The 115,127-nt window shown below is 41.3% G+C and overlaps 1 protein-coding gene across 5 annotated transcripts; it reads left to right on the forward strand.

The window, feature by feature from the left end:
* The first annotated feature begins 41,168 nt into the window (after positions 1 to 41,168).
* On the forward strand, positions 41,169 to 112,016 carry SHISAL1 (shisa like 1). 5 transcript variants are annotated; one of them, XM_032106658.1, is made up of 6 exons: positions 41,169 to 41,251; positions 73,893 to 73,991; positions 79,863 to 80,076; positions 86,680 to 86,997; positions 88,570 to 88,599; positions 90,324 to 90,850. In XM_032106658.1, the coding sequence occupies exons 2-6, from the start codon at positions 73,925 to 73,927 to the stop codon at positions 90,337 to 90,339; spliced, it is 645 nt and encodes a 214-aa protein (XP_031962549.1). In that variant the 5' UTR covers positions 41,169 to 41,251; positions 73,893 to 73,924; the 3' UTR covers positions 90,340 to 90,850. The 5 variants fall into 5 exon arrangements, with proteins under 5 accessions (XP_031962549.1, XP_031962550.1, XP_031962548.1 ...); XM_032106659.1 differs by lacking the exons at positions 41,169 to 41,251; positions 90,324 to 90,850 and adding exons at positions 41,706 to 41,788; positions 108,112 to 112,016; XM_032106657.1 differs by lacking the exon at positions 41,169 to 41,251 and adding an exon at positions 41,706 to 41,788.
* The last annotated feature ends 3,111 nt before the right edge of the window (positions 112,017 to 115,127 follow it).

A 115,127-nucleotide genomic window follows, 5' to 3' on the forward strand; every position in this document is an offset into this window, starting at 1 on the left:
GCTTTGCTGCACCTTGGCTAGGAAAAGCTGGGACTGGCTGGTCTTCATAGGTTAGACACTTTTTATGTCTCCTATGGATGGACATCTGCAAGTCTCCTAGGCCTTCTGGATACTCTGAACTTGTTGCTTTTATCTTTTTTATTTGTTTTCCTCTAGATAAGGGCCAATTTTCCAGCATTTTGTACACCTGGTGAACAACACATATTGCTTCCTTCCGTAATAGCCACGTTCCGGTTCGTGAACCTCATCAATCTTGGGAGAGCTGCGTTAGCAGAGTTTGTGCTGCAGGACCAGCTACAAGGTGCTCCTGTTGTCACCTGGTTTATGTGCCTCATGAATACAGTTCCTGCGCCAGCAGGTGCTCTGCTATTCTCATTTCACACACGGACGCAGCTCCTTCCCCCCACTGCTCTTTCTTAGCTGGGAATGGATGAGAGCACAATGAAAACTGTTTGGACACTTGGTGATTTAAGAGCCTGCTGGCTTGAAACTCATGCCGTGAAAATATCACACATCTTAATCCTTCAGTCTCCGGCATCCACAGCATCATAGCACAGGAAAGGAAGCACCGCTGCTTGAAACCCAGCATGGGAGGGCTACGAGTTGTCACCGGAGGTCTCACTGCCTCCCTGTCCCTCCCTGGGCTGCCTTACCCAGCTCAACATGTCCCTCTTTCTTAATGTCACTGCTCAGGTACCAACTAGATTTTATTTCACTGTCTAAACGATTAACACATCTAGTTCAGCACACAGAAGTCTGGTCACTCACATTTGTACTCAGTTGTGTCCAGCTTTAAAGCCCGTGCCTTCCACCTCTGAATTTTGGGCTCAGAAGTTTGTCTAGTCTTTGTACTCCTTGTTGGCACTGGCATTTCCATAGGGTGGAATCCATTTAACATTGCCTGAAAACAAAATTCTCACAGAATCACAGAGGCACTGAGGTTGGAAAAGACCTCCCAGGTCGTCGAGTCCAACCTGTGACCAATTCCCCCACCTTGTCACCCAGCCCAGAGCACTGAGTGCCACATCCAGTCATTCCTTGGACACCTGCGGGCATGGGACTCCAACACCTCCCTGGGCAGCCCTTCCTGTGCCTGAGCAGCCTTTCCATGAAGAAATTCTTCCTGATGTCCAACCTGAACCTCTCCTGGCACAGCTTGAGGCCGTTTCCTCTCATCGTGTCACTGATTGCCTGGGAGAAATTCTCGGGTACAATTCCTGATCTCAGCAGGACAGGGAGCTTTGCTGCTCCTCACCAAGCCCCTGGCCCACTTAGTCAGGTACCTCATCTCTGGCACTGCTGCTGTCTAATGCTTCCAAGGAGCACCAAGACATTCCCTTCCTCCCTGCCCCTGCAGCAATCATGTCTGTGTCCTGAGATAGAAGGCCCTCACTCCCTAAGGAAAAAACCTAAATTGCTCTTAAAGTAGTGTTAGAGCTATTCATATATTTACCAAAAATTTATTAAAAAATATAAGAATTTACCAAAAACATACAAAAAAAGAAAAATCTGTCATCATTTAACTAAAACAACTGTTCTGTCTTTCCTGAAACAGGCTTTTGGAAGCCAAAGAGCCCTGTTTCCATTTTCAGTGTGGCATTGCTGAGCTGTGTTTTCACTTCCCCACTGAGGGTGGAGGTCACCACAGACTCTCACAGGAAACCCACCTGGCAGCAGGGGCATGTGCAGCTTTCAGAAACTCCTGACTGTAAACCTGAGCTTGTTCTCACTCCAGGACTCAAGGTCTTCTCTTTGGAACCTTGAAGAGCAAGTGAGAGCAGTGTAACAATAGAATTATTGAGTATGGTCATGAGGCTCTGATTGTCAGCATATTCCCAGATTTGCATGGAGTTTTAATGCACTTCAGAAGCTGGAGATAAGCCTAGAACTTGTGTGAAAATAGTAATTTGCTTTGTGATTGTCAGTAAAACATGTTGCTTCTGTGTCAAACTAAATTTCTCAAGATTTAGCTCACACAAAGGTGTACATCATCTTCTTGCTGAAGGCTTCCTGGACCCCAGAAGAAGGGAAGAGAGCTGGGATTGAGTGGCATCTCTGTAGAAGCTATTTGGATCAGCTGCCTTTAAAAATCTTGATGTGATAATAACCCTGATAGTCAGAATGCTCATCCAACTACATAAATATGACTGTGAGCCCTACATTCAGGCATAAATAACTCTCTATTCCTGGAGTTTTCTTCTGCATGTTTTCAGCTAGGAAATCAAATTATCCATTTATTTGTTTTGTGGTACTGAAGCAAAGCAAGCATGGGATGGTGAAGATGAGAATACAGACACTAATTTTCCAAATTTGCTCTTCTTGAAGGATAATGGGCTTTAGCTGAAAACTCACCAAGAATTGAGTTATTCCAACAGAATACAGGAATTTTTCTGTCTCTTTGTGGCGACCAAGTCCTCTCTGTGCTTCACAGGTGTTGGCTGTGAAGTTGTTATCTCCCAGAAAGTACCACAGGATAAGACTTCTGGCAATTAAAGCTCAATTCCCTGTCTCACCATGTTTGTGCTGGCAAGGCAGGGAGTGTTGTGTGTGAGTGGGTGGCAGGAAATGTGAAAGATGAGCTGTCAAGGAGTTTGGTGTGAGTAGGCTGCCTTCATGTCCCTGAATTTTGTCTGTCCACACAGCAGCTTTATTTGAAGCTGCAGCACTCTGCCAACCTTTGGCAACTGGCAGTGACCCCTCAAGGGAGCAGGAACAAGGTGGGTATAATCAGAGCAGTTTATATTTTCTATTTCCAGCTTACTCCATGCAGTGGAAGATTGTACTGTCGTGTATATGGTTCTTCTGGGGAATTATTTGCATCTGTGGGGGTGCAGCCATTCTCTGCACCTTCTAAGGAATAAGGGAGGAAGACAGTCTGCTTTTAATTGTCCATGTGAAAACCTGTCCCAGAGAGGATCTTAGAATGCACACAAATAATAAGTCTTAATACACAGCAGGCTTTTCACGTAGCTATCAGCAGCACAACCTTTCTGTCTTACATTTCAAATAGCAAATGCAAACTAGTAGATTAAACAGTGATAAAGCAAAGGTGGATAATTTTATAGTCATGTGAATTGCTCTATAAATGTCTGTTATCCTCAGTGAGGCTTATGTGTCACTGCAAAATGCCACACAGTGTAGCAGTGTTTGTTTGTTTCATTCTGCAAAGGCCAATTCTCAAGTCAAGACAAATGACAGGTGAGTAGATCCTGGTGGCCAAATATTTGTCAAAAGTAAAATCAATCTTTTTTCCTTTTTCCTTCACTTTCCTCCCCCCTTTTCTGTAATAATTCGCCTCAAAGCTAAGCAGAAGCTCGAAGTAATGTCCCTTAATTCCTGTGCCCCTTTACCCCAGGCAGCATAATGCCTGCGGCAATAGGTCAGGCCCTCAGCTGTTCTAGGAACCCTTGTTGACTTATGTGGCCAATAATAAGTCCATAACAACTCCCCAGACACTGCTTTTGAACCATTATCAAAAGGTGAGTCATGGGAATCATGCTGTCCCTGACCTCCCCTCAGAGGGTGAGTTTCTTCCTTGGAAGAAGCAGGTTTTATCCCTTCAGCATCTCCATCTGCTCTCTCAGGTAACGTAGGACCCAACTCCAGATGCCTCCAGGCCAAGCAGAATGGTGGAGACTGCCTTTCACTGGCTCTGTGACAAAGGGGTAGATGGTTCCAGAAGTCCTTCCCCCCTCATTTTAGTGCTGCCCAATTCTCTAACCACTTTGCAGAAAGCAAAACACGAATTTGGTTTGGGCTGAGTTGGTCCAGACTGAGCTCTGCTGCACGTGCAGTGCCAGGCTGAGAGGCAGCTGGCTCTGTGGAGACTGAGGTGACCAGCTGGGAACACGCCCAGCAGTGTCACCAGGCCACTGGGGTCGGAGCTGGAGCAGTGGCCAAGAGCCAAGACCTTCACAAACCAAACTCGCTAGATTTGATAAGCCCAAAGGAAAAGATGTGAGACTTTGCCCTTTTACTGCGCTGAGATCTCAAAATTAAAGCAACTGCTGCAGTTACTAGAAAGTGGTGGGAAAAGCAGCAAGCAGAAACCCCTGTAGCTTTGTCTAATTCCTGTGTTTCCTGGAAAGTCTGCTTAGCTTCCCTTCTTATAAAAGGCATCCAGTCCTATCACACAGGTTCACCTTGAAGACATTTTATTTCTGCCATTCTAAATTTCTTTTGAAAAGAAGGACAAGGGCAGAGATGTGCTTGCCAAATGCAGATTAATTCAAGATAGTAGCAGTACATCCAACCCATTTATAGTGAAATGGCTTAGTACTAATCCCACCATTAGTAGTGTACTTCGCTAAAAATGTATGAGAGAGGAGACAGTTAACTAGAGCAAACATCCAGGGTTTAGAAGTGAATCTTGTAAGCAGCAGTAGCCTTTCAAAGCTTTTGAAATTTAATCAGAAGGAGGCTGACAATCTCCAATCACCTGTAGAACTTGTGTCTCTCTGTATGAACTGAACATGGGTAGCAAATCCACCTGAGGGGAAATCACCTCTCTTGTCACCTCTTTGGAAATATCTGATTTACCCAGGTTGGATTGTTAATTAACCCTCAGCAAGATGCCTCTTCTATAAATAGGTAAAAAAAAAAAAGGAACAGAGCATCCTCTCTGGCTCCTAGATTTGCAAAGCTGTACAGACTCGACTGGAATGAGTGTTCTCTGTGCAGGTCTGGAGGTTATCTCCTGTTATCCCACCCAAATATGAGATATTTGGGGGAAAAAAAAAAATAAGTTTTACACAATACATACTGAAAAATGTTTTCTGTGACGTAGCTTATATGAGAGGACATGTATCCCATACAGTAAAGGAAATTCAGTTCAATATCAGAAGCTTCTAACCTTAATAAGTGACTTAAGACCTTGCTAGCACAAAATCAAGGTATACTTTTGTTGCTTTGTTGCATTCAGAATCTATAATGCCTTTTTTTCAGGATTTTGACACTGGGTGAGTTGGATTCTTGGTTTGCCACTTTGAAATAATTTTTATACATTCCATGTCATGATTGCCAGAGAAGCTTCCCTCTCTCCCAAAACCCTGCCACACACTTCCACTCTTCTCCTCCATTCCTGCTCGAGAAGAACCATCTCTGAGCTGGAGGCAGAGGTCAGTGTGTGTGGCAGGGTATGAAAGGGACTTGGGCAGCAGCAATTCAGAATAAACCTTCCCTATGGTAGGCAGGGCACACACAGTTCTGTGGGGGGAAGGAGTATTTAAGCATGGCAGAAAAAGTAGTGTTGATAGATTTGCCTACCTGCAGATGCTGAAATCCTGCTGAGTTTCAGGGTCTTTTACAAGCTATTTAATTGCTTTACCAGTACCCTGTTCCATATTAAAATAATCTTTCTCAAGATCCTCGGTAATTGCCTTTCTCTGTTTTAATTCAGTGATTATTTATTACTGCAGTAAAGCAGGAGGCCTGAATTTGGCTTGGTGTATACCTCACTGCAAGGCCCTGTCCCTACCCCAGCAAGTCTGCAAAAGCAATCTTCTTTCTTTGGCACCAATGTCAACTCACCCCAGCCCTGACAGGATAAGAAAAGTGGGATATTTCTTTATGACTTGCAAATGTTAAATTACCACAGCTTTGCTGATTTCTATTTGCATTTATGTTCATGAACTTCTTAATCCATCCAAGAAGGAAAATCAGCTTAAAGAAATGAAGCTCTCAATCAGCATAGGTCAAAAAGGGCTATGAATTCTCCTGGTGCACAGCTGATGTGCAGTAACATACATTTCAGTGCTGGATTTGCTTTGGATTATGTGACCACAGGCTTAGAGCTGTTTTAGCAGTTCTGTGCTGGTGAAACAATTACAGGTCTCCATGGCTGTAACAGCAACAGGTGCTTTGTGTGGTTTTTATGAGGTCTAATTGTCTTTACACTGATGAATCCCACAGAACTCTCTTTCACCTAAAAATTACCAGATAAGCCCCATCTCTGCCTAACACACACTGTGACTGGGGGTTATCATGGACCAGTTCTGAACAGCAAAGCCAAGTTTACCCTCAGCTTTGTTCTCTCACCAGCTTTGACTGTTGCCATCCCAGCAGTAAATCCTGAGAGTGCCCAGAAACACTTTTGAAAGGGTCCCAAACACTTTCCTCCTTGTTTAGCATCACCATCTCAACTTCTGCATATCTCCTCTGGGAACTCCGTTCACCTTTTTGGCAGCCCCTCTGCAAGCTACTTTATTAATAATGGATAATTTAATTTTTCTATTACTGACTTAAATAAAATTTTAAACACTGCATTAATGTGTGAAGTATGAGATGAAAGGTGCTCAGTGGAAATTCATTTAGACTCGCCATTAATTTTCCACTCTTCCCTGCTGCCTCCATTTTGTATCTGTGGTCAGAAGTAATACTGACCAAACTTTCTTTTACTGGATTTTGTCATCCCTGGCAGTGACAGGTACCACTGTCAGCAGTGGCAGCAGCTTTACAAGATGAGCAGAGGAAACCTTTTCATCCTGAGGTCTGTGTTTGGGCATAACATGGAGCTGAGACCTACCCCAACCCTGATTCACAGCACATCTTGCTCTTTCTTGGACACCTCCTGCAGGGCTGTGCAGCCTCACCAAGCTGCCTGAGCACTTCACTTGGTGCTGTTTAATGAATTCAATGGGATTCAATTCCAGCTACCACAGCTGCAGCATCATGCAGGCACAGCACCTGGAAATGGTTTGTATATCACAGTTTGAGAGCCCTTGACACAGTGCAAGATGCAGTCAGAGGTGAAAGCTACTTCAGAGACTCTATTGATTCCTGGGTTTGTTTTGCAGGAATTGGGCCTGGTAGCTATTGAGCGCAATAGAAAAGATTCTTTTCTGCAGGCGGTACAGCAGGGTTTTCTGTGTGAGGACTCTGCCAAATTGATAGCTGTGCAAACCAAACTCTCTTTCATGGAGGAGTAACATTATGCACAAGTAGAGACAGTAGGAGCTCTTCCTTCTCCTGCCAATACACTGCATTTCACACCCAAAGGACATCATTTGCTGGGAGAGTAAATATTTTGCATGTATCCTAAATGCAGTCCTGAGTATTTTTACTGTTTGAGAAGCATAGAAAAAGACTTTGCTCTTTCCCTTAGTGTGATCCTTTGTTAGGTTTCGTGGTGGTGCATCCCCCTCCTCCTTGGCCTGCACTATGATCTGAGTGACTGAAACACTCATTCACAAGAGATTTTAAAAGGCATGTGCCTGGGTTTCTTTCCTGCAATTCCATGTGGTGTTATATAGTCCCTGAAAAACATCCTTTTTTCCCCTTCCACCAAATACATTTAAAGAAAACATTTTTTCAGCTCCTTATTCCATCAATGCTTGAGAAGAGGCCTTCAATCTTCCATCTCAGTAAGAACACAAACTTAATTACACTCCTCCTACTCTGACCAGCAGAGGTGAAGAGAACTCTTTAAGATATCTGGAGTATTTTTATTGAAATCAACAGCCTGAGATGAAATCTCAATTGGATCTCGAGTGTCCATCGGGCTACGAGGGACTGGAGAGTGTCTCATGGGTGTGTTGCTCTCCTATTGAATTCAAGCAGGTTTCCACCTTATATTTAATACAGAAGTTGAGGAAATTCATAAATTCAAAGCAAGACAGAGAAGAATGTACAACATTTCCAGAGAAACTGAGCTTGCCCCGATCTCATTCCCAAGCTGTAACGCTGCTTCAGGCTCATAAATTCCAGCCCGGTTATGCTGAAAGTTTTATAAACTTTGTTCAGGCTGGGAATTAACTCAATTTTCAGCCAGATAACATACCTCGATAGACAGTGTGTGAGTGGGAGGATGGATGTGTGGCAATGACATAGGTTTTCATATCTGTTTGAAGTAATACTTTAGAAATCAAGAACATTAATAACAGCTGGAAAACTAACTTCAGAATCAATTTTGTTAAACATAGCTTGGGTCGAATATCTGCAGCCCAAAGCTGGTGGGAGTTTGTGTCTTTGATGCCACAGCCTGGAAACTGAAAGTGAATATTCTGAGTGCGTCCACAGAGCGATCTGCTTCTTGGCACTCAACTCTTTCTCAATAGCTGAAAATTCCACAAGAGAGATTGCACATTTTTGGCCAATTTATGTCTGAGAGAGGATGAAATCTCACTGTAAAAGACAATGAAAAAAAAACCACTTATGTTTATCAAGGAAATAACCAGTACAGAAGCAAGGAAATGAAGGCTGTGGGAAGTCTCTCAGCCTGGTGCTGGTAGTGGAAAGCTCCAGATAGGCAAGGTGTTTCCAGCTTATACCTCACCTCTCACAGCTGCTCTGTCAGATTGCTCTTTCCTGATATTAATAATCAGATCAACTCTAGTTTAGGGCTGCATATTTACTCCTTTCTCCCACTCTCTCTCTGCCTATACATGATGATAAAGAGAGTAGTGGTGCTGCTGTACTTGCCAAACCCCAAAGTAAAAGGACTTCTGGTCCCTTGGTGTGTTCCTGGGAACCTGGGCAGTGCTGCTTTGTGCTGTTTTCGAGCAGTGTCCATGGCCTGGGAGCCAGGGAACCCCTGGATAGATGGCATGGAAATGGCGTGTCTGGAGTGCCATGACAGCTGACATACGTGGGCAGAACTCAGCCTGTGAAACAGGCTGTGCTTATGCATATTCAACTCCTGATTAAATGTAAACTCATTATGTAAATGCACAGTCTTCACAGAATATTTTCATTTGCTGGGTGTTTTCTTTGGTAGATCAAAAATCACTGCCATGTTAAAAATCAGTCAGTGTATAAACGATGTCAAATCCTTCACACAATGAAATAATTTCCAAAATTATATTCATTGTCATTAGGACAGTTTTTCCAGTAAGAAATCATTTTTTTAATGACATGACTCTACAGACAAAAGAAGCAGTTGCAACAATAAGGCATCATTCCTGTGCAAGAGCTGATTGGAAAGTTGGAAGACAAGAGCTCTGTGGTGTTTTAAAGGATTGAATTTTGAATTACAGAAGAGACTGTAGCTATTTTTGACCACTACAAAACAAGCTGGTTGGTTTTTTCAGATATATTATCAAATTCTTTCCACAGTTCATGTGTAAAGTGTATTAAAACTCTTGCATCCTGATTGAAAGAGAACTGTAGCTTCTTTTAATTATTGCAGGAAGAAAGGTTGTCCTTCAGAGATTTTTTCCTAAAACTACAGAAATGTAAATTTACTTCCAAGTTTCCCTTCACTGCAATTTCCTGCAAAATGTTGGCTTTCAGCGTTCTTCAGAAACCATGTTGCAAAGCACACAGGAAATGCTGGTTTTCTTCCTTATAAAAGATCTGTGACTGTTTTGAAGTCTTTTTTTAACAGACTGGGACACAGGTGGATTTCCCTGAGAAGTGAAAGGGAGAAGCCAGGGAGAGGACTGTGACTGTGGCCCAGCTCTGGAGCAACCCTGTAGCACCCTGAGGATGGGAACTCATTGTTTTCGTCATTCATTCTCAGTATCTTGGGACACCTCGACTCACACCAAGGCACAGCTTAGTGTGGTTTCAGATGAAGAGCAAAAATAATATGTGGTGGGCAAAATGTTGTGGTTTTGTGGTTGGACCAATGGCTCAGGTTAAATGAGGGCTTTTTACACTTGAGAGTAATTTCAGATTCAAGTGTGAACACAAATGGGAAAGGCCCTTTTCTGAAGCAATGCCCATGCAGATGTTCTTGTTCTGTAACAGGTGTGCACAGTTTGGTATTGATTAATCCTTTTAGAAATTATGCTATATTTTGTGTGGAAAGAATGAGGGCATCCAAAAAATCTTAAGAAACAGCTCCAGCACAAGGGCTTATTTGGCTGGAGTCCTGCTGCAGATGGGCACATGAGGCTTTCCTGGGGTCTCTTCTGGAGGGCTGTTTGCTCTGTTTTTCCCTGTTCCCAGCACGCACCCGACACACAAGAGAATTAATTGTCAGAGCCATTCCTGGGAAGTTGCTAAGCAACATCACCGGGCCCGGCATCAGCTGTGCCACCAGGCACTTCTGCTGCCACAGGATGCCTCTGGTGCAGCAGATGATTCTGCAGTCCAGCAGGAAAATGCTCAGAAAACTTAGCTCCCCTCCTCAGATCCTACAGTCCAGTCGAGCTCACCTAACAAAAATAACAGTTTTGTAATTCAGCTCTGGCTGCTTAAAAATTATTCCCAGTATAAAATTTGTGTAGTAAAACCCAGTTTATTCTGTTAACAGCCAATCAGCTCAGATGTTTAAACCCATCACTCCTACTTGAGACGAGCTGATTGCCTTTATGATTTTAAAGTATTATTGTAGTAAGTGAACATATGTCTTGTCATCCCATGAGGCTGAAGCAGGGTGAACACCTATTCAGTCACTGCAGTTAGTGTTATTCTTTCCAGAACTGCACCTGAGATTTTCCAATAAATTATCACAGATTTTTTCAGCCTGGCATCCTAATCAAAGCCAAGGTTATTGGGGAATTGAAACCCTTGGGTAAGCCAACAAGTCTTACAATCATTAAAAACACAGGACTGTGTACTCCTGTCACCCCAGCCTGATTACAGATCAAGAATTCTGGGCCACACCATCTGCCCTTAATGGAGCACGTGCCCTGCGGATTTTGCCCTCTGTGTGGAAGGTTCAAGTCCTGAATACCCTTGAGACAGCAGCAAAACTCCTAATCACTAATACAGTCCATTGTTATATCTATTTTCAGAACAAATAATTCTAGGGCTGCCAGAGGTAATAGAAACGACATTTTTATGGGTTAGTGTCCTGCAGTGATTTTGAGGTCTGACTGAAGACAATGGCACTTAGTGGGTTTGCTTTCTGTGTGAATTCTCTGTCATCAAGCAAACCAAAAGTCACATTGGAGCTTCTCTGCCTCACCAAGGGGCTCATACTCTCTTGTTCTTTTTGCCTGACTGTGCTTAAAAACTTGTAGGAACTTAATTATTGGTCAAGTTTGGATGAACTTAGACCCCTCAGGAGTTACGGGTGGAAAGATAAGATAAACAGGCACTCAAAAGCTATGATTAAAGAAGCTTCTTCTCCTTAGGGAACCACCCTTAGTAGCCAGTCTTAGCAACTCCATTCTTGTACATGTTTGCAGTCTATCAAAAGGACATGGATTTCAGCCTGAGGAAGGTACCATGAATGAATAGATTTGCATCCAAATCCTAGTCCCTTGTTAAAATGGTTTCCTACTTTTTTTTTGTTTTTATTATAAGTAGTATTTTGTATAAATATTGATAATTCTCATTTTCTACGTCCACTCATGACATCTTGTTATCAAGTTTAGTAATAACATTGTTTTAACATATTTGATTTTTCAACTTCTTTGAATTTTTGGATTCTCACAAATTCACATGGCCAGTGCAGGCATCAGCAGAGTGAATTTATGTTGACTGGCAATATTAATGTTTTATTTCCTTGTCTTTTCTAGGTTTTTAGGAGGAGTTTATGGTGCTAGAGCAGTTTGTCGGCTGCAGATAGAAATGGGTACTCTGAAGTCACCTTCTATTTCATTTGAGTTTATTGTGTTTATATTCAGCCACATCCTGAAACTATTCTCAGCTAAAGTCTGAACAACATTCTATAGTGTTAAGCCACAATTTTCTGTGTCTTTTGATTTTCAAGCATATCTATACTGCCTTAGTCTGAAAGAGATTATGTGTGCTGCTCTGGGAAGTGGAATCACATCTCAGTGAAAGCAAGAAGGGTAACAGTGAAAAAATCCCAGGGTCAATCACACTTATTTGATGCTTACAGCAGAGTTAAATAGTGACCAGCACATTGCACAGTGACAAGTACACTGGGAGAGTAATTCCAGTTATGTTTAGGTTAGCGGGAGTTTTATCGTTGACTTCAGTAGAATCAGGATTTACATTTTATTATTTGGGGGTCTAATATACTTACATCACTATACCCCATAGAAGGTTGAGAGAAATCCAGCATACTCTGCTCTTGTCAGTTTTGCTTTCCTCCTCTTTTTTCTCAGTGTTTGTTAAAATTCACTGTAACCTTCTTAGCTAGTCTTTAGTTTCTCATCTGTATTCGACAGACTCCATGCACCACTTTACTGTTCTCAGACTTTCTTCTGTTGAGCAGACAGAAAATACGTTGTTCTTCTTCTGCTTGGATGTGGAGTCTGGAGCAGCCCTGAGGCCACCCAAGATCCATGAAGGGGCAGCAATAGCACTGTGCCATGGCTGGCAGCTAAAAACTGTTCTGCATCAGCCTCCTTAGTGCACAAGTGGTTTACCTTGGGGGACTGGTAATGACATAAGGAGCCTTCTCCAGAAATATGCTGGAAGGGGCCTCACAAGAGCATCTTGTTAAGATTTCCCTTTTTAAAGTGGAAATTGCTTTGCCTCAAAGGTCACCCCCTTTTCACATATCATTTAATCATGACCATGAAAGATGACTTATCTCTGAGGCTAGAAAAATATTTTGCCTCCTGACGTACATTATATTATAATGTTTTGGGTTTTTTTAAAAAGATGAGAAAAATGAGATGATATGACACCTTAAAATTTCTAGCAAAAGGAATCCCATATTACCTAAGAACATGAACATTCCGGATTCCCAGATAAAGCTCCCTACCCCTTATGTCTAAAGCCCCAAATGGAATTATGAAGAACACCATCAAAATGAAGACCATTTTCCCCCATAAAATGACTGCAGATTGGTGGCCTTTTCTTCAGTGTTTGTGACAGGGAGGTGACAACAACTTTGTATTATTAAAGCTAGTAAACAGAGAAATCATTGTCACCATGGTTCTGCTTTCACCAAACAAATCAAATTTGTCCTGGTTAACCACTGATGGCACACTGAACATTAAACTAAGCAAAGAGAAGGTACAGGGTGAAATCCTGGTCCCTCTGGAACCACTGGACTTTGGAGCATGACTTGAACATCCCTATAAGGAAAGTTATTCAGTATCTTAGCAAAATCTCTTTTTTTCTTTTTTCTTCTGTGCACTGTAGGAAAGCATCCTGATGATCAAAACTTCTGGGTTTTAAGTGTCTTTCACAGGCTTAGATGACCACTGCTGCTGGAATACTTAATATATCTTTTCCATAAGTATGAAGCAACAATCATTGTGGCAATGGGAAAATGTTGAAAGTACATGTAAAAATTGAGTCAATAAAGACAAAAAGGAGGATTAGTGGAAGGCTAAATTGATCAAACCCCTTTAAAAGTAAGGTCAGTTTTCTAACACAATGATCATAAGTCAAAAAAGAAAATTTTCAGGTCAGCACCTGAGTTGATCCTTGGTGGTTCTGTACAAATAGAAACCCTCATGTCTGTTCCTTAAAATTGAACTCAGATTGATTTGAAACTCCTGTGTTTTGAAAAGTGGCTGTCAACTTCCTTAGTGAGTATTTACTTAGTAAAACCTAACCTGCTATTTAAAGTGTTGCAAAAGTGGCTTAACTGAAGTCTTATTTTCAGTCTGTTTAAATCAGCGACTGCAGTCTTGTGCAGAAGCACTCAAATCAATGTACAGCTGCCGTATCAAACTCCACCCTTTGAATCAAGCTATATCAACAGAAGCCAGGTGCAAATCAATTGAACTGTGTCCACACGTGGATTTGCTTGATGTTTAATGAAATTGGTTTAAAGAAAAAATCCTACTGAAACCACTGCCACTTTCCTTTGCAGGCAACACCTATATTATGTTAATTTATTTGGAACTAGAACTCCTCTGGCAAACGTATTGAATAGCAGGGAGAGCTCTGCAGCTGAACTGCTGAATGCCAGCCTGAATTCTTGGTCATGTTATGGATTGGACTAATAAATTTTTCTGCATGAAGCCATGTTTCTCCCTCAGTGAGATTTATTTAACCCATGCATTTGTCTTCCCAAATGGGTTGGGACTTAACGCTGTCCGCATCATTGATTGTTGTCTTCCCTGACAGGGAAGACGTGTAGGTTTTTGCCAGGAGAAAAAAGGAGGCGAATGGGACTTCATGCTTCTCAGTCTCCAGATAGGTGTTTATTAATTCTTATCTAAGGAATACAAGCCACTGGCATGGCTTAGACATAGCACAGAGAAGAGAATGCAGCAAGAAAACAACTTATCAAGATTTCACAGCCTTTTTAAAGGTAAATTACCCAATGAAAGCTTAAAATGCAAGATATTTTCACTTTTTTACCAGTGTCCAACACGTTCCTAAATCACGTACACAGGAACTGCAGAATTCTGTATCCAATCATCCCAGACCACTATTGCTGCAAAATACGGAGTTAGTGAAGAAAGAGAAAGAAGCTTTTAACTACAACTTATCCTCCATTTTGAGGTTTTCTACTTCTATCTATTTACTTTGCAAATAGACGTAAAAACTCTATATTTTTCACCCTGTGATAATCTCACATAGTATTCTATCACCTAATTCACACCATTGGAGATTCAAATTCTTCCCAGAGGCTAGGCAAATTTTCCCATGGACAAAGGTCAAAACCAGTACTGTCCAGGGGGGTAAAACCTTTCAAAACAGGCAGAGAAATATCCTCTGCATTCTAGGTTTCCACAGGACTGTTTTGTTGTAGAATAAAATGATTAACTAAATCCAAACAGGATTTCACCCTACGTTTTTGTGCTGTCAGTAATTGCATGGGCTCCTCACATCTGCAGTTATGTTCTTAATGAAATAGCCTGGCCTTTCAGTTTGAGTTATGAATACAAACATGGAAAATTTTAAATTCAGTCAGAAAAAGTGTCCATGTATTTCTAGCCAGGATGTTCTGGTAGGGTTTCCTTTGCATCTAGGAAATTGATGCTGCCATGAATTTATGGCTTCTGATGGCAGCAATCTTCAGCTTGTAACTCATTAAATAACCTTAGTTCTAATTAAAGCTCCCACCTTTTGTACTTCTGGAAACTGTGTTAAAAATAATCATCCTCGTACATGTATCTATCCCTTAGTGAGCTGATATTTCTTTTCCTATCCAGAATTCATGGTATTTCTTCTATAAGTGACTCATTTTGGTGAGTACCTTCAAAAGGCAGCAAGAAAGAAAAAGTTTAGATTTGCACAACCCCAGTTCCTAATGTCTAATCTAAAAATCACAAATCTACTACCATGAGAGACATAAACATAAAAAGCCAAATGGGTCTCTATGGCTTTGTCTAGTTTTTTTCCCCCCAAAATATGGCTGTTATTCTGATAAAAGCCATTGCTGCTCCCTGCAGACTTTCCTGGCTGATAGGCAAAGGCAATTCCAGGTCCAGTCACAGCTATACAGCTACTTCTGTTGGTGTTGTTCTCATCCCCATCACGTGTCCTGCACAGCACTCAGAAATTCAGTAGGAGCATGAAAAGTTAGTAGTGGTGTGGCCTTTTCACCTACTTGACCTGGAATAGTGTACACATCTAACAGCTCTTAATATTGTATATGCTCATTATTTCAGACCAGCACTGCAGGGCAGTATCAGATTTCCCAGTGCCAGAGCCTAAAGAATATTTTCTGTGTATTTAGGAATTATTTGCCTGTAGTGGTCTCTTTGTCGATGTTCTGACTTCTAGTTTTCTGTAGGCACTCTGAAGGGAACTTCAGTAAAAACACAGATATGGAAAGAAAACAGATGCCAGAGCCTCCACTCACACTGAAGATGTACCAAGGGCAAATCTCTCTGCCAGGCAGAGCCCTCTTAGGGCTGTTATTCCCAGCACAGTGTGAGCACACTCTTCTCAGTATAACACTGCTGCAAACATCCAAATGCTTGGAGATTTTTAAGGGGGAAAATTTAGAAAACCAGCTTGGATTTTCTGTGAGTACTTAAAACCTGTATTGGTATAGTTATCTTCAGTAAAATATCCATATACTGAAGGAATGCAACCAGGAGAATAAATAATCAGACTGGACATGTTTCATCACAAACATGGAAGTTCACAATGTCTTGTTTGTTGGCATCACCATGGAGATTCAGACCACTATAACCTCTGCAGACAGCCCTCCCTTATTTTGATGTTTTTCTGCCTCTTTCTCACCTAGACTCAGCTTTCCCCATCCCTTGTCTTTTGTACACATTTTTGTCCTGTCAGCTCAAGTCTCTCAAATCAAAATATTTTCCCTTTTTCATCTTCCCTTCCTCATGTTTCTAGTCCCAGATCTTACTTTTCCTCTGACAGTGCTGAACATGTAAAATCTTCTTCAGAAAGGATGTTCTTTGTTGTTTGATACTTCCAAGCCTAATCAACAAGAATGGAGATTTAATTGGTGGAGCAGAGAGCAGCCAACAAGCTGTAAGTGATGCCCAGGTGTTAAAAAAATAAATTACTTGTGCCTTGTTAAGGTTTAGAGCTGGACACTATTCAGTGATCTCAGCCCAGGGGGAGGCTGACAAAGCTGGGGAAGAAGGATGTCCAGTGGTAAGGGACACAAAGAGGACAGAATTCACAGACCACAGGGACATCTGGCAGAACTCCCAAGGTAAGGAAATTCCTGCCCAGCTCCTGCTGCAACCTTTTCCTTCAGTCTTGTGCCCTCTAAAAATGCCTCCAAAAATGGTTTGATTCTCAAGCTACTGGTCCATGAGGCAATGGTAAATAGTCTAGGAAATAATTCAATTTTCAGATAAAATATGTTTTTAATTCAGATGGTGACCCACAAGGAATTCAGATGGTTGAGAGGCTTTACTGAGCAGCAGACTTAGGAACTCCTGCTCCAGAAAATGTTTCCATGGTTAATTTGACAATAAACTTTTTCTTGCCACATATGTGACTTTTGAGTATGTAGAAAGATTTTTTTTCAGTCTCAGATTTATAACCCGTTGGGTTGGCAAAATCTTTCACGAATTCCTTAACTGCGCACTTTGGCCTGACTTCATCTTCCATCCAAAGCATCAATTCTATTTCTGTTCCCCAAACCCATCTATTTTTACATGGGGGTTTTGTTTGTTACTCTCTGCGTGGTCCTGGCCGCCACACTCCCAGCCTTCGTTCAGTCCCACATTTTCCAGAGCATTGTCTTCCCAAAAACTCCTGTCTCCCATGACCCTGTTTCCAAGGAGCAGCTTCTCAGTTCCTACTATTGTCTTTAGTCTCCACCTGGCACTTATCCCACTGCTTCCAGGCACATACATCTTTTCCTTGTCTTTTCCTTTTGCTTTTCAGAGTATTCCTCCTCTTGTTGCTGCCAAACCCAGCTCCCTCCTGGTACAGGTTCTGCTGCTGAATCTGAGCTGAGCTCCCCTCTCTGCTCCAGACCCAGCCCTTGCCATGCTGCTTTTTTTATGCTGCTGTTCCCCATCACTTTCAGCAGAAGCAAAGGATTCCTCTGTGATGGCTGTGTAAGAGCATACGCTGTTGTTTTTTTACTGATAAACAAGATTTATCACAATCTGTTTGAAGGACTTGTACTCTAGCATATTTGGGGAAGCCTTTTAAATTTTTTCAGAGGGACCTTTAGAAAGTACCTTTTTTCCCCCTCCATGTTCCCGAATGCTGCCTGATTCCCAGGATCTCAGCTAGAAGGTTGCAATTAGGCAATCTGAAAGCTTGTCAAAGCTGCACACAATACGAGGCCAGACAATGCAGCTTAGACATAACACATTAGAGTGAGTGTTCCAGTTATAAAATAACAAGAGATGTGCATAATAGGGAAAGGAGTGAACGAGGGCAGAGGGGGAAGTGAAGGGCTCAAATTCCTTCCTCAGTCTCAGTGGTTCTTAAGCAATTGTGTGGAGCTGCACTCTCCAAGTGGGTTTGAATTTGTTTCATTACTCTCTAGGGTGGAAAGCTGCTCCTTCTGTTCTGTTCCTTCCCCAGACAAACACCCTTTTTTCTATTCTGGGCTCAAGCTTATTTCTCTGTTTCCTGTAAAATCATACTCTTCATGCAGGCACGATCCCTGCAGCTCTTAAAACCCAGAGTCACGGTGACCTGATGTGATGCAGTTCAGCAAATAAACAAAGCAAATGGGATTTGTTCACAGACATTTTTCTCCTGAAGACCATTTTTATTCTTGTGACTCTCTCGGCTCCTTCAGCTGCCTAACTGCTGGACAGTCCCAGGCAACACTTAACCACTGCCCTATTTTCTTTATTATGGCACTCTCAGGCACTGGAGAAAAAGGACTCTGCCAGCTCCAGCTCTGTAGTGTGTCTGATAAAATTGATATTTATATTTTTCTGCAAAGCCATCAGGGAGCCACAGAAACATCCCTTATTACAGCATGCTCTGCCACCAGGACCCCTTTCATGGGGTGACCTCCTTCCATAAAGAGCCTCAGGCTGATGCACTTCTTCATTAGCAAAATGTTGAAGGGCCTTCTGGGACCTGGGGCTGTCCAGGGGTATCTGATCTAATTTCTTAATTTTAATTATTGCTACAGGAGTGAAGGCACAAATTCAGAACAGTGTTTAGCACTGGGAAAAGGAGAACACATTCCACTTCATCTGTAACTACTTGGATTTCTTTGAATGATAGACAGGGTGCCAACCAGCATTGCACAGGAGACCTCTACAAATGTTATTAATTTATTTTTAATATGGTAGGATAGTATATACAGGGGAGCAACAGAAAATACAGAGGCATTTATGCAGAATGTTCATTTTTTGTACTTAAAATTCTTTCTGCAGCAGCTCAGAGGCAGATGACACTCCCTATTCACCTCACTGGGAGAACTCAGGGTTTAAATAAGGCTTCTCTAACTCGTTAAAATTTCTTGGCAGTTTATTACCTCGGTCCTTAATTACATTCATTTCCCTGTGGAGATTCCTTTGAGAGAGGTTCTCCATCACATGACTGCTGGAAGATTTCTAGCAATTCGCATTATTTTGCCATTAATTTCAGACTCAAATATTGACTCATTTTGGGAATGAGGCGACAATAAGAATGAATTTCTTCAATAAGAATTTCTTCAATAAGAATGATTTGTAGAGCTGGATGTATGTGTCCTGGGGTATAGGATATACTATTAATTCATTCCCCCTTGGATGACTGAAAAGTCTGCTGTCTAGAGGAACTCTCAAAGTTTGTGCTTCAGCAGCAAATCAAAAGGAATAATGTGATGATGACTTAATGCCTCTGAAGATAATGGAAGTGTCAGAGACCCTTTAGCTCATGATGTGAGAAGCTGGTGAGAGAGTACAAGACCTGAATGCTGGAATTAAGCACAGGCTGAAACACTAAAGTTTGTAGATGGTGGAAGATAAACCTCCTTTTCTCCGTGTAAGCCTAAATACCACATTGATCACTGGATTGCATGCAGCAGTACAAATAAGTGGAAGTTTTTAACGTATCCAATTGGATTTGGATGCAAAATCCAAAAATAAAAAGGCATTTTCAGACTCATGGTGCCCCTATCAGTTTCTAACCATCTGTCTGCCAGCACTGCTGAGAAGAGATCCCAGTCTGAAGTCACAGCACAGCATCCCTGCTCCACCCAGGGCTTTCCTCAGCTTCACTCTTCAAAAAAAATTCCAAGCATCTCTTAAAAAAAGAAGTTTAAGGAATGCTATGTGGATTCCTGTGACAGGAAAAGTCCTCCAGGCTTCCCCTACTTTCAAATCCTTTACCGCCTTCTCATCTGGTGATGAAAGTGCCTGTGCTGTGTTACCACAGCTCCTGGCAATTTCTGAATAAGTAACCCCCCCATGGCAGTGGGGTCCAACCCAGCAGGTCCTTGTGTTCTGAGACTTGAAAAAAATTCTTTCATTTCCTCAGAAATCTTTGGATGATGTTAATAATTTACCATGTCTTATTATAGAGGGCTACTGTTCTACCCAAAAGGGCTGTTTAATCAGGCCTTTCAACCATAATCAGATGAGAAATGCCTGCTTTTCCAGCTAATTCCCAGAAATAATGCCTGTCCATAAAGAGGAATTGAGCCTGACATGAATGTACTTTTTGAAATCATATTGCTATTAGCCAGAGCTTGCTACATATCTGGAAATAGACCCTGCGATGCCAGATGGAACAGAGTCATTTGCTTTTATTTCTGAAGGCCTCCTAAAATTTCTCTATGCTAATTTAACTTTTTACTAGGACATATCTGGTAGTTTCTGTGTTATAGGAGGGGGTGCTTGTTCAGTTTTCACTGGCAAGTTCTTTTTTCCTCTGCAAAATTTTTGAAGTATGTCTCTAGCAGAAATGTTAAAATCCCCGGTGTCTGTTCCCTGCACGTGTTTCCATTCAGAGGGTTACAGATGCTCAATCACAGGAAACAGTCGTGGCAACACAAGAGACAGAGAAAATTAACGAGGCATTGCAAAGCAGAGAGAAATCTGCATGAGTACAGAACCCAGAAAATGGCAAAAGCACAGCTAATCTACATGGACTGGATATATGAACTTCCAGGTATTACTGACCTGTACATTTGCAGTGTAATTCCAGCACTGTTGTAGTTTGGCTGGTTTAGGAGTTTGGGGACAGATGCACCGTGAAAGGGAATCAAAGCACTAAAGAAATCACAACAACCATGTGTGTGATTTAATGTATAGATATAAAAAAGTCAATTAAAAAGGAAAAAGCTGGAAAGGCCTATACATGATAAATGTGTGTATATAGACTTTTTGTTTTTTCCCTCATTATTCAAGATGGAGGCAGGGCGGGGATACGGTGAGCAGAGGTGATGTCCTGGTCTGGAGCTTTTCCAACGCTCAGTACCTTCTCTGACCATTTGGCATTTCTCCTTGGAGAGCAAGGACTTAGGAGGGATTTGGGAAATGGAAACTTAGAAAGTTTGGTGGGTTTTAGGTGATGTCAAATTATTCCTATCAATTATTGTTTCCTCTTAATAAGTTTGCCAAATGCAAATGTAAGCGCAATGTAAGTGCTTGTAACAAACACTTAGACTTGAACTGAGGCATTTGACACTGTGGGAGCTCTGTATCCTCACTAAGAGACTTTACATGCAGAGATGATTTCCTTTCCCATAAGAAATAACAGAATTTAAACAAGCCTATTGCCCTGAATCGTGAACTTTCCTATTAAGACTCCTGTCATGTGCTATGTCGTTATACTCAAGGTCTGAGTGTTTTTGAGGAGCTCTGACTATAAAATAGGGACAGGGAATCTCAAATTCTAGGCGAGAGAAGGTGGGAAAACATGGCAAGGGATTGAGCCTGTGAAAAAGAGGGGATGGGCAGGAGCAAAATGGGAGCATCTGAGACTGAAATGAAAGCTAAAGGTAGTAAAGAAAAAGAAAAGCTGTAGATGGGTAGAGATCACAGTACCCCATAGCTCAGTTACCTTTTAAATCTTTATTTCCTTTCTGCACCCCCCCCCCCCCCCAACAGTGCATCATTCAGGTTATTCATGCATCACCTGGTGCCATTCTGCAAGAGCAGCTTGCTTTGATGAGTCCAGAATGTGGATTCACCAGCGCCTGTAGACTCTGAGAAACCAGAGAGGGTGGCACAGCAGGGTTTTCTGCAGGCACTCCTTCTCTAAAGCAAAGTGAGTGCTTTCCTGCAGAGAAACCATCTCTTTGGGGCACTTCAGTGTGCAGATAACAGTGTACTATCTGCAAACAAATTCTCTCTATTGATCTGCCCAGTTAGGTGTGCCTGCCAACATGTCATTAACTCCCTGAAACCGATAACAAGACTTAAATGCATCCTTCACGCCACGATTTCATTCCCTCAAGAAGAACCCCGTGGAATTCACCTTTTCTCTCTTGCTGGACCATTTCACATCCCAACTTGCTATACCTATTCCAGGAGATAATAAAGCATGTGCTTGGAGGGGAGAAGGTTTTGAGAGGTGTTAGTCATGGCCACTGGTTAAGCTTTTGTATACGAGTAGAAAACTGTAACAACTAAAATGAGCTTGGTGGGAAACAAACAAACAAACCAGTACAAATATTGAAGCTTTTTTCTGGCTTCTGCAAAAGATGCACTTTGTAACTGAGTTGGAATTGCAGCTGGGCTGAAAAGTTCATTGAGATACATAGTCTTCACTGCTCAGCATATCTCCTTGAAAAATCTGAGCTGTCTTCTTGCTCGTCTTGTGCCTAAATTTTTAAAAATAATTGCCTTAATACACTGTGTTCCCTAACATAATTTCTTTTTTTAACACAGACTAACTGCATCCTCTTTTTTTTTTTTTAACGGGAATTTGAAAAATGTTCCAATCAGTTCCGGAGGTTTAGAATTCACTGTTGGTTTAGAAGACAGTAACCCATCGAAATTATTTCTGTTTTTATCCAACAGGGTAAAAACTTCCTCTGGCAGTGGGTAGAGGTGAAGATTCAGAGGCGTAGATTCAGAGGCTGCTTTTCTCTGCCCTCTCAGGAACTCTGGCAGTTGCAGAATGACCTCTTTTGAAGTTCTCCAGTATGTTGCATTTAAGAAATCTATGTTAAATTTTCAGTTGCCTACAAAGCTCTTGCCCTTAATCCATCATCAGTGTTCTCCCTTCCATGTCATTCTTCCCTAATACTGGTGTTTACGAGCCTTTTGTGTTTTAGCAGCTTCTTCAAGCCAGGCAATTGTGTCCTCATGAGCCTGGAAAGAGAGAAAAAGGTGGCACCATTCCCAAAGCCTTTCAGTCACTCTGGAGTTTGCTCCAAGTAGTTACCTCCACACCTTTCAGAGGTTTTGAAGGGGAGAAGGGCCATCAAGGCTTCCTGGTGCTGATTGCAGAAGGAATGGGCACAGAAAACATCACAAGATCAGAAGAAACAAAGGCAAGGCCTAATGTGCAGCTAAGCAGTGCAGTTCCTTGCCCCAAGAAAGTGTGGGTGACAAGAGCTGGCCGAGTTTAGAGAGGGCATTTGGAAGGTCAGTGTAAGAGAAACACAGTTGAAGGCTGTTAACTACAAAGGATGTTTGCGAGCCACAGGCTCTTAGAAATTGGAAGAATATCACAGAAAGTTCCAAATTTGTGCTTCACCAGAGGGAAGTAGTTCTGGCCTTTGTTGAAGAACTTTGGTCTGACCCAGGACAGGTGGTCTTACATTCCCAAGCAAGCAACCATCCTAACGAGAGCAGGAGGGTGGGGGGTTTATTTTCGGCTTGAGTTCTTTTCTAGAATGGAAGGCCAGAGTCCAAAACGGGACACAAAGAATGAGGGACCAAAGTTCTTCTTTGAGGTGTTTGATTTTTCTTCTTATCAAGACTTCAAATACCAAGTGTGCCTGGGTTCTTTAAACACAGCATGACTTCCCACTTCATCTTGCCTTTTTTCCCTCTCCAAACTAAACTTATCTATCTACCTAGAGATTCCTGGATTCCTTTAAACTAACTTCAAGTACCTGGCTGAAGAATCTATATCTGGATCGAGGTCACTTGGCGGGTGCCTTTGCAGTCAGTGAACCTCCAGTGGGTGATTCATTTCCTAGGTGGGCTGCACCTCCCTCAGGAAACATGAATTAACTATGTGGGAAACCCAACATGACCTTGTTTCTAATTTAAGCACATCAGCTAAGTGTCTAATTTGTCAGGGCCTCAAGTTAGGTAGGAACAGAATTTACTACCCTTGTACCTTCTATCCTTTCAGAGATTAATTATGATCATTTGTCCTGAAAGTTATCAGCTCTTTCCAATTCCTAATCCATAGAAACTACGGCACAGCTGTTGTGACGTGGGTATAAAATCAAAATCTGTGATAAATAAAGGATAGATGCTTGGGATCCTCCCTTTCCAGGTACTTTTCATATACAAAGAACATTATCAGGGTTAAAAGAGAATGAGTTTAATAGGCAGAATGGCGATATTTAGTTCCCCTTAAAATCCACAGTTTCGCACTATACTGCCAACAATGCAGGACCTGCCATAACATCTGGCTAATCTTTCTTCATTTTCTAAGCAGGGGAAGAAGGAGCCATCAGGATTTTATTTGCTAAACTATTGTTATATCTGTTTCTGTTGGAATTCTTGTCTGATTTAGTAATAGAGCTAATTTTGCGCACAATAAAATGTTGTCATGATGACTTAATTTGCATTTTCCTAGGAAAAAAAAAAAGCAGATCCATAAAAGAGGTTTTCTGTAAGAAATCTAACGGGCTGGGATTCTGAAAAATGAGCACTTAGCAATTCTTATTTGTAATACAGAGTACCACTATGGTTACCTCAGCTTTCCTTCTAGGAGCATGCAAGAACTTAGAAAATTATTCTACCACAGGCAGTAGAACTTAACAAAATACTGCTATGAATTTTAGTTTTCTCCTCAAGAATTTCATTAGATGAGCAAAAGCAGTTTTGAGTCTTCAGTTTTGGCAGCATCCACACAAACAGTGTGAGAGTTAAATGTCATTTCTCAGGATTTTACAGTTCAGTTTTCATTTGATGAAGGGATGATTCATATATACTTCATGTTTTCAGAGGAGGTTTATCCAAAAGGGATTTTTCTCAGCGAGGCTTTCATGCTTCCTTTGTCTGGAAGGTTCAAGTATCATCATTTCTCATATGAGAAGACTCCTGTCTGAGAATCCTGAGGCTCATCCCTGTTTATTCACAGGTTATTTCCCCTTTCTCTTGAGATGGTCACAAAACACCAACCAGCACAGGTCTTCCTACAAATCCTGGCGGTCACATGTTTATGTTTTAGAATGACTGAAATCAGGGGTTTTATCCAGAAGCTGGAAGGATTTTGAAAACTCTTTCAGACCCTAGCTATTCTGAAGCTCCTCTCTCACCCAACTTTCTTCTCCTCTTTAGAAAACTTTGTGCTCTGTTGGAAACACCTAGAGAAACATTCCATGGGAAAGAAACCAGAGGAAAGGGAAAGGGAAAGGGAAAAGGAAAGGGAAAGGGGTTTTCCTGACCATTTCCTAAGGTTCTACTACTGTTGTAATACTCAATGAGTATTCACCTTTTCACAAAGCATTGAAAAAGCTGGAAGCAAAGTTGATCAGTAGTGTCAAATATTAATTAATCAGACCAGTCTCCTGCTGTTTCCTGGGAAAAGGCTCTTGGTGACTGAAATGTGGCTGGAACTGCAGGTCTGGTTTTGTTAGTGAGGTGCATAAGTAAGTTGCTGCATAAGGTGTGAGATGCTGCCTAAAAGAGCAGTATCTGCCTCCTTGAAACAGCTTTCCACACACTTTCTCTGTGTCACTCTAGATGGGATATGGCTCAGCTCATTATCATGTACCAAAGACCATAAATATAGAGTAAAATTGCTATAGAGAGTAAAAGCTTGCTTAAGAAAGAGCAAAATATGTTGTAGTTAAAATTTATTTACATACAATCCGTGCAGACAGCAACAATTCCAGGTATTTTTTGGGGAAGGGGGGCACAGTTCTTGGATTCACAATCTGAAGACCATTATTCTACCAGATTATTTTCTTGTTAATTAAAATGAAAGATAAGAATTTAGCTAAATGTCCATCCCTTACTTTTTTCCTCATGATCTCTCATTTTTCCTTTTCTCATAAATAGCTGGATTACTTTTATCAAATAAATATTCTTAAAAACAACTATATCCATTCTATTTGAATGCCAGCTAGGAGAAAAATAGATTTTCTTTCTCTCATATTTCCATGTAATTTCTCTTTTTGAAAATTTTTTCTTCTCCCTTTGTGAGTTTCTTCCTGGGAGTTTTATTGTAAATCAATACTTGAAATCTCCCAAAGAACACAACATTCCAAATAGGAAAAACAAAAAAAAGAAAATAAAAAAGAACTTATTGTGATAAGTGCCTTCCAAAGAGATTTCTTTTTTTTATGAGAATATAAATACAGACCCTTTCATCAGAATATTATAACTCAGATCCTCATATGCCTCTGAGCCTGTCATTATTTATAAAAGCAATGATGTGTCATTGCTATACACTCCTGATTTCAGCTACAATTTAAGCACTCCAGGGAGGTACCAGTAGTGCCTAAATCATGAACTCTTTTCTCAAAGTGCTGTTTTATTCGGGCTGTTCGTCCTGTCCTGCGGCAGCCTCCAAAATCAACGCTGTGCCCATGGGGACAGAGGTGATCCTTGGCTCAGCAGCTTCCCCACATAGGGAGCTGGGAAAGGATGGAATAACAAGTGTGGTTTGCCTTGCCTTGCCAGGAAGGATTGTCCTGTTAGGCACCACAGAGGGCCCTGGGAGATGCTGGTTCAGTTTCTGATCTTTACAGATTTCTTGAGAAAATCATTCACTCTGCCTTTGTTTCAGCACTAAACTTCTGACAAAGCAGATCTTGGTGTTTTCTTCTTTAACTCTCATCTTTTTAAAGCACTCCTATTATGAGGGATTCCAGACAGGGAGATTAACTTTATGTGCCCAAAATTTAATCCAGTGGGAGCCTCATATCAGAGGGGATGTACTGTAGCAGCACTTGTGGAAATGTTAGTGGCTATTCATCAATTGCTTATGTAATTCAAGGTTAGATGTGCACTTTACAAACAGATGAATGTCAGCCATATTTCTAAACAAAGAATGACCTTAGGAAATTGCGACAAACAGTATCTAGAGTGGAGTGAATCAGAATCATAAATTTTACTAATTACTTATTTACCAAATATGCATTTGTTGGACAGTCACAACTCTTCACTGATTTGGCTGACGATTTAAAAATTGAAACTATGTTATAATAGAAATATGCTGAATTCAAACAAGATTTTTCAACTTTTGCCTTCAAAATCAGTCTGAAGTTGCCAACTTCTTTTTTTTTTTAAAGGAGGAGATTAAAGAATGAAAGATAGTGCTTCTGTTCTGGTCAGTGAAAACATTCAATAATTTCCACTATTCCTTTTACAACCTGTGCTAGGGAAAAAAAATTTTAAAAAATGAATTTAGCCCAGTGAAAATGTGAAATAGCAGATATTCAGCTTATCTAGCTTAGACTAGGCAATTAGCAATAAATTTGGCTTTTTTTGTTGGTTGGACTGTACAGCTGGCTGGATGTCCATGGATTTTTTTGTAACCCAAACTACTAAGAAACTGTCTCTCCAGATTTCCAGAGCTTTAGTGCCTCGAATATAAGAGCAAATGTCAAGAACAGAGTCAATTTTCTCAAATAAACAACAGAGTGTCTCAAGATGTATAAGGAGCTGTGTTACTGTCTACAGTTATAACTCAGTGGAGGATTTCAACTTTTCTTTTGTATCAGGGATGAATTGGATTATCATTTATCATGGTGTCATGCTCCTTATAAAAGTCAATGTGGTAATAACAGGATATTTTCACATTCCTTTTTCATTTAGTATTTCTCTTTCTGAGTCATTAATTATGTCTGACAGTGCCTGGTGTTTCAGGTCGTAGAGGTAAAATTGGCACACTTGGCTCAATTTGGCCAAAAATGAACCATTTCTACTGCCAAACAGAGTCCCACACATGTCAATGGCTCATACTGACCCTCAGGCAGGAGCCAGGAGTGAATACTGGTCAGCAGAAATTGCAGAAAGGTTCTGGAGAAGGGAGGAGGGCCAGGGGATGATTCTCCCAGGACACCTTTCTGGTGTCTTATTTCCCAGGCAAGCATGAAGGTCTCATCCTCTGTGCCTTAAGGTAATGCCCCCTCTGTGCTGTGACAATGACACCTAAGATTGTCTCTCAGCATAAACCACCCTGTTGCTGACAGAGTCTGGGCAACTATGCACCTGCATCTTACATAAATGAGAGGGAATGAGGTTATTTTGTCTCTGTAAGAGGAAGGGAAGTCGCTCCATTCACGTGGAAGCATCCCCAACCCAACCTACCATCTTCCCTCTCCTCTCTGAGTGGTGTGACAGGGAAGAATGAAAATGGAAAGTTATTTGAAATACTGCCTGCCCACCTTGTGGTCTCAAAAAACCCCACATCTCTCCATCCCCCCTCCTTCAACTGCTGTTCATAAACCTTCACTGAGGTTTCTGTTTGCCTGCCAATACTTTTCTCCCAGCCTGTACTAGGGTTGATATTTTGGCAAAGCAACTATTTTTTTCCTGATGAGGGGATGAATTGGACACCGTAGCAGCTTTTTGTCATAGGTAGGCCAAGTGAACTACAAACTTGAATTTAGCACAAACAGCATGGACATTCTTCAGAGACTGAAAAGTCCAGCACTAGCCATGGCTTTTTGTTGAATTCCCGTCTCAGTTTTCATGGTGATGCTAATTTAAGCTACTGCCAAGAGCAAAAGGAATGAGATCAGCAACGAGATTTGCCTCTAGATGAAGCACATGGTATAAGTCTCTCCTAGAAATAAACATCAGACTCACTGAACTATGAGTATGACTTATAAAAAATAATGATTTTGTATAGCCTCTAGGTCTTCCTGCTGCTTCTACACTAGTAATTGGATCTTCTCAAACTCAAATAGTATTTCAATTGGTGCTGCTCTGTAACAACTTTGTATGTGCATCTTCTATAGAAAGGAAAGAAATGAACCTTAGAAATACATTCTGTAATAAAGGACAGAAACCTCCTTCTTTCTGGTGTTATTGAAAATGTAGTTAGGAGAACTTATCATGAAGGGCAGTTGGGGACATCATTTAGGGGAGACAAAGAGGGAGAAAATCCTACTAATGACAATTCAATACAGAAACCTCAAATTTAAAACATCATAATTTAGTCTGAAATCAAAATACTGACTTCAGTTTATGAATGCAGTAAGGGCGTGGGAGTATGGGGGAATCCTACTGCTAAAATACCGCTTGTCAGGAAATTGAGGCACTCAAAATTTGGTTTGGCTTCATGATCCATACACTGTCATGCCATATCCCCTAAATTCAGCCAGAGGCAATCGTAAGTGGCAATGTGACATGTGCTGTGTGCGTCGACTTTATCACAGCAGCATAATCTGCTCACTTTAATCTGCAGCTCTGGTCATGTTATATCACTCAGACCCACGGATCTAGGCATATTAACATAAAACCTGGATTCTTGACCCCTTCCATCTTAAGTTTACAGCTCATCAAGCATAAAGTACCAATATTGTATCAACTAACTTAAGGAAAAAAAGTAGCTGTTATCTCCTAGTTTGTCAAAGGAGAAGAGGGAAAATACAGGAACGGAAAGCAATTAAAGGACATTATTGCAGTGTTATTTATGTTGATATCAGGTTGCTTTGAAATGCTGTTCATAAAGCTGAGCAGAAAGCTAAAACTGCTAGGTCTTATTTCTGTACCATGAGGTTTCAATATCATCAAGGGGCCTTTTCCTTCTTTAGCACCTGTACAGCCACCCAGGCTCCTGCAACTTCAGCTCAAGGGACTGAAAACCCAACTTGGCCTTTGTTCCTTTTCCAGAAAAGGTTCACAGTGTTTGAACCACTGGGAAAAAATGCTTCGCATTCTCCCTGGAAGAAGCTTGGGAAAACTGTTTTTCCCATGTGGGACTTACCGTTTTTCACCTTTATCAGTGGCCTGTGTGAATTTATTCTCTGCATGTTGGGGAGGCTTTTTTTTGTTCCTCTTGTACTGTTCCCATGACCATCTGGATCCTGGAGAAAGGATATTGCGTTCTGGGGTTCAGGGACTTGGATGGTGTTTGTGGACTTGTGTTGACAAGGTTTACACTTTCATTCAGACACTCTTTCTTGTTCCTTTTGGGGTGTAATGGACCACAGCAGGCAATCTCCTCATTTTGAGTTAGGTACGCTGGGAGAAGGGCAGGCAGCTGGAAAAATAGGAGAGGACGCAATTTCATTATAGGATCTTCCTCTTGAATTCATTTAATCATTTAAATTGCATGGGTGTCAGACAAGGCTGCTCTGAGTGCCCAGTCAAGGGGAACTTTCTTCAAGCACTGAAGTTCTTGCACAATACTCAGATGTTTCTTTCAAAAACTGTGATTGAACAGTTTTTCAGGGAAGTACATTAAATGTACTGCTCCTCCTTTCTTCCTCCCTCGTGGACACAGAGCTAGTTAAAAGGCACCTGAAAAACAGAATAAGCCCTCACAGCAACTGAAAACATTAGGAAGATATAGACACATATGCACATAAAATCCAGAGGAAGTGACTACCTTTAATAAATTCTTCCAGCATTTGCAATTCAAATGTTATATTGGTGTGTGAGTGCCAGAGAGAGACCTAAAATGAAAATGACTGGGAAGTCACTATTTTTATTGCAAACAGAAAGAACGGTGCAAGGTAATCAAACAGCATACGCAATGAAAAGCAAATTAGATTTCTGAAACTCTTCCTATTTCTACTGATTCCCATGTGGCACTTGCAACACAAGCAAGCCAAACTGTTTATTTTGTAAGTAGCAGGCCAAATCCCTACACCCTTCCCGTTCCCCTCATGCCAATCTAACAGCACAGGTGATGATAAATTGATTTAACAGCTGCCTTCTCAGCTGGCCTGCAAAGGGATGTCAGCTCCCTTCAGCTGCTTCCAGTGAAGAGGGTAAGCTAGAGAAAGGAGGAGGGGTGGTCACAGGCAGAATATAATTTTCTTGTTTGAGCTGGGTAAGGGGGAAAATCAGGCACAGCCAGCTGTATTTGAAATGTCTGGGCTGCTCTGAGAAGTCAGCTGAAATTTGGGTAGTTGAAGAAATCAGAGATGAGGACCGCCTGGGATGTTAAGACATAATTATTTTCTTTTACAAAAGATAAGATACTCCCACATTTTGACCATAATACCCAATTAGATGTGAGAGAGGTGAGAAATATTGCATGGTTTATATCTTGGTAGCAATAAATAGGTAAATTGATCACCCCTGACGGATTGCCTGGGAGCCACTTCAACTAATGGTTCTCATTTCTCACTATTCTTCAGCCTTTCTCTCTTCTAAGTATTTTTGGCTTTTTAGCATCAAGGAACTTGGCAGTGACTCATGTAATCTGTGTTCTACCCCTGCCTCTCCCATCATTTCCCTGGGTGATCCTTGAACAAGTTACTTCATTAATTTTAATTGGATGCTGTCATGAGAAAAGACTTGTTGCTGGGCTGAGAGTCTGCACTTATTCAATCCTTGTTCACACAAATTCCTGTTAATTCTAGTGGGAATTTTCTCTGTGTGAAGACTGCAAGATTTGCCATGACTGCATGAGGTGCTTCAGAGGTGGCAACAGTTGGATAGGGTTTCTGGTTATGTGAAGGTTTCTTAGAATGTGCTATTAAGACTTGTCTTCTTGTTTGCCACTTGAACAAATTCAGGCCCTTCCCTGGCTGATTCCAGCCACAGCAGGGACTGCCAAGTGAGACTGTACTCCTGTTAGCAGCTCTGCCCACTTCATTCAAACTTTGGGAAAGTCTCGGCCATGAAGGGAAAAGCACAAAATTATGTGTGCTTATTTTTTAACCTACCATTGTGAAGCAAAAATGAACAGCTAGATACAGTTCCCCTCTCTAAACGGGCTGTGAAGAGCCCAAGAGAAGGTGGTCAGGCTGACTTCAATTGCAGGAGAAATCCACTCAAATGTGATTCTTCTGCAGAAGAGACCAGAGACAGTTAAAACAGCTCTTGCAAGACTCTTAAGAATACTGCAAATAAATGGGATGTGGAAACACTAGATTAGAATGTGAGTGTGCCTTATTTACATACCTTTGTAGAGCAAATATTGCTGTTATAATGAAAACGGTGACTCCTTCTGATTAAACAATATCCTTTTAAATACAGTAGTACTATAAAAATACAGGAGTCAGAAAAATTATTTTTTTTATGTGTAAAATAAAGACAAAAATAATGATAATGATGCTTCTAATAATAACCATTATTAGTAGTAGTATTCAATAATAATATTAATATTATGTTGCACTTGGACCCTCTGCAGCTCCTCCCACATTAATTTCTGATCCTCAGGAGTCTGGGACAAGGTCTTGATATGTGGGAAAGGGGGAGAAGAAATATTCTTGAATATTACCCTCAAAACTGAGAAACAGCTGTGAAAATATTTGTGACTTCTTTTTATTCACTCCTTTTCTTTGCAGATGTTTTTGTCCCAAGAGAATGTCCAGAATTCCAGCGGGCATGACCAGTCATGCTGGTGGCATTCCCTGGCTGCCCTGAAAGGGCTTCACTGTGAGAGTCTGCGCAACAGGATTCGGAAACCATGACATGTAAATGCCACCAAGCATTTGGGTGAGAGGCAGCCACAGTCCCTGTCATCAGGATTGGCATGAAAGACTTCCAGCCCCCTAATTATGCACATACATTACACAGGAGCCCTGAGATCCTTATAACTAGGACAGGACAAAAGGACATGGCCTCAAGCTGTGCCAGGGGAGGTTCAGGTTGGACATCAGGAGGAATTTCTTCACCAAAAAGTTGTCAAGCACTGACAGGGGCTGCCCAGGGAGGTGCTCGGGTCCCCATCCCTGGAGGTGTTCAGGGAACAACGGGACATGGCACTCAGTGCTCTGGGCTGGTTGATGAGGTGTGAAAAAATGGCTGGAGGTAAAATCAGAGGAAACTGAGAAGCTCTATTCACATCCTCACACAGCCTGTAACAGCACAGAAATTGTAGGGTAAAATACAGCTGCTGCTCCCTGGATGGAATGCAGTTGGAATGCTCACAAGCTATTCCACGATGATTCCCACAGCCACAGACTGCATCCACAGCACCTGCTGAGGGGGATGTTGTCGGTGTGTGTCCCTGAATAAGTCAGTCCAAGCACCCTCTGATCCAGCAGGACTGTTCAGGGAAAAGGTCCCCATAATGGGACAGGACAGACTGGTCAGGCACAAAGCATCTCGGCTTTCCTGGGCGCTGACAGATAAATTAAACACTAAGGGTCAAGGAAATATCCCCTTCTCACATGACACAAGGTGGTGGTGGCTCACAGTTGTGGATGCTAGGAAGGGCTGGCAGAGGAATTTTCCTGTGAAACTTTTCTTCCTCATGAGAGGGCAGTTAGAGAAATCCAGCTTCTCACAGCTTCTCTGTGAAAGATTTCGTTCTCATGTGAACTGGATGGACAACAGTTTGAGAGAATGTAAACATTTCTACACCTGCAGGTTGTTATGAGAACTGTGAAAATAATTTTCCTTCTTTAAGAAAAATATTTGGAAAGGGGTGTCTTACTGCTCAACCTATCACCTTGAGAGGTGGTGGGTCAATAGGCCAACCATGTAATTTCTCTTTTGCAAACCATGCTATAAAAGGTACGGGTGATTAAACGAGGTCGCTTCGGCCATACGCATCTGACCTGGACCTATGTCGTGATTTTCGCCATCTCTCTGGGGATAACAGCAACACAAAGTTGGACTCCATGATCTTTGAGGTCTTTTTCAACTTTAATGATTCTGTGATTCCATGAACCACTAGTTTCTGTTTCCTCCCTTACTATTCCATGTGTGTTATTTGTTGAAAAGGAAAAAGAAATACTTTATCCAAGAGAAATCAAAATTTCCCCAAGAAGCAGCATGGAGAACAGTCTTCTATTTTTATGATGATTATGGAAATGCAAGCTTAATATTATGACACCAAATGGCTGGTGCCTACTACTTGCAGAGAGTGATATTGTTTAATGTATTTCATCCTGAAAAAGAATATCACCAGCCATGGTTCACAGAATATCATAGGTTTGCAACCATCCTTTAGTAAGGGACAGCAGGACCACAACATCCTATTAGGTTTGTGTGGAACAGAAAAGGACATTCATTTTAGAAGTCTCACGTACAATCCCTTCATTTTCCGTCAGTGATTTGTGGTGTCTTAATGTAGGTGTGCCACCCCTAAAGAGATATTATTTTCCTCAGAATAAAGAGTGGCCCAAAAATTCATGGTTAAGGGGCTGAGATACCAAGTAACCTATTTTTGTTTCTTTCACTAACAAAAAGATTTCTGGTATAAATAAGCAGGAGGAAACAGAGCAGCAGGAAGCAAGCAGATTTGTATTGAAGTTGGACTTCAAAGTGAAGATAACATTTTCTAATTCATCTCTGACCCAGGTCCTTAAGGATATGGAGCAGTGTTACTCTGATGCTTAAATAACTTTAAGGGTATGGACAGAGATGGTTCAGGAGGATATGTAAATATGTGTCCTCCAATCTGCCCATGGCTGATGTCTCTGTTTTCACAAAGGAGAAAATGCTGAAGAGAGTATAACACAATGCATATCAGAGAAATGAAAACATTGTATGAGCTCATGAGACTTTCCAGAAAGTACCCAGACCTTGGTGAGCTCAGTGGTGCAGTTTGGTGTCCTGACTTGACACGTGATCCTGTGGCTGGTTGCCACAAATGAAGTGTAGAAGGGAGGATACAGCAGCACAGTGAGGGAGGAGCACACCATCATGGGGGAAGTGGCCATCCCAGTTTGCATTTCAGGCAGGAGAAGAATTTTACAGTGGAGTTAAAAATTTCCTTTTACAGTCCATCAGGAAGAAATCCTAAGCAGGAGGATGGAATACTGCTCTGGATGTAACTACTTATTAATACAGAGGGGATTTTCATTATAAGCCATGCCCATACAACAATGAAGGTGCATTTACTGTATGCAAATCCTAGCCCAAGGATGGCAATCTAAAACCTGTGACCATGGAATATTGTGCAAGAAAAACCTATTTACATTACAGTTTTATAGATTGTTTTCTCTTGTGTATCTGTTCTGCACTGACAGAACCCATGGAGTTGAATATAAAGGAAATCATAAGCAACTCTGCAAACTACGCTTCAGTCTCAGGGTTCCACTGACATTAAAACCCCTTTCACCCAGTGTCTTGGGGTGACTTTATGATGTGTATCCCATATCGCTGCCCTACGCCCAGAAAGTAATTCTTGTGCCTTTCTGTGCCTTTAAACTGAGCCTGAGAGGGGGAAGGAAAAACTGAGCAAAACTTTTTCAAAGCAGTTTGCAGCTTGTTCAAGGTCACACAGAGATAGCGACTTTTTTTTTTTTTCCCCAGCCAGCTTTCAGCCAGTTTTTCAGTTTCTTTTTCTCCAGAGAGAGACTGAGAGTTGAACTTTTTTTCCTTCCCTGGAATTTCAGATTTTTTCCCTTTTTCTGTGGACTGCTTCAATATCAGAACACATTGGGAGGACTTTCCACCGAGCACACCCAGCTTTTGCAGTTCATTCCCACACAGGAATGAATCCCTTTGCTGGCTGGCATGGTTCAATGGTACATGGCAAGTTTCTCATTCAAATACTTTCTCTTGTTTTATTCCTTTTTTCTTGTTTTTCTGTGCATACTAACTTCACGGACTATTTCCAGTGAACTGCCAAGGCATAAACGATGTAAATCTTTATTATAGTATAAAGAGTAGGGAGATCCAACATCTCGGCCTTTTCCATAGAGGCATGTTTTGAAACTTTCCATGTTTGAGGTCCTCTCTGTAATAACAAGGATTAATATGATGCACCTACAAAGAGATTACGCCAACGAATTACACAGAGGATTAGAGGGAAATCTCATTTCGTACGCCCATCAAAATAAAACCTTTTCCAACTCATCGAAAAGCAGCCTCCCTTTCCTCCCTCATTGACTCAAATCCTTAAAAGTCCTACAGCTACAAGAGGACTGAAAGACCCAAAGCTAACCTGTATTACCAGCAAACTTCTAACCAGTCTGTCCTGAAAAGGTCATCTATGGTGACAAACATGAACATGAGTCAGTCCCACGTGTCTCTCGTGTACCACCCTACAAAAACCCCCCAATGTGATGTCACTGTGGTGACAGAGATGGCTGTGGAAAAGTTCCTGCTGGTTTCTAGTAAGCGACACGCAACAATTCAAATTCCTGCTCCTTTGGAGAACCTTAAAATACTTGACAAACAGTATGTTCTGCAGCACATCTGGGAGACCAGATATTTTTGTGTTTGTGACGTGGATAGCTAAACCAAAACACGTTCCACTTGTCGAAGACCCAGGAAGGAATAAAAAAAAGGATTCCCAAGAACCTTGTGCTGTGAGTACATGAAAACCCACCCTGCTGGCTCTCCTCCCTGCTTTGGTTAATATCTTCCAGCAAAATACAATCATCACACATCTGCACAGCTTCTTCCATGTCAAGGATCTCAGAGTCCTTTAAAAATTGAGACAATTCAGCAATAACAATCCCTCCCCTGAAGTGCAGCCATATTTGGAATGAAATGTAGCCACTGTTCAACAATCCAACCCTGTGTAATAATCTCTGACAGAAAGTGAACAGTGACAAAATTGAACTTGTGGGAAAATCATTAGTTGATATGTATTGTACAATAATTTAAACCTTAAATTGTGGAGAATATAAAACTTGCCCCAGCATTTGCTCTCTTTTCTCTTCAAACTTCCCATTTGGTTTGCATAAATCTACTTACATTGCAATTGTTCTTCCACCACTTTTTTCTCTTATTCAGGATTCCACATCCAAGTCCAAATACTGCATCGAGCTGCATCTCTTTCTTTCATAACTGGAGGCTTTGGCTGGACACTGTGGCCACGAAGATCTACTTGGATTTTGTAGAGCCAAATCCTCTTTCTTTCTTTCTTTCCACTTCCTCCCTCCTCTCTTTACCAACACAAAGTTATCCAGTCCCATCCAACTCTGACTCTTTTGGAACTGATAACTCCTCTGCTGTGCACAGAATGACTCAGAAGTGTGGTTTGTCTTTTTACAGAGAACTGTGAAGGCACCTTTGCTTTTAATGTCAGACTGGGAGGCTACTCCAGCTATCCCTCTCTGCTTTACAAGTGCAGATAACACAGCCTAACAGCACAGGCCTGTTAACCTTTTGGGAGCAATCACACCTTTTCTCCCTGGCAATCAGACAAAGAGAAAAAGCAAAAAGCCTCTAAAGGAGAGTGGGGAGAGGGATGGCCTTGCTGAGCTAGGGAGGGACAATCCACACGCTGTGTAATATTTCTGTGACAAGTGTGAATGCATTTTAAATGTCGGCTGTTGTAGCAGAACCCACTGTCCACACACAGAAGCAACCAATATTTTTGATTTGCTAACACAAAAACACCTCCCTTCCCCTCTTGCCCTTCTGAGCAGCAGCTGCCTGGAGTGCATATGAGGGGGAGAGAGGTGCTGCAGTCTGGCTTGCTTAGGATTCAAGTGGAGGAGAGAGCATTCTGAATTCACGGTAGGCTGCTCTGGGGGAGGAGGTATGAATGTCCTTCCCTCTGGGACAACAGGATTAACATTTGTGTGTGTTCTGAGGTGGATCTACCAGTACAAGCCCTTACCACCAGCTAGCATGGAGTGGCATCTGCACTGTGCAGTGTTGTGACCTACTCCCCTGGATGTGGGTTTGAAAATGAATGTGTACATTTATGTATATGTGCCTATATGTGTGCACAAATCACACAGATAAATGTCCTTGCACTATTAAAATTAACTACTGTTTTGCCTCTGTTATTTTCTGGTTTTATCTTTTTGGAAACCCCAGCTAATTGAAACAATACCCAAGTATTTATGTTGTAGGTAGTCCTTTTCAAACTCACAGCTTCAAGAATGTTTACAGAAGTTAGAATGTGCTAGTGCTTGGTTCTCATCCACTTTTTAAATATAATTTTTTCCCTGAAAACAAAACATACAGAACATTTATATACACATATACAGCCTGGACAGCAACAGTGGGGCCTGCTCCCAAGTCATTTCTTTGACATTTAGCTCTGAAAAACCATCTTTGGCAATTTCCAAGGACCATGTGGTAGCCAGGGCCATATCCAAACCATCTGAGTTTGGACTGCCCTGTTTTCAGTCAGCACTTTGACTGTTAATTCACTCCAGATGCCAACACTTCTCATCTGGAAGGATCTAATGCACCTTGTCAGCATGCAAGTCCCTCACAAAAGAAAACCCATGCAGGTTCCCCCTAGGTGACCTTTAAAGATGAGTTATGAAAGATGACTGAAACAATATTTGAAACACTGTCTTACTCATAGTATTTACCAAATGCTGCATGGAAACGGTGCATTTCATGTCATAATAGTCCAATGAAAACTATGAAGAACACTAGAAGGTGAATTAGCCTTTTCAAAAATGAATCTGATACTGACATGCTGTACTTCTGTGCTTACAATGCATTATCAAGATTTCCTGATGTTGCCAAGGAAAAACTTTATTTTAAACAGTCATACAGAGGATGAAAGTGCGTGGAATTCCCAGGATGGAACAATATGGCCTTGTTGGCTTTTGGCTTTTCATCTTTAGTGATGAGCACCTGAGAAATTTGGGGTCAGACCCACAAAGGCTTATCTTCATGTATAACTCATGCCTGCAGATCATTGCAGAATTTGGCCCCTGACACAGTTGTTTCAGCACAGGATCTGTACTGTAAAGCCCAGGATGTGAACATGTCCTTGCTGCCGTCAGTGGAACGTTCCCTGGGAGAAAAGTTAGTTTATGTGAGCCAGCAGAGTTGGCCTGCAAGGGCTAAAATAGCAAATTAGCGGCTCAGATGTTGTGAACTTTAAAACAGTGCCTTTCTCTAACTTCAGAAGGGAGAAAATAAAGATTCTTTGAATAACAGCTTTATGCTATTTTTCATTATTGTGTTATTTACTGTGGTATCATCCCGAGGCCCAAATGAGGTTCCCATTCAAGGTTTCTTGATACCACACTAAGCAAATGATCACTGCTTGGATTCTAACCATCTTTTGTATTTTTATATAGAGCTTTAACTTCGAAACCTTGAAGCAGCATAGGCTTGATTTGGAACACTGCCACACTCAGTGGCATTGAATCCTAACACCAGTTCCAGCCCTGGTTTGGGCAGGAGTGATACTTAAATCACCCATCTTCTGTTTGGTGTCACCCTCCAAACCAAGAGAAGTACTTGAAGTTTACACTGTGACAGAAGTCATGATTTTAGACAGAGTTTTTTATGAGACAGGAGTGCTAGAGCAGGAAGGCTTGAAGATATTTTTTTAAAAAGTGTCTACTAACTCGCTAAAATATAAGATTGGTTTTACTTTATATTTACTGCAAAAAGAGCCATACAACATTAAGCAGATGATGATGAGGCTGTTGGGACACAAGCATTTGGTAGCTGCAATCTGGCACTAGAATGGGATGACAGAATCATTGATCAGGATTTGATTTTAATTTCTTGTCCTAATTTGCATTTCCTATTACTGTTTGCTCTATTTCAGCCCTGTGGGTTTGGGATCTGACCAAAAGCCAGTTGAAAGCTCAAACCACTAAAAGCCCAGCATTTCCCTCTTTCCTTCAAAATATCGAACAAAAATAAACACCCTCCACCCTGGTCCTTCCACTCACACATTTATCCACTGGAAAATGTCTGCTCCTCACGAAATAGGCATGAGTAACACAGAATTGTTTGTGTCATATTTAGAGGAGACTCTGGCCATTGCTTTTCCTTTGGTCACCCACAACAATGAAATGGGTGAGGGTGATAGTGTGTCACTCTCAGAAAGAGAAGCACAGAACAAAAGGAGTAGCTGAAGCCTGAGTTCCTCACAGGAATGGCTTTGAATCTTTGTGTATGTGTGGGAAGAGCTTCCTTGATACCATCTGCTTGAAAAGAAAAAGAAAAAACAAATGAAGAATAGGGAACAGAACAGCTTGTTGCCCTTGTACTCTCAAGGTTTACTAAAATGGAGGAATCAGCAATAGTACAGGACCATAACAAGGAAACAAACAGATGAACTTGTGGTCCACAATTTCTCTATTCTGTAATTATTTTATGAAAAAATAACAACAGCCTACCTAGCCATAAGGAGGTTTTTTTTGGTGTCTGGAACAGAATTAGTCCCAATGGGATGGTGAAGCCTAGTTTTACACAGCCATGTAATGAGACATCCCAGTATGAGAAACTGGCACAAGCTGACAGGGCATCTTCATTTCTGTTTGAAATTGTTGAACTTACAGTTCTTATCTGTTAAGGTGAAGAAAGCCAACTATGGCTTTTCTTACATTCCTGCTGGATCTGAGAAGTACATCTGTGATCATTCCTTTCCACGTGCAGGGCCTGTGCAGAAAGAGCACTCCACCTGCTCGAAAATTCAAAACATGTAGTTCCACACAAGATTATGAATTAAAATGTGTCAGGGAGACTAGGGTTAAGAAATGACGCTTTACTTTCTCCAGAACATAATTATAGGGAATCAGTTCAGAACATCCAGATTAGGTTATCAAGCGGCCTAATTTAAACACGGTCCCATCCTCAGACAATAAATAATGTACATGTGGTGGGCATGACTCATCACTCTTGCAATAGTGTCTGGAGCTCCCTACTTTGCATGATTTATGCATTAAAATGTAAATGAAAAATATTTTTTTCTTATAATCTGAATTCATGAGAGAAGTCATTTATAGACATTACTTCGATTAGCTTAGAACTCCTCTGAGGTCATAACCAACTGTCGGGCTCTGGAGGTGTGATGCCAAAGGAAGGAGGGGGAGAAGGGGAAGCTTTAGCCATTTTTTGAGGGTTGAGCCCTCAAATCAGCGTCCATCCTCCTCTTCCCATCTCGGAGTTGCTTTAGTCTTTGTCTTGGAGCCGCAGGTCTGCTGTTGCGGCAGCGAGGGGCAGCCGAGTGCGCAGGTGAGCTCGAGAATGGCACTGAGGCGCCAGGAGGGCTCGCATCGCGCTGCCTGTCCGTGTGGCCGCTGGCGTCACGCCGTATAAAAACCAGGCTCCCACTGCTCTAAAGACGTGCGCTTCCTCCAGGCTCCAAACTCCAGCTGCACGGCCAGCCCCTGCCCAGCCCGGGCTGGGCTAGTCTCTCGTGAGACGTGTGACTCAAAACTCTGGGGCTGTTTTCAGGCGGCGGCCGGGGTTCTCCCGGTGCTCCCTCCGTCCCTCCCGCCGGCACCTGTGCGCGCACCGCCTTCCCGGGCCGGGCAGGGCTCTCCCGTAAGGAATTTTCCTAAGGAACCCCACAGCAGGTGGGCGTTCGGCCGCGGCTCCCCGGGCAAGCCCTGCCGGAGGCACCGGAGGACGCGGCGCCCGCTCTGATCCTTCCGATTAAACCGTGCCTAGAGGGGATTGCTTCTTAACAGGCTGCCGGATGCTCGCAGAGTAATTTAAAATCACCGAATCTCTGTTTATTAATATAATGCTCTTAAAACTGAAAGTACACTTAATCCCCGGTGCCCTCGTAAACCACTGGGAGGGGAGGGCGGCGTGCGGGAAGGGGGAAGAAGAAGAAAAGGAAGAGGGGAGCGGGCCCGGGTCGTAGCCGGGCAGGGACCAGCGCCGGGCTGGGAGCCCTGGGGAAGCCACCGCACTGTCGTCTCCTGGCCCGGCCTGCCCGGGGGAAGCCGATCCTTGTGCACCGCAGAGCGGCACCGCACGGCTCCGCTCCGCTCCGGCCGCACCCGCCCTGCCGGCGCCCCCTCCCTCATCCATCCTCCCCCCAGCCCGGGGGGGCGGGCGGTGGCCACCGCAGAGGCGGCAGTGCCGGCAGCGCCCGGGCGGCGCGTCCCTCCCCGGGAGCCCCGCAGCAGGAGCGGCAGAGGGGAGAGCAGGGGGTGCGCCCCGCGCCCCCGCCAGGTTTCACCTCCGTCGGTGATGCCACCAGCGCTGCGTCCACCCCCATCCCCGCAGGGTGCCGCCGGGGCTTTCCTGAGGTGAGTGGCCACCTCCGGGCGGCTCTGCCTGTCCCCGAGCCGGGACAGGGCTCCGTGCTGCGACGTCCCCGGCCGAGGCGAGCAGCCGGCTCCGTACAGGACAAGAGCGCCGGGGGCCGGGGAAGTTTCCGTGCGGGACAGCGGAAAGTGCACCCGCCCCGGAGCTCCAGCTGCTGTAGGGGACGCGTATGGGAGCAGGGAGGCACCTGGAGAGCCGGCCCAGGTGGAGCGAGAGCAGCTGGTTGGAGCAGGGGCGGGGGGAGGAAGAGAGAAGGTGGAGAAGCGGGCGGGGACAGGAGGGGATGGGGGAGCCGTAGAGGGGGGAGATGGGGAAGGAGGTAGCAGCAGCTCCTCCTGTGCATCGGTGCCTCGTCCCCCCGCTCGCCGGCTGAAGCACCGCGCTCTGCTCCCCGAGGTCGGAGGTGCCTCCACCGCCCTGGGCACCGCTGCCGCACGCCGGAGCCGCGCTTCCCTTCGTGGTTTCGCCGTGCAGCTGTTGGGAAAAGTGGCTGTGCGCGGGCAGCGACTCAGCGCAAGGTGAGGGTGGTCTGTCCGGGAGGGGTGTGCGGGGCCGGGCGGGGGTCGGTCGCGGATCGCGCTGCTCCGTTCGCTGCCGGAGACCTGCGGGCGCCGTGCCCGGCTCCCGGAGCGGGGCAGAGCACCTGGCCCGGCCCGGGCCGCGTTGTGCTGTGCGGCGGCCGCCGTCGCTCCCCCGCGCAGCGCGGTGGCAGCAGCGCTCGGGAAACTTTGTGCGGTCCCCTTTGTGCGCAGGGAGCCGCGGCGTGTGCGCGCCGCGCTGCTGCTCGCCCCGATCCAGCGGCTGGCGGCAGGGTGCCTGTGTGTCTGCTTGGGTTCGGAATCAATATTTATTTACAAGGCTCGGGTATTAATCACTCGTGCCGCGGAGAGCTCGTTAGTGGTGACTTGTTTCCATGACAACGGGACCCCTCGCAGCCTTCGGGGTTATCTATTTGCCCGATTTTCTCTCTTTTCATGTTCGTACTGGTGTTGTGTTTTGTCACCGGGGACGAAAACAAGCAAATAAACCCTGCGTGATCCTGTGGCCCCTGTTTGCTTTTCCTCCAACGCTCAGCGATTTCCCCAGACTTAGTTAACGATACGTGGATGTGATTAATCAAATGTGAGGGTTATACAAGGTTTCTGAGTAGTTGTTCTGCTGCATTACCTCGTTTAGCTATAAAGCTCAAACTAAGACGTGGTCTGACTTGTCTCATGTTCCAAGGACTCCTGAGACGTGTTAGTACTAAAAGCTGTGATGTTACGGATCTTTTTGCTTGTGTGTCATTTGGCCACACAAAACCCTTTGAGGAGCATCGTGTTGCAGTCTCTGCTACAGCTGAGCTGGGAATCCGTGGTGACTTCGTGTGTAACTTTGTCATCGTGCTGTGGTGTGACCTTGACAGGTCTCTTCAACTTCTTCCTACCCCACTCTGCTCAAGAAAAGGAAATGTCACAATGTCACTCACTTGCACCTGTGCTCTGAGCTAATCAAGCAAAACACTTCATCTAAGATGGAGCACTGTTAAAACTGAGTATATGAGTGTATTGTCTTCTGTTACAAGGAGTGAACATATATTATACATTCCTTTTCCCTAATGGTAGAGGTAAAAATCCCCCTTTTTAACTCCAGCCTTTATTTAACATGACGCAGTCCTGCTCGTCTTCAAAAAGTATGTACTGTTATTATCCAGCTGAAAACAGTGATTCTAATGCCATTTTTAACTGCTTTCCTGAGTTAAATTCATCAGTCAGGTAAAAACAAGAGTCTTTAGCTTTCTGAAATTTACAGGAGTAACCACTGTCACAAAGAGTACACATCCAGTGAGAAGATGCAAGAGTAAGGAAAGAAAATGCTGCAAAACTGAATGACAGTTGCAATCACTTGCCTCAGTATTGCAACCTGAGAGCGACGTAAAACCTTTTCTTAGAGAGAATGAGCAAACATACACTTCTAACTTAACTACATGTTAGGTTAAACATCTGAAACTCTTCTCCAAATGTTCATAGTTTTGCAAGAGACAGTTTAATATATGGTGTTATGTTGAGAAGCATCGTGAGTGTGTAAGGAATGTTTTAGAATATTCAGTTCTGAAATACTGCCCGAGAGATGTTCAGTTGTGACTGTTTCAGATTACAGGAGTAGGAAGTTATAATAGTAGGGGAACTTCTGTATGAAGCACACATTCTTTCTTTCTTGAAACACTCCTTCTGAGTGAATAAATTGTTATAAAATAACTGTCTCTTTCATATTGTGAGAAAGAGTCTATCCTCAGCTCAGTCCAGCAAAGTGCTAAAACATATGCGTCATTCCAAATGCATTAGAGTAGGCAAATCACACTTGAAGCTTTTACTGAAATACCCCTAAGGCCTGTGACCTTGACTTTTTTCTTCTGCTTCTTATCAATCCAGTAGCAAGATACCTGTCTGAAAATATTTCTTGTGAGTTGAGGACCATCACCAGCCATGCGTTACTAGTGGAGCAACTTTATGACAATCCCATAAATAGAAAGAAAGAAAAGAAATCTCAGTTGTCATCTTGTCTCCTTTGGATGTCATTGACTTAAATTTCCATGCTGAACAATTAAATTTTTACTACTTAGTGCTGCACAGTCAGTACAAGTAGAGAGAAGGTGATAGAGGTTTTACTCTCTGCTTTACATCCTCAGTAAAGCTCAGTCTTTTGTTATTGGTGGTAGTAAGAACAACAGATACTCCAGCTCATTTTTCAGACCCTAGTTGCCATGGGGGGGGGGGGGCGATTCTTAGTTTTATTTTTTAAGACTGGTAACAGGCACCAAGAAAGATAATTTGTAACAAGCCCTTATTACTTTTGTAGATCTTTTCAGAACAATAATCACTTAAGGTTGTGAGAAGACATCTGAGTATGTAGAGCTGTCACTGGTAAAGAGGTTTTGATTGAGGGAGTGGGGAAAAAAGTACACAGACATGAAGGCTAAGTCTATAAATAGGGATAATGATATTGGTTTGCATTGTGTTTTACTCAACATTGTACCAAAGTAACTTGGCTATAATGTACACTGGTTTTCATAAACAAAAATGCTTCTAGTGGTGTTCATATTAAAGATATTCCAAACTGCTCAACCTGCCTATTGCTCAAACTTTGCTGTCATGTGGAAATAGATTTAATATTCTTTGTTTCTCTGGTGCTGGAAGTCCCACACCTGGGATGAATAAGATACTGGCCCAGTATTTAGAGGAGGTGGTTGAGCTCCTTTCTCTGTAACTGATCTACTCTGGACAGGTCCCTTTACCCCTCTATTTTAACTTTTCCCTACCCCCATTAATCATCATCATTCAGTGTTGCTTATTTGGAGTGTGGAGTCTTGCTATGGGCATATATTGTGCCCAGAGAGATCTCTGGGGAAGCAGCAAAGTGTTAGTGCAGCACAACAACAAATGGTAGCCAACATTTTTCCTGTCTCAGTCCTCTGTGCATCTGTGCACCAGTGATCTGAGAGGCAGTGAGATTGCTGGAGATCAGTGTGAAGATGATGTGGAGGAATAACTTCAGTGCTAGTTCCTTAATATTCGTTTTGCTGAGCATATTTGAAGGAAACAGCTTTCAGAGAAGAAGTTCACAGATCTGTACTCCAAGGACTTGAAAACAAAAGAATGGCTCATCACTGCTTTTCCTGTTTGCTGTCAGGTTGAATGTACTGGTTTTCTGGATGGAAAAATAAGGCAGTTTTGAATTTAAAGTAGGCATATTGGCAGCAAGGGACTCATGAAGGGCAGAGACCAGCACTGAACATCCAAAGTGAAACGTTTTTGGGAATTTTTTTCTGTGTTTCTAGGAAAAGGTTGGGCAGGTGAGTTTCCAGGTATTATTTTTGAGCTTATAAAAACATAACTTCATTTGACAGGAGCAAATAATGGTGTTAGGTATGAGAGATGTTTCTGTTATTCCAGTTGGGAGCTCAATGATGTTCTTCATGAACTACTATAAAGTGTTTGTACTTCAAATGGTGATGTACTTGATTTAGCTATAGGGTTTTTTGTTTAGTCTTCATTTCCAAATCATGTTAATAATCAATACTTCTGATAAATCAGTCTTTTAGATTGAGGCAGAATTGCTTCGTGTGAAAGGCTTGCAGATGAAAAACTGAATTCTAAAGTGATCTGTCTTATCTATGGTAGACTTACTTCTGCTTTTCCATCAGCATTTAATGGCCAAACTTAAGATAAAACAACTAATGTATTTTTACATACCAGTGGAAATTTAAAACTCTCCTGTTTCTGTCATTTTATTCTTCTAAAAAATGAAACTTCTTAAATGTGAAGATGTAGAAAAGCTCCTTTTTGACCTTTCATTTACTCACCATATTCTTAATGAACTGTATATAATAATTTCAAAACTAGTTAGGCTTTTAAGGCCCAAATTTGAAACAACCCAAAGAAATCTGTGTTTTAAAAAATGCACTCTGCAGGGATACCTCTCCCCCGTCTCTAAGATGCCTGATCACACACATGCAAATTCACATGCTCAAACTCCCAAGTCATTTTGGAAGTTTTGGACCTGGATGTGTTTCCTACTTGTAAAATAGAGACATCAGCTCAAATTACTTTGACATTCAAGCTCCTCCCAGACCTGTTTTGCTCAGAGTGACTGTGTTCAGCAGCACCTCAGCCATGAGATGCTGCTGCTGCTCTGCCTTTTCCCTTCAGCTCCGGGATGGACTGGCAGCTCCTCCTGGCTGTGCAGGGGGAAGAAGCCAAGGAGTGGATTTGGGGTGTTCTCTGGGGATAGGGCAGGGAGAGGTGCTGCAGCCTACCCGCTTATCCTGCAGCCTCTTGATTTGTAGGCTGACCTTTCCACACCAGTGAAGCTTAGCAGGCCCTCCCAATTTTCTCACTTTATGCCAAGATGTCTGATGTTGCAGACAGGGAGTCTGTTCCTGCTCTATTTGGAGGCAAGGGCAGAATTCTCTCTGATTTCCATAGGAACAAGCTGTATTCCTAAACATACTTCAGTAGCTAGAAAGAGACTTCCTAATAAAGAACCAGACTCCCATAACACGGAACATGAAGCATTGTTCTAAGCTTCAGAGCTCTTGGCAGTAACATGTCTGCAGACCAAGCACTGCAAGCAGCAAATCTCAGGGCATTTCTGGCAGCACTGTGGAGGATTATCCGCTCTCGTTCTGCCCAGAGAAACAACTGAGGCTTCAGCATGTTACTGATAAAATCTTACTTATTCTAATGGATGCCATTTGAGCCCCTCAGGTCATACTAGCAGTGGAACTCTAGGAGCTGTGAGGTGTGATGTAGTAGCTGTTGCACAAAGGATTTGCTACTTCAAGCAGAAAAGGCAGCGCGATTTCAATTTACCTGAAGAAGCAAAATGTCCTCTCCCACACTGATGTGAGACTCTTGGAAGTTACCAAGGAAAACTTCGGAATGCAATTCTGCTGCTCTGAGTTGCTGTACTCTAGCCAGACTGGTTCCTAACTAAAACTTTTTTTTCCTTTTCTTCCTTTGGATGTTATTTTTTTTAAGGTGGAGACATTCCAGCCCTTATTTTACTGACGTTCCTGTGTTGCTGTTTCACAACAGTGAATCCTCTCCAGTTACAGGCTTTTCCTTTAAGAGGGGTTAAAATGAATCACCTAAAGCCTGTTGGAGGCTAGGGTTTCCAAAATGTAACTCACAGATATCTGTGATTCCTTCCTTTCCCAAATCCATGTATTCCATTAATTTTGCCACTAGAAAGGCACTGTTCTGTCCGAATAGAGCTGTCAGGGTTCAAGGAAGTGGTGGGAAGATATAGATTAGAGCTTTTGCCATTTGTGTTGCATTCCCGTACGTGAGAGCCTCAGGGCTGCTTCTTCACACAATTTTCAGCTTGTGGTAGTCATTTTCTCTGGTTGTCTCCCATCTTAGACTGGTTTCTTTTTGTGGTGAACCTTTGGGAAAATGCATTTTTTCCCCTGTGGTATCTTAACAGCATCAAGATTTGTTAAATTCTTCTTTACTTACTCCCCTGCCCAATAATTATTACAGTTTTTAAATTAAAAAAAGACCTTTGTCTTGTAAAGCATGTAGCTTACATGCTTTCCCCTTATGTCACTTTTCAGGTAATTACTATAGACAAAATTCTAGAGAGAGAAACTTTTCCAAGGAAATTACATCCACTTCAGACACATTATCCTGAATGGCAAATATAAATGTTCAATATGCATTAAGATCCAGAGTTAAGTTTGGGTTCTTTGTTCATGTCTTGTTTTTTTCAGTATGACCATTGCATATCATTGGACAGAAAGCTGCCAAGATGATAGACCAAGCTTCCTATCCTCAAGATACAAAACATTTCTATTTCTAAGGGTACAAATATCCCAAAATGCAGACCCGAAACACAAGACTGCACGAATGATTTACTTGAAAGCTGTAGCCCAAAATTTCACGGTCCTGAAGAACTTTTTATCCCAAAGGAGGGAGATGTCAAGCATGTGTGAACGGAAATGAATGGGAACTGAACAGCATCTTCACAGGATAGGTTTAATTTCTATTTTGTGGTGAGAAAAAGACATTCATTCTTGTAACATTCATACTGTCAATTGAATTCCCCTTATAGATTAGTGGTGAAGGAGCCCTGACCTGAATAAAACACTGGTTTCGTATCTGGCTTTTTGGGAGACAGTATCACTGACAGGGCTGAAATGTGAAAGTCATGGCAGAAATCAGTGAGTGGTTGTTCTCAGGACTGAAACCATTTTTAAGAGGCAAGTTCAGTATAATGCTCATTATCCCTTTCAACTGTGTGGAGTTTTAAGAGTAATTCATTGTGATCCTTCTGTAAAGTGTTGTGATGTGGCAACATTTTGTTGATTAAGATATTGCTGGAAATTAATTTTTAGAAATACTGTTGGCAGGGATTTAGAAACCTGGACTCCAGCCAGAAAGTGAACAATCACTGGAGCCAGCTATGCAAGGAGATTCTATACACACGAGTTGGAGATTTGTTAATTATTACTTTGTGTTGGAGCCCCTCTCATCCCTGTTTGGGCAACTCTGTGAATTCCTGTGGGAAACCTTACACTTTTGTGTAAGGGGCTGGCAGAGGGACTGCTCTAGTGCAGGGATATTGGCCAGGGCCGTGGCACTGAGCCATGTCCTGTCCCGCAGCCCCTGAAGGGCAGGTGGCAAATGGAAAGGGTCCCATGGCCTTGCTGCTGTTCTGCTTCTACCCTGTGGTTTTTGACAGGCAGCTCTGCTGCTGGAAGAGCAGCAGGGTGCACAAATCACTGTGCTCACCTCTGCTTCAAAGATCAGGACCTGTCACTCTGCTTCCCATTTCCCTTCTTCCTTCTCACTGTTCATCTCCCAACTAGGGTCAGTCAGGAGCTCCCTTGAAACTCCAGAGTGTTTACCTCAGAAACAAATTTCACATAAGAAACCAGCTCACATCATGCATTGCTGGTGATAATTGCTTTTTAGGAGCCTCATACATAGAACTATATTGATAAATTACAACCATGTCTTGCAACAATTCACCTTTATTTCAGAGTAGAAGGGCACAAATGAAGAATTACTGAACAGGGCTCGAATATTTCTTTAATATGAAATAACTCCTTCAAGACAGGTATTCTACTTTTGCAAGTCTGTGGACAAATTCCTATTTATTTGAATGGGAGCAGGGTCAAGCCCCATGTGCCTGAGGGCTGCTATTGTGAAAGAAAACCCTTGCTGAGTCCCCTCTGCAGGAATCGGGATGCAGTAAGCTTAATATAACAATGAGAAATTAATGAGGAAGGGAATTGGCAGCAATGGTACTACTTTTGCCTTTCTGCTCTTTATCATCAGGACCATGATCTCATTGCAGCCAGAGAGACATGATGGGAATAGAGTCATGGATGGCTGCACTCCTTCTAGGAAAGCCAGGGCAGCAAGGCAAGGTGGCCAAGCTGCTGTTTATGTGAGAGAGCAACTGGAATGTGTTGAGCTCTGCTAAGGGTGAAGAACGAGTCAAGAGCTTATGGGTGTGTGAGGGTAACAGAGCACTGGAGCTGGCTTCACAGAGAGGCTGTGCAGTCTCCTTTTCTGGAGAGATTCAAAACCCACCTGGATGCAATTCTGGGGAACTTGCTTCAGGTGACCCTTGAACAGGGGGATTGGGCTGGATGACCTCCAGAGGTCCCTGCCAGCCCCATCCATTCCCTGTTTCTGTGATTAGATTTCCACACTTTTGTGTCATGCAGTCCATTAATTCAGTCTTTGTTAGACAGTCTCTCCTTTCTCATAGTATATTAATAGTAGGGAAAATTCTATCCATCATTAGTCACTTGAGCCCTAAGGCTGGAATCTGAAGTTTGCTGCTGGGTTGTTTTTAGTTTTTTTTCTAGAATCTATTGAACATGAGAGAAATAAATATGGATCCACATGCACACATAGCTCTCCTTAAAATTAATTTGTGTTACATGTGTTCATTTTGTGCTTTTCTATTGGTCTGCTGTCTCTGTGATGAGAGCTGCAACAAGGCTAATGCTTATGGCAAATTTTGGTTCAGTTTTTAACCTTTGTTACTATTCCCTAACTCCACCTAGCTTCTCCCTAAACCTTCTGAGTTTGGACTGCAGCAGGAAATTTTCAGTCACGTGAACATAAGTTCACATGACTGAGAACTCTTAATCATGCAATTAATTACTTTGTGTTGAACATCAGTAACATTGCTCCAAACTTACTGCAGTGATGGAAATAAAGTACAGAATAAACACGTTCGCAAGGCTTCACAGTTTGAAACATTTAAGGCATTATTTTTCTCTTTTGATCACTGAAATGTAAACCAATAGTCTTAAACTAATGATAATTATAGGCCAGCCTTAAAGCCTCGAGCCAGAGCTCCCACCATGGTTTTCTGAAGCGCCCTGTACTGTGCATGCGTCACAGAAAGCCCCAGTCACAGTTCTTGGTGCCAACTGCTTTTCAAGGAAAGATAAAAGAGGAGCAATATTCTCAAGGAAGTCAACACTTTTCTTAAGCAGGATGTGTTTATGTTACTGTCTTTTTTGATAATTAGGCTCAGAAAGCAAGCATTGTTTTTGCTACCTCCTGCATATTATAACAAACAATTAAAAACCCTGTGTAAAATAAATAATGTAAATGAAACTGTAGTGCAATCACTCATCATGATCAAAGCTAAAATTTCTCTTTTATTTCTGAATTTGCTCTGCCTTCCCTGTTGTGTTGTCAGCCCTTTATCCTTTTTTTGGGTGGGCTTAGGCAGACAGATGGAAATCTTGTAATTTGCTATAGTTGCCACAGTTGGGATTGACTGTGTTTTGCAGTTTACTGCTGGCATGGGCTGGCTGCCCAGTAGCTGCCAGCAAACTTCCAAAATGAGCCAGGCTTCTACCTCAAAAGTATTTGTTGGGGTCTTCTTCCTCTTTGTGTCTTCCATATGGAGTGGTGCTGGGGCTGGTAGCAATGGTTTTGTTTCAGGCAGTACTGATCGGATCTTGGAAAATCATTTTCCTGTTTCATGAACCTAATTCTCCTTTCCCTTGCTTTTTCCTTTCCTTTTCCTTTCTGCCTGGTATGAAGTAAATGTTCTGATGTTTTAGTTTCAAGCATCAAAACCAAACAAATGTTTATCCCACTTCAACATTAATTTCTTTTCTATTTTTCTTCCTATTCAGCTGCCATAACAACAAAAAGTGCCTGTCAGTTGCATGGCCCTTATGGAGAATTGTATCTGGCACAGAGTGGCCCTCCACAAGAACATGTTTTTTTCCTGTGAATTGAGATGCTGAGCACATGATATGATCAGCTTGTTTTCAGAGCTATCGTCATTGCAAGCCCTCAGAAGTCCTGTCCTCTTGCACAAGAGTGTTTTCCATGATTGAACAGCCAGAGACTTAGAGTTTGAAGAGTTTAGGAAAAAACACTAAAAAACCCCCGAAGCTTTGCTTAAGGGAGTAGATTACCTATGTCCTTTCCTTGAAAATAAAGCTAAGACATGGTCCTCAAGGAATTTGTTATCTTCAGTTCTTAAGCCCATAATGGCTCTGCTATCACAGAATCACAAATTTTTTAATCCTCTTTCAGTAAGTGTAAAAAGTATTTTGTGATAAATACCTCTTGGGTTGTAAAGTGGAATTATCTTGCATGTTGTTTCTGTATCCAAGCAGTGCAATCCATCAGAATGATGGTTTTATTCATTTGGGGGAGCAGGAAGAAGGTTGTAATCAAAATTAATTTGTCTAGCTATGAGTAGCAAAGCAGACCCAGTAAAGCAAGCTGTGTATTCTGCTGCTAACAAGTGTAATGATATACCAAAAACAAACACAGTGACCCAGCAAGCGTTCATAGCAAGAACTCAAAAATTCAGAGCCTGAATTTTGAAGTACCAAGTGATGATGGATGCAATGGAAATTAATTGGGATGGCAGTTTCTCTGGCCTTCCTTCTTCCCCCGTGAAGGGGATCCATAATTTCCAACAGGGCTAAGCAGAAAGGCCAATGCTTTAAAATACATTAACCGGCACCTAAACCTGAAATTTGTTCTGTCACAAAAGTGAATGATCTTTGCAAATGTAATGATATGAGTGGTTAGGAGCAGTTCTGGCACTTAAGGAGGATGAAATAATGTCTGAGGAACATATTGCTTTAAGAGAGAAGTAGCAAACTGCCACTTAAAATTTTAAAAATAAATTCTTCTGCATGGTTTGGCTTTTTAAATGGTGTGCTGTGGCAGCTTTTGGTCAAAACAGAAGATCACTAGAACACAAACCCTTCATTGTTTTGCACCATATAAAGCGCAATACAACAGAAGTAAAGCCATCAAAACACAAGTGATCAACAGGATGGGGTAAGGCATAAATACAACATTAGAGTGTTTAAAAAAAAAAAAAAGGTGAGATCTCATTCCTGTTTCATTGTGACAGCAAAAGGGAATAGCTGCTTTCCTAGAAACAATTTAAAGACCAGTGTGACTCTTGGATTGGGCAGATGACACAGGAGAAAGGTGTAAGAGTGGATGTTTGGGTCAGGTTAAGCATTCTTCTCACTTGTTGATATTTGCTGGGCTAGGTATTTTTTTATCTAAGTATAGGGAAATTGTGTTTCTCCATATATACCCTCTCAGCTTCTGGCTGGCTGCATCACAGGTACATTCTGTCTGGCAGCAGAGTCACAGTTTTGTGTTCAATAGCTGTTGGTGGGAGTTTCTATCCATAGAATTTGTCTAATTGTTCTTGAATGATAAGTAAGCTTCTGTTATAAACAGAAATCCAGGTAAACTGCATGCTGTGTGGGAAAACCACCTTCTTTTGTTGTTTTTCAAAGTGCTATCTGGTAATTCTTGTATTATGAGAAGTGATGCAGGATTGCTGTCTATTCAGTTTGTCAGTGCTTCTTGTAAATTTTTGTAGACTTTTATCAAATTCCTTCCCAGCTGAATCTTCCCAGTCTGTTCAAATGCTTTGCATACAGAAAACATTTTACACCTCTTACTGTCCTTGTCATTTCTGATCCCTTTCCAGCTCTAGAGATGTAGAAAAATCATACCATGATATAATGAGCTTTTCTTCCCCCCCCCCTTCTTTTTTCTCATCAGCTTCTGAAATTCTGCTACTGAGTACTAAATCACTACCTGCATAGAATTGATGTGCATTATTTCAATATAGTTTTCCTTTCTCTCTAAGATGCAGTAGCCTGCCCGGTGCTGAGGGAAAGGGATTTCCTCCCTGCATTACTTTGCATTTACCAGCATGAATTTCATTTACCATTTTATCCCCCAGTTCCTCAGTGAGTGATGGATCCTACTAAAAATTTCTGGGTGAAGGCAAAGAAGTGTTCTCCAAGCTGTGGATGCTTTGAGGAGGGAGTCAGCTCAGTGTAAGGGAAAGTGTGTCTTGGGACTTGTTGTAGTTTTGAGGAATTGGAACTCCTAAATTCTCTGAAATAAATTTGGTGAAGAAATTCTGTTAAGCCTGTGCATTTCTTTGCCTTCTGGCATAGAGTCCTTGAAGGACTGAATGGGCAAAGCTTGTGAGAGGAGTAGTAACAGTGGGAATGTGGAAGCTCTGCCTTACCAGTTTTCAGCATCAAGGGCAGCAGTGGCACAGGAAAAGAGACCTGGAATCACAAAAAAGAGATTGAGGTTGGTCTTCACTAGAAATCCATTAACTCAGAAACAGCATCTTGATGGCAGGATGACACCGTGGTACTTGATCCACTGACAGCAGAGACACGCACGGTTGGCTTTTCTCAGGTGGCAGCACTAAAGCTCTTTTCCACCATGGCTTTGGGCTGTGTTTCTTGTGCACATTTAAAGTTTCTGTGACAGAAAGGGCTTTTGGTTTTTGCTCCCTGTGCAGTGTTTTGGTCAGCAGTAGGAATTGGGCTCCTTGGTGCTGAGAGAAGGGACCTTCAATGTGATCAAATTCCCAGTGTTCATTCAGACTGCTTTAAAACTATATGTTCTCAGGGGTGCAGTAGTTGGGTTCCTGATATAAAGTAGTTTTCAGATGTGTCTCCTCACCAAACAAGAAGAAAAACTTCTGAGGCTGTCAAATCGTCCTTCCTCTATAAACCATAAGTTTTGTCCATGTGGACACTAACCATGTTTTCAGTGAGTCACCAGATACTGAGGGATTTTCCCTCCTAGTGTCCTTACTGTGGCTAGAGGCAGGGTAATCAACACCTCTTTGAGAAGGAAAGTTTCAATTACGGGTGTTGCAAAAGAGTTTGGTTTGTTGCGGAGTCACAGAGTGTGCTTAACCATTGTACTTACAAGGACTGCTCTCCAGGTAGGCCTCATGTGAGTTTATCTCGAGGAGACAGAACCATCACTGAGCATTATAAACAACAAACAATAGCAACTCAGATCAGATATGGAAGGAAATTGAGGTTTTTTTGCAACAGCCCTTTGTTGTAACATCTTTGTGGTCATCTGAACAGTTTGGGGTGCCTCCATTTGCAAATGTGGTATTAATGTTGGTTTTATTTTTAGGGAATTTACCTTACTTCTTTGATTTACTCTGTAAATTCTAGTTCTTCCTGGAGTTGTTCAGACTCATGTTTAGTCATGCTATTTCTTTTAGGTTAAGACATAAGCTTTACTAGTATTAACCTTTTATATCATCAAAGTATCTATGCTTTTTCTTTATTTGCCTTCTTTGCTGGGAAAGTAATCTACGGAATACATTTGCTTAATGGGTACCATAAAGGTATTCTGAGCTTCCAACCAACAGCTTTATACATAACTTTGTGCTGTCTTAAGATACAGGGAATATTTGGAGTCATTTATCTCTCCAGGTTTTTCCCCCTCATTCTCTTTTTACATATTTGATTGGTTCATTTCAGCCAGTATTTAAGTTCTTCCTCCTTTTGTGCTGTAGGGGCATTCACTCTCTGCTTGTAACAGGTTGTTCCAACACCTATATGACAGAAGAACTTTGGTCTGTGTCTTAAGGCACAGACTTCTGAGTGCTTGAAGTCTTGAGATCTGTTCTGTTATCACGTAAATATTGTCCTTGGAGCCTGGGTTAGCAATTTGATGTATGCAGGAGTGTCCTGGCTAGTGAGCAGCTAGTTAATCCTCCATTATGTGCTACACCTTGCTCGTTTCATTTACTGCAGCATTTTATTCTGTATTCTGCCATGGCAAAAGCAAAGTGCTCTTGAACCTCAGTTTAACTTCTTTCTTTTCCTTTAAGTTTGGAGGTCACGATTTGGCTAACCATGCTGACTTGGGTATGCCAAACACAAATGTATTAAGCAGCCTGTTTAATTTCAGGCTGATAGCCTTGCTTATCTTCTCCTAAAACCTTGTACGTAACTCTGAAGAAGAAGACTTTTGAATTAATTCTCCTCCTGACATGGTTCTCAGTGATGTTATGCAAGCTCTGGTTCTCACGTGCTCTTGTTAAGCACTGTAATCCTCTTGTACTCCCTGCATCTGTCCTTCACATGGCAGGAAGTTATTGTGCTCCCAGTTCTCCAGAGGTCCACAGGCAACTTTCAGCATCAGAATTCTTCTGCTGGTAACAGTCTGGGCTCTTTGCAGTTTGGGTGGTTGCTGTCCACTGTGTATAGTTGGATTTTCTTCACTTGGCACATCCTCATTTCCTCAAGAAAGTTCAAGGCTGCATCTTCCGGTGGTCTTGCTGTGTTTCCCTGGTCTATTGTCACTGCAGTATTCCTTACTTATCTGTAATGATGAGGCCAACCCTCTCTGTCACATTTGACTAAAAGACAATCAACTGCTGCCAGAAATAAGGTTTCCTAAGGCTGTCTCACCTTCGGCTGGTGCCCAGTGCTAGTAGATAGGACATGACTCTGACTCTTTGGACTTGATGTATTCATACACAAGGGAGTTCTCTCCACCCAGTGGAGTCAGCAGTACCTCCTTGGTCTTCTAAATGGAGATGTTCATATTGATTTGCATGTGGAAAGCCCCTCTCCACTGAACTGAGAATAGATACAGATCTGTGTGCTGCAGAATGTTTCTAAAGATAGGTGAGAGGTGTCCCAGGAATGTCTGAGTTATCTGCCAGGGGAATTCTGCTTAGGGACCCTTAACTCACCCCTCTTCTACAAGAGGCATTGAGTGGGCAGCAGATTCCTTGTCCTGGTGCAATTTTGGTGTGGTTTGGATAGTTTTGTTTCTCTTCCTAGAATACCATTCTGTGCTTGATTTTGAAAGCAAAGCACAGGGTGCAGCAGTCTGTCCCCCAGAGCTGGGCCCTTCAGAGGGCTGTGTCTACACATGGGAAACAAGAGTGACCACACATGATCAGTCCATCAGCATGGGCCAGTAGGCAGCTCCTGCTTTCGGTAATGTGAGCTTATCCAGAAGTTTTGTTCCCACCATCCCTCTCTTATTAGTGTCAATTATTGGATAAATACTCATCCCATCCTTTTGATGAAGTTGATCTTGGACAAGGAAAGAAAATGAAACAACAGAGCTCTAGTGCCCAGAAAACCTGAGCCTTGTGTATTCATTATGGCCTGACAGTAGCAAGGCTGACATTTCAAATAAGGCCCTTCACAGGTATGTGCAGCATTGTTTAACTATTCAATTTCAAACATTAAATTTTTGATACATTGATTGGTCATGGTTGTTTAACCTTTGAATTCTCTGGAGATGAGAGACTGGGGGGAGAGGATATGTACACCATGGCAGTGTCCAAAAATACCTGCCCCATACCTGGTAGTCCAGTTGCCAGTAGTAAGTGCTAATGTTTTTTAACTAAGTACTTTTTCCTAAACATGTGTAAGAAATGCTCTTTTATTACTCAAAGGCAGATCCTTGTTCAGTTGTACTCTAGCCTGTGTTTTGCATAAATTTGCTTCCTGTGTGCAGCATCCTTTTCATTTCTGCACCCTTCTCGTTGCTAAGCGGCTTTCTCAGTTGTTGATCCATCGTCCCACTCCTCATTTTTATTAATATCCTATCTTTTATTAGATTCTTGCTTCCATTTATACAGTGCACTGTGATTCAGCATAGTTAATAGGTGATTTTTACTGAAAGGCAGTAAAAGGGCTTTTGGACTAGATTTTGAAACATATTGTAGTAGGTTTGAAAATTAGATTTGTCACAGTTAGTATCTTGAGACAATGTAGCTTAATCCAGGCAGATTGCAGAAAATCCAGCTATTAAGTGGAGAACTTATATGATATTTAAAGTTTTTACTGAACATGAAGTGGGCATTGTGGTAATGAAAATCATTGCTTTCCTGATCATTCGGGGTTCAGGACTGCACAAGGTTGTGACTCATCTGGTTTTTTCTAAATTCGTTCCTTCTTCAAATACACAAAAAAATCCAGAAAATGGGTGAGCTTAGTCTGGTGGAACATGTTCTTATGAGGATCCCTCAAAAAAAAAAAAGTCCTGTTATATCTCATATCTCTCTCTCATATATATAAGCCATATATCCTATCACATATATGTGCCATTAATAATATATATCACATTTATTTCATATATATATTTATATATTTCATATATAACACAAATTGCATTTGCCATGTGCCATTATATAACATATGATTTGTGTAATCATATTGTCATATCTAAGATGTCATGTATCACGTGTCATATGATGTCATATGTGTCATCTGATACACATCACAGGCATCATATCCTATGTATCATGTCACATAGATCACATCATTTTCAATCATTTTTGCACAAAAAACTGAGGACAGTTAAAGCAGAAAAGTCCAAAATGCCATTTCCATTTTAGTGTGAAGTACAGTGGAAGAAGAAACTTTCGAGGCAAGTTTTCTGTAATGCAGTTAAACCCAGGAATGTTTCAAAATTTTTGGAATCAGTTTCTGATCCCAGGTGTTGCTTCCATGATGTATTCTGGCTTTGTCCAATACAGAATCCTTCTGGGTTGACCAAAAGGACTGACACAGTGATAACTTTGCAAAATCCAAAGGGTGAAAGTCAAGCTGCTGCACACACATGAGGAGTCTTTTTGTTAAGGCGCTATGAATATACCTGTCAGTTTTTAAAACCCTTCAGAAATACTTCCAAGGAAAAAAGAATATCCAAGAATATTTCTTGTAAGATGAATGCCTGAAAGTATATTATCTGAAAACACAACAGAAACCTTTCAAATAATGAAGGAAATCACTCTCACACCACTTGTTCTCCAAAAGTAAAACTTGTGGTCATACTGCTTGTAATTATTGGCAGAGTAATTCTTTCTTCTTTAGAAAGCTTCATCTTAGAAGAGCGAGACATCAAAGAGGTCCAAGTCCATTAAGAGAAGGAGGATCTTTGGTTTTTCTGCAGTCTGGCTCTTACTCTGCAAAGAAGAGAGGGGATTGCATTGATACTCTAGGATTGCAATCCTGTGCCAGAGCTGTGCTTGTGCAGGGGAGGGTGTGCCTGCAGTGGCATGTCAGCACTGTGGTGGTTATTAGATAACTCTGTTATGCTGATTAGCCTGCTTTAGACCCAAATTGTTGGTTGCTTGTGAAGTGCTGAGCAACTGGATAGAAATTTTAGCCAGTGCACAGCTGAGTAATAAAGTACTACTCCAGGCTGTTGGGTGCTGTCTGCAGACTGGGCTTAAATAGATGGAAATTACCTGTATGCACACATTCAAATTGAATCATATTTGTAACAATGAAGAAAATGCTAACGTTTGTACCAGTAGTTATTTTTTGTTGTAAAGCTGCTGATTTTTCTGATGAAAATCAGCTCTCTTTAGTTATCAGATTACCTCTTCCCAGTAAGAAGGCTCTGAAGGATTTAAATATTCATTTTTTGAGTTATATTATGAGTAACTTTTGAGTGAATTAAGTTTCTCATAGCACTGAGTCAGTGGGAGAATAAACATATTTTTCTTGATGTGAATGAGCAATCTGAGCCATATGTTTGCATGATAGAACAATATGAATTATACAGAATATACAAAGAGTTTTTATTTTCAATAACAAATTTTATTAAAAGCAAAAGAGCTTTAATGTAGCTTTTAGTGGTAAAAATAGGTGACATTAATATATATACAGTGCAATATAAATACTTAATGCTCATGATTATTTCTTTTCCTTTGGGCACAACAAACCTCTCCAGAATGTTTTTCATGCTCCAAATGCAAAAGCAAACTGAAACACAATGCAACTGTTTTCCTGGCTGGAGAAAAGCTGGATAATCTAGATGCTTTTCCCTGGTTGTGAGAACAAAATGGAAGTTTCCACTAAACTTCCTGGTGGTTCTGGTGTTTGCTCCGTGAGTAGCCTCAGAGAGCCACTGATGTGCTCCTATCAGGAGGAAGGCTGAACTCAGCTGGTTCTTGCTCCCTTCCACCTCTAAGACAAACAACAAAATAAACACCTTACTCAGGTTAACTGGTACCACTTCCAAGCACTGATATGCTCTGAAATCTTACTGTGTGTACTTCTGTGGGAGTTCTCCCTTTTTAATAGCAATATTTGCTTTCAAAACCATGCTGATCACTGGAAAGTTGGAAGATGTCTGTGGGTGGTTACACCAGTCCGGCTGCCCTGAATTTTGAAATTAATTGTTTTAGTTGCAGAGGCTTTGTTTGTCCTTCACAGGGACATTCTCCTGAGCTGACCGTGTTGCACAGTTGCAGCTGAGACGGTTCAGTTCAAACTGTTTCTAGTTCACTGCGCTGATATCCCCACGGGCCTCTTCTTAGTGCCTGCATCTCTCTGTCTTGTATTTCAGGCGTTTAGCAGCCAGTCAGAGACCTTCAGAAGCCAAGGTGTTGCTGCTGAATGGCGTTATGTGGTCGGTTTTACCTGACTGGACCCAAGGCACCCACCAAAGCCTCTCTATTACTGCCTTTCTTAGCTGGACAGAGGAGAGAAGAGATAATGAAAGGCTCTGGAGTTCAGATAGGGGCAGGGAGAGATCCCTCCCCCATCACTGTCGTGGGAAAACCAGACTCGACCTGGGGAAATGGGTTGAATTCATTAAGAACAGGATAATGAAAAGTAAAACAAATCTTAAAACACTTGCCCCCCACCACTCCCTCCTTCACAGGCTTAACTTCATTCCCAATTCTCTCCCTCCTCTCCTCCCAGCAGCACAGGGAGTTGGGAATGGAGGTTAAGGGCAGTTCATCACATCTCACTCCACTCTTCTCTGCACCCAGTTACAGCTGTGCAAGAACTTTTCTTTTGTTCTTAAGTCCATTATCCCCAAGGTGTCACCACCATCTCTGCCGGGCTCAGCTTTGGCCAGTGGCAGGTCTGTCCTGGAGCCAGCTGGCATTGGCTCTGCTGGACATGGGTGAGCCTTCTGGGAGCTCCTCACAAAAGCCACCCCTGTAGCCCTCCTGAAACCAGAACTTTGCCAGGCAAACCCAATATCTGTATGGTGGGTGCTCACCCAGCTGCTCTATCACTCCTTAGCTGGACGGGGTAGAGAAAACACGATGGAAAACAAGGAGGATGAGATAAAGTTTATTAAAGCAAAAGTGAAGGCTGGATATGCACGAGCAAAGGAAAAAGCCCAAAGATTTTATTCTCTACTTCCCATCAGGAGGCAGCATCCAAGGGAAGTAGGGCTCCAGCACACAGTGGTTGCTCTGGAAGGCCAACATGGTAAATAATCAATGATCTCCCTTCCTCCTCCTTTTCTTAGGTTTTGTATGAGTCAACGTCACATGGTTGGGAATATCCCTTTGGTCAGTTTGGGTCACTGGCCTGGCTGTGTCCCCTGGTGGGACCTTGCCCATCCCCAGCCCACTGCTGGGGGAATGTTGGATGCTGTGCCAGCCCTGCCCAGCAGCACCAACAATTAAAGTTACCTTTAATTGTCTTATTTGTCTCCATTCCTAGTCAGTTTTCCTTTCTGCTTGCTTTAAGAAACAATGCTTTCTGGGTTTCTTGATGGCTTGCTTCATGTGTTTGAAAATGCCAGGTATTTTCATGCTAGAGAAGCAAAGGGGCTCACTCTTTCATATGCAGCAGGGATTCTTAGCACACTGTGATGTGTCAGTTCTGGTTGCCACCTCTTGGCTTCCCTGAAGAAGATTACCACTTCTCCACACGAATCTTGCTCTCCTCTCTGAGCATATTTTACAGTCATCTTCAGTTGAAGAGCCCTTTTTTGACAAGGAGGGAATTTGGAAGGCAGGCACAGTGCAGATGCCAAGCGTGGTTATGAACCTTGTTGAGAAGGGTGATGCAGAATTTGGTGCCCACAATGTTGCACTTTCAAGCTAAAGGCCTGACTAACTGAGAAATGCTTCCCTAAGTGTGATTTTTCTTTAATTCTTTTTTAATCAGTGCTGTGCTTCAAGGTGAGTTTTCTTTTTAGACCAAGAGAGATTTCTGTAGTTTAGAATGGCCTTCCCAATTGCTGTTAATTACCTTGTAATACAAGGAAGATGATTGATTGCATGACTTGCTTTGGAAATTCATTGTTCAAAATGGCCTTCAGAAGCTGCTATGCTTAGCTCTTACAAGAATGATGAAATTGCAGGTTTGCCCTTTTGGTTTAATGTAAAATATTTTCTTGCTTCTTCAAATTAATGGGTGTTTCAATATTTCATTTTCTGAGTGCTTCTTTGAAATAAGGATTATGATCCAAGCTTAATTTCCTAATCAAAGACTATTGAGTTTCTCCCATATTTCTCACAGGACAAGTGATACTTTTTCCAAAGAGGACGCTGAGAAATGAAACTTTATTGGGAAGTGGGATGCAAAAGCAGTGATACAGCAAGGGCAAATCAGCCCTTTTGTAAAGCAAGAATAAGAGAATATTAAACTGGCCCAGTAGCATTTACTATTTATTTACAGCTGATCAATAGAAGTCATTGAATTAAGATATCCATGCTGATAAGAGCTTTGGAGAATAACAGACATTTATATAAATAATGTAATAATTTATTGCTATGATAATTACATAAAGACTTTTCAGGAATGAATTTTTTCCTTCAAAACATTTTCAGCCTCATTAGAGGAATATAGAAGAAATTTATCTATAAGACAAACTTCTCCTCATGCCCGCATATCTTGAAGTCAGTTCTGCAGGAAGAAGACTGGACTGATAGGATCTTCTAACCTACTGAACTAGAGTACAGCCATCTGGTCGTTCTACCAGTCAGCAGAAAACTAGGATGATGAACTAAAGTTCTAGCAGCTGTAAGGAGTAATTCTGCCAACCAAAAAGCCCTGTTGCAGTTCCAGTGATTACTCCAATGTTTCGAGTCTCGTGCAGGTGGAATTTCTGGCCTTTGAAAACTATGTAAACCATTTTTTGGGCAGATGACTTCCTTTAATTGGTCAGCTTACAATGTTTTTTCCTAACCTTTCATTGTGGCCAGGACAATCAAATTTCTGCATTGTATTATTGCAGAATGTGTAAGATGCTAAAGAAAAATGAATTATGTCTTTGCATGAAAGACCTTGGATTGGCTAAGCCTTCTTAGGAGGACTGTGTTTACTTGCTACATTTTGCTGCAACTGTAAGGCCAGATTATGTTCTTAAAGTAGAATTTACTGACAGTGTAAAGTTTGTTTTACTTGAGGTTACATTTTGGATCTACAGCAGCTCCAACAGCTGATGCACTGGCTCTTCAAGAGCCCTTGGGCAAGCCTCATTTGCCACTGTTTTGGTTGCTGAAAAGGACACTAATCCTAGATGGTGATTACATGATAGAAATTACACCAAACCATGCTGCAGCCTGTGCCTGCCCTTTTAACTGATGTTGAAGCCCAGATATTAAAACATGAGGATTCAGGGATAAGGGGTTTACCCAATAGAAGGATTTATTTGAAGAGGAAAAAAAATAGGACAACAAGGAGAATAGAGAGTGACGTATGAGCTTTGCTGAAATGCCACAAAGCAGAGCAGTATGTTTAATAGTGGAGAAGACAGTTGATTCCCAAGGAAGCTGAGGAATGGACTGCTGACTTTGATTTTTAGTAAAATAATTATTCAGAGTAAAATTCAAGAACAGGAAGGGCTTTTCAGATCTGGTAATTTCTGTTCACACCATTTTTGCTGGAGGGACTAAATAATGATTTAAGCAGCTGAAAGAAGTAGAGGATGGGAAGGAATAGAATAAGGTTATCTGGCTACCATTCCCTTACTTGGACAACTCTGTTCCCCATTATGCTGTCATTCAGTTTCTATCTCATTTATATGAGATAGAAATTAGATATTTCTATCATTTGCCTCTTAAAATAATAGCTGTCTTTTCCCCTAGAGTTGTCCAGAGATGTCTTTGGGAGTTGTCATTCCAGGTAAAATAAGGAAGGCAGATTCCAGTCCTTCTTTCTCCATATCAGGCCTCTTTATGTGGGGAATTCTGCTTTGTAACCTGTAAGAAGTGGGTTAATTTTAAATATAAAAAGCTTCTGTGCTCTTCACAGAGTCCATTAGATTCAGTTCAGTTACACTGAAGTTCTAAGGATTTCACAATTTAATATATTTTGGATGTAGTTTACTGTGCCAAGACACAAAATTGATTGTCTGGGCTATGTGACTTCATCCATACTGGTGAGTATATTACAAAGTGGGCGTAAAAGCCCTTATGGTTAGTGAAAAGAAAATCATTGCAGAATGAGCATCTGTGGCAGCTGCCAAAAGAATTATATTTTTAATAGGCAAGAGGCTAAAATAAGTGTTGTTACAATAGATATAATATTTTGGGAACAGACCTTGAAAATGCCTTGAGATACCAGGATTAAAATAACACTCTGCTCATAAAATTTGCAAGCATATTGTGCCCTCCCTGCTTTAGATGCTGTAGTTCCAGCTTTTTGTTTGTTTGGGCTTTTTTTAGTATGTTTTATGATCAGTTTTCTGTGCTTCCCATTTAAGGGAAATAGCTAAAACCACCTGTATTATATGGTAATAAAATTGCTGCTTACCAAACATAACTAATTTCATGTTGCTAAAATACCCCAAAGAATGGGTCATTAGGAGACTCTGAGAAACTGTTCCCTGTATAAATAAGGGCTTTTTAATGTCGACTTTGATGAGGTAATGCATGTGATGTAGTGTTATTGCAGAGAGGAAATGCAGTTGTTCAGCCAAAATTTCCAGAAATAAAACATCTAATTTTTTAAATAATTCTTGGGATTTAAAACTCTGCATTCTTATTTTACTTCTTTACCTAATTTTGAGCTGTTCCTCACTATCTGAGGAGATTAAGTATGATCCTTCAAAGACATCTAAGGTTGTTTTCTGCAAGGATGCTTTTAAGGGATGTTGGTATCCCTGTATCTTTTCACCACAACCTCTCATTAAGCTGAGCTGTGTATTTAATTATACAGAGGTATAATTAAACTTTCAGTTCTTTGGGTCAGAGGCTTTGTAAGTGCATCTCAAAGATGCAGTGGCTGGTATCTGGTTCCCATTAGAAAGTTGTTATCAACCTCTGACTGCCACTTTTCAGCTTTACTAATTCAGAGGCATCATTACACCTTGCAGTGACTTGAAAGTTGACTAGTTGACCATTACTAAGTTGGGTGCAGCAGAATTCCCAAGCCATGCTGGGAATTCTGTATATAAACTTCATGAAAATCTTTTAAGCATCGAGTGAGTTTGTATTCTCATAGGTGATGTTTCTTTTTCCCACCCCGACCACTTTCCGCACGGCTTTTTAAATCCGTGTTTCCTGTTTAAAGCATTAGGTCTAGAAACTTGATGTACAGTCCTCAATTCTGTTGTAGTCCTCCTTTATGACTGTAGCTGCTCTGAGCATCAGCTTCTTTTCTGTGAACTAGAAATAGTGCCACCCTTCCACGTGTCTTTTTTTTTTTTTTTTTTTTTTTTTTTTTTTCCATTTGTTTGGACTCCAAAATATCTGAGAGAAGGAACAGACTTCATGACTGCAGTATTGCTTGCTGGTAAATAACTTTGCTGGGTTATGTATGTGATGCATGCTGGACTTTCTTCCTTACTTACCAAATATTTGGACATAAGAGGTTCTGTTGGTGGTATTCTGTATATTGGTTTCTAAGGAAAATGGGAAATCAATGTCACTTTTCACTTTCAGAGGAACCATTTCAGAAAGTTCTGGCAAATTGTTCTCTGTGTATTGCTGTAGTTAGACACCTATAAATGGGAAGTGTTTCAGATGGAAGCCACTTTTAAGGATGGGACTGTTTGGAGCCAAAATGTGGTAGTGATTGTAGTAGCTGGAAGACCCTGGATTATGCTGTGTGTGAGGGATGTAAACCTGCCCACCGAGCATATCCAAATCAATATTAAATGTCTGTGGCTTCAATCTGCAGCTGATGCTTCTGGTATATTCCATTTTGCTCAGCACCCCTGGGCTCAGTGATGAGAGGGGTGTTTGATGCTCAATCCATGGGAGGCCAAGAATCAGAATCTCTGTGGAATTCTGTACAAGCCTTTGGATGCAGCTCCTCTCGCACCCACCTCTGTGCACAGCATAAAATCTGCAGACACCCCAAGCTAGGCAGAAAATAAGCAGTTTTTACATCTTGTAAAACAAAGGGTGTGAAACGAAGTTTGGGGGCGTGTCATGTCACCACCAACAGCACAGCTTTGTTTTACCTGGTTTTTCAGTTCCAAAAATTGCACGCTTGAAAAAAGAAGAAAAAGAGAAATTGTTGAAAGCCACTTTTCTGTTGCTCTGCACGCTTTTTCTCCTTCTGCTTGGCAACCTCCACACCTGCTGTTCTGACTACTAAAAATTGTCCTTTCTTTTGTCCTGCAGGTATTTCTGCTTAAGAGGAGAGGACAAAGGATTCACTAGCATTTTCCTTGGTTCCTCTGCATTGTTACTTTCAAAATTAAGTTTTTGTTAACAATCCGGTATTCTTGGGGTTGAAAATTTGGGGGTTTTAATTAGAACGGCTGTGAGCTAGGATGGTTGCAGTAGTACAGCCACGTACTGCCCTGAAAACCAGCTTTTTAATATGTTTGTTATGTGTACAGCAGTGAAAAATGGCATTTTCTGCTGCAGTGTGAGGCTGGTGTGTTCAGTCAGAACGAGGCAAAAGAACAGGTGAAAAGGAAGTTACTCCCACCTTCTACTGTGCATTTTTTCTTTCCAACATTCCTTGGTTAAGGCTCCCACACAGTTTCCTTTTTCCTTAGCTGGTGCAGTGACAGCTCCTTTTCCTGTTGGGAGTCTGCTTTAGGAACAACCTTCATCTGTGATGTTACTGAGAAGCATTTCAGCATATGAAACATTTGCAGATGTTTTGAGGGGAGAGGCAAATTCTTTTGGAGTTGGACTTGCTGATGTTTGTGGGTCCCTTTCATCTTGATTCTGTGATTTCTCAGTTTACTCCAGTGGATGGTTTTCATCATTTTCTTTAATGAGAGGGTAAGGAAGATTTGACCAAAATGTTTGCAGGAACTCAGAGTTGTTTCCCTCTTAAGGAAACTCTGAGTAGTTTCAGATTTACAAAATGAAGAAGTCCTACCTTTTGCACATTGAAGTGTTATCCTTAGGAAAGTTGGAATAATACTGCCAAAATACTTGTAGGGCAGATCCATCTATGTCAGACAAGCTATGCTTTGTGTTGGCGTGGTTAAATGATCCTTAGGAGGGGAAAAAAAAGAAGTACTTTTTTTTGCATTTTGAAATGTTTAATTAGATTGTAAAGGAATGGAGTAATAATTTGTATTTGTAAAAGGAAACATCCTTTCTAAAGTTGACGGAAAGAGGAAAAAAGTATTTATGAGAATTCTGATTTCCTTTGTATTTGACATGATTAATGTTTTTTGGAGTTGACTTCAATTTTTGTTTAACTTGCTCTTCATATTTTTTCACTTTTGAACAAAATAACATTTGAAAATGTCTACAGGCCCAGAGTGACAGAAGGTTAGAAACCCATCTGATTAGATGCAGATGTTGATAATTGATGTTCAAGAATGTGAGAATGAAATAAAATTTAGGTGGCACAGACTTTGCACAGGAAGGTTTATTTTTCAGAAGAGGCCATTTTGAAAGAAAAACATGTCAAAAAATGTTCCCAGAGAGACTGTAGGTAGTTTTTGGTTTCTATATATATACAGCTGACAGCATATTGGAGAAACTGAAAATATGCTCACATTTTTCCCTAGATAAACTGCTGATATATTACTTTTTTCTCAAATGGATATTAAAAATACACTAGCCAGGTTTACTGCCATTTTTACAGGTACACACATTCTCAAGTTTTTGAGCTATACTGTAAAGCAGAGATGAGGGATTAGATCTGGGAGTTTTTTTTAAAACCTAGCTGTTATAAAACCTCTAATCTTACCATCAAAACTCATTTTATTTCTTAGTAATATCCTTAAAATTACTTGGATAAACTGTTTCACATAAACTAGTAGAAATGGTATTACTGCTTTAAGACTTGGTAATATTTTAAATTAAAGCACATTTTCTCTGGTTCCATACCGAAAGTAACTCAAAAAACACAAGTAGAAGTTCCCTTGCATTTCTTTAAAAACCCAAACTTGATTAACAGTAGATATTTGTAATCACTTGAAAATGTATCCCACGGCTTTCTTAAACTCTCTTAGAATATTATTACACAACAGTGTGTATTTCCTTCCCATTCCTGCCTCAAGGGACACCGAGACCATTCATAATTTCAGAGTGAAAATTCAGTTTCCTGGGATTACTGTGTTGTTTCGTGCATAATTTGATAGTCTCACCCCGCCAGATTTATGAATTCATTAACAGAGCACTCGGTTGAGCTCCCACAGATCATAGATGTTGAGTTGTACAAAATCCCCTCAGCTGACTCAGTAATACAGGTGTACATCTGAACTGACTTATTTCACTAAAAATAAGGATTCTGGATGACTACAACAAACCTTTACCAGCTGCCTACGCTCAGGCTGATAAAGTACATGCAAATGAGAAAATACAAATATTTTAGTCTCAGTGTTTTCAGAGCATTAAGGAAGGTTGCTGCTCTTGGCTGCAGAATGAATCTTGTTTAATGACAAGTGAGAAAGTTGCCACTAACTTGTAGCTGAAGTTAGCTGTCAGTGTCAGTAAATCATCACAACTGCAGCTGTTATTTTTACAAAGCTGACTGTCTCCACAAAGTAATTCAGGTATTTTTCCCCAAAATGAGGTCTAATGTATGAAGTGGAGGGCCAGTTGTAGGAAAGACAACAGTCTAAAATTTTCTGACCTTTATCAGCAGTAAATCTAGGAAATCAAACATTTATTCTACCAAATGCAAATATGCAATGAATCACTTATTTGCACTACAGCTACATTATGGTATTGTCTTTAATACCTTTAGATGTGCTATGGAGACAGTTTGGACTTTGGCTGTCAATAAAGTTTGCGCTCTCTTGTGGAACTTTCTCGTCAGTTAAATTTTGTGGTTATAAGGTCTGAATGCACCACTGACTGTCTGAAATTAATTCTCTTGTAATAAAGGGACCCTTTAACTTCTGTATCAGATTCTACTGTGCATCGTGCTTAGGGTGGGAATTGCTAAAACCCGTTTCCAACTTGGATGTTTCTCTCAGGGTGTGGTGTGGGACAGTTCCCAACAACCAACTAAATGTGTTGGTGAAAAGGGGAAAGGGTTAAAAGAGAGGTAAAAGGAGGTGAATGAGTGCCTTTGACAGCTGGCACTTGTGGCAGGTAGAGGTTTCTTGGCCTCATCACGTTAATAACAGCTTGAAGTTCTCAAGATGGCCTTCAGGCTGTACTTCAGAGCTCTATTTTTAGGATTCATGCATGTTGTCTCTTCATAACTGTTTGGAGAACAGCTGTGGAAATAATAAACATTGGGGGGGTGAAAAGCAGTTCATATTTTCAATTATAAAATTCATAAAATAAGGGGGAAGAATTTCATGGCCTAGGTAGTGTAATATACATTTGCTCACCTTTAGCAGTGCTAAAGCCCTGACTGCAAATGCTTTATCTGCTGTTGGATAGAGACTGACACATGCCTAACTTCCAGCATATGTGTAGTGAGATGTTTTTAGGGAAGAGGCACTGAGTCATGTTAATGCTGCATTATAATCCAGAAGGTTTTCTACCAGCAGCTCCTTTTCATAGGCTGTTTCAAGACAACTGTCGATTGAAAACTAGTATCTGTTTTTCATAAACATTTTCTTGAGGTTGCTGCAGTGTGAAACCACGTTTTCTTAATAATCAGGTTTTCTTTCATGCCAGTTATATGGCTTCCTTTGAAATAAGCCTGTAATTCCATTGTTAATAGCATTTATGAGCGCACACTGGATGCATTTTTAAGGCCTATTTAATGTGAGAAGTGAACAGAGCTGGACTAGGAGTTAGGTTTGGATCACAGCCTCTTCTTTTCCATCTAATTTTAAACAGCTTTCTCAACCACTGTGATGCCCTGGTCATGTTCCTCATCCCCTTACTGCTTCCACAATGAACCAGCATTGTCTGTCATGTACCCTGATGTATTTTTACCCACATAGTTTTTTGTAGATGTGCCTCTCTTGGTTTAAAAGGGATTTACCTGTGTGTCTCTTGAGTAACTGAGAATTAGCAGAAGCTCCATGGCTCTCTGCCTTCGGTAATGCTGTGTTTTTATTTACCTTGGAAGACCTGGCAGCTGTTGGGATGTTTATTAGGACTTTCAGGGCACTAAGAAAATGCAAGCAACTGAAAACAAAATGATACCAAAGTTACTTGCACAACCTTGCTGTAAGGGATAGAGGCAGATAAAAGAGGGGGCATAGAAGGTGTAACAAGGATGTTTTCTTAGGAAAGATTGCAAGAAGTGTGAGCTGTTAGCCTAAGAAAAGGCTGAGTGAAGATACAATAGCACTACTTGTATGTATTAATTCAAAGATTGATGCCAAGAGCTGTAACCAGGGTGTCTGTAGGTAAATCACTCTCCAGCTCCACTGCTGATAGAGACGGCTTAAAGCAGAGCAAAGGAGCTGCAAGCTGGGCATAGGGAAACCTTTCTAGGGTAGAGAAACACTCTAGGGAACTGCCTGAGAAGCTTAGAAAACCACTGGTGGTGGGAATCCTGTGAACTTCTCCTAAGAATGGGGTTTAGATGTTCTTAATCCTATGACAGGAAAAAGGAATTAAATGATCTCCCGAATTGCCCTATTTTCTGTTCTATGCAGAGAGGACTTGTCAGGCAGTGCTGATGCATTTAATAAACTCCCTTGCTAGCTCCTTTTGTTCTTCCTACTAACCAAGAAATGCAAAATGTGCATTGTTTTACAGACATCTCTTCTAAACATAACTTTTCTTTTCCTTCAAAGTCAGGGGAAGATAATTTCTTCATCAGAATCTTCCCTCATGAAATGGTTGTTTCTCTTGGCAGCTTTTCTTTGCAGTGATTCACTGATTCCCTTCAAGAAAAGACAGCTAGATAAAACTATGAGGATAACCAAAGCAGTGTACATAGGAACAGAGTGAGAGCTAAAATGTCACGGAAAAGTAAAGTGTGGCACAATGAGCTGATACATTTCTATAGTCTCCTTGATGATAACATTACAGCACCTTTCCTTTGTGTGGCTCTCTTTGGATCATGCATGGCTGGGTCTGCTGCAAGGGAAAGCAATATTCTGAACAGAATCCTTATCCATGAGAAGATAGCAAAATCATGAGTGAGGGCCATTTCTTCCATTCCAGATTAGACATGTCATCGTTTAACCCCAGCCTGCAACTAAGTGCCATGCAGCTGCTCGCTTAAAAATAATAATGATAATAATGATAATTAAGGGGAATAAGGACAAGATGTGGAAACACAGTGAGAAAAGGCCTCTAAAAATGCAATTCCTCAACCATTTCTTTAGTCTTCTTTCTGGTGTAGCTGCAGAGACAATTGTGATTTCCAGCGGAAAGGAGGAGGTAGTGTGAAGGTACGAATCTCAAAGGAGAAGGAAAAGGATGGGCAGCATCATTACCTCCACACTGATCACAGATAAGCTTCGAATGGTGCATTAAAAATGAAAACTGGTGCATTAGACCACCCTTCTAATTGATGGTTTTCTGAACTAGAAGAAAAACCTAATCACACAGCCTGCAGGGCCTCAAATTTTATTTAAAAAATACAAAAAAAGAAATTGCAACTAAATCCTCCTTTCCTCTGTCCTTTGGATGTAATGCTCTGATGATCATATCAGTCTTCAATCAATAATAAATAATAATTTATTTATCCAGATCACTGATAATTACCATGTTTCTGCCCTCTCTATTGTGGCCTGACATCAGGAAGCACTTTTTATGATTTAAGCTCTTCCTTGTAGCATATCACCTGTTGTCCTCCACATCTCTTCCAGTGGCTGATTGGGCTCTAATAGCTCAGAGATGTCATCATGGTACTGCATGAAATACGATGGCTTTAGCCAGACAGGAGCATGTAAAAAACTCAAAAAAGGAGTGAACAGTTATTTGTATTTCTGACCCCTGAAAAATGGTCTTACTCTGTTTCATGATCACTGAAGCAATAAAATTATTGCTTATTAATTAAGTTATAAAATTGGAGCATTTCCCTACTGCCACAAATATACACCTAGATGTTTGTGTGTTTTCATTTACACAGGTTCTGTCACTCTGCTGGCTCTCAATGTGCAGCTCTCGCTGTTCTAGTCCCCCACTCTGATCCTCCCAGCTGACACTCAATAAAATACAAGCATTGCATGATTTGGATTAAAATGCCAATTTCATTGTTGCCCTTTCTGTTGGATATAATTGAGTAAAATTTCCCTCCCCAAAAAGCTTCCAGATTTTTACCTCCAGTGCTGTTTAAGAAATTACCAGTGAGTCTGTACTCAGTTAGTACAGGATTGTACTTTCCAAGATGTGCACCTGATTTCCAGACTGAGTTATTCTTCCACAGCTGATAGGAAGCTTTTTTTGGTCATTCTCACTGCCTGCTCAAATTGCATGCTACTAAAGTGAGATATTTTACAAGCATCTACTGCATTATGACTGTCTTTAAGCTACTTTAGTACACAACCCTGAGAGAAATAAAATTAACTTTGCCATAAGCCCACAGTAATCACATTAATTATATTTATTTCCTTAATTATTTACTTATTGGAATGTATATTAACCATGCCATTAATTTTGTCTGGATCAACATCACACTCACAAGCTTGTGATTACCTGGATTATGTCACTTCTAAAAATGTTCTTATATTTCTTCAGGTCATCTGAAAGTTGCCATTGTTTTCCAGCAAACTGAAAAAATTATATACACATCCCCCAGCCAGCTCTGCTGAAATAACTAGGTACAAATTGCACAGAATAGCCAATATTAAATTACAAACCTTAGTATCAATTCAATAATGTCATCCTGAATTATTCTTGGTATGGAAATATTTAATAGTCTCAGCTATACCAAACATCTTTGTCGTCCCAGATACACAACGGGAGTGTTTATTGATCTCTTTTTAATTAACTGTTATGAAGGCCAAGATTTCCCTTAGTAATGAATCACCACCAGAATTCCTGCAGCTTTGGTTTACTCAGGAAAATATCAAGTTCCTTTTATTCCTGTCAATATTGGCAATAACTTGTTCTTTGTAGCTGTTTTTCTTGATTAAACTCGTCCATGCTCAACCTCTGGTTTATATTAATTATTATTCTTTTTTTAAATACAATTCCAACTTTTAAGTCTGCTTAGTTTTCTAATTAATATGATATTCCTTGTGAAAAAAAGGAGGCAGCTTTTTCAAACAGTATTGATGAGAAATATTCTTACTTAGCATTCCTAGTTTACTGCATTTTTATTTTCTTTTTAGGGTTACAGTTTCAAATTATTTTCCTCCGGAGGAACTGGCTTATTTTAAAGATACAAATACAGTGGTTTGGGTGTTAATCACGCTTGCAGAAAACAGTGCAAACTGTCATGATGTCTTCTAAAAGTTACACTGACTTTTAGGTTTGTGAGCTGTTGTTTTTTATGTGCTAAGATGGTTTTTGGTGAATCTGCTTGCACCACACACAGCATTTTGTGTTTGTGAGAAATCTTTTGCCTCTCAACATGTTGTAGGTAGCACTATGTCTCCCCTCCAGTGCCCACGTCTGTTACTCAGAATTCAGTTACTCATGGTGTGTTAATTTTCACCCCCTCCTCCTTTTGTTACATGCAGGTGCAATTGTTTGGGGATTTAACTTGATTCAGTAGGTTGTAGCAGACACTAACTAGTAAACCACATAATATTTATAGGATACAGCACTTATTTCATAAGGATTTGGCAAAATGTGTCTCTTGAGGTGTCAGGAGCAGTGTAATTTTTACAGAAATTGCTATTTCCCTTTTTTTCCCCAAGCTGCTCCATTGTAAACACCTTAGAAGAATTTTAGCAGCGCAGGAGTTGGACTCACCTCACCAGCTTGCTGCAGCACCACCTGGGCCATCCTGCCTGGGGCCCAAGCTCCCAATGTTCGTGTACAAAGGCAGAAATTGCCTCTTTGTTGTGCCCTGAAGTCAGTGTGAGTCCAGGATGCTGAAAACCTCCAAGGCCCAGCGTTAGAAGGGTTTATCAGTGACAGCAGGACCAGGTACCACCCGTTCCTGCTCACCTTGGTGGTGACACGTGGGACAGTCTCTGCTGCAGCTGCTGTTGTTGAATCAACATGAAGAGGAGTTTGGACTCGCCCTGTCTGGGAAACACCAAGGAGAGCCTTTGTAGGAGGGCTGCCAGTCAAACCAAAATGCATCACTTCTCACTCCCCGTCCTAGGAAAACAACAAGTAATGATCCCGTGAGAGGCTCTGATTCTAACGAAAAGACTTTTTTGAAGTGTTTCCAACCATCTCAGTTGCTTGACCCACTTTCTGAGCGACTGCACCCTCTAATGGGGTAAAAGAGATTGACTTTCAAAGCAGCCAATTTATTTTTCTGTTGTTTATTCCTTTCCAGCCCCTACACATATAATACAATAGCCTGTTCGTGTGACAGTAAAACAAGCACAGTTCTGCTGGATGCAGGTTACAGGGGACGTATGAATATTCAGTAAAGACTTCATATGATTCATCTCTACTCTGGGTTAATGAAAAGTATGTAAACAGCTGTATATATCCATGGTGAAATGAGAAAGGAATTTTAATCATAGAAAGGAGAATTTATTTCACTTGTAAGTCCAGAAAAAAGTATGATATTTTTCCTACTGTTTGAAGCCATCTCATTTTACCAAAGTTTTGTGGGGAAGTGAATATTTGAACGACGAGAGGAGATGAAGCAGACACTTAATCACGATGTTGCATCTTGTCCCACAGGTAATTCTCTAATGGACCAATGAAAGCCAACGATGACAAGTTGTGGTCAACAGTCCTTGAATGTGCTGATGGTTCTGCTCTCATTACTCCTGTCAGCAGGTAACTTGCGTAATTTATCTTGTACTGATGTGTGCCACAGGGAAAATATAGTTGCAATTTAATACCGTCTTCTTACAAAACAAACAAGACCAAATGATTGTTAGTTGCATAATAAATAAATCATAGAATGGTTAGGGCTGGAAGGGACCTTCAAGATCATCTAGTTAAGAACTGGAAGCTGGAATTTGAAATGGAATTGAAAATCCACTTTAAGAAGAAAGCAGACTGGAAAGTTGAAAGAGTAGCTTAATTTCTTTTGATATGCTATTTTTTCAGCTCACCTAAAAGAAAAGAATAATTTCTCTAACACCACAAAATACATCCATTTTGCCAAGTAACCATCCAGTGGAAGCAGAGCAAGTCAGGTTCCAGTTGTGTGTTTTTCTACGTGCACACCAGAGAATCTGAAGGATTGAACTTGCAATCCATGTAATTTTCCTGAATCTAAAGAATTGACTGGAACAGAGATGTTTCTCCTGATGCTTGGTAGTTCTGCTCTAGATGTTTGCTATTAGCACACAGAAAAAGGTGTGTGTGGAAATGTGCCAGCTGTTAGACTGAGAATCAGCTGAGTGCTCTGATTATTGGTTGTATTTGTTCTTCAGAAGTTATTTATGGCATTAGGGTTTTCTGTAATTGTGATTGAATGTTTAAAATACAATTTGAAAAGGTTCTCAGTCTAAGTAGATTTGGTCCTACAGGTGTTTAACTTGCAGTTCAATCTCTTTTATCCTCCATTCTTGAAGCAGTTTTTAGTACAAAAAGACTTCTTTTTTTTCAATCACTGCTCCTTATTCCCTTGTAGTACATTGCATCCCCAGCCACCACAGTAAAAACTTTACCAGGCACCATGTTTCTTAAAGTATCCTTGTGCTCCAGCCAAAATTGTTACTACTCAGTCTAGGTCTTTAATATTCATAAAACATTAATATTCATATCCTCACCAGTCAGTTCAAGCATGTGTTTTGTTGCCCACGGTCTCATCACTTGTTTGCAGTGTTCAAGCTGATTCTTGCTAATGATAGCTCATTATTTAGCTCTGACACAGCCCTTTTGCTAACAGTGTTATAACATCATCAATTAGACCACTCCTCTGTTCGTGTTAAATTGTTCTTTTCCTTTAGAGCCCTTCCCCTGACATCCCCATGTTTGGCACTACATTCCTAATTATGGAACTGCCCTCCTCTTCTGATGGACTGGCATCAGGCACAGGGGCTGGAGGTGCTTCTTTGTTGTCTTCTAGGCTAAAGAAATTTCAAAAATCTACCTCCCTGGTGTAGGAATGAAGTCAGTTACCAAAAAGTCTTCAATGAAGTGATCAAACAGGGCTCAAACATCACAAAAATTTCCAGCTGCTCCAGCCTCTTCTGTTGATTTTTAAGGTTTCATACCTTTGCCACTCTTTATAGGGGACTTCTACTAGAGCTGTCCTGAGATCCCACTCTTCCAACCCATTTCCTCAAGATGATAGGAATACTTATGTTGGAGTTGAGTGGGACACTCTGATTGCACTGTGTATGCAAACAGCTGTGTTCAGCCACTGGTGTATTCCCTCAAACCCAGATATAAAACTACTGTTATGATTTTTTTCTCTCTCTCTTAAGAGTACTGCCTCTGAAGTGCAATGTTTTTATTTGAAACCAATTACACACAGCTTTTACTTCTTACATAATTTATCGTTGATAACTATCGGCTTTGTAAATGTGTTTCTTATCATTTTGTTACTCCTTGGCTATTGGAATTTTATCATCTGATGGCCATTATTAGCATGTAGAGTCCAGGCTTAATTTGAAATCATCACAAGCCTTTCATGCCAGCCAAACTCTGCTCCCTCCTTGTGGAATTTTGCCACTGTCATCTGTAGGAATGGGTTTAGGTCATTGGTAACTCACAACACATTTTGCAGGAGGAAATTTATTATTATTTTTCAGCCGGCCAGTGTAATTTTTCTGTCCAAGACAGATCAGTTTCCATAAAGAAGAAGTACTGGCTTTATGTAGGGAAGGACAGGGGGAGGAAAAAAAGGATGCTACTCTCACTGGAATGATAGGAACATCATTTTTAACCTGAGCTGAAATGAAAATCTAATGGCAAGACTTCCTCCGAGTGCCCCAGATTTACAGGCTTCCATCTGTAAGATCTTGCTTTTCTTCCAAGTCTTTGGTATACTAAGATTCACAATCTTAGTAATCAATTTCTGGGTTGAGAATACTGAAACTTGAAGTATTTTATTTCAGTGCCAGCAAGATCACAATGACATTTTAGGGGTTGTGAACACTTACTGGTTGTACTGGGCATACAAGGAATGCATAATAAAGGGAGGAGCACCATGCAGTCATGCTGAAAGAATGACTTTCTGACCACTAACTCTTAGACTGGCTTTGCAAATGTTGATGCTTATTCATTTAAAAGATTGAAACATATTTATAAAATCGGTGATGACAACAAGACTTATATTAACAAGCAAAAATTGTCAGATTATTTGCACATTACAGCATTTTTTTCTTTGAAGTAGGAAATGAACATCCATACTGCAAGTTAACATGTGGTAAAATGCATACTTATGAATATTTCTGTGGTTCCATATGGAAAGCTCATAAACACCAGCCATTCGGAGAGTCTTGGGGCTTTAAAAATTTAGTATCTAAATTAAAAATGTGCATTAGGCAGATCTCTAACTGCGACCAGATAGGGAAGAAACAGTTTGATGTTTCCTGGCTGTGTTGTTTTTAAGGTAAAGTAGGCAAGTCTTGTGATGATGAAGCATGACAGACTATTCTCTTGAAATCAGTTGGAGCAGAGAGAGGAGTATCTGTATCAACTGTTCAATAACAGTTTTCAAAAATAGCATGAGAATTGCACTTGCAACTCCACTTCAGACACAGCTGCACCTTTGCAACAGACAACTTAAGGCTTTTCCAGGTACAATACTTTTATCTGAAGTATTTCTATAGAAATAAGGTCCTTTGAAGCTGGGGATTTAAGCAAAGTTATTTTCAGAAAAAAAATACTTGGAAGAAAATAAATCCCACTTTTTTTATTGGCTCTCTGATCCACAGAGAAGCAAAGACAGCAATTGAAATTACACAGATTACAATAAATTGATGAAGTGTTTTCACTGTGTGCTAGGTCTGGCTGGGATGGGGTCAAGGCTGTGTTTTAGGCTGGTGACCAAAGCACTGCTGGTATCACACCACTCCTGTGGCTGGTTACAGGCTGGCACTGCTGACCCAGACTGGCCAAGGTGGTTTCTATACCACAGGGTGGATGCTCAGCAATAAAACTGGGGTGGGAGTTTATCGAAAAATTGCTCATGGACTGGCTGGCCACCAGTCTGCTGGTAACAAGTGATTGTTTTAGCATCACTTGTGCTTTGTTTTTTGTTGTTGATGGTGTTGTGAAGTTTTTTCTTATTTATTATACAGTGTTTATCTCAACCCTTGAATTTTCTCTTTGCTCTTCTGATTCCCTGGCCCATCCCACTGGAGGGGGGAGTGAGCAAGCAGCTGTGTGGTGTCAGCTGCCCAGCAGGGGTAACCTACCACACACTGACTTCTGAGTTGAGAATGTGATTCAGTCCCACATCATGCATTTATTTCATCACCAACACATTTTGCTGTTTAAGGATTTGCTTAGGACCTGATGTTATCTTAGTTCTCCCTTCCTTCTGTAATGATGTTTTCATTCTCAGAGAAGTTTGGCGATTGTTTTCTTTTTAAAAAGTGCAAAGGACCACGTAGGGATCAGGGGACGCTTCCACATGTGCAGTTAAATAAAGCACTTGGCAGTGCTTAACCTCGGAGGGGTAGTGACAGGACCAGAGGCCGTGGGCACAAACTGCAACCCAGAAGGCTCCCTCCAAACATCAAGAAATGCTTTTTCACTGTGAGGGGGACTGAGCACTGCCATGGGTTGCTCGTGGAGGATGTGGAGTCTCCATCCTTGGACGTACTGAAAAGCCATTTGGATGCGGTTCTGGGCAACAGGCTGCAGGTGGCCCTGCCTGAGCAGAGGATTTGCATGAGATAACCTCCAGAGGTCCCTTCCAACTGCAAACATTGAGGTTTTTCACAACATAATCCAACCTGGCACACTTTCATTATTGCTGTGTTAATTAAGGAGGGGTGCAGCAAAGCACTTGTTCAAACAAACTCATCTCTATGCAATTACATCCTTTGTGGATTTTGTGACAGAATTTGAACATGCAGATTTGTTACAAGAGTTGCAGAGGATGTTGAAAACCTGTGTCTAAACACATGTTTTTCCCAGGTAGGGCAAGAACAGGTAGGTAATTCTTTTTCTCAATATATGTATTCCTTTAGAAATGGCTGTCTTCCAGCACTTTCAGTTCCTGACTGAATTAATCTACAAAAATGATTTCTTCTTTCATGAAAGTAGAGATGCCAGCTATGTGTGTGCATACATAAATGTTTACAGTGGGCTTTCTTGACTCAAAGAGCAGTACAAATTACCTTGTTGTCAGTTTAATACTTTGGAGTTTTTTTCTAGGCTCTCTCTCTACACACAAATAAAGAAGTGATCTTCACTGTCATAATCCTTAAAATTTGTCTTGAAATTAATATATTTTATAAAATTGATAAAAGTGTTAGGAATAGGCTTTTGTTTTTCAAGCAAGGTAGAAAAAAAAGAGAATTAGACAGATAAGGTGCACAGATGCAATTGCAGATTAACAGGGGCTCTGTGCAGAGGGATACAGCGCAGTTCAGCTAAATCCGTGCAAGTCATCATGTGTAACCTCTTGGACTGGTAAACTGACAGAAAACTCATGCACCAAATTTACAAGGGTTAATTCTGTCAGTCCAAAGTGACACAGCATTTATTAATTAGTGTAACCTTATGAACTGCAGCTGCCCACAGCATTGCTGAGCCTCAGTTCTGCAAAGGAAAAACATTTTGCTGCTAGGAGGATTCAGACGCTACTTCTACATTTCACTTCCCTCAGAGCTTTAAGCCTTTTGGGGTGTCTATGGGGTACATGTACCCTTGAATGACGCTGTAAGGCCTACCATGACAAAAACTGTGAATGTGGAACCAAATGTTGTCTCCTAAAAGGCTTTCAGGAAGCTGCATGTGGTTGCTTATGGCCATTTTGGAAGGAATCTCTATCCTGCCTCTCTGCACAATTGAAAAACTCAGGGAAACTAAGATGATAAAAGTATATCTATGAACAGCTTCTTCTTTCCCCAAGTGAAAGTGATGCTGAAATCAGTGTAAAAAAGAAAAATGTTCTCAGAGCTGTAATAAACATGTTACATGAGAACTTCTTAAAGCGGAAACATAAGAACTCCCAGGAGCACCTGTACTTTATTAGTTCTATTTACAATTCAGAGTTGTTCGGATTTGTTATGCTGTTTGTAATGACTGTTTCTGATAAAATATTCCTGATCAGAGATTGACCTTTAGAGAAGAAGAAAAGATATCAGGAACAGTAAACCAAGTGCCATCAAACTTTTATTGCTGTTTCTACATAGACTTTTTGTTTCTATTAAGTCGTCCCAGGAGAATCAAACATGAATGTTGTTGTGTGTTATGGATATTCCTATATTTAGAACAGCAGCATGAAAACATTTCTCTAACTACTTCTGTGCCTCTTAAAGTGGAGGGCATTTTTTCCCTTCCCTTAAAACAACAAACAATGGTAATCAGAAACATAGAAACAACAAAATTCAAAATACAACAGAAGTCTGAACATTATTACCTTTAAGTACTAAATGTTATAACATTGAAAGTTCTGAAATATTAATGTTTTTCAAAAACCAACCAACAATTGTTTAGCCTTGAAAACTGAGAGTTGATAACATCCAGATAACAGAAGTGACTGACAAAGCCAATGTTGTTTTTGTTTTACAGTGCTGTCCGCGCATTTTCGGGTCTGCGAGCCGTACACGGACTACAAAGGTCGCTACCACTTTGGTTTTCACTGCCCCCGTCTCTCTGACAACAAATCTTACATCTTTTGCTGTCACCATAACAACACAGTGTTTAAATATTGCTGCAATGAGACAGAATTTCAGACTGTTATGCAGATGAACTTAACAGGGAATGCAGATGGATATATGCATAAGTAAGTAAATGAGTTTTAACATACTCTTCCCCAAACTGTTCCTGGTCTAATAAGATAGTCTGAGGTGCACTTACTGATGGAAGCAATTAGAATAATTGCAGATACAGAAAACCATTACTAAAAGGTTTTTTGTTGTTGCAGGGCTCCTAAAAGAAATAATATTTCAGCTTTGCTTTCTTTGCTTTGACGTGGGCTGTAAACGTTGCAAGGAGAGTAAAAGTTGCATATAAATGTGACAAATAAAAGGTTACATACAAAAGTTAGAAAAGTCTCTTCCCTGACCCTAATTTGATCCAAACTATGTTTAAATGTGTATCAGTAAAAATAAATCCCAGAGCTGTTCGTAGGTGAGAGAGGGAGTGAGCTGACATTTTCCGTATCAAGCCAAATGCATTATTTGGAATCCCTGATGTTTTTGGATCTAAATCTCTTGTAGCAAATCACTGGCCTTGGGGAACAGAACGTATTTGCTTTTATACCAACACTGTGTGGTCTCCTTGCCTGTTACCTGGGATACTTCCATGTTCTGCTGAGGGCTGTCCCCCAAGAAAAACGTCAGTAAGGTTTTTTTTATAAAGAACTAGGAAGTAGCAAGTAGATCTTTCTTACTGATTGCCTATTTACTAGGACAAAATCTTCACTTGGGGTCAGTTTCCTATTTAGTATTTGACATCCTGGCCACCCTAATCTGCTGTGATTTCCCTTGGCGTAATCCCCAAGGCTGAATTCTGGTCAATCTGCTTTCCCTGTCATTTTATTCTGGTATTCAGCCCCTCCAGGACAAGGAAGGGGCAGATTAAAGACAAGAGGAATCACAGTGTATGGATTTCTGTTTGCAGCAGGGATTTTGGTGTTTCCTGTGGTGCCAGTCGGTTGGGGTGTTGTATTCATCCCTATGGAAGCAGGTGCAGGGCTGTTAGGAGACGATGGTGCTGGAATACTGATGCTGGCTGGTCTAACTCACTGTGTGCAGCTGTGCTCAGCTTGTGGAGCCAGCAAAGCACTGCCTTCCCTAACAACCACTCCTCACACAGACCTGCCCAGAGAAATCTCAGTCTTGCATAGATGTAGAAGTTGCATTCTCTAAATTCACAGGTGTTAAGTGTCAATCACCCACAAAGATGGACAAAAATAGACTAGACCCTTAATAAGATAGCTTTAAATCAATGTGGATCTATACTGTCTCGTTACTTTATGTGCAGTTATGTCCTTCAGGTGAAATTTGCCTTGACTTTGTAGTGCACCTGGGAACATCATGATGAGAACAGATCACACAGAACACTAGGAAGATAGTGTAGTACCAACTCGATTAAAGACCATCCACTTTCTCCACCTTTTGTGCAGTCCAGACAATCCAGCAACTGGCAGCACCCTCACCTGGAGCTCCCCAGTTCTGGCACATAAATAGCTCCAGGCAACCTGGCAGAGTTTATAGCCCCAGTGCTCCCACACAATGTGTACTCTGCACATGCTAAAAAACCAGGATATGCTGCCCCTTTGAGTAGTGGGCTGACCCTGCTCCCTCAGCAGCCCTGGATGTCAGAGAGGTTCTCACAGGACTCTCAGAGCATAAGGGCTCTGCAGGTAGTCACAGACAGAACCAGAATCTGCTGCACAATTAGAGTGGTAAAAAGAGCCTCAAGAATGGCCTCATGTGGCTGCTGCCCGCACACTTTTCCAGGTCTTTGTCCTGCACACAGCAAACTTGTTTTATTCCCCTGTAAACCCTGCACCAGCAGTGCTGACCAACCTGTCTCACAGAGGTCAGGATGTTACCATCAAAGGCAGTTCAGACAAGCACAAAGACAGTGCTTCAGGCTTTTCTCAGTGTCTCAGCAGCTACTCCATGTAGTCATGACCAGAGCTTACTCAGGTAAGGCTCTTCTGCCCTTCCTTTCACCAGCAACCTGGAATGTGGAGGGCAACCAGCCCCTTTCCAAGGCAGAGGAACAGATCCAGGCTGACTGCAAAAGATGCCCTGAGACACAGTGCACCTGCACATGTGCACACACCACCAGAGAAGCAAATCCAGGGCTCATCATATCACAGGGCTGTTGTGTATGTGAGCAGTTTGGAAAAAAAAGGAGTTTGATATTCTGAACTACAGCATTTATTTCGATAAAAATATTTAGAGCAAAAGGTATTATATTAGTTTTCATGTAGAACTGTTTTTTAAAAGTCACCTTATTCAGCTGTGATGGTGAAAGAGGTACCTGTGTAGTTTTTGTTGGTAAGATTTGTGGTTGAGAACCACCTGCAGACTATTTACCACCCAGTTCAGGATTTCCTGGGGACATCAGCTGTGTGTGAACTTTTGCAAAGGTGTGTGACATCATACTGGATACAATAAAAAGCCTCTGGGGCTGTAGCGTAGAGAAGCTCAGGAATGGAACTGGTATTGCCTTGTTCCTCAAACATCACTTCTGATAAATCTGTCAGGACCGGGAAAATGAAGAGATGCTGCTTCCTACGTAAAACTCCACCAATGGAGTGAGGCAGACAGGAGAGAGATCTCCTCACCCTGAGCTCAGTAACTTTGGTAGAAAACTTCCTGGTATTTTTAGAAGGAGCAGAAAGAAGTGAACCCTACATGCCTACATTAAAAACATTGCAAAAAGCTTCTTACTTAATACTCTGACTTTATTTAATGTACATGATAGTTTGGATTCTGATGCATCCAGGGTTCAGTTTACAGTGACAAAGTCAGCTCTTTGTTTAGATCTAATTTCACACACCACTGAAAAAAATTCTGATGAAATTGTACTGTGGCTGGGGAGAATAAGATATGGGAATAGCAATGAACTGAAAAAAAGGATTATAGTTTTCAGGGAAGACTGATTCAATATTATTGCTTGGTTTATTTCAGTATTATTATTTGGTTTATTTTTCCCCTTAGCCATTCTTGTGATCACCAAAACAAATTTCTGGTTTTATAACACAGTTGGGGGAAAAAGTTAATGAAGTGACTTGTGACTTCTTTGTTATGGCACAGCTGAAAAGGCACGTTTGTCTTCACCAGTCCCACAGTGCAAATATAACCATGTTTATTTACGTTTTTCCATTACTGTAACACAATATTTCTATGTTTTTATAAGAGCAAAAGATGGGAGTATTATATCCTTGTAACCATGCAGATTAATCAGTCTATAATCTTTTTGAATGTGAATGATTCATTTAGTATTAAATAGAGAAATACAAGCTATGTCTAACAGACAGAAAAAACTCTGTAATCCAAAGTATTTTCCCTCAGAACCGTCTAAGAAATTGTTTAACTATTCTTAAACTAGATTCAAGTGAATACTATTTTTATCTAGTTTTCAGAGTCAGGTTTTCTGTTGTGCATGTTTAGGTGGATTATCAGCAGTACTGCTATGATAGGGGTCCTTAATCTGATACTGGAACAATGTTCTGGTAGTCTGTGGTGTATCTGTGTTTTTCCTTATCTCTTAGTCCAGTTTTGCATAGTGGAATGGCTTTTGCACACCTCATTCCAAGCAATGGGAGAACAGCATAGCACCATGGTACTGAATACTATTTGCTTAGATACCACTCAGAGCATCATCTTTACAAGAATGAGGGGGGGAAAAAAAAAAACAACAAACCAAACATCAATCCCACTACCAACTGTTGCAAAAATATGTAATTTGGCAGGGAAGACCTCTTAGGTAGAGCAGTAACAGATTCCTCAGGAAAATTCAGGATTGGACAAAGGCCTGGAGAGAATTATAAAAGAAAAATAAGGCAGGGGGAAATCTCATTTAAAGTGTAGATGCAAAAACTGCACTGGTCTCCTCAGTAGCCAGGATGTAACTTTGCATTTCCTAGGGGCAACACTTACTGTTACTCCTCCAAGGAACAGCTCCTTTTAGGGAGAACGGAAAGAAACCATTTCAGTGACCATGTGCCCACATTTAAACTCTGCAGCTGTAGAATTCAGCCCACAATTGTTTAGATTTGTTGGTTTTTTTCAAACCTGAATTCCCAAATGAGTTATTTTTTGTTCATGTGCTGCACATAAAACTCAAGAAAATCTACTAAAAAGATATAGGCTAGTCCATAACCAGCTTGTCATCTGTCTCAAAAAGTGAATGAATGAGATAGATGCAACTTGATCCACCCTGTAATGGAACAAACCCCTTTAATTTGAATCTCAGCAAATTTGGAATCTGTTCACACTTCAGTTTTGATAAAATTTGAACTTCTGCCTAAAAGAAGAGGAAAACCAGATTGCAAGAATAAACTTTGACAATTAAATCATTCAGGTCAGTGAAATGAGAGCAAGTCCTAGAAGTTTTTGGATTCCGAGTTCTGTGTTTCTGGCCTTACTGGTTTTCTGTGTAAATAAGATTGTTTGTTTTCTAATGAGGACATCTTGATTTGCAGGACAGTTTTAAATTTTACTAAAATTAGTAGCCATCAGAAAAATTAACGTTTTCTACCACCTTAATAGTTGGAGAAACAGAAAACATCCAAGTATGGAATATCCTTCCGTGTACTGAACATACTACTTACTATTTTTGCTTGTGATTTTTCACAAGGCCCTTTTGATAGTGCTGTTGTGCCATTGTTAGTTACTGTGAAGCAGCCTTTCATTTTTGTACTTGTGAGGAACAGCTGTTATTTAGGAGGAGTAGATGAGTAACTTACATATTGGCATGATTAAAAAAGCACTGCTTTTAATTGGAACCCTCAAAATAGCTCTAATTTTCACTAATCAAAATTTTGGTGGATGAAATTAAATACCTAAAATACAAACAAATTCTTTTGAGTTCATGATAAGGAACATGATAAGAGGTTTCTGCCTCTCACCTTGTTGCCGAAACAAATGTTTTCTTAGTGTGGGTCAAATACAGCTCACCTGTATACGAAATGGATCCTGTTGGCATTAATGATGAGCAAGAATGGGATTTGTCCAAGTGCATTCCTTCCTGACTTTTCCAGCCTTCACTTCCCTGTTTGTTTAATATTAACAGAAAACAGAAGAGTTTACCCCGATAGGAATAAATTTATTGGAAGTCAAGAGCAGCACTGCTGAGAAACCTGGATTAACCAGATCATGTTCTACTTTCAAGTGCCTGAACTGCAGATTTTAGTGCATTACATTAAGGTCTACTCTCTGTTGTGTGAAGTTAGGCTTGCATGTGTAAGTCTTCAGCAGAGGCAAAGAACCTGGAGTTAAGGGTTTTCAGAAGCATTATATTTTGCCTGCTTCCAATCCTCCTGGAAATTTACTGATTTATTTTTTTTTTAATTCTAATTCTAGGCTTGTATAGTCATAAAGTTATACAGGAAGAGAGCCATTAATAACTTGGACGTTCTTCTTGTTACTTAGTTATTTGAAATGGAACCTCATTTAATGTAAGGGCATTATAGCCGTGTAGTGGAAAAATCATTCCCTGGAGGGAAGAATCAGTCTCTTGAAGTCCTGACAGACCGCAACTCAGAAAGTAAAATTCTGATTTCTTGTTTCAAATCCTGATTTTTTTTAAGTATAAAATGGAAGAGTCATACAGTAGTTTAAATAGAAATGAAAGTTCAAAGCAGAGTCTTGAAATCTTTTGATGCAGCAAGGCTGGGGGCCATGTTTTTAAAATATCAAAATATCCTTCTGGCTTGCATGTATAATGTCTTCTCATCCTTCTTTTCTTCTTGCAGCACTTCCATTGTGATCAATGTCCTGATAAAATATGACTGGTTTCTCTGACTGGCTGTGAAAGGAGAGCATGGTTGAGTGTGTGTTCAGTTTTGAGTTCAGCTCCATGGAGATGTGGGTTGCCCACCGATTACTCCGATATATTTTTTCTCTGAGACTGCCTTCCTAATGACATTTTTACTAACATCCCTTCAGCTTCCTCTTGGTTTTACAGTCTCCAGTACATGTACTTCCACATCAGCTCATGGGTCTAAATCAGCCTTTTTTTTGCTTTCTACCTAACAATCTCATTTTTATACATTTCTTTCCTTCTCACTTCTGACCTCATCCTCCCCACTCACACAGTTTCCAATCCAAACTGCATTTACTCCTGACAGTCATTTTTCTTTTAATAATACTTCATCTCCAGCAGGGTATTAGCACTTCCTCCCCTTTTCGATTTCCAGATTTTTGACCCCTTATACCTTTTCCTCCTGTTCCTCCCCCTTTCTTTTAGTATCTTGAGTCACCTGTCACAGCTTTACAGCTCTCTGCACCATATAATTTTCATGGCCTTTATATATATATACACATTATAACTACACTGACACACACATTTCAATGAGTACTTCCTGTGAAATGCATTGTCTAACACGATTTTGCCAATGTTCTTCCTTCCTAAATTTATTACCAGCTTATTAAGAGGTCTTTAGCAGCCACTCTGGAAAGCCTATACACAGATGAGAATGACAAATAAAAATCCTTGTAAGAGAGGTGGCCTTAGTTTTTTAAAATCATGCCTATAGCAGTATTCATATTGAAAAAATAACTCATTTTAAAAGACATGTGCTTAGAACAAGATTTTGTGTCCGCCATCTATATATAATTAATGAAACAAGCAACCTTCATGAGCTAATACAGTGACCACTACTGAGAGCACTTTTTTGTTGTCCCTTTTCTTCCTTTCACAGCAACTACAGCGCACTGTTAGGAGTGTGGATCTATGGCTTTTTTGTGGTGATCTTACTGATACTGGACCTTTTATATTACTCTTCAATGAACTATGACATTTGCAAATTTTACCTGGCCCGCTGGGGAATCCAGGGAAAGTGGATGACACAGGGACAGAGACGATGGATTAACCCTGCTCAGGACCCAAGACAGACACAGCCTCAGCCAGAGACACAGCCTCAAACTCAGCCCCAGCCCCGAACATCACAGACAGTACACACTTTAAAAGGAGATGCTTTAAGCCCACCCCTGGTGTCCTTTCAGAGTACATCTGCCTGGTAAGTAAGCTAAGCCATACTGACACATATTCTTTTGCTGTTTTGGAGTGTGAACAATTACCTGTGTTGGGAAGTGCCTGTGAATTCAGGCTGAGCAGCACCATTTCTAGCACATAATTCTTTATTATATCATGACCTGTCCTACAGAATTACTGCTTAGGAGTAATGTCTGACTCTGGACTATATTAAGACATCTTTTAATCCTTTTAGAGAAACAGGTGCTGCCATCTTTCAGCGCTGAACAGTTTTACTACTCTGTAGTGCAAATAAACTACAAATCTGCATCAACCATTATAAAAGCCATTTTAATCTGGTCTCAAAGACTGATTGCTATGTGTATCTGTTGCTCTGGTTTTAAAAGACTGTAAAAATAGCGACGTTGGAATAGCTCCAACGTGAGATGTCACAAATCCACTCTATTTGTGGCATGAGACACAGAAACATAAAAACCAGGTTAGTTTTTTATATGCATAGCCAAAAAAGCTTTGCTTGATCTCATTTGACAGAGTGACACAAGTAGGCTACTGTAAGGTTAAATGCTATGAAACCAAGACAAAACCTCCCAAAAAAACCCCCTCAGACCAAAAGGGAGGAAGATCTGTGGGAGCAAGCAGAACCTGCAGTATAAATAGAAGAAATTAAACACAGATAGCCATGGGAAAAAATGACATGGAATTATTTTGGACTGGTTTTGCTGTAGAAAAGGAAAGCAAAGGGAGAGAGCTGAGTTAAACATTTCTCTGAAAAAGGTGTCGAGAAAGGCAGGGACTTTTTTCTTGGCAAGAAAGCATTAGGATTTGGAAGGATGCAGAGAGTACCAAGTCACCAGTGTATTTTAGAGGAGTTCCAGAAGGCTGAGCTTTGAGTTTTGGCAAAATAAAGTGATCTAAGAATGTGCAGGGTGAAAAAGATGATGACAGTTCCTGGAGATGTGGAGCACATACAGCCTCAGCACTGATCTCAGTCTGAAACCTCTGTGTATTGCTGTGTTGCAGATGGGACGATAACAGTGATGGTCCTTTGATTTCATCATTTGCCCCTTAATTTTAAGTGTAAATCTAGAGCAAATAGAGTTGCAGATTTGTTGCAATAGAGAAAGAAGTGATGGTTAATTTGGTGAAAGAGGAGGTTGCTTGGCACTGGAGGCAGTGCTGGATGTATCCTGTGGAGATCAGACTTAAGGGCCATTCCAGCAGCTCTTGCTCAAACAGAAGAGTTTGAGGCTGGTACTTAAGAGAGAGAATTGCTTGTGCTTTGTTGTAAGCATCCTTCTTTTCACTTCCTCTTTCCTTTTTCTTTCCTCTAAGTCTTCCAGCTTTTTTGCACACTGATTTCCCAGTCTCCAGCTGAAATTGCCATGTATGTTAAGAACTACATTTGTAGTAAAGTAATCGTATCCTGGCTTAATACGTGTATGTGTACTTGTACAAAAATGACTGCATCTGCAAATTTATATACTATTAGTCTGCCATAACATTGTAAATTGAAACCATTCAATGTTCTTGAAGGCTTGATTGCTGGTTACTTCACATGACTGACTCCTGTTGTTCTGTTTCTTTGCTTTTCCCGAAGCGTTAAGCGGGCAATGTATGTTAGGATCAGGTGAGCACATCCCATATGCTCCTTGTCCTGTATTGGCAGGAGATGAGCATTGATAAGTCACTCCAGTAACACTCACTTCTTCCCCAGTGAGCTGTTTGTGCTCTCCTCAGTTCCCATAAAATTGTTCCTTTTTTTTCCCTAGTCCTCTCCTTGCTCAGTGGAAGAAAAAAGTAGATGTTTCCCTGTCAAAACCCTATTTATCCCCTGTATTTTAGCATGTAAAACACTACAGGAGGTGCCACATTTTCATTCTTGTAACCTGCAACTTTTGGAACTCAGAGCCCATGAACCAAGAGCACAGATGATTCAGTCTGAGTTGGATACAGAAAAAATAGCAATAGGCACTGGTGATCACAGGCAAGATGTTTAGCATGCAAAAGAGGATTTTGAGTAAACAGCTCCCTCAGAAAATGACAGATTTGTGTACTACAGCAATTGCTAAAAGAGTGGGGAGTGGGTTGCCTGGCTATTTATTTCTCTGTTAGATAATCTGCAGGTTATATAGATGAAAATATGGTAATTTTGACCTACAGAAATTAAGCTTTGTTTCAGAGTCTGATTTTCTGCAGCAGTCTATATTTGATGAATGACCTCAGTACAGTCTTCTCAAAATGTAACTATACTATCAGTGATGAAGTGCAGTGGACCTACTGGATTTATAATTTCTATCACCATTTTCAAAATTACTGAATCTGTTAAAATACTAGTTTTAAATTTTCTATCTGAATTTCCATTATGCTAGATGATGACACCTGCTTTGTTAACACACCGGGTTTCCAGTCTAAAAAAATCAACTTTTCAGTTTATGTTGCCATTTTAATGTGTCCTAAACTTATCCCAGATTTTCAGTCTGAAAGAGAAAATAAGCATTTTTCTTTAGCATCTCACAAACACCGTATGTGTGTGTGTGTGTGTATATATATATATATATATATATATATATATAGGTGATAATCATACCATAAGAATGGTTCCTGTGGACAGATGAGCATTTTGAAAATGCAGAATAGATCTTTTAATCCTGAGAGGTATGAATATACCCCCAGGCATAAAAAACTTAAATACTGTTAAAGACATTTTCCGAAACAGTTTGCCAGTTTTCGTGATGACAGATGTTGTTGAAGTTGTTAACTTCCTGTACTACATTCATCTGAGCACAATTAAAAATATGCCCATTCTAGAAGACACTACATGATGATAATAGGAAAGCGATTCTTGCAAATGCCTTGAGTACTGCAGAGAACTGACAGTGTAAGAAGCTGTCCCAAGAAGGATGTCAGGATTAACCTATAGTTTGTAAAGCAATTGTCAGATCTCCCTGGGTTTTAAAAATTATGTAACTGCTTTTTATTTCGGCATTTCGTTCCTTGCCCTAGTTTTAAGTGCCATGACTTGGCAATGAATTGGGTATGTCAGAGAGAAAAATCAAGCAAGTAGTAGTATAGAGTGGGTAGAACCATCCCTATGATGTTTAAACATTTTGTCACAGTGGATCACTTCATTGTTTACTTGAGACAAAGAGAGCCATGTATAGCCATAATATTATTATAAGTAAAGAGGTCTGGAATCCATTAGGCAAAGCTGCTGCCTGCTCTCACAGTGTTGTGCAAGGACAGGAAGGAAAATCATTAATCTCAGGAGCATACAACCCCGTTTGGACTAATGTTGCTTCGTCCTGTAGTGTGTGGATTGTGCAGCCCAACTAATGCTGATTTCTTCTTTAGTATGAAAAGCATCTGAGGGCTGCCCAAGGCCTGTGTGGGCTGAAGGTCCTGGTGGACGTACCTTCTGAAACCCCAACGCCGTCACAGCCCGCGCGTGCCCGAGCTCACACAGCGCTGGCTTCCCTCGTGGGCTGAGGGGCACGAGCTGGGCTCTTCCACACTCGCTGGCCTGAGGGAGAACCTGCAGCCTGGTTACCTGAGCAAGCTGTAACAGCTGGAGATGGAACTGCAACAAGCAGCAGGCAAATTATTTCTACTGCTCAGCAAAGTAAAAGCCAGGGCGGTGATAAAACGAAACATCGCAAGTTGGGGAATCGAAATTCTGGCTGCTGAAGCAACTTGTTCTCACAACTGTGGGAATATTGTTAATTAATAGTAATTAAAATGGTCAGACTAGAAAGGAAGATCACATTAAGAAGCGTGAGAGGGAGACCTGATCACTCTGCCTTGCTCTGATGATGTCAAACTCCTCCTGCCCTCCATCAAGGATGCAAATCACAGGGAATAAATACTGTCTCCGAGTCCAACACCTGCCTCTGTGTTCCCTGCCTTTCTGCACCACAGCAGGCAGAGGCAATGCCTGTGATCATACACGTGCTCTGTGACTCCCAGTTTCAGAAACCTGCTGCTTGTGTAGAATCAGGAAAGGTAGCAGCCCAGCAGGGTTAGCCCGTGTTATTTCCTTTACACAGCTGGAATGGATTAGGCAAAGGCAAGTCTATTTTACTTTCCCTTGTAAAATGCTGGAATCTGCTTTTGCTGTGAATTCCTCTGGGGCACTTTGTCTTTTGGACAACAAATGGAATAGTTTTTAGCTTGCTGTTATTCACCTGCTTCTTGACACCTCTTCAGATGACTACCAAAGCACCTGAGAGAATAAAGCCTATAAAAATACTGGCAGAGTTTAGGAGCCAGAGTTTAGGTAACTGAGCCATGTCCACAGCAGCTGTACTAAAAACACATAAATATTTTGCTGGTGGCTAAAAAGACTATGTGAAAGAATTTGCTTTGATACCAAATTTTGAAAGAGGATCTAGACTATCACTTCAGTGCTTCCTTCAGTGGTTTCTAAGAGCGCAATCTTACCTGTGTCATGGGACACTGGTGCTGCAGTGGGTCACTGTAAACACAGTCCACCACAATCATGAGCCATTGTGGTGACAGAGGAGTCTGTGCAGGGGCTGCTCTTGATTCAAGTTATTTGCAGTAACCAAGGGGAAAAAAGCTGCCTCTTTCCATTTTAAGTAAATAAGAAAGATCTCAACTTTACATTTGCAAAATCACTGAACAGGAATAGAATGGTGCTGTTTTAAAGATGCAAAATTTTGCATCATAGGGCCAAGCACACTTTTTATGTAGAGCCCCCACCTAGACTTTTATGTTAGACTAAATATGGCAAATCAGAGCACCAGTACTTGTTTGGGTTTTTTAAAAAGATGTAAAGAAATAAAATTGAATACTTACGTGCTTTTATGAAAGAACTGTCTGGGAATTGACATCACCTGGAAAATCTGTTTACAAAGATTAGGTGAGGCAGTATCTACCATTATCTGTGCGCCTCCAGTCCCCTTGGAATCGATTGGGTTAGAATAACAGATACATTCAGCAGTATCTTCTTTTAAATATTCTTACCTTGCTTGCTGGGAGCTACATAACTGTAAAAATAGAAATTAGCTCTACCCCAGCCCAAACCAGCACATCAGGGCAGGAAATCAACAGCACAAACACACAGTGGGCTTGGAAGCAAACACCTCAAAATCCGCAGTGCTCCAAGTCTTGTTTGCTTGCCTCGATACTACAACATGCAAATTATTGGGTGATTTTGGTTCTATCATTTGCATTTAAATAGTTCAAGTTACTGAGTGCCTGCTTGCTTCCTTCCTTGTGTTTAGAAATTAACTGTTACCATGTGAAGTTAAGCCAAGATGCAAGGTTTTTTGTCTACTTCAATCTAAATCTTTGTGTACATTGATATGCACAAACTGCATCTTTTGTTGATACATATGTAGTACATATTGTTCATTTCATGCCATATTCTCCTTTTCCTTTGGCTCCATAAATTATAGACCCCACACTGATTTCTCTGTATTCCTAACTTCAGCTTCATGGGATGCAGGCTGATTGATACTCCCTATTTTAGCTGTTTCTCAGCCTTTTCATTGAGTTGGGACTATTGCATTCATCAGCTTCAAGGAAGACTTTCTTTTAAATGGACTGTACAGTTGAAGCAGTTTAACTTAAATATGGTAATGAACTGTGAGAAAATAGTAACTAGGCCAAAAGGTTATCTGAATATAATTGCTGAATGAACTCTGCACACTGAGAAATGAAATCTAGTAAAATTACTGGAAACCAGATCTGAACATCTTCCATATTTGAATTTTCTCATCCACTCAAGACAGAATTTTTTGCAGTGAGAGCATTACCTCATCTCCATGATACAGATCTGGAATGACACCACTGAAGTGTCAGATAGCAGCATAAAATGTATGTGAAATCAGAAGGCTCCAATTAAACCCACAATTTCACTGCATAATGTCACAACACTGTACCATCACACAGGAAGGAGTGTGACAACCCAAATTCTATCAACCAATTCCATCTCCTCTGTCCCAGTAGAAACCAGTAAACTTGAAAAGACTCTATAAATATTTTGGTAGTTATAGAAGTCCTGCCCCTTGCATCCTCTTAGGTGCCAGATGCTCAATAGCAATTTTAACAGCCTGTACCTGTTTTACATATTTTAAATATGCACAGAAAAGTAAAATAACCTCCTCACTTGGGTTCTGAAGTATGACAGAGAAACTTTAGCATCAGCCAAAGATATTTCCAGTGGTAGAAAGAATTAAAGGGGAGGTGTTGAGGAGCTGGAGTTAATGATCTAAATGGACAAGCCTTATTTTATGCAAAGTGGCAACAGGATTTTTGAGTAGGAGATTTAGTGTAATTCATTGTTCTGAACTGAAAGAAAGCACTTTTCAAAAAGAAAAAAGGAAAAATATATAGGCAGGATATTGCTCATCATCAGTAGTTTAAGCCCCAGAGAACTACTTAAAATACCTGCAAAACAGCTATCTATGTACACTTTGTGCTTTTAACAGAAGTGAGAAGGGAGAAGGAAAAACAAGATAAGAGCCTCTGAAGTAAGATGCCATTGCTTTCACCTTGGAGAATGAACTCCCAATGTATATTTTGGATGTCAAAAAAACAAGTAACTCCCTAAACTTGAGGAGGAACAAACGGGTAATAGAGCTGAAGATCCTGTGCTGACCTATTTATTATTCTCAGAGTTATTATTAAACAAAAAGCCATATGTAATAAATAACCCTTCTATGGGGTAGCAAAAGATCTTCTAAGTAAGCTAAAATTTCCGTGTGAAACGATGGCATATTATGGGATACCAGGCATTAATGAAAACATCAGAAACTTACGTGATTATGCTCAAGGCAGGACCATAAATGGTAACAATGTCAGACAATTAATTTCAGTGAGAGCTGAGGTCAGGAATCTACCACATCATTACTTTTATTGTCCCTGTCCCCTGATGAGATCATGATGAAAACAACCACAGCAGTCGTTTCATCAGAGAAGTGCTGAAACATGTCTGTATGACCTTGGTTTTATAATAATGTTTCACTGAACAACCAGAAATTAGACACAGTTTTTCATTATTAGCAAGATATCAGATATATCTTGGCTGTTTCAGTCTCAAAAGCAAAAAAAAAATCAAGACCCATTGAGATCTGAGTCATTTTACTCTTCATTGAGACATGAGAGAATGCTGTTGTCAATCAGGAAACAATTTTCAGGAACTTAAAGTGTTTTGGGGAAGTTACATGATCAACACTGTCTTAAATACATACGGCACAGGCGTCTACAATTCACTGCAGACAAAAAACACCTCTGAGGAGAGTTTGAAATCCACATCAAAAGTTTCTCAGAAGTGTGCAATGCTGAGGAGATAAAACTAGCTTAGGACATGAAATGGCAGGAATGTGACACGTCACTGGAACACAGTAAGAAATGCTGCTAAAGTTAGTCCCACGTCAGGTGATAACATGATCCCAAAGCAGAACAGGTGAGGTACATTCCTTCAAAGTGGAAATGAGTTTAATCAGCACAACATCCTGTAGCCTCCAGAGAACAGCAGCAGAGGAATAACTGGTTGAAACTTGGCACCCATCATAATATACAGGACGGTAAAAAAGACGTGTAAAAAGTGGTTATGCGTGGAAATAGGCTACTTCACTTCCCAGTAGCAAGTAGGATTATCTGTTTTCTGGTGTTTCTAGGTAGTGGGAAACTTTGCTTAGGCTCCACGGAATCTCAGAGGTGGAATTATGGGGGAGACAGACCTATTGACAGTAAATGTTAAAGGCAGCAATGGAAAGGTGTTTGCACAGTGGTTCACAGCAGAAAAATGACTGTGGGGCTCAAATCTGGAAGGGAACAAGCTCCACCTACAATTTTTCTTCGTGAAGGACTGGTGCTCTAGTACATCAGGGAGGATTTTATGCACAAAGGAGTCGTCCTAGTTACAGGAATTGTGTGTATTAATGAGCTGATCGTATCCCTGAGCTGAGCTGTGCTGAGCACACGGCACACAGGCTCCCTCCTGTCTGCTGGAAATCATGGCTGTCACGTGGAAAAGGAACTGCTTCATCAAGAATTACAGTAAATTAATTAAACAGTCATTAACTATATTCTGCATTGATTAGTGATACAGATTTTAATCACTCATGCAGAGGCAAAGTAATTTTCTATGGCGTTCAGTCTTTGGAAAGTGGTGAGTCACAGGGAGCTGCTGAACCCAGCACCTGTTACCTGCTCATCTCCAGCACTGCTTCACCAAAAACATTCTGAAGAAATTGTGACTGGAAGGCAGCCAGAGATCAGCCTTTCACTCACCAGAAACCTCCCAAACTTCTCTTATGCTGCTGAAGTTAACAGCAACCAGAAGAACACCTGCTTAATTTGCATTTTAAGACATTTTAAAGGAAATTACATGACGAACTGAGAGTTGACTCCATATTTTTTTTTTAATATTCACTGAAACCTCTCAGAGCATAACAAAAATAGGCATCTCAAAAAGACCCCCAGTGTTTGCATGAACAACTAAAAGAAGACAAAAAACTGTCAATGCGTTTTTGTGGGTGTTTTAAAAATATTACCTAGCTGACATGCTCCTGAAGAAAAAAAGGGAAGGTTGGTTCTTGGGTTGACTCTTCCTGTCTTTTCCTTGGCAATACATAAAGCAAAAGTAGAAATACTTGAAGCAGTCCAACAATCATACTTGGCTGCAAGGGGTGGGTTTTGAAGGAGTTAAGAGACAAGTGAGATAATAGGAAAAGAACACCTTAAGCATCGGGATGATGAGGAATAATCCCCATCTTCCCATTCTGAGTCCTAACCTTGCAGTGTTTGTTACAACAATAAATTTCACCTGTGAGGGCAATAGCCGCCTCCATTTAATTTTTCTCCTTTTATTCTAGTTAAATAAGTGCAGACATGGTCTGGAATGTTTAAAAAACTTAGTAAAAATGAGCTAGGGGATTGTCTGGCTTTATTGTTCTCAGAGGCTGCTGGCTGGAGCTGGAGCTAGTGCTGTTGTTACCACAGGAGTCTGTGACTCCTTAGTAGGTTGTGGTGTGTTTATCTACACCGTGCTTGGGTGACCCAGTCAGCTCCTGGTGCTTCCATTTGGCAGAGGAAATGGAGAACTTACCTGGTTTTATCTGTGAGGGCCACACTGAAAATATTTGGCAATACTGCCATTGTTCTAGTATGTGTACAATTTTGTGATGGTTTGGGTAACAGCACAGCTCCCTCTCCAGTGCTCTGTTGTAGGCACTGCTGATAGAGAATATCCTGGAACTATTTGAAATACCCAGTGATACAGCAGGTAACTCCTCACCATCAGTTTCTTACATAGTATGATGGCTAAACCAGAAAATAGAATTCTGGAGTGCACAGAGAGGAGATGCCAATTCGAAGTAGGGAGCTGTTGTCTCACGAGTAGTGGGGAGATTGCTAGAGGGAAACACCACCTTCCCTAAGGCCTGTAGCAGGAAAAATCCTAGTGACAGATGGGATAGCATTCTGAAAGAGCTGTGGAGCTTACATGACTTCTCAAAAGTTGGTCAAACTAAGAAGTTTAAGAAGCTCAAGGCTAAAAGGCAATTTTAACTCAGTCTGTAAATTCTTCGTGGTAAGGAGATTTAAGATAGCAGAGGGCTGTAGCAAACAAAGACAGAAAAAGATCCAATACCTGGATGATCTAATTATACAAATCTTTACTGGTGATAAAGAGCAGGATTAAACTCAGTCAATGTAGCCATCTAAAAGTCCTGTATCTACTAGTTATCCTCACTAACACATCAAAAGAGGCATTTCCAGGGGGTTATTCGTTCCACCTATCTTAAGATGGATGAAATTGCTTGGAAGCCTGGCTTGATTTATTTTTTTGACATTACGCTGGAAGATGAGTTTAGAGAAGTCGTTTATCCAGCTGAAATTTGCCAGTGAGACTCATCTCCTCCAAACAGGCATTTCTTCTAAAGTTGGCAGTTGGTCAAGGAAGTGTCTTGAGATGCAGCAGAACACCCATTACTTGTAAATTTAAAATTGGCAAGGGAGCTTGTGGAATATAAGCAACAGTGGGAAGAACAGGAAGCTAGATCTGCACAGCTGGCCAAACTGAGCACCCTAAGAGAATGGCTCTTCAAAAATCTGACTTGTCTGGGGAACAGGTGAGGCTGCAGTCCCAGAAGACTCACACCAACATCAGTTTTCATAGAATCATTGGACTGGAAAAGACTCTTTAAGGTCCAACCGTTGCAGCAGCACTGCCAAACCCACGTTCCCAAGTGCCACATCCGCGTGGCTTTGAAATCCCACCAGGGATGGGGACTTCACCACTGCCCTGGGTAGCCTCTGCCAGTGCTTGACAGCTCTTCCAGTGAAGAAATTTCTCCTAATATCCAACCTAAACCTTCCCTAGTACCACTTGAGGCTGTTTCCTCTTACCCTATTGCTTATTACCTGAGATAAGAAACTGACCCCCACCTGTTTTCAGCCCCCTTTCAGATAGTCGTAAAGAGCAACAAGGTTCCCCCTGAGCCTCCTTTGCTCCAGGCTGAGCCCCTTTCCCAGCTCCCTCAGCCCCTCCTGCTGCTCCAGCCCCTTCCCCAGCTCAGTTCCCTTCTCTGGACACGCTCCAGCCCCTCAATGCCTTTCTTGTCCGGAGGGGCCCAGAGCTGCCCCAGGATCTGAGGTGTGGCCCCAGCAGTGCCCAGCACAGGGGACAGTCACTGCCCCGGCCCTGCTGCCACCCCATGGCTGGCACAGCCCAGGTGCCATTGGCCTCTTGGCCCCCTGGGCACACCTGGGCTCACGTCCAGCCGCTGTCCCCAGCACCCCCAGGGCCTTTCCCAGCTTTCCAGCCCCTCTGCCCCAGCCTGGAGCTGCAGGGGGTTGGTGAGACCCAAGCATCCCGTTTTCCCAGCATGGCAAGCTCATCATGCTTACTGAGCAGTCAGAAAACACAAACCAACAGCTGCACATCAAAACTCACACAATGTTTTTCTTCAGTTGTATCACCCCCTGCCATTCAGGACTGCAGGGGACAAACATGTGGCCTTCTTCCTCCCCACCTCTTTCTAATAAATGCCTGATTATGCAGCTGCTGCATAATAGCTGCTGATGCCTGTGCGACTGTGCAGTGATTGCATAATCACTCCAGAGAATGGGAATCTCTGGGCAAAGCCTCATCCCAGCACCACCTGCCCAGTACTCATCTGTCAGGTTCTGGGGGTGCAAGGAGCCACTGGTGGTAAAGATTATTTTTGTATGTAACAGGCTTCCAAATTTTCATGTGGAAGTGCTGTGAGATTATAGTGGACACAGGAGCATCCAGCAGTGGGGTCTGTTACAGCATGTGCATGTAAAAGCTGTTGTGGAACTAATCATCCTGAATTATTACAGCCTTTCTGTTTCTCCTCTAATGTCAAAGTGCACACATGATAGCTGCAGTTATCACTGGGCAGCTGTAAGAAGCTTAAATTCTTGTCATGAAAAAATGAGCGTACAATAGATCCACAATAGGAAATGTGCACACAGATGCAAAAAAAAAGGGCAAATAATGAAAAGTAATGTAGAACAAAACGAGAATAACTCACCAGCTGGCAGTCATAATGGTTCACAACAAAAAATTTCCATGCTTCAGAAATTATCATTCAAACCATGCCATACCAAGTGGAATTCCTCAGTCCTATGACACCAGCCAAGCACCATTTTTCTTTCTCTGTGACTCAAGAAATGCTGCTCTGCAGGGGTCATACACTGTCACTGAGCCATGCACAAAGTTCCTGTTGCAGCCAAAGGACATTTGATACCCCAGCAGACGCATATCTAGATGCGGCTGTGAGACAGTATAAAAATAATAAACCAGTCACAGTTCCAGCACTGGCGTCAAAACACGTTTCTGTGTAAAACCAGCCATACAGCTCAGATAACCACGGAACAGAAGTTGTTTCCTTGTCTTTTGCGCTCTGCTGAAATTGCCCAAGGTCCTTGGCCTCTTCTCTTTCCACATCACAACACAGCTCAATTTCTACTATCACTTTTTTACATAGGAAAGGCGGGGAGGAAAGAGGGAAGAAGCATTTGTGCATAAAACCGCCTTTCTGCCTCCAGTGTGCAGTGCTGTAACCAACAATGGTGTTGTGGCTGTTATCCTTCTGCTTCTGACTGCAAAGAAACAAAGTTAAAAATTATTTATTGCTTGGATGATTATGTGCAAGGAAACACATACTGGATCTACAACAGGAAGCCAAACAGGAACCAGGTTAAATTTCAAAGGCTGTGCTCCTATTGGTTTTAGCTGTTGATACTTTCGTTAACGTTAAAAAGCAGTTCAGTGTTGTTTTTTGAAATATCTTCAGAAACTTATTTTAAAAGAAATAGTTCAAATTTTCCTGCTGTTAGAAAAGCCACACAAATCCAGTTGTGAGAAGAAAAACATACACAGAAAGAACAGTTGCAGGAAACACGACTGGTTTCATCCTACAATGAAAGCTCTCAACACAGTAATTACTACATATTTTCTCTTGAACTCTGAGTCAGAAGACTAGCCAGCCCTCTTAATACTGAAAAGTGAGAGCATAAAATAAAGCTCTTTGGTAAAAGGAATAACTAATTCAAAAGTAGTTTTTCTCACATCATTAATATGCATTTTCTTCCCAGAAATGACAGAATCTCCTGTATTGCGCAGGGGTAAATAAAAAAGCTAGTTTAACTTGGAGTAAATACGCAACTCTGGACTAAACCACAGGTTTGGTATTCAAAGTTCAAGTGCTGAAACTGATTCTTCCCTCCTAAATAGATGGTTGTGCTGCAGCTGGAGCAATTTGAGCCTCTGGCGAGGCAGAGGGAAGCAGCACATGCATCTTGTCTCAGAAGACTGTTCATACTTGGGAGAGAAAAATGGAAATGGAAGAAAGAAAGGGGGAATAACTTCCTTAGTCAGATGAAGTGCAGAGGCTGAGGAGCAGTTCCAGCACCCAGAGGGGCTCCCTGGTTATTGGAGGCCAGCACAGGAATTGGGCACCTTCCTTCTCCTCCGCTGTTCTACCCCCCTGCCCCTGCAGCACCCACCTTCCTACCAGGGGAACAAGAGCCTGGAGTATTTCTTAGTGATCCAGCTGGGATCCAGTTCAAGCAATATATTAATTTGATCTGCTTTGTAAACCAACACTGCTGCCTTCTTTCAAATAGAGTCTGGGAGAAACTCTTGTCCCCTGAACATCTTGTCCCCTTCTAACATAAGTCCCCTGACGTCTCAGTGGCTTTCAGTTTTATTGACTTCTGTGGGCCTCGAAAGAAGTCAGCACCTCAAAGCTTTGCAAATGGTACCAGAACAGTCCAATCTAATATTTGGCTGACCCCTTTTCCCCTTGCAGTATGTTTCAGCAGTGCAATTTCCACAAAAGTGGTTGGGTTCAGCCTCTGTTTGACATCAGGACATGCTAGGCAGCAATTTCAATAGCTTGAATTTTGCTAATGCCAAGATGGCAGAGACTGTTAGGGCAAAAAGAGCAGGATATTCACCTGATGTAGGCTGGCCTGGGCTGTTGTTTAGCTCAGTAGATTATTCTTGAATTTTACAAAGAAGCTAAGCTATACCTATATATAAAATGTCAGAGATTAAATACAGAAACTGTGGGCCAGATAAATAGATACATAAATAATAATAAATACTCCTTACATCTGGCCACATTTCTCCTGCACTCACTAACTTTTCTGTACATTTAATGCCAAGGTACAAACCACATTGTCCTGTATAACTGAGCTGCATTTACCCTCAGCTGTAACTTGCAAAGACCTGTTACAACACTTAGAATTGACCATCCCCATAAGCAAAGATACTCTGAGCTATACTGAGTATAGCTTACACAAACAGCCTTTTCAATTATGACCTTCATTTATAAATAAATTGATGTAAAAAATTAAAAGTTACCAGGCTGCTCTGTAAGTGCCCTTCTTTCTGAATCAGGTAATACTGTTAAACCAAAGTTTTGGTGTTTGTGGGTGTTAAAAATATCCCTGTCAGTATTTTCAGTGCATTAGGGGACTGTGTAAGCAGGGAAAGGCAGTGTCCTATAAGCTACATCAAAAACCACATGGCAAGTTTTACTGCTTTTTATTCTTTATACCTCACTTTCAATTTCTAGTGGATCTGTTAAATTTAAATTGTCAGTCAGCATGAAAAGAGGCCTTTTTCTCCTATGATGTACCTGAATTTTAACACAGAAGGGCACACTCTTGTAAAGCCTCCTGTGCTTTCCACTGTGCTCTCCTGGATCCAAGATACATGGTTTGGCACTGCTGTATAAGAGCTCAGCAAACATGGAGAATATTTGAGTATCTGGGGTATGTCAGAGCCACTCTCTAGGAACAGATTTTGAAAGCTGGTGACAGCAGCTTTTGGGAAATTGGGATGAGCTGAAACCAGAGATAGCTCAGTCCTTACCACAGATGCAGAAATACTCAAGTTCACAGATTCTTTGGAAAGCTTTTACAGCAGTACCAAGAACAAATGGAAGATCAAGCCCTGCTCCAGAAAGTGCCCATCTATTACCCCACCCACAGGAACATGCAGCATCTCTTGACACATCCTGAGCCTCAGGGATTCATCCTTACTACCACTGAGTTTGTGAGATAGGGGGAAGAATACATCTAGGACTGCACATGTAGATGTAGGACAAGAATCTGCTTCTCTTTCCAGAGGTAGCTGTGTTTGAGGAAATACCTACAGGCCTTGGGTTCTCTGTCAGAATCTTTTAGGATGTTATGGGTCTGTTATACATGTTAATCAAATCTGGTCATGAATAAACATGAGGGAGGAAGGTTTCTAACCAGAACATGGAGACTACAGAAACCCTTCCACTTAGTGGTACTGGACTGTAAAACAGAGTTGCATACATTTACATACAAAATTGTATATTTGCATGTGGCAATATGGGAGTGAAGATGGTGTTAAGAGAAATCTGTACTAGTGCTGCACATTTTATAATGCAGTTTTTGGGGGTAGTAGGGCTTCTCATTTCCTAAGTTAGGCTTGGGACTCTTAGGCTCCTGCACTATTGGTTTCTTTTGGAGCCTGAGGAGGAGTAGAGCAGCTCTGCAGAGGTGCCTGTTGCTTTCTGTTTCTAAAGGACCCTGAGGTGCCTCTCCAAAATTAAGCCATCTTACCATTCTGATGTCTGCAGTTAGGTGGGATGAAACCCACTTGGAGTATCTATGCCATTAAATTACACTACACACAGCAATAAATCTCCTTTCCAAAACAACGTGCTTGGACCTTAAAGAAGTAGACAAAACAATACTCTCTTGCCTCTAGCAATAGTTCCTCTCTTTTAAAATATCTTTCTCTATGACAGGAGTGCAATTAAAGCTATTTGGTCACTCCAGCTACCTGAAAAATATGTGAAAATGAGCACATTCTCAAGTGGAATAGTAAGTCTAGAGTTCCTTACATGATACCCACATTCAGTTTGGCATTATGATGCCTTGGGGTCTTGAAAAAAATTGAAGGCAGCTCAAACTGTTTACGTAGCAAAATCGGGATTGGGGTTTTCTTTGTGAATCATACAAAGAAATTTTGGTTCAGGTTTTATCAGCTGTTTAATGGCTGCCACATGTTAGCAGGAAAATTCATCAACAATCAACCAGACTGAATTCCAGCCTCGGACAATACATCTGATTCAGGCAGCCTAGTGACACAAGGGTTTCATAAATATCTGGAGAATTAGTAAGTCCAGCTAATTTTCAGTTTTACTTGTAATTGGTCATCCACTCTTTTAAGACTCTTTGGAAGGTCTGGGGTGTTCTGAGTATTTTTCTGAAATAACGTTAAGAGGAGGAAGAAAACCTTAGGAGGAAGAATTTCAGATCATGAAAAGTCAGCCTGCAGCTCTTCAGTGAGGAAAAAGACAGCTTTTCAGTGATTATCTTTCCGTTTATGCCCTGAAACCTTCATCTGTTCCTCCATTCAAAACTTGTAAATCAAATTTTGAATGCTTCATGTTTCCATTTAAAATAAAAACAAACGTCAGAAATTCTCCTGGATGTTTTTACTTTCCAGAAGAGTGTTCAGGAGTATCAACCAATTCAGGAAGTACCAAATGAAAAACGTTGCTACTAATTGAAAAATACTTGACTTTCAGGAGCATAGGATTACTTCAGAAACCATTATTTACAATAGGTAATATTTATTTATGTTAGCAACCCAGCTGGTTTCAAATCACTGCTCTTTGCAAGTGAGTATTGTAAAAGATGGCCATTAGTAAAAAAGAGAGAAAATTGTATCCTGTGTGGTTTCATTCCTCTCCCACCCAACCCAGCTGATGGGACAAAAGATGTATTTAATTCGTACAATTATAGATATTCCAGAGACTCTAGAGGAAACCAGTTTTCCCTCTTAGCTTTGGTGTGTTGGCCAGGCAGCCATATTAATAACAAAAGTTAAGCCAGCTGCTGTTTTAATACCCGCAGTTCAGGGGAAAGAGCTGGAGGAAGCCAGTCCTCGCCTGCAGCAGCTCTCCAGGCTCCCCTCCAAGTGCCAGACCTCCTCCTGCATCCGTTTGTGGGACAGGCCTTGGATCCAAGCAGATCTCAAGCCTCACTTACTGAAAGAGCAGCCAGATCTTTGGTAGTGTGACCAGAGGGCTGTACCAAAACCAGGCTGATCAAAACCAGTTCCTGGCTGGTTGAAATTTGTTTCCCAGCTCTCTGGCTTCCAGATCACAGTACTGTCCTAGACACAAGTCCAAACCTGTGGGCCTACCAGTGTGAAGCCCAAACACATGTGTATGCAAAGTGTTCCTCTGAAAACCATCTCTGAACTCAGTACTAGCAATAAAAAGTCATGGAATTGAATTAAAAGTAATTTAAAGAGGCAAACAAAGCTCCTCCACTGGTGTGATAACCCAATCTCATGGGTAACTGCACATGGGGGGGGACACAGCTGTTACTAATTAGAAGGTCTCAGTATTAGGTTTAGATATATCTGGAAAATAAGCAGCAGTGGAGTTTAAATCTTTCAAGTTCTTGTCTTTCCCTCTGGCACAGAGACCAGCACTGCACCTCCCTTGACCCATCAACCTTCCTCTGCAGGGCAGCAGCATGACCTAGCGAGCAGGTACCTGCCTGACATCTGCCAGCAGCTCTCTCTGCCCAAGCCAGCCTGTCCCTTAGGAGCACAAAATATTCCCAAAGTTTCTAAAGTTCCTCTAAATCCAGAGAGCAGCTCTCAGAAGTGATGTGATGCAATGTGCTGTTTGGTTTATATCCCCCGAGCCCTTATGGGAGTTGCACAAGCTGAAATTGGTCTATTAGAGTTGAGATTCTTAGGAAATGTAGAGAGCAATTTAAAAAGCAGACTTACCAGCACTCACAACAAACTGTTCAGATGGAAAGTTCTTTAAAATTGCGCTGCTTCACAGGTTGATCTTTTCACAGGCTGATCTTTTCTAGCAAGCCCTTCTAGTAATCCATTGGAAGCAGTCTTTGCGACTGTTGAATACATTCTGCAGTGCTCCAATGTCTGAGACAGCTGACAGCAATCACCCTTTTAACACGTGATGCCCTTAGGTGATAATTAACACAGACAAGCGATTCTGCTGTGAAAGAGAACTGTAAGGAAGCAGGTGCCTGTTTCCCACCTGCATTTTCCAGGTGGAAGGGAGAAGAGCCTGACAGGTGACCTGCACACCTTGTGTCTGACCTCACAGGCGTTGTGCTGATGTTAGCTGGTTGCAGCGTGAGCAAATACACTGCTGTAAGCATAATGCAAGGGAAATTCAAATAATCCAAATGGTTTCTCTCCACCTGCAGAGCAACATTGTTTAACTCTGGTGAATCAGGCATGTATTGCACATTCATTCCATTTAAACCTTACCACCATGCTGAGGTATTCGCTTTCAAACATATTTTGACATTTCTCTCCGTTCTTGCAGAACTGTCAGCTATGGTAGGAACAGCACTGGAGTTGAAATTTCAGTCTGTTTTTCAAGTTGAACATTTCCAGTGCCTGAATTTTGTTTAAACTCTTAAGCACCAGATGTCTGTCTTCCCCGAGCCAGCTATTAGTCAGAAATATTAGTGGTAGCTATCAGTGATGGTGGTCGTTTTACACAGTGGCTGTGACAAAATTAATTTGCCACGACTTAAGGTCCTCCTCTCATCTGAACCTCATGCAGGTGCCGGGATGCATTTCACAGCTAGACCAGATGAGAATTTGTGATCCATCAAAAGTGAGGTTATTCAGCCTGGGGATGAAAATAGAGGCAAATCTAATGCTCTTTTATTGAAGATGGCAGCACCCAGGGCCACTGCTTAATGCTGAATTGTTCCTTGTCAATTCAAAAAGACCTAAACATTCAATCTCTTCGGTACTGAGCCAACCTGAAGCAATTTTTTCTTGTTGAAGTTTCCTCTGCATTGGAAAAACCTGAATCATTCAGCTATTTTGATGTTCTCCCAAAAAAAAAAAAAAAAAGATGAGCCCCACCTAAAGAGTCTCAGACTTTCCACTTTCTTTCATGCAAATAAGATGGCCAAATTGAGCTTGAACCAGCAGCATTCATTTTGAAATTTTGGAACTTTAAGAATTAATTTTGGTAACCCAAGCAACCTTTCAGTATCTATTTTGGATACAATGTTACATGCTCTGTATAACATAGCCATAGGAGTCTACAGATGCCAAACTATGGAAATTATTTCCCTGCTCTTTGGCAGACTCCACAGGCACAGGGGTTAGATTATATTCTATTTCTTTCTGGTCTGAAATATATTTAGACAACTGAATGGCTTTTCAATTAATGGTTGTCCTGCAATTAATTTCTCATATCCTTCCTTTCAATCTGGTGGGGCTTTTACAAAGCCTAGTGCTTTGTGCTTTGTCCTCCCTTGTCCTTTCATTTCTGGGGAAGGAGGGCGCATTCCTATTTCCTGTAACAACTGGTGTAGCCACCAAAGGCTTCTTATTGCAGAAAGCTGTTTGTTAGCCTGGCATCCCAGCTCTTCCTGTGACCAAAGAGAGCAAAAGCTTTTCTCCCACTGACCAGATTGGAAGGCACTGCAGCAGAACCTCAACGGGTGCAGATCACAGCAGGTCTGCTCAGATCAGTGTAGTGCCATTTTATGCCAGAGTAAAACCTGAAGAGTTGCAGATACCGGTCGCTTTCGTGGGAGCTGTGAGCCACAACTTGTGTAAGTCATGGATCCAGGGTGTATCTGAGGCCTGAAGGGACTGCGGTGATCAATGGCGCTTTTATGTCAACACCAACTTAACCAGAGGCCTTGTAATGGTGAATGTGGCAACCGTTTACCTCATTTGTCAGAAAAATGGCAGAAATCTCTGAAAAAACTTTCCTCCAGAGGCTCTGAATCATTCCTTCATTTCATTCCAGCAGAACTGAGCCACCAAGCAGTTATTGCTGTCAAAGAGGAGGCAATCTTTTAGTTGGCTGCTGCCTTGTCAGGCAACGAAAATCTTGGAACTACAGAATGATTTGAGTTGGAACAGACCTTAAAGCTTATCCAGTTCCACCCCCTGCCATGGCAGGGATACCTTCCACTAGACCAGGTTGCTCCAAGCCCTGTCCAACCTGGCCTTGGACACTTCCAGGGATGGGCCAGCCACAGCTCCTCTGGGAAGAGCAGCAGTGGCAGCCTGGGGTGCTGTACAGTGACAATAACCTCTGCAAAGGAAAAAAGGAGCAACCTGAGCCACCTCCAGAGCACTGCCTTCAGCTCTACATGCATTAAAATCCTGTAGAAGTGACCAGAAGTGACAAACACAGGGTTTCTGTTGCCAAGCGCACTGTGCTGGGAGACTGGAATATAGCATATGGAATATTCCCTTGCTCACAGAAATTAGCATTCATCTTTCTTAGGAAAATGCAGGTGTTTTTTATGGGATCCTGCTATTGCAAAATGATCTGAAGCAGTTCCTCCCAACCTTACTGGTCCAGCCACCAGTCAATCAATCAAGCACACGCCCCACTTAGCTTTTTGTAGGGGAAGAGGACCTTTTAGTAGCAACTGTCCTGTCAGGATTTAGTATCAGGGAGAGGCTGTGGGCTCGGCATCAGACTCATCCAGCTTGGAAAAGGCAGGGTGATAACTTCCTACTTGCTGCAAGAGGCTTTCAGAGCTGAGTGGGGTCTATGTGTTGCTGGCTCTGCTGTTCACATCCTCCCACTCATTCTCCCATAGCTTAAGACAGATGAGAGGAATTGGCAGGAAATCCAAGCTACTTACAGGAGTGTTATTTTAGCTTCTGTGCTGCAGACAAATATTCATGAACTTTGCTATGGTATTTGGGTCCAGGAACTCCAGTAACTCACTTTACACCACCTTGGTGACACTCTTGATTTTGCATTAACCTGAAGAAGGACCTGGCCAGCAGCAACTTTGGGACACTCAGGTAGAGGAAAAGAGGCTGATAGGTCCAACACGTTTAAAATTGCATTTTGTCCCGGAACACACAAATGCCTGCTCTGCTTCATCTCTAAACATCTATTTAAAAGCAAGTAGATAACTAAAAGAAACTGCATCCTGTCAAACGGTCTAGTGATTTAGATTATGCAGATAGCAGATTAGTAAAGCATTTCACAGGAGGTGAACCACACGTGGCAATCTACAGAAGAGTGGGAAGAAACAGCTGAAGGTGCTGTGAAGGACAGAGGTGCCTGCAAGCCAAGATATGTGCTCATACTCTCAGTTTCTCTCTCCCCAGGTGTTTTTTTAATTCGTTGTAGCTAAGTCTCCTGAGACTCTCTTCTCGATATGAGCAACTCATTTTAAACTTCATCTGTGTGCAGACCTCACAAAAGGCCTTGCATGTTGTGTTAATATGCATTTCTACCAATATCAGAAAAGGACAGTGACAGAACAAAACAACTTTTTTTTTTTTTTTTTTTTTTTTTTTTTAATATGAATAAGGCTGTTTAGGCTATTTGATTGTTAGAAAGGAATTAGCTGTCAAACCTTAGCAGGTTTGTGACTGAGTTTTGGGTGAAAGCTTAAAAACCCTCAGAGTTGTAAGAAAATCGCATATTTCTGTCTGGAGGTCCTCCCTGGATGACAGTACTGCAAAAAATGCCTAAATCTGAATTAAAATAAATCTACAATTGAGAATACTACAAGTTTTTCTTCACAGAAATACTTCGGTGTTGCATGTTACTGAAACATTATGGAAACCATTTGTGCTTATGTCTTCCAGAAAATTATATTGATGTGCCTCAAGATGGGAGAGGTAAGACCAGACTTCAAGGAGCAGCTTTCAAGAAAGTCAACTAAATTATAAGAGCTGAAAAAATTATGGATAAGGAGGAGAGAGAAAGACTTCAAGAGGGAGATTGAGCAAGTCACCTGAAGACAAGACACCATTCAAACAACTTGTACAGGCAAATGATATAGAAAGAGTCTCCAGGATAAAGTAGTCTGTAAGCAATATTTTAATTCTAGACTGACACTATTATCTCTGAAAGGAAGCATCATATTTGAGAAAATGCTCAGTAGGAAGAAAATTAAGTTGCTCTGGCAAATCCACACAAAGGTGGAAAACAACCACAAGACAAACCTTTGGTAGATAACTTTTCTTTGCCTCCCCATCCATCAATTGCCATTTGAGCCTAATCTAAGTGTCAGAATCCTGAATGTGAGTTTTTCCAAAGTTCTCTGGTGAACATTTTATCACAATAGGGTAGATGCTGGTGATTCACATCACTGTTAACTGTATTGTCCTATGCATTGCAAGGTAAGCAGAGCCCTTTCATTGAGTTAGACTGCAGGGTAGCAATCATTTTAACCATAATGCACAGTTTTAGATTGCTGGCAATGATTTTGCTAAGACATCAAACATCTGAGCCCATCTTAAATTCAGGTTCTTGAAGAGGGCAACTTTATTAGGATGCAACACCATTCCACCCCCATACTCCTTGAAGCTGAAAGAGAAACAGAAGAAAAATCAACAAACTGTATATTTCAAACGCAATAATACCATTGTCCCTCTGCTTTACAAAGCAATAGTCCAATTCCCTCAGCCACTGACTGGCTGCAGAGTTTACCCCACTCAAATCTCAGAATCCATTTGGCAGCCAGAAAGGCAAGGACTCTGCCACAGAAGGATGTGGAGCACTTGGTCACTAGGTTGCAATAAGTTGGCTTAACTTTCCACAGGATGGGGTTATTTTAAAATCATACAGTATCAATTACATAAGCAAATCCTGTGAAATTCAGTTCTTTAAGATATATGCATGGAGAACCTGGCAGTGACAAGCAAACAGAGGACTTCATCTGGAAGTCATAACACAAAGCCATGATAATGCCAATTTAATCCTTCATGTCTAATATTCTGTCCTGCAAATCTGAGTAACTTTAAAATAATCATGTATTTTACCATGTAACCACAACATGAGGAGTACCTTGTTAAAGAGTAATCAAATGTTCCTTTTGTACCTCTTTGGCTGAATAAATTTTAGTCTTCTGTTGAAGAACTCAAAAGGGGCACTCTTGTCAGTGATTTAATTCGTGACTGCTGAGTTCAGGATGGCACATGACTAAAACCATGCAGGAATAAATAGCGTTGGAGGACCCAACAAAGCTGGAAACCACAGGAGTGGAAGTCCAGTCTTCAAATAAAGCCCAATCTCAGTACGATATGAACATGCACGTGCCCCTTTTCTCTGCAAACCAGCAGCTAAACATGCTGGGTATCACTGAGTAGTGGCAGGCAGAACAAATTCATGGGTGGGACTGCCACCTTGCAGGCGTTAGACTCCATCCTGTCCCGGGAAAGTGTGAAGCCTGGCCCATTCTCACTCATCACAGAAGCTCCTGCACACACTCCCAGCTTGTAGAGACCTAAGGGAGCTGCCACAGTGCACGTTATAACACAGCACCTCAAATAAAACAGAGTCAAGATTCTTCAGATTCATGCTGAACCTGAGAGATTCGCCTCATTTCCTAAAAAGAATATGTCATCAGCACTGCTAAAGTTCAAAGCACTTTAGCTGGGAACACAAAGGCCCTCCAGCAAAGACATGCTGTAAGTAGCTTGCAGATGCTGGCAGACAGTCCAAGCTGCCCTCTCCTTGAAGAGGAGAGCTCGATGGGGACAGGATCCATGCTCCTGGTGGTGGGAGACATGAGCTGTAAGGCAATGCTGGGAAGAACTCCCAAGAAAAGCAAAGGAAACCGCATAGCTGGAGGTGATGCCATCCATGCCAACATTATGCCTCCTCCACACTTCCTCGTTGGCTCCAAGATCCATAACCCCTGCAGACACCCAAAAAAGTATCCACAGTAACCAGTGTGGCGCTCTGCAGTAACTGCTCAGTCCTTTTACCTTCTCCCAGCACCTGCTTTCATTGTGAGGTAATGACTGCCACAGAGAGCTTTGGAAAAAGCTTATGTTCATAAAGGAATTTGTATTAGATACTGGTTTGTGTGACTTACTGTATTTTGTAAGGGTTTTTTTCCCTTTGGGAATTGTGCGTTATTAATGAGCAGTTTTATGCTTTACTTCTAGTACACCTATACCTGGTAATGGATGTGCTTTTTGTTTGTTTGTTTTCTTTTGTTCTCTATACAGAGCCAGTTAATATAAGGTAGATACTCTCTGGCTGAAAATCTGATTCTGCCTACCAATTAATTTAAGGGGAAATCCATGTCATAGCTAGTGAACAATTTTTCATCAATTGTGTTGTTATAATCACCTGATAGTCTCTCTATTTTAGCAGAATAAAAGATCCTGAATAAGACTGATGCTAGTTGGGCCTTAAATTAAAGGGAAATAGTGCACCACGAATTTCCCTACCACCATTTCTCTCAGCCCTTCTCTCTTGGTGTTGGGACACTGGAGAAGAGGTGGCTGCAGAAACAGCCACCTGAACACCTCAGCCACCTCTGTAGCTGTGCTCTGGTATCCCCCTGCATCTACTTGATCAAAATTACGGTGAACCAGATAAACTGCAATGAATTTTTCAGTTACTTCTGCCAAAAGAGACTGGTTCAAACACAATCTTCCTCTAAAAGAAACGATCTGGACTAAAATAGTTGTATTTTCCTCCATGTCCATCCTGATCTGGTTGGAAAAATAAGGGATCTAAAATTAAGACTTAGAAAAGTGTGTAAGTTATAACCCCTTATGCGACAATGGCAGCTGTCTATCTCAGTGGCTATTAGTGACCTTCCTGCTCCAGAAGCCTCCTCCCCTGTCCAACTAACTTCCTCTCTTCTGTTTCACTGAGATCTGTGTCCAACCTCTTAGTAATTGCTGTGTATAACGTAGGACATAAAAAGATAAGTTATAAAGCTTGTGCAGGACTTGGTGTTGTACTTTAACCATCTTTTGTGCCTGGTTATCGATTTTACAAAAAACCAGAGTGAAAATAATCTGGCCTCTTAATGTATAATTCAGCATATTGTAGCAGCTATTTTAGAGACCTGTTTTTTATAGTTTTACTACGGCTGTAATTTCTGTATGAGGACTGTCCACTTGAAAAAGCAGCGAAGTTAACACGTCAAAATGATTTTCTAAAGTCAGTTCTATTCCACACCTGTGATTGTGTACGAAAAGTAAAGCAACAAAAACAAAACCTCAACCACTGGCCGGGAAGAAACGCCTTTTCTTAGCCTCAAAAGTTCTCTTCTGTAAAACAGACATTTCTTCTAGTCCTCCTTTTACAAAAGTAGTAAATTACTAAGAAGGTAATATATATACAGTACAATAGTCTATTTCGATAGTCAGCGGACTGTTTTAGGCTAATTAAGCTAACTAGAAATTCTAGGGTTGCAGTGATTTCTCTTTATTGATACATTGACAATAATACTGTTTACATAACACTTGATGTTTGAAATCAATACGTGCCAGTGTCCAGTGATTTGCTAATCTAGTTTCTGGTCTAATCCTGTCCTATTTTTTGCAGCATTCTCTGACTTCATATTATGAACCATGTTGTCTTTCTAAAGTGATTGCCAAGTAAACCAAAAATGTGTTTTACACTGCTATTGCACTGCTCTCGTCTTTATACACAGTAGTTTTTATAAAGATGTCCTTAGGTTTTAATAAATGAGTGTAACGTAAACTAATCTCTGTAATAAAACTTGCTTTAGTGTTTCAAATGCTGTGTGGAATAGCTGTAGAGATTTGGGCTTCCAAGTATTTCAATAGCTTCAAAACTCATGGCTTCCTTTCCATCTGCAGGAAATCCCCAGATACCAGAATTCCAAAGTCTGTACAAGGGTAAAATGAAGAGAGTGTACAAAGACTGGATTTAGAAATGGGGGGGAAGGGGCCCCAAGAACCAAACCACACCTCAAGAAAACCACTAAGGCCATTGCATAAATCAATATGTTCCATTTAGTCTGCATCACATTTCCAGTAGTTGTTAATACCAGATGTTTAAGAGGGGAGTGAGGGATACTGAACAGAGACTGTTAAGAAATAAACATAATCTTTCCACTACTCAAGGTAAGCTAAGAAGGACAAACTGCAACTGAGCAGAAAAAAAGCAACATTTTGACTTTCAGACTTAAAGTACTCTGTCCCACATGGCTCTTGTAGTAGGTCCACTCCCCCCCAGCTGAAGCAAACACAGTTTAACATGCTCTGTACAAAAAGGCAGGACCAGAGAAAAGAGATTTAATTTGCTTTTGGCTTCCAGGCTGAAGAATTTGGACAGTTTCCCCAGAAAGGTTTAGATTTTGTAAACAGTCTCTCAAGTCCTTTTGTCACCTATTGTTTAGGAGGCATCATTGCCTACGTTCCCAAAATACTGAGGGTACTGAGCTGAAATTTCCACTGTCCCATTAGTAAAAAGGAGTGTTTTTGACAACGTCACCTCTTGAGACAGATTGCTTCCCTTGACAGAAACAGTTCTTGCTCTGTCCTGCCCCTCCCAAGCTTAAGTTTTCCCCTGTTGTCCTGTCCAGCACTTGCTGTCATCTGTCCTCATCCCAAATCCTTCATATCTGACTGAAGTTCTGGCATTTATACACAGCAGGTACCTTTTCACATTAGAAATTATCCTTTCAGCATCAGATCACTAGCCTCAGACTGGAGACTGTGCTGTAGGAATAGACCTAAACAGTCACAAATAGAGAAATTTTAAAGCCAAATTTTAAAGGAAGGATGGGAAATCCTTTGCAATGTCACTCACTTTGTGTGCCAGGGTTTATTTCTGGAGTTTCCATAACAAAGCACATCAGCTCTAAAGTAGAAAAGGATCCTTTTCATTAAAGCAACACTTCAGTAATTCTTAGAGGGTTTGTGACTGTAGGAGACTACAATTGCATCCCACTGTGCTGAAATTTATGGAACATACTGCAGAAAGAAAGAGGACAAAAAGCAGCTTTAAAAATACATAAATATGTAAAATTAGAAATAATTGCAACCCAGTCCCCTTCTCAAACTGCACTAGCAATTGTGAAAACATCTAAATACACAAGACAAAGGAAGTAAATCGACAGATTGGGTCTATTACAGCTCCCTTACCAAGTTTCAACAATTGTTATGATGTGCTTCTAGTAATTGAGTAAGAATTATATTAACCACATTATGCTCAGCAGGAACAGCTTTTATATACCAAGGAGAAAATTAAATATCTCTGGAATTTCCACAGAAGATGTTAAAACGCTGCTAGTGACTTACAGACTGCCATTATCACCAAGTCAAAACCAAACAGGAGCCTCACAGCCAGTTCCTTTAAACTGTTTATTCTTACTAGAAAGCAGAGACCTCGTTGATTTGCTGGTTGTTCACACATACAGAAGGACAGGGAGAGAAAAGAGAGCTAAGATTTGATCTTTGTTTCCAAGAAAGCAACACCCTGTCACTCTCACCCAAGCTCTTCCCAACAATTAAATTTAGTTTGGAAAATGGAAAATCATTACAGGGGGGAAAAACATACCAATACATTAGATATGAATAGCTACTGCTGCTGCTTTTTTGTAGTGAGAATTAGCAATGACAGCTGGGTTTAAATCCTTGGCTTTGACAGCACACAAACAAAAAAAGCTTGATCTAGGTAACATTTGAGAATAGTCTCCCCTTAGCCAGCTACACAGATTTAATTTAAGGCATTTTTGTGAAATACATGGGTTTTGTTTCTTTTGACTGCCTTAAGGTTGCTGCTTAACAATGCCATTTTTTCATGTAGGACTATTGAAAACAGTTGAAAGCTTTGAAATATCTGAAAAGCTGTGTTCCATTTGACCTCAAGTTTTTTGCTCCCCAGCACAGGACCTACCTCCTCTGCTCTCCAGTATTTGCTGCCCTGGGAATTCAGAATATTGCATCATTAATACTAGTACTGTGCAACATCAAACTGTTCTCTGCACAGCCACCTTCCTCAAGCATGCCTGGCTTTTGTTGGAAGAATTTATGTTGCAAAACGCTGCTGGGGTGGGTGGGAGCACAGTAGGAAGTGCCACCTCCAGTGAGTTAGTGATAGCTGGGGTGTGCTGTATAAACTCCATTATCATTTTAACCACACAGTCCACCTCCTATTTCCGTGGATGAATGTACTTCCAGCAGCCACCAGAAAAAGCCGGTTGGGAATTCATCTAGCAAGGAGACACAGCCATCCCTGTGCTGTATCTGCTATTATTATGCAGATAGAGGAGCTCAAAGACATTTCACAACCTCTCTCTCTTTTCTTTGCTAGCTTCGTGAATGTTTGTTAAAGAAATCATCTCCAGCTGATAAAAAACCTTAAAAGCCCCAAACCCTAAGGAAAGAAATCATGCAGTACTGTGAGTCTCACAGATTTCATGTTTTGTTATACTACCCACGGAAAGGCCACATAAATAAAAGGCACTGCTTAAGCTACAGTCGCATTTTTGTGGAGTTTCTAGGCGGTAGCTCAGTGGCACACGAGGTGTCTTCTGTTTGTACCGTGCAGTCATCGTTCCTCCTTTTCACATCTTCTCCCGCCCTGCCCATAAACAACGAGCACTCTGAGCATGGCAGGCAATGTTTTTACACTACTGGAGGTGCTCCCACCCTCCCTGAGATCCAGCCATGCCTCATGGCCCTCAGCAAGCAAAGGCTTATCTGCAAGGAGCAAAGGCTTCACCTTCTAAGGCATTGCCCCTCCCAGTCTGTGCATGGAGGCTTCTCTGCTCAGGCAAGGCATCACTGACTGCTGCCTTTGGCTGGGGACCTGCTCCTTTGCCTCAAGTCCTTCAGCCTTACACTGACAAAAGGGGAACCACAAACATTCAGAAAAAGCG

The sequence above is a fragment of the Corvus moneduloides genome, chromosome 4, assembly GCF_009650955.1.
Source record: "Corvus moneduloides isolate bCorMon1 chromosome 4, bCorMon1.pri, whole genome shotgun sequence".
In the NCBI taxonomy this organism is placed as follows: Eukaryota; Metazoa; Chordata; class Aves; order Passeriformes; family Corvidae; genus Corvus; species Corvus moneduloides.

Excerpts from the sequence above, each read along its gene's own strand:
- SHISAL1 (XM_032106658.1), top strand. The coding sequence starts at position 73,925 with ATGACAAGTTGTGGTCAACAGTCCTTGAATGTGCTGATGGTTCTGCTC. Across the intron at positions 73,992-79,862 it reads CTCATTACTCCTGTCAGCAG|TGCTGTCCGCGCATTTTCGG; the intron begins GTAACTTGCGTA and ends TTTGTTTTACAG. Across the intron at positions 86,998-88,569 it reads TTTCAGAGTACATCTGCCTG|CGTTAAGCGGGCAATGTATG; the intron begins GTAAGTAAGCTA and ends CTTTTCCCGAAG.